Source organism: Pelophylax lessonae (genome assembly GCF_965119305.1).
Source record: "Pelophylax lessonae genome assembly, chromosome: 3".
Classification (NCBI taxonomy): Eukaryota; Metazoa; Chordata; class Amphibia; order Anura; family Ranidae; genus Pelophylax; species Pelophylax lessonae.
In genome coordinates this window covers 204286409-204430587 of record NC_138770.1, presented here as the reverse complement: position 1 = coordinate 204430587, position 144179 = coordinate 204286409, and the positions used below count along the sequence as shown (strand labels likewise).

At 43.4% G+C, this 144179-nt stretch overlaps 2 protein-coding genes across 2 annotated transcripts in view; one reads left to right on the top strand and one right to left on the bottom strand.

Moving 5' to 3' along the window:
• Window positions 1-281, top strand: part of SGPP2 (sphingosine-1-phosphate phosphatase 2) — an 80170-nt gene extending 79889 nt beyond the window's left edge. Inside the window, exon 6 of the mRNA XM_082249396.1 lies at window positions 1-281. This exon is cut by the window's left edge and continues 329 nt beyond it. Coding sequence (XP_082105522.1) covers window positions 1-214 — 214 coding nt within the window. The 3' untranslated portion in view covers window positions 215-281.
• A 23660-nt stretch (window positions 282-23941) lies between these two features.
• Window positions 23942-143250, bottom strand: FARSB (phenylalanyl-tRNA synthetase subunit beta). Its single transcript, XM_082249395.1, has 17 exons — window positions 143125-143250; window positions 138858-138913; window positions 137686-137840; window positions 137424-137496; window positions 135183-135298; window positions 132325-132475; window positions 128908-129016; window positions 127373-127443; window positions 122754-122815; window positions 101948-101999; window positions 100758-100819; window positions 98118-98325; window positions 97067-97147; window positions 92538-92630; window positions 87459-87576; window positions 74489-74641; window positions 23942-24461 (listed from the first exon to the last, which is right to left on the bottom strand). The coding sequence occupies exons 1-17, from the start codon at window positions 143180-143182 to the stop codon at window positions 24310-24312; spliced, it is 1770 nt and encodes a 589-aa protein (XP_082105521.1). The 5' UTR covers window positions 143183-143250; the 3' UTR covers window positions 23942-24309.
• Window positions 143251-144179: the final 929 nt, after the last annotated feature.

Genomic DNA, 144179 nt, shown 5'->3' with positions numbered 1-144179 from the left:
TATACTTGGTGTTTTCCTTCTGGTTGTCACAAGGTATGTTGCTAAAACACTATCTCTTAAAACACTTGGCTCATGGTACAAGGTTTCAATGCATGACCAGCTGGTGAAGCAAAGACTTGAAATTGAAGTTCCTTATAAATATGTGACCTATACATCTATAGGAATTGTAGCAACCGCTATTGTTCCTTGGTTATATCACATGTTGGACCTGTAACTATGATTGTCAGAGACTTGACCAGATCTACATCCTAAAAGATGTTTTTCAACGAATATATGATGATATTCAGGAACATTTGCAAGTCATTGTCACAGAAAGAATACCAACATTGTTTTCCTGTAAGATAAATATGTGGAATGAAGTCATGTCGACGACCAAGTTTATATTTATTTTTCCTGAATTCGGATATCAACATTGAACTTGATTTCACGTTGAGCACCAATTTTGTGCCAGTCTTTGTGGACTATATATTCTACCTACATATAGTGAAAGTTTACAGGCTTTGTACTGCACTGATTTTTTTTTTACTAGTATGTTGTATGTACAGTTTACAGATAGACATGATGACATTGGGTGTTTTTATTAAGCAGCAGGAGCTTCACCCACAGGTTTGACTCAATTTGCACAAAACAACATATATATTTTAACAGTGAGATAACGTTATTGGAATTTGATTTGTATATATGATTCACATTGTGACGTGTATATCTGATCTAAAATCATAAGCTGGAGACATTCAACAAGACTAGAGATGGTCTTGTCAAGTGTTTTTGAAAAATATGGTCAATATTATAATGCATATTGTGAGGAAAAGGACAGTAATTCCAATAAACGTTACTTTTAGGGGAAACCGGTATTGAAGAAGCATAAATGATGCTTTTGCTGAGCTCTGCTTCTGAAATTGCTTGTGCCCTATGATTCTGATCCATTGGAACATAGAAAGTACGGCAGGCAATATTTCTATGTCACTGACCTAATATGAGTTTGCTAATTAGAAGTACTGACTTTACAGGTCTTGTTCAATAATTATATTCTATTATAGCACAAAAACAACACTCATAGTCCCAGGGGTGGCAGCAACCAGACTGCAAGAAGATTTTCGTAACTGGTATGTTGCAATCTGTAACTGGCCACATAGTCCTTAGAGCAGCTTCTCATCAGATAGAAGGGGTATCTGTAATATTAACTAAAAAACAGAAGGCAGCACCATCTAAGAGTATCAATTTATTAACAACATTAAAGCAAAAAGGTTAAAATGCACTCACAAGAGTAAAAAAAAAAAAAAAAGGCAGGGCTTGCGTTCCAGCGTTGTTACAGCTCTAGCTCATAGTCACGGTTCAAGCCCTGCATTCCTCTTCAGCTGGATGTCATCTGAACAACACAGCTGTTTCCTGCTCCTCATCTGCCAGCCTATAGGCTGCTTTCCATCGAACTATACAAGTGACTTAGGACTAATGATGAGCTTGTTTTTCTTCTACTCTTGTGAGTACTATTTTACCTTTTTTGTTTTAATGTTTTTAATAAATTTATATACTTTGATGGTGGCATCTTCTGCTTTTTCGTTTGTTGTAGTGCACAGAGACCATCCAATACTCTGCTGGAAGAGCTGCAGCCATCACACAAGTGGTTCTCCTTATTTTGGATTCTCTTACCTTGGGACATTCTTATTCTTTTCTTTCTTTGTATCTGTAATATCAAAAAGGAACATAATAGGGCATCTCTAAGTGCAGCAGTTTATTAATAAAAGGCATAAATATCCATTCCCATTTAGTAAAAAAAAAGTGCATATCAAACAGAAACAAAGCCATAATCTGTGGTCCCAGACAGTACAGAGGTGAATCCGAGCAGTAGACACTGGGGATAAAAACACAGGCAGCATGGGCACTGGAGCTGAACTGTTAGAGATCCTACAGCGTGGGAACGTCTATGATGACTGCAGATGCTGGGGGTGTGGCATTGTATTTTTAGGCAGTAACACCTCTTTCTCAAGTCTGCCTACCTGCACATCCTCCTCCATTTTACACAAACAGCCATTGGTGAGAGCAGCCCCCGTTCTCAAGCCTGCCTACCTGCACATCCTCCTCCATTTCACATAAACAGCCGCTGGTGAGAGCAGCCGCTCTTCCAGCACAACAGAGCATAGTGAAACCGTAGACTGGTACACATGAGACCAAGAGCCCGTGAGCAGTAGTAAGCATTGGGGGACAAGTGGGCATGTAACAAACAACAAATAATATGTTAAATACATTAGAAGAGGCAATATATACAGTACAAATTGCATAATAAAATTAATCAAGCATATAAAAACTTGATGTACAGTGTGCCTATTAGTGCACAATACAAGAAAATGATGGAAAATTTAAATTCATAGATAAACAGAGGCAATGAAAGTACATACAAATAAAATGTATAAAACATGTTAACGTTAAAAGTGGATGTTCATCTATGAATTTATCTTTTTAATCATTTTCTTGTGTCATGCACTAATAGGCACACCGTACATCAAGTTTTTATATTCTAGATTTTATCCATTATGCAATTTGTACTGTATATATTATCTCTTAGAATGTATTTAACATATCATTTTTAGTATGCTGTGTGCCCACTTGTCCCCTGGTGCTTACAGCTGCTCGTGGGCTCTTGGTTTCATGTGTCCTGGTCTATTGTTTCACAGAGATTTCAGCTCTGTTGTGCTGGAAAGGTGGATGCTCTTGCCAGCCGCTGTTTACATAAACAAGAGGACGACGTGCCGGTAGGCAGGCTTGAGAAAGAGGCCTTCTCAACTCAAAATGCGTTGCCACGCCCACGGGGTCAGATATCATCACAGAGGTTTACAGGCTGTCAGATATGTGACAGTTTGGTTCCAGTGCCCGTGCTGCCCGTGTTTCCATCCAATAGCAGCAGCTGTGTTTACTACTCCGATGCATCTCTGTATTGCCTGGGGAGCACAGATAACGGCTTTGCTTCTGTGATGTGCACTTTATTTTGCAACATGTGAGTGGATATTTATTCCTTTTATTAATAAACGTACTAAATTGCTGCACTTAGAGGTGCTCCCTTTTGTGTTCCTTGACTTTACAGATCTGCATACTTACTCTAGGATCAAGGACTTAAAAGTACTGGAGCCAGAGACCTTGGTAACTAGCTTTTTTGAAAGGAGGTCAGGAATGCCAGCCTTCCCCTTTATCCCAGTACAGGTGTCCTTTAAATAAAATGGATACTACTCATTATAACATGTTACTGCACATAAAAAATGTCAGTATAGTAAATATTGTTTTTCTCTACATAATGGAATATGTAATCATTTTGTAAGTTGAACTAGGTAATCTAGATAAGAAATTATGTATAGTATCGATTTCTACACACAAAACATTGGAAACTTATCAACTACTAATTTGGACTCAAGTAACCGCAGGCAGAACATTCGGCACTCTGGAGACTTGTGGTTCCTCTACATTAGAAACTGCTTAGGTTCATACCACTACTAATTCTTTTCACAGGCACAAGAAAAACAATAACAGTAGTGGGAATTCAAAATTAGGCACGTGAAGGTAAAGTTTAGTAACCCTCAGCAACCAGTCCAATTTCAGTTTTCTGTCAGAGGTTCAGTAAAAAATGAAAAACATACCGTAGGTTATATTGTTATACATGAATAGAAATTGGCGTCCTCTGTTATAGGTTTATTATGACTTATTTTGTGTTCGGAGGCCTGTATCAAATATATTTATTTTTGGAAAATCAAATGCAGTTGAATATCCACAATGTTTTCCTATCACTACATCAGGTTCACAGCTGCCTAAAAATACCAGAGGAGAGCCACTGGAGTCACCTGCAAGTAGCAGTACAGTTTTTCTGACAAGCTACTGATTGATGATTATTTTATCTGCATTCGAGGAACAAGTGATGTCACTGAGCACGAAATTCCATAGTTGCAGATAATAGAAAGTACAAAGTTCTGGGACATTATATGTTTTCATGCAGCCTTCTGTTGTAATACGGTGTGACGCACAATCTATTTGTAACACTGATTGTTATTAAACATTAACAAAGATAGATCCAGCTACATGTGATAAATACAACACTCATGTAAATACATGTTGCATACATTTATGGATATGTCTCATTTACAGTTACTGTAGTCACAAAAATCCCAATTGTTCTACATTTTGGTTAAAAAATCTGATTGGTATACTTACATTTGTTGCATCCATTTATTTTATGTCCAAACTATGGACTAGATGGCTCACTCCAAGATTGTATTCAGCACACAACTAGGGTCACTGGCTTATCTTTAATGGATGCCAGGGCACACGGGCCTTAAAGGGCTCACTGTGCTCTCATACACTGGGCCATTTCAGGATTCAGGTCAGCAGAGGCTGCCTATATTCTTTTCAATCTACCCCTCTACACACCTAACTGTTTCCAGCACAGGGGAGGGGGTACCCAGTGTCCTGTCATCGAGGCGGTTGTTGTTTGCCCCAGCATTCACAGGAAGAGGGAACTTCATCCATCCAGGCCCGCTATGACACCTAACTTCTGGCCTGCTGCTAGAGTTATGCTGTAAGGCAAGGGTGGACTCTGATTGGCACCTGGCTGTATGAGGGACACTGTTAACAGGGCGGAATCTGATGGGGACTCCTGATGTAATGGTGGACTCTGGTGTGAACAGGGGCTTCTGATGTAAAGGTCACCAAATTGTCATTGTTTGCAGCCTAATTGTAAAAAGTACGAACCTTACAGCCCAGCTTTAAGCTTAGTGAATGTCACTAGACCTTCTAGAATTCTGGAAAAGTAGAGGATCCCAAATTCAATCAGAATGTGTTTCTGCCCATGAGATTTGAGATGCTGATCTTTTCCAGCAAAGGAAGTAGGGTGTAGGGGAATGTTTAAGTTTTTCAACAAATGATTTACTTTGTTTCTTTTGAGTAGATTTTTTTTTTTATTTGGGAGAGCTGCAACATAAGCAGACCTTGAATTTCCATGCAAGGCTCACTTTAAAGAATACCTCCTACTTCTGGTTCCAGCGCCACATGTAGCAGGAGTGAGAGGCAGTGGCTCCGGAGGGGACTGCAGACAAAGCCAGCTCTTCTACACAGGTCGTGGTGGATTAGCATCTATTCTACCTCCCATGCACCCCCGGGTCAAAGTGTATGGACCGCTACCTCATCCACAGCAGCCCCGGCTCTGCTCCTGGCTCTCTCCTGGACCCGCCAACATCTGAGGCACAGTCATCCAGGATGGTCGACTGCACGATCTCCCCTGCAGCAGGCCTCTCAGCTCACCATGCCAGCTCGGCTCCCATGTTGTCTGAGGAGGAATACGGTAAAAAAAGCCCAGGCAGTAGCTGCCCTGCTATCACCCACCATTACCGCCGCGGCAGTCACAGTGGGGATTTACCAACTCTGTAGGGAACTCAGGGATCATGCAGGCAGGTTAGCAGAAGCCAAGCACAGCATCTCTGAACTGGAGGAAGAACTCCAGAGCTCCTATGCAGCAGCACACCAAGTATCACAGACCCAGCAATACATACTAGACAAACTGGACGATTTAGAGAATCGTTCCCACAGAAACAACCTGCTAATCATCTGCCTCCCTAAAACCTACAATTCTGGCTCTCTGGTGGATCTAGGCATCACATGTATTCCTGCAGCCCTGGGAAATACACCTCCATGCATAGTAGAAAGAGCCCACTGCATCAGAGCCCCCTCCAACAAACATCACACTCCTCGCCCCATTGTCCTCTATTTGAATTCCTCAGACAAGGTAGCCATATTGAAATCCTTCCATAATGCTCACAACTCTCCATTGGATGGTCACAAGCTGATGCTGTTCATGGAATATTCACAAGAAGTGTCCTGCAGACATAAGGCTTTCCAACCAATCTGCTCGGCCCTGCACTCAAAGAATAAAATTCACTCTGGCATAGCCTGCAGTCCCGAGGCTCGCGGATCGGACAGGGGAGACAAAATCTTTCTCCCACCCTAAGGAAGCAGCTTCCTATCTTTAAAACCACCTACACATCCCACAGGTGATTTCTCCAATGGAAGCCAGCTCTCCATCCACTGGCCCTAGAGATAAGCGTAGCCCACAAAAGGATCCGCTGAAGAGGGTTTGATACTCTGATGAGTCCCACAGCGACCTCCTTTACGTTCTAAAAGTCATTAAACTGTGCTATACCGTTATGTGCCTTGTTATTTGTTTCTTGAACCCAGTTTTGTTTATTAGTTAAATCTCTTACCCTTCTGTATTTACAGCCTTACCGTGGTGAGGTCTCACCATACTGCGAAATTTAGGGTTCTCCCTCACCTCCTAATGTAGTTGACTTTGTCTCCTATCAGCTGTGACCTTAAATTAATGTCTACCATCCCCTTCTCTGGTTACACTGCCATGTGGATGAAAATAGTTGTCAACTATTTTTATAATCGATTAGTTGGTCAGCCGATTAGTTGTCCTGCATACAGAATGCATTATTTGTTTACATATCAGAAAATGCTGTGCAACGCATATACAGCTCAGTACACCGTCCATACATGTCAGTAGATGGCAGAGAACTTGTAAATGAGTGGGGAGCAATGCCTCATGGGAAATGTAGTCCCGGGCATGAGAAGGAACCAAGTGATTCTAAAGGTAGAGTTTTTTTTTACCTTGCTATGGGGACACTCTATAAACAGTAATATACTTTGCTGCTTCCTACAGGGGCACTTTGAAGGTAGGGGGAGCCAGAAGTGCCATGGGGGGGGGGGGGGCAGGAGAGAAGAAGCAGTGCTGCTCTGTGCAAAACCATTACACAGAGTGGGTAAGTATGGCAAAAAAATTGGATTGATGTTCTTAAAAAATTTCTAAAGAAGAATTAGTTTGTATATGGCCAGCATAAGTGACAGCAGGCGCAGGGACCTTTTATCAAGCTACCTGTCTATTACAAGGGAGTCTGTCATGAATATTATATAAAAATCCGGTCTGAAAATTTGCAAAACAGTGTTTTAGGTCATTTCAAATTGTAACAATTTTGATCTCTGAGTCTTATGTGTACCACATTTAAACCTCTAATAATACTTATATCTCTCTCAGAGTGGATTAAATATCCAACTGATATATACAGTATCTCACAAAAGTGATTATATTATATCTTTTCATGTGACAACCCTGAAGAAATTACACTTTGCTACAATGTAAAGTAGTGAGTGTACAGCTTATATAACAGTGTAAGTCACATTTGTGCGATGCGGGAACGCGGCGAATATGCAGCATGATCCCGCATCGCGTTCACACTGCCATATGCGATACGCAGGGGGTGTCAATTAAAAGTTAACGACACCCCCAGTTGCGATCGCACATCGCAGTGCAATCTGCAGGTTCGTACAGAATCGGATCACACTAGTGTGAACCATTCTGCGATCCGATTCTGCTGCGGATAAAAAAAAAAGAGTCAGGTGCGAGTTTAGTGCGGATGCAGTGCGAATTCAGCCATACAGAGTGTATGGCTGAAATTTGCACCGCACATGAGATCGCATGTAATTTAGGAGCAGTGCGCTCCGAATTACATGCGATCTCCGCGATTGCACTAATGTCAACCGGGGCTAAATATTCTGTCCCCTCAAAATAACACACAGTCAATGTCTCAACCTCTGGCAACAAAAGTAAGTACACCCCTAAGTTAAAATGTCCAAATTAGCAATTTTCCCTCCCTGGTGTCATGTGACTCGTTATGGTTACAAGGTCTCAGGTGTGAATGGGGAGCAGGTGTGTTAAAACTGGATTTTTGACTTACCGTAAAATCCTTTTCTCTTAAGCTCATTGACAGACGCAGGACTGATATCTTGATATCCGTAGGGTTATACTGCCCCCTACAGGAGTAGGACACTAGGCAGGAAAAAAGTTCTGGCCACACCTATGGGCAGTCCCAGGGGGTATATCCTCTCTCTCTCCCTGCCACAGGATGTCAGTTATGTAACAAAGCAGTGTCAGAGACTCATACCAACCCAACTCAAAATAGAGGGGCGGGTACTGCGTCTGTCAATGAGCTTAAGAGAAAAGGATTTTACGGTAAGTCAAAAATCCAGTTTTCTCTGTCGCTCATTGACAGACGCAGGACTGATATCTTGATATCCGTAGGGACGTCCCAAAGCAGTGCCATAAATGAGGGGTGGGATAACAGAAATAAAATCCAATCCAGAAGGCCAAACCAGAGCCGACCAGAGGACTCATCGAAACAAGCAGATGAGACCCACCTGAAAAAAACAAAACCCCGAGGTAGACCAAAGGCCCCCTCAAACAGTAGCCTGCCAAACCTTGCGGCCAAAAGAACCATCCTCCGATGCCAGCACATCAACCTTATAAAATTTTGTAAAGGTATGAACCGACGACCAGGTAGCCGCCTTGCAAACCTGAAGCACCGACGCCTGATCCGAGTAGAGTGCGCCTTAACAGGGAACGGAGGAACCCGACCCTTAATAGAATAGGCCTGCACCACCGTCTGTCTGATCCATCTGGAGATAGTCGCGGCAGACGCAGGCAACCCCTTTCTAGGGCCATCCGTGATCACAAAAAGTGAATCAGCCTTACGAAAAGAGTCAGTAGTAGCCAAGTACACCCTGATCGCCCCAACCACATCCAAGGAGTGTAACGCAAACTCCCGAGGATGACTGGGATTAGGACATAGGGAAGGTAACACAATATCCTCATTCAAGTGAAAGTCGGAAACCACCTTAGGAAGGAAGGATGGATTCGGACGAAGAACCACCTTATCCCTATGAACCACCAGATAGGGGGAACGACAAGACAACGCAGCCAGTTCCGACACCCTGCGTGCAGAAGTGATAGCCACCAAAAAAGGCCACCTTCTGGGATAAGGTAAGCAAGGGAATCTCCCTAATATTTTCAAAGGGAGGTTTCTGGAGAACCGACAACACCAAATTACGATCCCAGGGCGGCAAGGGCGCGCACACCGGCGAAGCCAGGTGCCGCACCCCCTGGATGAAATTCCGCACCAAAGAATGAGTAGCCAGTGGCCTCTGCAAGATCGCCAATGCTGAAACCTGACCCTTGATAGTGCTCAAGGCCAGCTTCTGCTCAACCCCCCGTTGCAGGAAGGCCAAGGCCAATATCCGAGCCACCGAGTAAGAACGTGGAGGAACCCCGAGGGACTCACACCACGCAATATAAGACTTCCATGTGCGATGATGATAGATCTTTCTGGAAGTCACTTTCCTCGCTTTAATCAGAGTAGGAATAACTGAAACAGACAAACCCCTGTCCTTCAGAACCTGGCTCTCAACAGCCAAGCCGTCAAAGCCAGCGATCTTAAAGCAGAATGGAAGATCAGTCCCTGAGACAGCTGATCCTCCCTGAGAGGAAGTCGCCAAGGAGCGTCCGCGACCAGCCTGACCAAGTCGGCGTACCAGGCCCGACGAGGCCAGTCCGGAGCCACAAGGATGACTGGAATTCCCTCCGCCTCTATCCTGCGAAGACGTTTCGGCAGCAACTTGAGAGGAGGAAGGGCATACAGCAGCTGATACTGCCCCCACGGAGCAACCAGCGCGTCTGCGGCGTCCGCCAGAAGAACGCGGGAGCGGGCTACAAACCTCTGCACCTTCCTGTTGAGCCGAGATTGCCCCAATGAAGGCATAACTGGTGAAACACCTCTGGATGAAGAGACCACTCCCTTGATCCAAGGTCTGATGGCTGAGAGAGTCCGTCTGCCAATTTTCCATGCCCGGAATGTGAACTGCGGAAAGAGCCGGAACAAACGTTTCCGCCCAATGAAGAATGCCGGCCACTTCTACAGCCGCCAGAACACTCTTGGTGCCCCCCTGGTGATTGACATAAGCCACGGGCGTGGCATTGTCCAACTGAATCCGAACCGAGTAGCCCCGAAGATGCTCGATCCAGTGAACCAGGCAAAACCTGATCGCACTCAGTTCCAACACCTTTATCGGCCACCTGGATTCTTCCAGGGACCAGAGCCCCTGAGCAGCCAGAGACTCCCTGTTGCGCTCGCTCAGCTGGATCCGATTGTCCAGGGAATCGGGATTCCGGTTCCATTTGAGAAGAATCTCCTTTTGGAGAGTCCGCGTATGAAACTGAGCCTGCGGAGACTCCGTACCAAGGAGGAGGTCGTCCAGGTAGCCCAGGACCGATATGCCCCGCTGGCGCAACAGCACCAGAACTGGGGCCAAAACCTTTGTGAAAACCCGGGGAACAGAAGCGAGACCAAAGGGTAACGCCACAAACTGATAATGGTCCTCTCCCACAGTAAAGCACAGAAACCGCTGGTGTCCTGCGTAAATGGGAACATGAAGATAGGCATCCTTGATGTCTATGGTCGCCAGAAAATCCCCCTGATGCAGGGAGGCCACCACTGTGCGAATGGACTCCACTCCTTGTTGCATCAAGTCCTGCACTGCCCCCAACAGAGCCGTTAGGCGATTCGGGGACAGTCGCATATTGGAAGGGAAGAACCGCACCGGTGGAAGCGATCAAAACTCGATCTTGTTTCCCGACCGTATGACCTCGTGAACCCATTTGTCTTGAGTCCTGGAGAGCCACGGGTCCGGGAACCGGCGAAGACACCCCCCCACCCCTAATATGGGTGGGGGCGCACCTTCAGGCTGAAGCGGTCTTATCCTCAGGTCTGGAAGGACCGTAATTTTGCTTACCAGACCAGGGTCTCTTGAAACCCCCCGGGGGGGGTCTTTGGAGGGCTTCGCCTTGTCGTCCGCCCCGAAAGAGCGAAAAAACTTCTTGTGAGCTGAAAAGGAAGGTCCCGGTCTGCGATAAGGTTCCTTACCCTTATCAGCCTGTGGTAGAAAGGTGCTCTTGCCCCCAGTGAGATCCTTGATAATCTCATCCAAGGTAGCACCAAACAGGCGATCCCCCTGCAAAGGGAGATCAGTCAAGGCTTTTTTGGAAGCCTGATCCGCCGACCAGCACTTCAACCATAGCATGCGCCGGAGGACCACCGCCGAGATCGACACACGCCCCAGCAATGGAGCAGCGTCCAGTGCGGCGTCACAAACAAACTGTAGCCTTATTTAGTCTGGAAACCGGCGGATCCACCGAAGGTGGTACCGTCCATTTTTTAAGGAGGGACTCTTCAAATGGGTAGTGCCTAGCAATCCGCTTGGGCATCCCAGGGGGTCGTTTTGGATGGACCCACTCCTTCTTAATGATATCGTCAAAGCATTTGGGAAAGGGAAACACCTTCGCCACCCTGGAGGGCTTGCGAATGCTAAAGGCAACTTCCGTATGAGCTGCATCCGCAGATGCAACCTCCAGTTTTAGGGTCTCCTGGACAGACACAATCAGTGCGTCTACTAGTGCCTTGTCTTGCTCTATGGCGGAGGCAGAATGGTCATCCTCACTATCAGAGGAGACGGGGCGCGAGACAGCAGCCCCAGAGGAGGAACCCGCAGCAGCAGCGACTGGCTCAGGATCAGAATCTGAGGCATCAGACAAGACAGGGGTAGGAGGGGGTCGCTTTTTTAGCCCCCCGTCCTTGAAAGGCCACCTCCACCCGGGACACAAATGACTCCAGGACCACCGAAAGAATCGGAGGGCCCTGCGGCCACCTCGAGGGGATCAGGTGGGGACACATGTGCAGCAGGGTCCATGGCAACACCAGGGGAACCCGTCAGCAAAATATGACAAAATTGAAAAAAACATTTTTTTTGCAAAATGTCACCCAGCGCTACAGCGCCCCTCAATGGTCAGACAGCATGCCTCGAGACCCCCGCAAGGAGAGAGAGAGACCCCCAAAAGGCTCACCACATGATGCACCAGAGTCCAACAGGACTGCTCTCGGCGTTGTCTGCATGACAAGGAAGTCCTGTGGAGCTATCTTCCCGGGTCTAGGGAGGGGCTCCACCCCCTCACACGCCCTCAGCTGCCCAGCTCTGCAAACAAAACGAGCGGGGTGTACCAAGATGGCCGCCCCCATGAGCCACATGAGGGACTCCAAACAAATGGCGGCCCCGCGCGCTGCGGTGGGAAGGGGGGTCCCCACATCCACTAACAGACGATCGATCGGCAGGTAGGCCCTGGGAAGCCAGGGAGAAAGTCCCCCGCACAACAGCCATCCGCACTCGGGACCCCCCCCACCCCCTTATCGGCTTGCATGAACGGCGAGCAACCCCACACACACACAAACCCCCCCCCCCCATGTAGGGGGGAGAGGGACACCACAGGGGGAGGGTGCACAGGGAAACAGAGGGGAACCCAGATTAGTGTGGGTCCGACCGTCCCAGGGAGGGGCCCGGGTCCACCCCAGAGTCAGCCATGAGGAGCAGGGGGGAAGCATTTACTCACCATACCGGAACAGAGAGGGCGCCACTGCAGACCAAACCCCTCACCGCCCAGTGGGGGGGGGGTGTCGGCCAAAGGAGATGCTGCGACTCGGCCGTCTACCGGTCGTATGCGACTCGGCGGGACGTTTAACCCGCGGGCCAGTCCCCGCCCAGCGGGACTATGTCGCGGCCGACCCAGCGCGGAGCTGGGTCTGCACATGCTCGTAGGCCGGCTGGGGTGACCACTGGATCTCAACATCCAGCCCGTCGCCCAGATCCGGCATAATTGCTTGAAGATCTCACAGGAACAACTGGAGAAAAAAGCAAACTAAAAAAAGATTTATCTAAAAAAGCTTGCCAGGACCAGAGATCCCAGCAAGGAACTTAGGTCCTTACTCCTGACTAGGCAGAAAAAAACTGACATCCTGTGGCAGGGAGAGAAAGGATATACCCCCTGGGACTGCCCATAGGTGTGGCCAGAACTTTTTTCCTGCCTAGTGTCCTACTGCTGTAGGGGGCAGTATAACCCTACGGATATCAAGATATCAGTCCTGCGTCTGTCAATGAGCGACAGAGAAATTTGGTGTTATCGCTCTCACTCAACAATCACTGTTTGGCTGAAAAAAAAAAAAAAAGGTGGTGTATAATTTAGTTAATATTCTTGAATATTTATATGCAGTGGTAAATATACTGTGTATATATATATATGTGTGTATATGTAGCACCCTCCTAGTTAGGTGCTAGGTTCAAAGCATTTTATGCTGCTCCTGCTTATCAGGGGAGTCTGATCTATTAGGTTGCCTGTTGCATGTTCCCAGATGTGATTCACTGGGTCTGAGGGAGTGTCCCCACTGCATCCATTAGGGGAGCCTGTTGGACTGTGGAGAAAACCCAGCCAGTGACACATAGGCTTTTGTGAGAGTCCCAGTGGGAGGGCACTCCTGCAGTGCATCCTGGGATTGCTCATAAAAGCCAAGGGGACATGTGACAGGGCGTCTTTTGCGGGAAGCAGAGTCCCAGGAGGAGGCTGACGGCTGTTTCTCCTCCTGTTGTGGTAGGTGGTCATAGGCAGTTGGCCTAGTGAACCAAGTGTGGAGCTGAGCTGCAGAGGATCCTGTAAAGCTGACAGTGGAGCTGCTGGCAGAGTCTTCCGGGAAAAACAGTGTCCGTGAGTACCAGGGGACTTGCCAAAGGGTCTGCCCGGGAATGGGGACCACTCCAGTGAAGTCAGAGGATAAAGGGTCAGCTCACACAGTGTGTCAGAGTAAAAGAGGTGCCGTGTAGAACCCTGAAGAGTAGAGACAAAGGGGGTGCCAAGTAGGACCCTGAAGAGTGATTCACAGTACAGTATAGTTCACTTAATTCTTCTTCACTATAGTGGCAAGGTGAAGCAGCGGCCTTGCCGCATCCAGCTAACCAGAAAGTCCCAGCAATTGTGCATAGTTATTCAGCTGGAGTATCCCACTCATCCCTTCTCCCATCCCAGTTCTCAAATATAACAACCAAAACCCCTGGACTGTTTTCTGACTGAGCCAAGCATTTAGAATATGCTATATTGTCAAGTTGTTGCTATGGGTAACCCAGGGGAATCCGCAACCAGCAGCTCCCACGGGAGTAGTGCTACATATGTAGAAAGAGTCAAAATTTTGGGTGGCCACCATTGTTTTCCAGCACTGCCTTTACCCTCTTGGGCCTGGAGTTCACCAGAGCTTCACAGGTTATCAATGGAGTCCTCTTCCACTGCTCCATGACGACATCACAGAGCTGGTGGATGTTAGAGACCTTGCGCTCCTCCACCTTCTGTTTGAAGCTGGCCCACAGATGCTCAATAGGGTTAAGGTCTGGAGACACGATTGGCCAGTCCATCACTTTTATCCTCAGCTTCTTTAACAAGGCAGTGGTTGTCTTAGAGGTGTGTTTGGGGTCGTTATGTTGGAATACTGTCCTGCTGCCCAGTCTCCGAAGGGAGGGGATCATGCTCTGCTTCAGTATGTCACAGTACATGTTGGCATTCATGGTTCCCTAAATGACCTGTAGCTCCCTAGTGCCAGCAGCACTCACGCTGCCCCAGACCATGACACTCCCACCACCATGCTTGACTGTAGGCAAGACACACTTGTCTTTGTACTCCTCACTTGATTGCCGCCACACATGCTTAACACCATCTGAACCAAATACACTTTTCTTGGTCTCATCAGACCACAGGACATGGTTCCAGTAATCCATGTCCTTAGTCTGCTTGACTTCAGAAAACTGTTTGCGGGCTTTCTTGGGCATCATCTTTAGAAGAGGCTTCCTTCTGGGACGACATTCAGATCAATTAGATGCAGTGTGGGGCGTATCGTCTGAGCACTGAAAGGCTGACCCGCCCCCCCCCCCACCCCTTCAACCTTTACATCAATGCTGGCAGGACTCATACGTCTATTTTCCAAAGACAACCTCTGGCTATGATGCTGAGCACGTGCACTCAACTGCTTTGGTTGACCATGGCGAGGCCTGTTCGGAGTGGAACCTGTTCTGTTAAACCGCTTTATGGTCTTGGCCACAGTGCTGCAGCTCCGTTTCAGGGTCTTGGCAATCTTCTTATAGTCTAGGCCCCCATTATGTAGAGCAAAAATTCTGTTTTTCAGAGAGTTCTTTGCCATGAGGTGCCATGTTGAACTTCCAGTGACCAGTATGAGGGAGTGAGAGTGATAACACCAAATTTAACACACCTGCTCCCCATTCACACCTGAGACCTTGTAACAATAACGAGTCACATGACACCGGGGAGGGAAAATGGCTAATTTGGCCCAATTTGGACATTTTAACGTAGGGGTATACTCACTTTTGTTGCCAGCGGTTGAGACATTAACCTCCCTGGCGGTATGATTCTTTCCGATTTTAGGTGCTGAAAGCGGTACCATTATTTTGCATGTTATTCTTACGAACGAGCAGCCCAAACAAACTATTTACATATGATTTTTTTTTTTTACTGTGCGTTCTTCTTTATAACATCTCGGGTTTGATAAAGTTTGAAACATAAATTATAATATAATAAATAACTATAAATAAGTTAAAGTATGTATATAAAGTTTGAAACACAAAACCATAAATTATAATATAATAAATAACTATAAATAAGTTAAAGTATGTATATATATATATATATATATATATATGTGTATATATCAGTGTTAATTTCGTCGACTAAAACCGACAAACGTTTTCGTCGACTAAATTAACCACTTTAATACAGGGCACTTCCCTCCCTTCCCGCCCAGGCCAATTTTCCCCTTTTAGCGCTGTTGCATTTTGAATGACAATTGCGCGGTCATGCAACACTGTAACTACACCAAATTTATGTCATTTTCCCCCCACAAATAGAGCTTTCTTTTGGTGGTATTTGATCACCTCTGGGTTTTTTCCTTTTTGCTAAACAAATAAAAAAAGACCGAAAAGTTTGAAAAAAAAAAAAAAAAACGTTTTTTTGTTTGTTATACAATTTTGAAAATAAATACGTTTTTTCCTGCACTGATGAGCACTGATGAGACTGCACTGACAGGCACTGATGAGGAGGCACTGATGGGGTGGCACTGATAGGCGGCACTGATATGCAGCATTGGTGGGCACTGATAGGTGGCATTTATGGACACTGATAGGTGGCACTGATGGGCACTAATGGGCACTGATGGGCACTGATGGGCGGCACTGATGGGCACTGATAGGCGACATTAAGGATGGCAATGATGGGCACTTGTGGGCAGCACTGATAGGGAGGGCACTGGTGGGCAGCACTGATGGGGAGGGCAATGGGGGGCTCCCTGAGCCCTGATTGCCATCCCTGGTGGCCATAGTGGGCATCCCTGGGGTCATAGTGGGCATCCCTGGGGTCATAGTGGGCATCCCTGGTGGATCTAGTGGCATCCCCCCCCCCCCCCGAGGGTCTGCACTGGTAATCAATTATCTGATTACCAGTGCCGACCCCCCCCTGTCAGGGGAGCCGCCGATCGTTGCTCCTTTACTCGTGCCTGTCAGGCACGAACTAAGGAAAGCTGATCAACGGCTGTTCCTATTTACTATGTGACCAGCCGTGATTGGACACGGCTGATCACATGGTAAAGAGCCTCCGTCAGAGGCTCTTTACCGAGATCGGAGATGCAGGGTGTCAGACTGACACCTCGCATCACCCATCGCCACTCTGCGCGCCCCGGGGGGCGCCCAGAGCTGTGTTATCCTGCTGCCGTCATATGACGTCCGGTCAGGATAACACAACCACATTCCCGCCGTCATTCTGTAATAGGGCGGGCGGGAAGTGGTTAACACAATTTTAGTCGACTAAAATACGACTAAAACTAAAACAATTCAGATGACTAAAATACAACTAAAACTAAAATGGCATTTTAGTCAAAAGACTATAACTAAAACTAAATCGAAATTTGCTGCCAAAATTAACACTGGTGCATGCTCAAAGCTTAATACCATAAATAATAACATATTAGATTTTTTCACTCCAGGACCAGCAGTAGTATATAATGAGTTTGGAAATTGTAGAGAAATGCTTAAATAATGCATTACAAATTACAATAGAACTACACCCATTCGATTATAGATGACTAAAATGAGTTATAGTCGACTAAAATGTAGGACGTTTTAGTAGACTAAATACGACTAAAACTAAAACACTTGCAGAAGACTAAAATGGGACTAAAACTAAAATGCCATTTTAGTCCTAAGACTAAGACTAAAACTAAATTGAAATTTGCTGCCAAAATTAACACTGGTGTATGTATATATATATATATATATATATATACACACACACACACACACACACACACACACACACACACACACGTGTGTGTGTAAAAAGTACAGTAAAACTGCAGGAAAGGGCACTGGGGGGCAAACTAATGTGAATTTTTTTTGTAATGTATCAGTGCGTTTGGTGTGTTTTACTATTTGAATTTGCCGCTGGTTCCACCCCCCCCCTGTGAGCGTAACGTCGCAGGAGATGGAAGCCGGGGCACAGAGCATCGGGAGGGAGATCCGGCTGCCGCACACTGCCGGGGAATACAACGCTGGATCCCGGGGACAAGGTGAGTACCCTCTCTTACAGGATCCAGCTATCTACCTAGCGGTACCCCGAGTGTGGCTCGGGGTTACCGCTAATGGCTCTGAAATTTCACCCCGAGCCACACTCGGGAATACCGCTAAGGAGGTTAATGGCTGTGTTTTGTTATTTTGAGGGGACAGCAAATGTACACTGTTATACAAGCTGTACACTCACTACTTTACATTGCAGCAAAGTGTTATTTCTTCAGTGTTATCACATGGAAAAGATATAATAAAATATTTGCACAAATGTTAGGGGTGTACTCACTTTTGTGAGATACTGAATATATCCAGCTGTATAGTTAGATCCACGCTGAGACAGATAGAAGTATTATTAGAGGTTTAAATGTGGTACATATAAGACTCGGAGATCAAAAATTTTAACCACTTTACCTCCGCTCACATGGAGGCTACTGCGGCACTTTGCCACGATCCCGTCCAGCGACGTAGACCTACGTCGCTGGACTCCTCCCCCTGTAGGCGGCGCTCCCGCTGTTTTCAGTCAGAGGGAGTCGGGCCAGGGGAGGAGCAGCGGCGATCGCCGCTGCTCTGCCCCGATCATCGGGGGAATCGAGTGAGGAGATCCGCCCGCCTGTGTAAACAGAGCGGGCGGATCTCCATAGTGACAGGGAGTGACAGATCGGAGTGTTCAGCATAGCTGGACATCCGATCTGTCCCTGTCTCACAAAGTCACCTCCCCCCCCACACGTCAGTAAGCACCAGGCATACAATAACCCCTCCCTCTCCAATAAAATTAACCCCTTCACTGCCAGTGTAATTTTTACAGTAACAGTGCATATATATAGCACTGATTACTGCAGTAATGTCACTGGTACCCCCAAAAGTGTCAAAAATGTCAGTCAAGGGTCCGATCTGTCCGCCGCAATGTCGCAGTCCAGCAAAAAAAAAATCGCAGATCGCCGCCATGACAGAAATCTTTCCCGTAGTTAGTAAATGCAATAACTTTTGCGCAAACCAATCAAAATACGCTTATCGTGATTTTTTTTACCAAACATAGGTAGCAGAAAACAAATTGGCCAAAAATTTTTAAAAAATTTGATTTTTACATTTTTTTGGGGGGGAATTTCATATAAAAAAAATGTGAAAAATATTGTTATTTTTTCAAAATAAATGCTCTTTTTTTGTTTATAGCGCAAAAAGTAAAAATCGCACAGGTGATCAAATACCACCAAAAGAAAGCTCTGTTTGTGGGGAAAAAAGGACGTAAATTTCGTTTGGGTACGGCGTCGCACGACCACGCAATTGTCAGTTAAAGTCGCACAGCGCCGAATCACAAAAAGTGGCCTGGATGAAGGACAGCAAAATCCTCCGGTGGTAAAGTGGTTAAAATTTGAAAAGACCTAAAACACTGTTTTGCATATTTTCAGACCGGATTGTTATATAATATTCATGATAGACTCCCTTGTAATAGACAGGTAGCTGGATAAAAGCTCCCTGTGCCTGCTGTCACTTATGCTGGCCATATACAAACTAATACTTCTTTAGAAATTTTTTTAAGAACATTCATCCGATTTTCTAACTATTAGTGGGGTCCATTCGGTGTTTGTTGTCAACCACAGTGACAGGAAAATTCGAAGGAGCAGAATAGAAAACTTCTCAATCAAACAAATCTTCAAATAGTGTATGTGGTTTTTGCTCAGAAGGTATATTCATTTTAAAATTGAATGTTAAAAGCAAGTGGAATTTTCACACAACACTCGCCCATTCAATGAATATACAAATAATTTTTGTACAAATATCAATACATGTATGGGCAAGCATAAGACATTTAGTAGCAGCAGCATACTTTTTTTTTTTTTTTTTTATCACCTGCCATGATGGGGTTAAAAAAAAAAAAAAAAAAAGAAAATAGCCCTATATAGTACAAAAACAGCAGATAATCACTACCATAATATAATTATAATTTCTACTGTGAAACAGTGAAAGTATTATATCATGTGAATGTATATAATAAATATGCCCAGAAGTGGGATATGCAGGGAATTTTAACTGGTAGTCAGACATGAAGCTATATGAAGGGTGGAAAATAACATTTTTATAATAAAGTAGTACAAAAAGCTGAGGCTTTTTTTTTTTTTTCACGGATATAATAATTTTAAGTGTAATGCACAATATTGGTAACATTTTTACTTTAAATGCAATTGTAATGCCTTACGTTACCTCCAGTCTATCAGCCTCCAGCTTCTCTGGGTTCAGATGCTGATCTTCCCTGCACAGAGCCATGAAAGTGATTGTAAACCTTGTTAAAAAAAAAAAAAAAAAAACTTGTCATACTTACCCGCTCTGTGTAATGGATTTGCGCAGAGCAGCACTGCTTCTCCTCTTCTTGCCCCCCCCCCGACACTCCAGGCTCCTCCTCCTGCCTTCAAAGTGCCCCTATAGGAAGCAGTAAAGTATAGTACTGTATAGAGTGTCCCTATAGCAAGATAAAAAAAAAAAAAAAACTCTGCCTTTAGAATCACTTGGTTCCTTCTCATGCCCAGGTCTACATTTCCATGAGGTATTGCTCCCCACTCATTCACAAGTTCTCTGCCATCTACTGACATGTAGTATGGACGGTGTACTGAGCTGTATGTGCGTCGCACAGTATTTTCTGATATGTAAACAAATAATGCAGTCTGTATGTAGGACAACTAATCAATTATAAAAAATAGTTGACAACTATTTTCATAATCAATTAGTTGTTTCAGCCCTACTCAATATAGACTCCAAAATACTATCAAAAGTTATAGCCAGCAGATTAGCCAAAATAATGCTCTTCCTCATCCATCCCTCGCATGTAGGCTTCACCCAAAGCCGTTCAGCCTCGTCCAACATCCGCAAGGTCATCATGGCCCTAGAACACGTCAGAACCAACCCTGACTGAATGTGCCATAATCTCCCTAGACGCAAAAAAGGCTTTTGACAATGTTAGTTTTACTTGGTTGTCTCTAGTCCTTCAACGGTTTAGATTTTCTGGTCCCTTTGTGCACCTAGTCTCTGCTTTGTATTTGGCCCCTACAGCAAATATTGTGGCAGCAGGTCACGTATCGGGCATTATCAGACTCCACAAAGGGACCAAACAGGGCTTTACCCTCTCGCCACTCCTATTCAATTTGGCCTTGGAACCATTATCCCGCTATCTACTTTTCCAATCAAACCTACATGGCATACACATAGGACACCAACAACACCGTCTAGCCTTGTTTGCAGACGATATCCTAACCTTCACCTCAAACCCCAAAGCAGACATGCCCCACATCCAAGACATTTGCACCTCCTTTCGAGCCTGCTCAGGCTTACATATCAACTTTTCCAAAAGTGAAATTCTCCCCCTATACCCTACTAGGACCCCCCACGGACAAGCGTCTCAATCTTCGCGATTGCCAAACATCACATTACATACCTGGGCGTGAAGATAGGCAAACTACTTTCCTCTCTACCAGTTAAACTTTTCCCCGATAATCACTATAGTTGTAGGTGAACTGGAGACGTGGATGGGCCTCCAGCTTTCGCTCCTCTGCAGGTGCCACCTCTTCAAAATGATTCGTTTTGCCAGACTTCTCTACCCCCTTCAGAGCATTACTCTACTATTACGCCATTCAGATGTGCAAAGATTACATAAGGCATTGTAAAATGTTATCTGGCACAAACGCCGTCCCCACATTTCTCTGACTAAGCTCTGCCTGACCAACAGCGAGGGGGGAGCTAACCTTCCCAATATAAGGGTATACAATTTGTCTTGTTTATTGAGAGTCTGCCTTGATTGTAGTTTGAGTACTTCGAACTTGGTAAAACCAAACTAGAATCCCAAATGGCAAGCCCATACAGCCTACCAGCACTACTACACTGCAATCTAAGATCCCTCCCTCCAGACATTCAATGAAATTTGCTAATCGGTGATACACTAGTGGCATGGAGAGAAACGACATGAAAGCTAAATCTATCCCCCTGGGTATCCCAGTATCTTCCAATTCAGGGAAACCCTACCTTCCCTCAAGCACAATAGTACGCTGGATATGCTGGGTGGATTTCTCATGGGCTCCACAGGTTAGCTCAACTTTTGACATGTCCACAGGGGCACCTCTCCGGGTTTCCTAAATATTGTCATGCTTCGATCTCCCTGCTCACCACTATCTCTACATTCATCAAGCCACCCATCATGTTGCAAGTCTATGGCAAGACAAACTCCAAAGATTCCACCCATCTACCTTGGAAACCCAGCAATTCAAAATCTCAACCATCTATAAAACACCTCCACTTGCTTTTAAGCAAGTCACTCAACTCAACATCAGTGTCTGCATGGTGCAAAGAGCTACGATCACCGGAGGCGGTCAAAATAATTTTGGCAGGCTACAACAAAACGCGTGCCTTTGTTACAAATTGATTCGTGTGGGAACAACAGCCTAAGATCATGCCCAGAGTCTATGTCCCCCCACAGATCTGGTGGACCACCATAGGATAAGCACCTATGCCCCCTATGTGGTCAAGCTAGACCAACACTGCTCCACAGGCTTTGGTCCTGCCCCCCCCCATTTCTAAATTTTGGGACCAAATTGAGAGTTTTGTGGAATTTCTTACGGGATGTTCTCCTTTTAAAGCCCTTCTCCTCCTACTCTTAGGATACCTGGATGCCACCCCACCAGCTCACTCAAAAACTCAATGGTCACTTACTCAGCACAACAAAGCCTGGCTATCGACCTGCTTTATGTCGGCAAGACGCGCCATTCTGAGGAATTGGGCCTCCAGCACCCCCCCCCCCCCGTTATATCGGATGTCAAACAAGAGCTTACTAATCTACTGCATACTGAAAAACTGGACTCGGAATTGTGCCACTTTGGGACAAAACCCCACTTTTAAAAAAGAATGGGCCAACTTTGTTACAAAAACCCTCCCCCCCCTCGACTATATCCTCTCCCCTCCTATAGCATTCATCTACATCTCCAGTAAACAAATTATTATACCAGCTATATCTCTCCCTCCGATGCCTTCTATTACTAGTTGAATCCTCCCCCCCACATAACCGTAGCTGGCAAGAACTCCCTCCCCCTACTGACCACCTGCTGCTCTATAATCAGCCACCAGTCTCCCTCTCCCCCTCTTACCGGCCTGACACCCAGCCACCTGATTGTCGAACAGAGTGCAAAGATCAATAGCACCATGACCTATCATTTAACGAATTCCCTCTTTGGCTGTCCCTTTGTTATAGTATAATGTACGTTTGATACATCAAGATACTTTTTTGATGACATAAGTAAATTATCAAGTTGCAATGTAATTGGTTCTATGCATTTACCTTCTTGAACATTGTATTGGTATAGTGTAAAAAACCCAATTAAGTTTATATTAAAAAAAAAAAAAAAAAAAAGTACCTCCTCCAAAAGTAAAAGGATGGAACAAGGTAAGAATCCAATTCCCCTGACTTTGGTCCTCTAATTTCTAATTCTATACATCAACATTTTCTTTTTCCAATGGTATGGTGTTTGGAAAACTTCTGATCCTCAGACAAAGAGTGGTAAACATAAAAAAAAAAAACAAAAAAAAAAGGACAAATATGGGATTACCACACCCAGACAAACCTCTTTGGTGGTGGTATTCGTCAAATGGGAGGCTAAAAATGATAATGTAGTCAGAATTCATTCTAGAATAACAATATTAAAGAGTCAAAATGTAAAGGGACATGCTTCATAGCTACTTTTTTTATAGTGTAAATCATACAATGTTGTACTAACACTTTACAGTGCAAAGGCTTTCATGCTCGTGGCTGTGAATAGAAACCTGAATAGAGTGGATAAAAGCATGGTGGCTTCTGGTTAGAAACAGAATTTTTCTGCTTTTAAACACCAAAAAGGCACTTAGAGTATAAAAATAAAAAAGTGAGGGAAAAACCTTTCTAAATACAGTAAATCTAACTGGGTAATGGAAGTGAATATTTTTTAAAATTAGTCATTTGCAGTTTTGGGTCATACTGGCCATATACCATCAAACTATTTATTATGTAGAACACCAACCTGAATGTCATTTGCCGTAAAGTAGTATCTAACAAATAAACTTTTTAGAGCAATAAACAGATCTTCAACACTGGTGTTAGAAATCTTCCAGCATGATAGAAAGTCTTCTTTATTCAAGCACAGAACTTTTTTTACAAGTAGAAATTGGCCTTGATACAAAAAAGTCACCATTTTGCTGCACAACCCAGAAAACTTCATAACTAAAGATTGTATTATCTATAGCTGATGAAAAAAAACATGGTAACAATTCAGAGAACGGGCAGATGTTATCTATTCAAAGTTTAAAAAAAGTAATATTATGACTAGGATTATCTGCAAGTTTGGATGCCAGAGTGGCCAAATGCATACAGTATAAAAGTTTTAACACATTCCAGTATAGCTTGTGACAAAAGGGCCATGTGGGTTACAGTCACTTCTAGTTATTGTACACATATGTTGTTAACTGTAACTAGTAGCATATTTTTGTCATACAAAAAGGGACAAGGCCCTCACCTGCTACGGTCTATGAAATCCTAAAAGTATAGTTGTGTATGGTGATCTAAAAGGGCAGGTCTCTTTCTTTCATTGGTATTTAGTGATATATCTGTATATGGAAACATGATAATTTTTTTTTCCTCAGCCCAAAGTAATCTCCTCAGTCTTCAGTGCATGACGACAACATAGAATGCCATGTCTGGTAGTATGTAGGCTTTTTCTCTTTTCCAAATAGTGACTAATGCACACCATAACTCAACCAAAGTTGCAAATCATTTTATTCAGCTGGATGAATTAGTTAAATAAAAGAATTTCTATAGTGTGCACTAGTCAATATTTGGTAGTGTGGTGGATTCAGCCCTTCCAGAGCCACTATTGAACGCCAATAAATACACTGTAAAGAACTGGGGACAAGTCTTTAAATAAAGGACCTTCTGCTTTTGGAAGGAGATCACAGGAAGGGCTCCACATTTATTTCTAGAGCCGAGCAGGGTAGCGTCAAATCGAACTTCGTGATGACATCAGGGTGTAAGACGCCCAGTTTCCCAATGCTCTTGCCATCAGCCAGTATTTCCGCACAACGTCCAGGAAAGAAAGCTGGATCTGTAAAACACATAAATCATCATAATGATACAACTAGAGCTATAAAGGTAATCTGGCTACTACATTTTATGTTTTATATTATAATGTAACATAATTTATTGAAAACAACATTTAAAGGTTCAAAATGCACAAGTAATATTTTAATGACTGCACACAGGCACTTGTTATTTGATAATGTTAAAGGATATATGTACAGTAGTTTCCCAAAATCCGCTCTCATATGACCTGCCACCTTGCTCAAATAAAAATCCTAAATGCTGACTAATGGCTTCTTGGGCTGTTGAAGCCTACTAAAAGCTGAGCAGCATTTCAAGCTGTCAGAGCTGGAAACCTGATTTCTATAGAGCAAAAACATACATCTGCTATAGACAAAAATTAAAGGCAGATACTGCGGTCATGAGGGGATAAGTACTCGGTGGTGCCACTCCAGACTAAGGTGTAGAGCTCCATTGGCACTCAGGATAGCAGGGACGAGTAAGAAAAACTCATCCAGTGAGCAATTAATACAGTATTTAGGCATGAAACTGACACTCACCATAGCTGGTCCTAGTATGGATGTATACATGTGAAAGCCTCCGGCTGGGTTCACACCGGTCTGGCTGCAGTTTGCAGTTGGGTGTCCTGTGTGTTTGTGTTCATCGGCTCAGGTGCCATTCAGGTACACATTTTTCCCTGAACTCGCACCTGAACTGGACCCAAAAAAAGCACAGAGCCCTTTTTTTAAATTCACACCGCAGCCACCCACACTCACATTGTGTGAATTGGATGCAGTGTAAAACTCATCCAATTCACATATACACTATTTAACCAAAAGTATTGGGACACCTGCCTTTACACGCATATGAACTTTAATGGCCTTAGTCCGTAAGGTTCAATATTGAGTTGGCCCACCCTTTGCAGCTATAACAGCTTTAACTCTTCTGGGAAGGCTGTCCACAAGGTTTAGGAGTGTGGCTCTGGCAATATTTGACCATTCTTCCAGAAGTGCATTTGTGAGGTCAAGCAGTGATGGGAACTCTTAAGGCGTCAGCATACCAAGACATTTTGGACAATTTCATTCTCCCAACTTTGTGGGAACAGTTTGGGGATGGCCCCTTCCCGTTCCAACATGACTGCCCACCAGTGCACAAACAAAGTCAATAAAGACATGGATGAGAGAGTTTGGGGTGGAGGAACCTGACTGGCCTGAACAGAGTCCTGACCTCAACCCGATAGAACACCTTTGGGATGAATTAAGAGCAGAGACTGCGAGCCAGGCCTTCTCGTCTACATCAGTGCCTGACCTCACAAATGCGGTTCTGGAAGAATGGTCAAATATTCCCAAAGCCACACTTCTAAACCTTGTGGACAGCCTTCCCAGAAGAGTTGAAGCTGTTATAGCTGCAAAGGGTGGGTCAACTCAATATTGAACCCCTATGGACTAAGACTGGGATGCCATTAAAGTTTATGTGCCCCAATTCTTTTGGTAATATAGCGTATGTGAACCCAGCCTCAGTAAATGCCGCACCTCGGGCCACGCTTTCTGACATGTTTCACCCCACCCACCAGGGCTTAACCTCTTAGTGCTGGCGCCTTCAGACCCTTTAAGAGATTTATGATGCCAGGAGGTGGGGGCTCGGCTTAAGATCAAACGACCGCCGTGATTGGTTGTCACAGCAGTCACGTGGTCTGAAAGCTTTCAGTGAGGCAACGGTAAGATTGCTGGGAGCATGCAGCACACACTCTCGGGATAGGTATATTGGCAGCAATTCACGTAAATATGCCGCCCCTCAGCGCTAAAGGACCAGGCGCCAAGAGGCCGCATATTTGCGTACAGCTGGAGCCAAGGGGTCAATCATATGAATAGGCCCCAGTGAGTGGGGCAAAAGATGTCAGGAAGCGTTGGATAGCAATAAAACAGCGCTTGCCTGAAACGAATGAATCTGGCAAAAAAACAATATAATTTAAATGTGCATCAATGTATAAATAGCAACAATAAAGTGCTAAAGTGTTGCAACAAATAAAAGTGCTACAGTGCTCCAAAATATCCACAAAAGTGAATAAATGTGCTTGAAGGTATAAGGTGCTGGAGTGCTTGATATGCATCAAACGGTGTGGGGTGTTTCACTCCCCTCCTGTGACCCCACTCACCAGAACTATAGGACCCTCAGCTATTACAGTCTGGGGTCAGTAGAGCTTAATGCTGGTGAGGTCAACACCAATGTTCCTCATTGTTAATGCCCCACTCTGTTGCCAACCAATTGATGCACAAACTTTGAAGAAGTAAGGCTTGGTGTTCGCTCTCCAGACAGTCTGTGTCCCGCGTCATCCAACTAAATCTGCACAGGACAGAAGATCTCCTGTGTCAGGAGATGTCAGGAAGCGTGGCCCAAGTAGTAGAATTGACTGAGGCTTTTACATGTATACATCCCTACTAGGACTGGCTATGGTGAGCAGCGATTTCATGCCTAAATGGTCATGAAAAGAAACACAGCACAGGGCACTAATCCCAATGCACATGTTTACTTAAAGTGGCACAAAACTCTGTTAAAAAATATATATACTATATATTCGAGTATATACTGTATATTCAAGTATGTATTTTCACTCAAACAAGTACTTTCTATTGATCTCAGCCTCCTCCAAACCTTTCAGTTCCTGCTGTGACCTGACTTCCTTTTAGAGGGCGGCCTTGCCCGCTCCTGAGATGGAATACTAGAGACTATGGGGTTTCTGGTGTGCATACGTCACCGCACATGACGCAACTAATGTGCACTGTCTGTTCCAAAGAGTTGAAAGTGAGGGGGAAAGAAGCAGTTGGGGATCTCATGGAGAATATTACAAGGAGGCTGAAAAACAGAAAATTAAAAGAAAAATAGATTGGGGGACATTAAGTAGTGGATGTGTATAGATTATTTTTGGAGAATAGTGATATTGTTTATCGTACAGTGTTACTTTACAGGTTAACAGTATTTCAGTACTAACTTGCCTGCCCTCACAACCATAGTGGTGAAAAAAAGGTTATGTTATAGAAAGAATTCTCATACTCTTTATCCTGCGTGGAGCGGAGAATGAAATTAGATATGTGTGTCAGGTATATATGTGGTGGGTAGGAAAGTGCGCTGATTCAATATAGGGTGTGCTGCTACCTTAGAGTGTATGTTGTAGAATAGGTAAAGAAATCAGGTGCGCTGCCCTAGTGCATATGTGCAACATACAAAATGATGTAAACAAATAAACCAAAAATGCAATAATAATGCAAAAAAATGAAAACGTATGCAAATCGTGTAAAACAAAAAATGTCCAGAAGGTGACTAGTGATACACCAATGTGCAATAAACGTCCATATTATAAGTCCATAAATAAAGTGCAAAAAATGGTGACAAAAACTTCCAGCTTGGGGAAAGGTGAACTGTGATTGGAAGGTGCAAAGTCCCACCACCAGCTTGGCCTCTTACCAGAAGTTAAACGTTAAGGGCATATATGAATATGACCGCTCCAAAGGTCATGCAGCCAGGTAGAAAAGTTCCCAGAAATACAGAAGGCACTCTGACACACTCGTGCTCCCTAGACTCTTACCGGACAAAAGCCAAACAAGAAGCCTGGTTCTATGGTGATGAGTGGTCCTGCCGGGGGTTACTGGACTCTAGGATGGCTGATGTAGTTGCTTGTGTCCAAGAGGAACAGACCCAGTCAGAAAGCCTGACGAAAGAAGATCCTGCCAAAGGTGGCTAGACTCTGATTGGCTGCTGTAACTCCTTAGTCTGGTCGACCTCAATAATAGGGGACACAACAGAGGGGACCGCAATGGTGCATTACCAACAGTAGATTTTTATTAAAACAAATGGTTGCACTTACAGTTGTGAAGACAATAATAGCGAGTTCCCTCACGGAGGAGCTGTATGGCGGGGTCCGCCTGCAGTGCGGACCGCTGCCTGGTCTAGATGTGATGACGCGGCGCCTCCTCTCTGACGCGTTTCTCCGGATAGGGCATCCACTTAGATAGGAGGTAGAGCCAGCGCCATCACTACCGCCAATATATATGCCCTGTAGCAAGTACTTCCGGGGTTCGGGACCCTCCCCTTCTTACCTGTAGACTGGCCACTTATCATACTCTTTACTAGCAAAGTCCAAATCAACCAAAAGGGGATAAGGGGACTCTTGGGCATCACCAAATATTGTTATGATGTGTGGTTACAGTCTGGAAGGTCGGGATGTCCACCGGAAGTACTTGCTTTGTTTACTTCCTGTCGTCTCATATCTATGATGCTGCTTCCTGTGCTGATGACAAGGGCATTTCCTGTGTAAGCAGGAAATGATGCTGCTTCCTGTGCTGATGACAAGGGCATTTCCTGTGTAAGCAGAGTATGTATTCCTCTCCCCCACAGGCATAACAGCCAATAGGAAGAGGAAGCGGACGATCTCCACCTACTACTTAATATACAGAATATTGTTATGCCGCATATCTTCTACAAACTTTCATATCATTGCAGCAAAATAGATAGGAGCCTTGAGGAACATTGAAAAAACATTAAAACATACAAACTTTTAATTCCATTGAATTGACCGGGCTACTTAACCCTTTCTAGTGTATGATGGTGTATAATGCTTTTATAAAAAATCATAAAAAAGCTGTGGGGTAACTACTAAGCTTCCCGCCAGCTTGGGTGTATTAAAACACGAAATTCTGAAAGAAAAATGAATAAAAATTCCTACCAAAAGTGGAATTGGAATTAAAATAGTATACTCAAAAAATAAAATAAAATTAAAATTAAAAAGGAGGAAAAAGTTTTTCGATTTGAATTTCTTCAAAACTAGCTATTAGAATGTGGAAGAAGATCCTAGTCACAAATGTTGTAGCTCCATGCAGAGACCCCCACACTTCTAACTAATAGAGGAAACATGAAGGAAATGGGTCAAATTTCCAGTAAAGGGAGCATGGGACATAAATGTCAGCTGTTATTAATAAACGCATTTATGTCCCATTCAATGTTGTGTCCTAGGGGCTTGTAACTTCTGAGCTCATAGATCCAGAAGGTTTCCCTTCTGGGAATTGCTCTTTTCATATTACTCCCCCGCCAGTGGGGTTGATACTTCTCGATTACAATAATCTTCAGTTTGCCCGGATTTTTATGGTGGTGGGTGGCAAAATGTTTCGAAAGACTGTGACCAGGGAAACCTTTCCGAATATTGGCCAGATGTTCGCCTATTCGGATGTTGGCAGTCCTAATCGTCCTCCCCACATATTGCTTCCCACATTCACAGGTGACCAGATATACTACCCCTTTGGTGTGACAGGTGATAAAATCCCTAATGGGGTAGCTCTTTCCTGTGGTGGTAGAGGTAAATTGCTTGGTCTTAATGGTAGTAGCATTTAGACAGATATTACACCTCCGGCACGGGAAGTATCCTTGAAGGTTAGGGAAAAATTTAGGAGTTGCAGGTTTTTCAACGGGATTCCTAGCTATAATTTGTTTTAGGTTCTTAGCCTTTCGGTAGATCATTGTTGGTTTGGATGGAAGCGAAGGACCCAATAACGGATCTTGTTGTAAGATTCCCCAGTGCTTCCGAAATATGTGATTCAGCCATCGATAGTGGCTGGAGAATTGAGTTGTGAAGGCAAACTCAAATTTTCCCATAGCATCTTTTGATTTATCTTTCTCCCTAGGGACAGATAATTCGGATTGTTTGAGAGTTGCAATTTCACGTATCTCTCCTTCTAATTCATTCCGGTCATATCCCTTCTCAATAAACCGATTCTTCAAAAGCTGAGCTTGTGTTTTGAAGTCTTCATCTTCCGTACAGTTGCGTCTAATTCTCCTGAATTGCCCTTTGGGCACAGATTTTAACCACATGGGGTGATGGCAACTGTCGATGGAGATGAAGCCATTTCGGTCTGTCGGTTTTTGGTATGAGCTGGTAATGAATCTTTCTCCTTTCCTCCATATTACAAGGTCAAGGTAGCTTATAGAGGTGGTACTCCATTGGTAGGAGAAACGTATATACCCCAGTTGTTGCAATTTAGCTTCCCCATGAACTGGTGTAAGCTTGCTTCCTCTCCTTTCCATATGATTAGGGCGTCGTCAATGTAACGCCGCCACATCACTAGCTCGTTAGTTTTCTCCGCGAAGATGTTCCTATTTTCCCATAGAGCCATGAACAGGTTGGCGAGGCTGGGGGCAAATTTGGCCCCCATAGCCACGCCAGTCCGCTGTAGGTAAAATTGTTGATTATGGTAAAAATAGTTGTGTTCCATACCAAATTGGAGAAGTTCTAAAATGAATTTCTTCTGATTTAACGGGATGTGATAATCTTGGTCTAAAAAGGTGCTGACAGCCTCGTAGCCTAACTCGTGGGGAATAACAGTATATAATGAGGCCACGTCGGCTGTGACCATTATCACATTCCCTGGAACTTGGAGTTCAGTGATCTCTTGGATACATTGGGTGGTATCCTTCAGGAACGCCGGTGTCTCCTGAACTAACGGCTGGAGGAAATGGTCCACATACTTCCCTATCCGGGATGTAACCGAGTCAATGCCACTAACTATCGGTCTCCCCGGTGGCTTTATGAGGCTCTTGTGGACCTTTGGTAGGTAGTATATGGTAGGAATTCGAGGTGCAAGAGGTATTAGGTGTTCTTTCTCCTTTTTACTTAAAATGCCATCCTTATGACCTTTGGACACAATGCGTTCTAACTGCTTTTTATAGCTCCAGGTAGGGTCCTTCTTTAGGATTTCATACGTCCTTCTATCAGACAACAAATTGTCCATTTCCTCCATGTAGTCCTCTTTCTTTAATAGGACTGTACCCCCGCCTTTGTCCGCTGGGCGGATCACCAAATCCTTTTTATCACATAGAGCTTTAATACCATTCCATAGATCTTTTTGTGGTTTAATGGAAGCATCTTTTTGTTCCAACTCCTTGAGAATAACATCTCTGAAGATCTTGATATGGTGGCTGGATATCCCAGGGGGGTTAAAGAGGGAAGCATTCCTCAGATTAGTAGGTATACATGTAGGCTGTTTGTAAGAAACATAGTTTCTCTCGTGGGCCTTGTCGAGGAAATGACGTTTGATGTTGAGTTTTCTAATATATTTGTGTACGTCCAAAAACGTCTCGAACTTGTTTAAGGATTTTTTGGGGGCAAATTTCAATCCTTTCCCCAGAGTCTGTTTTTCTGAGCTGGTAAGGTTAATCCCACTCAGATTGAAGATGCCTCCTGCCTCTATTTGTTCTTTTTTCTTGGACGTTCCTCCCCTGCAGCCCCTGGTCGTTTTTTTCTTTTGGCTTTGGCAGAGCCCCGGCCTAAAAAACCCTGCGGTTTGGTGCTGATGGGGGTTTGCGATTGCTCTGGGTACTCATTTATCCATTCCTCCTCCTCATCTTGGTTGTCCCTAAGAGACTCATACCTATTTTCCACAGGAGGGTAAAAATTCCTCGGGGTTTGAGGGGTTGCTGGGTAATAATCAGAATGCTCCCTGGGACCTCTTCTTGGAGATCTGGACCTGGATCTTCTATAGTATCCTTCATAGTCTGACTCCCTTCTCCTTCTTTCTCCCCTAGGGTGTTCGTATGCGGCATTCTCATACCTATTCCTACTTTCATCTTTTCTGGACTTCCTTTTGGGCTGATGTCCAGATGGCTGTTCCCTCAGGGGTTTAAATTTCTTGATATTGTTACTGGGACCTTTCCGCTCTGTATCCCTCTTTAGGGAAGTCCCTGAAGTAACATTCCCACTGGTGCTTGCGACTGGTTCAGCAATGCTGATTTGTCTTGACCTTTCTTCCGCCACTTCCATTTCTGAAGGGTTGGTAACAGCTCCTTCAGTTGGAGTTTCGGATACTAAATTAAGTTCCCATTTGAAGACTTTAGACGTATTATAGTCTTCCAGGTCCCGGAAATATTTTTTCCTCTTTTTAATTTTCTGTTCTTCTTCTTCCATAGCGAGAATTTCTCTTAGCTCTTGATTGTAAACCTTATATGCTTCCTCTTGCATAAAGGGAGTTAGTTTCTCTTTGATCTCTAGAATCTCTTTATTTAGCCTAATAACTTTTTTCCTCCTCTTGTCAATTAAAAAATTTAAAAGACTCATCCCAGCTCCGTTGAAAAATTGGAACCATTCTTGGATCTCAGGTTCTCCCTGGTCAGGATTGATGTTCCACCTCAAGCTCCTTGGGACCATCTTCTCCTGGACGTATTTCTCCAGGAAGACGATGTCCCAGGATGGGAAATCCAGCCACCATATCAAGATCTTCAGAGATGTTATTCTCAAGGAGTTGGAACAAAAAGATGCTTCCATTAAACCACAAAAAGATCTATGGAATGGTATTAAAGCTCTATGTGATAAAAAGGATTTGGTGATCCGCCCAGCGGACAAAGGCGGGGGTACAGTCCTATTAAAGAAAGAGGACTACATGGAGGAAATGGACAATTTGTTGTCTGATAGAAGGACGTATGAAATCCTAAAGAAGGACCCTACCTGGAGCTATAAAAAGCAGTTAGAACGCATTGTGTCCAAAGGTCATAAGGATGGCATTTTAAGTAAAAAGGAGAAAGAACACCTAATACCTCTTGCACCTCGAATTCCTACCATATACTACCTACCAAAGGTCCACAAGAGCCTCATAAAGCCACCGGGGAGACCGATAGTTAGTGGCATTGACTCGGTTACATCCCGGATAGGGAAGTATGTGGACCATTTCCTCCAGCCGTTAGTTCAGGAGACACCGGCGTTCCTGAAGGATACCACCCAATGTATCCAAGAGATCACTGAACTCCAAGTTCCAGGGAATGTGATAATGGTCACAGCCGACGTGGCCTCATTATATACCGTTATTCCCCACGAGTTAGGCTACGAGGCTGTCAGCACCTTTTTAGACCAAGATTATCACATCCCGTTAAATCAGAAGAAATTCATTTTAGAACTTCTCCAATTTGGTATGGAACACAACTATTTTTACCATAATCAACAATTTTACCTACAGCGGACTGGCGTGGCTATGGGGGCCAAATTTGCCCCCAGCCTCGCCAACCTGTTCATGGCTCTATGGGAAAATAGGAACATCTTCGCGGAGAAAACTAACGAGCTAGTGATGTGGCGGCGTTACATTGACGATGCCCTAATCATATGGAAAGGAGAGGAAGCAAGCTTACACCAGTTCATGGGGAAGCTAAATTGCAACAACTGGGGTATACGTTTCTCCTACCAATGGAGTACCACCTCTATAAGCTACCTTGACCTTGTAATATGGAGGAAAGGAGAAAGATTCATTACCAGCTCATACCAAAAACCGACAGACCGAAATGGCTTCATCTCCATCGACAGTTGCCATCACCCCATGTGGTTAAAATCTGTGCCCAAAGGGCAATTCAGGAGAATTAGACGCAACTGTACGGAAGATGAAGACTTCAAAACACAAGCTCAGCTTTTGAAGAATCGGTTTATTGAGAAGGGATATGACCGGAATGAATTAGAAGGAGAGATACGTGAAATTGCAACTCTCAAACAATCCGAATTATCTGTCCCTAGGGAGAAAGATAAATCAAAAGATGCTATGGGAAAATTTGAGTTTGCCTTCACAACTCAATTCTCCAGCCACTATCGATGGCTGAATCACATATTTCGGAAGCACTGGGGAATCTTACAACAAGATCCGTTATTGGGTCCTTCGCTTCCATCCAAACCAACAATGATCTACCGAAAGGCTAAGAACCTAAAACAAATTATAGCTAGGAATCCCGTTGAAAAACCTGCAACTCCTAAATTTTTCCTTAACCTTCAAGGATACTTCCCGTGCCGGAGGTGTAATATCTGTCTAAATGCTACTACCATTAAGACCAAGCAATTTACCTCTACCACCACAGGAAAGAGCTACCCCATTAGGGATTTTATCACCTGTCACACCAAAGGGGTAGTATATCTGGTCACCTGTGAATGTGGGAAGCAATATGTGGGGAGGACGATTAGGACTGCCAACATCCGAATAGGCGAACATCTGGCCAATATTCGGAAAGGTTTCCCTGGTCACAGTCTTTCGAAACATTTTGCCACCCACCACCATAAAAATCCGGGCAAACTGAAGATTATTGTAATCGAGAAGTATCAACCCCACTGGCGGGGGAGTAATATGAAAAGAGCAATTTCCAGAAGGGAAACCTTCTGGATCTATGAGCTCAGAAGTTACAAGCCCCTAGGACACAACATTGAATGGGACATAAATGCGTTTATTAATAACAGCTGACATTTATGTCCCATGCTCCCTTTACTGGAAATTTGACCCATTTCCTTCATGTTTCCTCTATTAGTTAGAAGTGTGGGGGTCTCTACATGGAGCTACAACATTTGTGACTAGGATCTTCTTCCACATTCTAATAGCTAGTTTTGAAGAAATTCAAATCGAAAAACTTTTTCCTCCTTTTTAATTTTAATTTTATTTTATTTTTTGAGTATACTATTTTAATTCCAATTCCACTTTTGGTAGGAATTTTTATTCATTTTTCTTTCAGAATTTCGTGTTTTAATACACCCAAGCTGGCGGGAAGCTTAGTAGTTACCCCACAGCTTTTTTATGATTTTTTATAAAAGCATTATACACCATCATACACTAGAAAGGATTAAGTAGCCCGGTCAATTCAATGGAATTAAAAGTTTGTATGTTTTAATGTTTTTTCAATGTTCCTCAAGGCTCCTATCTATTTCGCTGCAATGATATGAAAGTTTGTAGAAGATATGCGGCATAACAATATTCTGTATATTAAGTAGTAGGTGGAGATCGTCCGCTTCCTCTTCCTATTGGCTGTTATGCCTGTGGGGGAGAGGAATACATACTCTGCTTACACAGGAAATGCCCTTGTCATCAGCACAGGAAGCAGCATCATTTCCTGCTTACACAGGAAATGCCCTTGTCATCAGCACAGGAAGCAGCATCATAGATATGAGACGACAGGAAGTAAACAAAGCAAGTACTTCCGGTGGACATCCCGACCTTCCAGACTGTAACCACACATCATAACAATATTTGGTGATGCCCAAGAGTCCCCTTATCCCCTTTTGGTTGATTTGGACTTTGCTAGTAAAGAGTATGATAAGTGGCCAGTCTACAGGTAAGAAGGGGAGGGTCCCGAACCCCGGAAGGGCATATATAATGGCGGTAGTGATGGCGCTGGCTCTACCTCCTATCTAAGTGGATGCCCTATCGGGAGAAACGCGTCAGAGAGGAGGCGCCGCGTCATCACATCTAGACCAGGCAGCGGTCCGCACTGCAGGCGGACCCCGCCATACAGCTCCTCCGTGAGGGAACTCGCTATTATTGTCTTCACAACTGTAAGTGCAACCATTTGTTTTAATAAAAATCTACTGTTGGTAATGCACCATTGCGGTCCCCTCTGTTGTGTCCCCTATTATTGAGGTCGACCAGACTAAGGAGTTACAGCAGCCAATCAGAGTCTAGCCACCTTTGGCAGGATCTTCTTTCGTCAGGCTTTCTGACTGGGTCTGTTCCTCTTGGACACAAGCAACTACATCAGCCATCCTAGAGTCCAGTAACCCCCGGCAGGACCACTCATCACCATAGAACCAGGCTTCTTGTTTGGCTTTTGTCCGGTAAGAGTCTAGGGAGCACGAGTGTGTCAGAGTGCCTTCTGTATTTCTGGGAACTTTTCTACCTGGCTGCGTGTCAGGTATATAGTCTGGTATACTCGCCACACACCTGGTGATGTCTGACTGTTAGATGGCATCTGATTTTAGTGATAAATTAAATTTAGCGATACATTGTGCATTCACTAATCTCCTACTTCAGTCTCCTGGCATCTGAAAGATCCGCTTTAAGGTAAATGGTTACACAGTTAATGTGTATGTAAACCTTAACAATGAACCTCTTTGATTTGCTATGTTTGAAAGTGTTTTTCTAAACCTGTTCAATAAGTGCAAACAGCTAGTAATCCAGTAAAGTAATGTTTACTCTGTATTGTTATAATCCCCCCCTGCCCAGTTCTGTCTGTGGACTATTAAACACATCCCCTATGTCATAGAAATGAGTAGAGGAGGTGACGTTCTGTAGTCCTAACACAGTTCCTGTCTTACAATGACAACGCTGCTCTTCTATATATACAGTACAGTGAGTGAGTGTTGTCACCCTAGGACAGGAGGTGTGTTATGGGGCAGAATCACAAGGTAATAATGAAAGAGAAAAAAAAAAAAAAGCTTAAAAACAAATTCTAGTGCAGTCATCATATCTAAGGACTGGAAAGCTGCAATATATTATATTTTTATACTTGGGTTTCAGATACCCTTTAAAGCCTGAGTAAAGACATTTTTTGTTTTGCATAGAGTGGTTAGGGGTTAGAACACCTGTCAGAATTTTTTATAACGGTTTCCATAAACATTGATGGCTGTAAAAGGGTTATTGTGGGCTGATCATCCCCTATCCAGCTTTATGTGTTACAGTTAGTGTAAGTAGTAATAGTTAGTAGTTAGTGTAGGCTGGTTGTACCCAAGTTGAATCTTTGGTCAACTTGGTACACTCAGCCTGCACACACGGTTCAAATCTCGCCCGGCTCCTGGAGATTTGAGCCGTATGAACTGTCTATTTCGATAAATTTGTTGGTATCCTTCCATGAAAAAAGAAGAATCCCAATTTTTTTCCTGAAATAACTCCCAACTAACAAACGTAATTGTCATCCATCATTGTTCATTCCACATTTAAAGCAGTAGTAAACCTGTAGGAAAAAAATATAGCCATGCCCCCTGCAAGTTAATGCCATATCGTGCTAGCATGCACTGCATACTAGCCCATTATGACAGATTTACCTTTCAATCAGAGCCCTTCAACAGTGTCTCCCTCTGGGTTTGTGCACTCAGGCTGCTTAAACACCTGGGCCACAATGTCATCACACCCATGCATACACACAGGAGTCACGACTGCAGCTATAGCTCTTTGCATTGACGGCCCTCTGTTTGCCATATATATATATATATATATATATATATATATACACACACACACACCGGTGACATCACATGAAGCCACAGTGAACATATTCTAAACAGCACGTTTAGAAGGTATTCAGTATAGGAAAACCTTATTATGAGCTTACCTGTATGACTCTTAAGCCTTAATTATGTTGCACAACCGGCAAACACTGCAAACAAGCAATTTCTGTAGCTCTCAGTGAGGTTAGTTTGGCCCATCCTTCTTTAGCAAACTGCTAAAGCTTTCTCAGGTTTGAAGGGTGTCATCTCCAGACCACACGTTTCAGCTCTTCCCACAGATGGGTGGTAGAACTCAGATAAGGGCTCATAGAGGGCCATTTCAAGATTGGTCCAATGTTTTGTTCATAGTCCCTTTTGGGTGCTCTTAGGGTCATTATCCTGTTGGAAAGCCTATGTATGACCTTTGACTGAGAAGGAGCTTACTGACACCGGACAGTGCATTTCTTCACAGAATTCCTTGATAGTCTTGACAATTCATTGTGCACTGCACAGATTCAAGGCAACCAAGTGCCAGATGCAGCAATGCAGCCCCAAAACATAACCACCAAGCCTCTTCCATGTTTTACAGGGTGTACAGTGTTCTTCTCTTTGAAAGCACCATTTTTTTTTTTTATCTGTGCACACCAAGTTGATGTGACCTGCGAAAAAAGCTCCAATTTTGTCTCATCTATCCAAAGGGCATCCTTTCAAAAACACTGTGGCCTGTCAATATGAATTTTAGAAATTCCAGTCTAGTTTTTTCCTTTAGGGGTAGAGTCTTTCTGGGTCTTCTTTCTTTGAGCTTAGTGTCACTCAAATAGCGATGCATGGTGCAATCAGACATTGATTTACCCTAACCTTGGGGTTCAACTTGTATCTCTTTGAAAGCTTTCATTAACTTTTTGTTTATCATTCACACTATCCTTCTGTTAAATCTGGGGTTGATTTTCCTTTTGCAGCCACATCCAGAGAGGTTGATTACTTTTCTCTATTTAAATAGGCTGACTGACTGATTACAAGATTAAAGACGCATGATACTAATTACAGAAAACAGTTTAAGTTTCAGCCAGTTCACATCGGACCGATTTGACATGTCAAACAGCATGCCAAATCGAAGCCTATTGCCCGCAACGGCACAGTCCGAATCAATGCAATGCTGACTTTGCGGCACAGCACTGATTCCCAAAAGTAGTTCCTGCACTACTTTTGGTGACTTCGAGGGGATTTCAACAGACATCTGTGCATGAACCCACACAGATGTCTCTTAAATTGCACCTAAAGTCAGACTGAAATGCTGGTTTAAATTGTGCAAGTTCAGCTGAACTCGCACGATTTCAAGCCCGCATTCAGCGTGAACCTAGGCAAAAATATCATTATGCTCAAATTATTTATACTCTTTTCTAGGAATACGAACAAATCTGTCCAGGTTATTTTAGAATGTCTTTGTACAATGTTTCTTAAAAAGAATGTTTCTCTCTTTTCACACTTTCTTTGCTTTACTCTATTACACACCAAAGGTATGTTGCTATACAGTATATTTTATTTATTTATTTCAGGTACTTATATAGCGCTGTCAATTTACGCAGCGCTTTTACATATACATTACACATTCACATCAGTCCTTGCCCTCAAGGAGCGTACAATCTAAGGTCCCTAACTCACATTCATACATACACATAGTAAGGCCAATTTTATACAGGATTCAATTAACCTACCAACATGTCTTTGGAGTGTGGGAGGAAACGGGAGTACCCGGAGGAAATCCACGCAGGCACAGGGAGAACATGCAAACTCTAGGCAGGTAGTGTCGTAGTTGGGATTCGAACCAGTGACCCTCTTGCTGCTAGGTGAAAGTGCTAACCACTACACCACTGTGCCGCCCACAATATATGAGACAATTGCTTTTAATGTTGTTACTATTCAAGAGGAATGGTGCATTGTTTCAATTGAACTGTAAGGGTACTGAAAAATTTGTCTGCATTTGTATATGGAAACAAAATGACTGCACATTATTTTACTACACTGTGCTGTCAATATCATACAGTCCGGCTTATTCAATAAGGCAGTGCAAATAGCAGCAAAATGCATTGACTCTATACGAACCAGGAAATCTCTTTCAACGCAGTTAAATTAAACTTGGTTGATCGCCATGGGTATTGATTTTGCCGTGTCGTTGGGCATTTGGACTCCCATATAAAGCAGATATTTTGGCTGACTTCTCTGGTGTAGTAACACAGTATGGAGGACTAGACCGGGGGAGATGCTTTCCAAGCAGCAATTTGTTTGATTCTCACGGTACTAAACTGCCCAGTATGAAGCCCCAAAAAGGTTCCTACAGCTACAAGGTTCACTCATTAGGGAACAAGAAAAAATAATTGGAAGAATAAAGAATGGACATGGCATAAGAGTAGCGTGCAGCACAATACATTGAAGACACTGGATCCATGAAATGCTTTCAACATTTTCTACTGCATTTAGAAAGAGGTGTGAAATCAGAGAATGGAGCACACAGTCGCCAATAGCTGTGAAATGGGCTTAGGACCCTTCTGCAATAAAAGGTTTAGGATAACACTCATTCAGCCCGTGGCACCCTTGCCTTAAGAATCCATACTGATAATTAAGTCATTATGATAATTACTCCAGAAGTGATACGGAGTCCAACTTACAACTTGGAGGCTGCTCACTTTCTGCAATACACCTTTTTTTTTTTTGGATACATGTCTAATGAATATAAAAACAAAAAGGCAATCTTTTGAAACAATCATGCCATGTAGTAAAATGCAGCTCAGGAAACATTAACTAATAGTAACCAAAAAAACAACAATCAAACGTTGAATGCAGGTTGACTATATTAAACCCAACTACTTCTCTCTCAGATCCGGTGATGAGACCACCTCATTGGGGTTCAAAATTCTCATCTGCTACAACTACCATGAGGCATATCACTCTTGCTATTGGGATCTCTGTTTAGATGTGATAATAAGAAACCTGTACTGAGAAAAATATATGGAGGCTGTCTTTGCTAACTTCTATTGCAGAGAATGCTAGCTGTCTCATGGTCATGTTGATCCAGTAGCTTCAATACTTTCTGTGGCATTGACCTGGAACAAATATACAAATTGTGAGTTTTAACTTCCCTTTCCTTTATAGTGTGCATGCTTGTTCCTGGTCAGTGATTAAGAGATCACTGGCACCAGAGAACGATCATTCTTAAGCCTTGTACACACGCAACGATTATCGGCCGACCGATCGGCCGTCTTTTGTCCAGTGTTGTTGTGTTGGTTGGAATGTGCTCTAGACTGCACACGAATTTTCTCGGCCAACAACAACCAACTTCAGAAGTGATGTCATGTGCTGGTTTACTTTCCGTGTGTTTTTTCTTCTCTGAGCATGCCCAGTCTTGCTCATCTGATTTTTGTCTGCCAAAATCTGTACTGACTGATGGAAAATCGGCTGTTCTGTTGACGGCCAACAAAAATTTTATAGCATGCACACCAGATTTTGTTCGGCCGAAAAGTCGCAGTCGGTTGTCGGAAAGCATCATACTAACAAGCTGAAAATCGGCCGATCGGACGTTGGCCGAAAATTCACGGCCAACAATCGTTGCGTGTGTACGAGGCATTAGGCAGTAAGCAAAGACACCCCCTTATTTCTCTCAATGCAGGTTTCCCTAATTAAGGAGGAGAAAGTGGCACAGACAGCAACACACCTTAGCTTCAAGATAAATACAGAGAAGTAGATAGGAAATAATGGGTACAGTCTTCAGCTCTTATTTTGGGGGTCCCTGAGAGATTTAAATAGAAACTATTTTTAAACAGTTTCACAGCTGCTATCTAGGTATTACTAAAGAGAAAAAAAGATATTCCTAAGAAGAAAAGGAATGGGTCCACAAAGGACTCCAACCAACTGGAATCAGTTACAAAAGACTAAGGAACAAAATATAATAAACCACTTTACGGTTTTTATAATGGACAATGTTTGTACAATAACATAGCTTGGTTTATTATTTGTTCACTGCTATTGTGTTTTATTTGTTTCCAGGTACATGGTGGTCTTGAATATGAGGGATTATTTTTTGTTGAGCTCAAAAGCCTTTCACTATTCCCATAAAGTTATTTCAAAACACCAATGATGCATAATATCAGTGCTAACTGCTACTCCATTATTGTTTCCTGGAGATACAATGAAAAGCATATTATTCCATACATATCAGAAAAACATTATATGTATAAAAATATGAACGCTAAAGACAATTCCTGTATCTTATGACAGCATCTTCCAAATGAACATTTTGGTCATTCATGTTTATATGTTTAGAGAACCTGAACCTCAGAGCTTTGATATCCACTCCCCTGCATAATTAATTCCTCACAACGCTAAGAATTTTCTACACGGTGGGAACTGACAGATGTGCCTGTGAACGGAGCATGAACAGATGTGAACTTCAGCCACCATGACACTACAGGAGGGTAGATGCTCATTCCCCTAAAGCCATAGATGTCACTTTATTTTCTAGAGTCCACTGGCTTGTGAATAATCACATAATTACAGCTTCTACAGACGGTCCTATGACTTCTGTACTTGGATAGACAAGCCCATCTATACATGCAACTCTGCCTGGAACATACTGCAGCCTTTACTGCCATGTCATGAACCACAGAAAGGGTTAAGAGCTTGAGGCCCAAGTGTCATTTGTATCAACTAATCTTTATCACATTTTATGGACAATTAAATATCAAAGAGAGGGCTCTTCTTATCCACTAGAATAATGCATTTCAGTTTCTTTCTTGTGTGTGCTTCAAAATGAAAACTGGGAATAAAAAAAATCTTCAGGGTAATATTATAGGCTTAAACATACCTGCCCAGGCCTATAATTTGATAGGATGTGCGGAAGCGAAAGGTTCACAGGCAGCAATTGAGAAGCAGCTTTAAAGGCTAGAATCTGAGAAACACTTAAATATTTCTTTCATCTACAGCTGAGCTCTGCTGGTAACATTTGTAAGCTCCAGTTGACGTTTGATGCACGTTCACCCAACAGACCTGAACATAAGGAACTTCAGCCAGTAAGGACCACTGCGCTAGACACTTTCTCATCTTTCTATTTGGAGGGTACACAATGAACACATTACAAAGTGGTAGAAATGTGGTTAAGCCTCGGTTTCCACTAGTGCGGCTACGAAGTCGTGCTACTTCTAGCACGACTTCGTAGCAAAAGTAAACCGCGGCTTCAGTTAGACTTGTCCTTCATATATAGAGGGAAGTCACGCTCAAAAGTAGTACACGATTTACTTTTGAGGTCGCGGCAACTGAAGCCGCGGCAGTGGAAACGGGCCCCATTGAAAACAATGGGTTTTGACTTGCTGTGCGACTCGACATGTCAAGTCGCACCGCAAGTCACACTAGTGGAAACCGAGCCTAAAATAAACTCAACTCAAAGTCATTAAAGTAGACCTTTTATTTCATCTGCAGAAAAAGTGTCTACCACTGCATCTGCACCAACATAATTTAAAAAAATTAAATCAAAGTTATTAAAGTAGACCTTTTATTTCATCTGCAGAAAAAGTGTCTACCACTGCATCTGCACCAACATAATTAAAAAAAATTAAATCAAAGTTATTAAAGTAGGCCTGGTCATGGTAATGCCCCCCAGCTGATTGCACAGCTCTCACTGCGACTCAGTGGAGGTGTGTCAGGTTGCTGCAGAGAGACCACTGCTTACACAAGGATAGCAATATTGAGTGGAAAATCAGAGTAGTGTAAATTAATCACACAAGCGTGAGTGCTTAAAATCTTGTGTGACGTAAGCCATGCTACTACCTTCTACATCGGTTGAGATTAAGACTGTCCAAACAAAGCTTGGAAACCATAAACCAATTCAGTTGTTATTGATTTTTGTTTTTTCATTAGGAGTCGGTTCACACTAAGGCGACACGACTCTGTACTACTTCGGGGGCGACTTGTGCATTGCCATGCACCACGACTTCGGAGCGACTTGCATGGACTTCACATAATGGAAGTCTATGCAAGTCGCTCCGAGGTCGCCCCGAAGTAGTACAGGACCCTTTTTCTAAGTCGGAGCGACTTGTGTCGCTCCTATTAGAACGGGTCCTGTAGCGGTCAATGGACCGCCTGACAAGTCGCGCTAGTGTGGACCGAGTCTTAGTGCTCCTTTATTCGTGCACTGTTTCATACAGCCTAAAGCTTTATCAGCTAAAGAGGAAGAACTAACAGGCTTTCAACAAGTTTCAAGAAGTGCTGAACCCTGCTAGCAGCTTGCCTAAAGCGACAATCAGCACTCCCATTTGTATTTGTGTTCAGCATTTACAAACTGGAGCTAGATGGTACTTTAAACTCTCAAACAAAGCTTGCTGAAAGCTCTACTAATGCTTTGTCAAAGCGTGCTGTTAACACTACTGTACTCTTATAAAAGCTGAAGCCTGTGTGAAACAGACCTTACAGGTCCTCATTTAGCAGGCCCATCTCTCTCATCATCCAATCCCATCTAATGGTACTTGTGCATAAAGGTTTCTGTAAGCTCTCTTCTGTCCTAGCTTTCTAGGAATCCCGAGATGTCAGCTGTGAAACTCAGCATAAAAATCAACTTGCACTTCTTGGCTGTGGCTATGTGCGAGGCAGAAGTATTGAGTGGCTGCTGCTGTTTCAGCCATAACTAAAGTGAAATTAAAGGAAGTGGAGAGTCACAGGGTCTGGGTGTTTTTTGTTTTTTTTTGTAAATAACAGCAGCATGGAAAAGCTAAACCTAAATTAGTTTCTCTTTTATGTTAGATCCTAAATAATGAGTCCTGATTGAGGTTATGCAAGAATATTTGTGAACATTTATGCTTCAAAGATTATATACAGGTGCATCTCATAAAATTAGAATATCATCAAAAAGTTAATGTATATCAGTAATTCAATTCAAAAAGTGAAACTCGTATATTAGTTAGATTCATTACACATAGAGTGATATATTTCAAGCATTTCTTTCTTTTATTTTGATGATTATGGCTTACAGCTAGTGAAAACCCAAAATTCAGTATCTCAGGAAAATTAGAATAATACATACCGTAAGTATGACGTCAATCTGACGAAACGCATAGAGCGTAATCACGTCATTTCCTTGCTACCTTGGAACGCACATCCGGTGTTTGGAACGCATTGCGTTCTGGAAGTATACCGCGAACGAGGAAGTTGCGGTCCCTATACCAGTGTATGCATGTTTACCTGTTTGCTATGTGAGTACCGCTTTTATTTCAATAAACTCAGAATTTTTTTGCAATACTTCACTATATGAGGCTCTTCTTCTTATGTATGATCTGGAAATTGCTGCAATCATTTGATGGGATGCTGAGGTTATATTGAATATACTAAGCATATGAGAGAGATGATCCAGTGGAGCCACTGAAGCCACCAGTACTTGGGCCCTGTCTGCCAGGAAGGAATCCCTTATAACATCCTGCTGGTTACCCCTGTAGGGGTATTGAGCTCCGGTGAGTGCGGGCAGAATTGAGAGGGGAGCACTAGTTTCCTCACCCAGCACGTTCCACTTGGATCACCCTGAGATTCACCCATCAATTTTCTCTGGAATTTTTTCACCAATTAACCACTTTGATGGACTTATATTGCTGAATTCAAGTGAATCCCTTTTTTCACCTACTGGCCACCCTGAAGAGCAGGGCTCTACAAATACAGTTGGGCAGGCCGCACCAAGTCACTTTATATTTAATCAATCTGTGGTTCTCTATATATTTGCTTTTTATATATAATTTATAAGAAATAATTATCACTACGTCACTTTATTAGTTATCTATTGATTACGTTAGCCTTTGTGCAATATCACCAGCTTTGGACTTCTCTTTTTTGTATCTGCTGGTACATTCACTGACCACTTGCCAAGATATTTGGGATATTTATTTACTTATACATCCGTCACTTTCCACTGAGCACCTTATATTTATTCATATTTACATTTATATTTATTGGCATTACAATACATTTATTAACCAATAATTTATTGTTCACACCACAATACAGAACCCTTTGCTGCACTATTGGCACTTTTTATTTATTCATATGTATTGTTTGCAATCATTGTGATGTAGAAAAAGTTGATACGTTTACATGTACTTTGGAACACTCTGTTGAAATATCCCACCTTCAATGTTTACATATAGTGCCCCCTAATACCTGTTGAAAGGCAGTGCCATTTACCTCACCAACCCCTTTAAGCACTACTGAATACAATCCATTGGATCGTATTTTGAGGTAGGCTGAAGCCTTTAGTTATTCCATAGAAAATCTCAAAAAAGTGAAGCAGCTAACACACTCAACTGACATGTATTGAAAAATACGATATATATATATAATAACGTGCAGCGTCAAAAAAAATACTCACTAAAGAAGTACAATGATTAAAGTGAACAATGTGACTAAAATATCATAAAAGTCCCAAGCGCAAAAACGTAAAAATCAATTCCAGGGTGATGTGCTTGATCCACGTAGGACAACAGATCCCAACACCAAAAGGAAATACATATGATTACGCTCACCGGAACAAATGGACCCAACTTGTCATATGACAAAAGTGTCAGATAGGCTCATAAGATATCCTGAAGGTCTTCAAACTGCAGTAGAGGATGTTCACGTTTGCAGACGTTTCAAATGGCCAGATGTAGTAAATCTCCTCTCTCACCAGATTACATGGAAAGGATAATCTCAGACAAAGCAAACATAGTGTAATTCCACTTAAAATAAATTTATTAAAAGTAAAAAATACACTTCACTAGGCAGTGAATGACAGAGACATGAATCCAGCAGTCTTTGGCATAGTCCTGGCTGCATGAGGGAAAGACCTGACGCGTTTCATCAAAAATTATTTTATCAAAGGAAAATGCCAAAAGTTTAGTTATTCCATAGCACGGAATTCCTAAACCCCTTGACTATGGGATTTAGGCTCGCCTGACCTAAACCCCATAGAAAATCTGTGGTGTATTGTCAAGAGAAAGATGAGACACACCAGACCCAACAATGCAGACGAGCTGAAGGCTGCTCTCAAAGCAACCTGGGCTTCCATAACACCTCAGGCTGATCGCCTTCATGCCATGCCGCATTGATGCAGTAATTCATGCATTTTCTGAGATATTGCATTTTGGGTTTTCACTAGCTGTAAAGTTATAATCATCAAAACTAAAAAAGAAATGCTTGAAATATATCACTTTATGTGTAACACATCTATATAAAATATATGTTTCACTCTTTGAATTGAATTACTGAAATAAATTAACTTTTTGATGATATTCTATTTGTTTTTGTTTTCCATAAAAATTTTGTATTGAGATTCAGTAATTACAAAGAACTGCTCAATGACATATGAAACTGAATGCAAACCAAAAGATCAGCAATAAAATGAACAGTGATATGGGTCATACCACACAGTGAAAAGAATAATCCTGATGGTCGGTTCCAGGGCTAGGGCTCCAGTAATTGCATACAAAATTGAAACCTCATAACCGCAAGGTAATATGAGCAACTAACATGACTGAGTAAGACATCAATAAGGTGCCACTGCAGCACAAAGAAGGCGAGAATTAGCCAGGTTGATGTGTGCCAGAGCCCTGAAGCAAAGGGAACCTACAAAAGGTGACAAGGATCATGAAGAACCAAAGGATAAACAGAGCGCCTGCCTAGTGGCAGGGTGAGGTATCTTGTCTTGAGTATGACCCAGAGGAATGCCCATAGGCGTAAGGCTTTGGATATTCTAATTTTATGAGATGCACCTGTAGAAATAGAAGCAGTAAGTAATGCTAAATAGGGGGAATATACCTGTAAATCTAAAAATAACTTTGAAAAGGACCCATAGGTGTGAGGCCCAGTAAGGTCTGACAATGGTTCAGATGACCAAACTCATGGTTTTTCACACAGTGGGGTTGATTTACTAAAACTGAAGAATGCAAAATCTGATGCAGCTCTAAACAGAAATCAATCAGCTTCCAGGTTTTTTTGCCAAAGCCTAATTGAACAAGCTGAAGTTGGAAGCTGATCATCTATCACACTGCAACAGGATTCACACTCTCTAGTTCTAGTAAATCAACCCCATGCTGTCTTCCAGCTCCTTAGTAAACAAAACTGCATTAAAGGATAAGTTCATCTTTTTGTAACATGTTACACCCATATTCAGGGTGTAACATGTTACAAATTTACCAGCCCCCGCACCCTCTGATCCCCCCCTTTTGGAAGCGAGCAGGGGATCTTCTCCCCTCACTCACTGACACAATCTAAAAATAACTTATTTGCCCGCGTCATCCACTTACAGTGATCTGCAAATGGGAAAACTACAAGTCCCGACAGACTTTGTGGCTGTCAGCTTGTAGTTCTCAATTAACTACCAAGGCACTGTTGAGCACTGTGGTAGTTCCTTGATTCTTCCTGTCAGTGTGAAACTGCCTGCCTATACGATGTACAGGCAGACAGCTTACAAATCTGCAGGAGACCGGCATGGCATCAGCGATCTGCTGATCGCTGCTGCAATGCTTTCCAGGCTACTAAAACAAAAAATAGTAAATGCACATTTTTTTACCTGCAAAAAAAATGTGCATTTATTATTTTTTCTTAAAAGGTGAACTTCTCCTTTAAACAAAGGATGGTGTGGTTATTTGTTAATATTCTTCCTAACTAAAGGGATCTATTAGTTGATACAGTTGTGCAAACTTAGAAGATGTGTTTTTAGATAGACAGTTTGCAGAGAAGCACCATCAGATTTCAAGAGGCCACTCACCTCTAATGTTGGCCAATTTTAATGCAATTTCAACCAGTTTTTCATTGTTTTCACCTACCACCAACAGTTTTTACTAACTCTGTGAAATAATCTAGACCTATGTATTTGGTTTCCTTTGCCCAGGAAGCGTCCATCATATCTCACAGGGGCTAGAGTACGTTAAGTTAAAAAATACATAAATTTAAACCTTTCATCGAAAAGTCTGCATTTTCATGATAACTTAAGAGTGAATATGTAAATTATTGCATAAGCTAAACTGCGACAGTCTCTTCAAAATGGTACACCACTTAGACCAGGCAGAGTCATGCAGGTAAGGGCAGTTTATGTTCTGTACACAGCAGGTATGGATAGGTGTGGTATAAGAATAACAAGATCATTTTTATGCAATATACAGTGCAGATTAAAGGCACTGGTTGCACAAGGGACCCCACAGGGAGCTGATAATGACCCATCAAACTGTATCTACACTCAGGCAAAATCTCCAGCTGTGATGACATAATTGAATGCCTTAGACATCAATTAATTTCCTATTCTTGGTTTTACTAGCTTTTCTTATTTATAGCACTCCCTGCATTTCATGCCAGCTTAGTGGACCTCGGACTTTCCAGAAAAAGTAGCAATTACAGGTGCACCTAACATTCAGGTGACTGCTGACTCCAGTAAATTGTGATACGCTTAATGCACCAGGGGGTGCCACCCAGCCTGCTAAAGTACACCACATATTCAGCGTGTAAGGGTGGAGGGCTTGAAACACAATTATCTACACCTGAGTGTCAGCAGGTGCAAACACCTTAAATACACCTGTGCAATTGTTTCAATAAGTCGCTTGGAAAATGTTAAAATGAAAGGGCTCAGGGTTCTAAGCAAGTTATTTGCCAGTCAGTAATAATTAGTCAACCCAAAAGTGATATGCTGGCTATAGGTTGAGCTTATTAGGCTGCGTCAGCCCCTGGCTTTAACTGCCTTGATTCCCAAATCTGTTCCTGTCCACATGTACATTTTGGGTGTACTCACCTATCTAAGTTTTTCAGTTCCTTCTTTGGCATTCTTCCAATATATATATATATAAAAAGCCGACTGGGGGAATGGAAACCCACATAATGACCTCAGCAGGTGTGCAGACCCAGGAACCTAAGCTCAGACATCAACAATATCAGACAATAAGCCCCATGGCACGCTTACAATCTGTCACTGGCAACATGTTACCAGTAGCAGGATCGCTTAATAGCATAGATTGCCTTTGCTTGCATTCTGTCATTCCCTCTGCTGCAGGATGTGTTTTGCCAGCAACTGAGCAATGTCTTGCTCATCTGGCCATTAGGCCAGGATACAGGTGATGATTTATCTGCCCCTCTAAAGGGATTTTGTCACTAGTGAGTCAACAGTTGCAGGATCGCAAGTGTAACATTAATCTAATAGAGTCCCTGAGATATACCAAAAGGTCAGAAAGTTTAACCTTTCAGCATCCACTAAAAAAAGAAAAATGAAATACCAATTTGGGTGAACTTACTCTTTCTTTGAAATTAAATGTTGTTTTCATTTTGTATAGAGTGGGGAAGGAATAGAACCTCACTTGGGTTTTTTCTGCTATCCCCAGCTCCTTTAGAAATATTTACCCCTACCGACTTAGAGGCGACTCCCATTGAAGTCTATGTGCACAAGTCGGATAGAGGTCGCCTTGAAGTAGTACAGGAACCTTTTCTGAAGTCGGAGTGACTTCAGTAGTGCATATTAAGTGCATAATGTAAATTCATTTACATTGAATTTGTAATGACAAGAGACTTGGGGCGACTTGAGGGCACACAAGTCGCGTCCAAGGTCGGAGTAGTGTGAACCGGCAGTAAAAGCTGTCAAGAACTCTAATCTTTCCCCACTCTAAAAACTAAAACAAAAAGCTTTTTTAACTGACTTACATTTTAAAATTTGGGAATAATTATGTGCATCTATTAACCCCACTTTTTGGTGCCTTTTGAAATCTGTAAGGAATTTTTTCCTGAGCAAATAATGCCGGCCATATACAAAGCAAAGTTGGGAAATTAGCTCAATTCCATCATCAACACGAGGGAATCCCTCCTGATAAGCCAATGTGTTTTCTTAAAAAAAACAAAAAGGAGAAGCGCTCTAAGTGTAGACAGTTTAATAATACATAAGAAGCAATGTGTGTAGTAACTCACAAGACATAAGTGAAAGTCAGGCTGTGTAACATCATCAGATCTTTAAAGCATCCTCTGGGGGGAGGGAGGTGGTGATGTCCAATCCAAAGCGCCGTCCGTGGCTGAGTAGATGTTTAATGGGAGGAAATAAAGCCGGCAGCCTCCCGCCTCAGTGTACGATGAGCGGTCAGATGGAAGTGACCGACGGCTGCAAGGTTCCGTGGATGGATGGACGCTCTCCCGTCACCAGGGGTGATGAGTTCAAACAGCAAAGGAACGGCAGGCACGACGCGTTTCTGAGCATGCGCGGGGTCGATGTACCCGGCGCGCTCTTTCCTCAGGTGCTGGAGAGCCGTGGACTCTACAAGGTTTATATCTAGCTCAGTTAATTAGTGATTCACCGCAGCTGGAACAAAAGGGGAATGCCTCGGGATAAAAAGGATTTGGAACCAGAGCTGAAAGCAACCAGTTCATGGAAGGACAACAACTTTAAAATCAATTATACTTGAATGTACAGCATTAAAAACATAAACAATTAAAAGCATATGTTAAAGGTGGATTGTACTCGATTGGCTGGCCACAAATTCACATGTATGGGGCTGAAACAATAATTTCTCATAAGAATCAGATATATATCAAAAATGGATGATAGGAGATAATCAGTGATAATATTCAAAGTTAGACAAATGAGCATGAACTGATCATGACTCCTAAACATGATAATAAAGATAAAATTACAAATATATATGTACATGAAAAATCATGACTTTAATGAAATTATGAATGTTTTAGAGGTGAAATACACTCTAAACCTATGGACACTAGGTATGTGGAAGGGGAAAAGGGGGACAAAAAAATTGTGATATTAATGTATTTATGACTAATAGTCCAAGGAGACATCATGTAACATAATAAATTGTTATGACATGGTGGAACATGCATCAAGCAGCACAATACACAAAAAGTATCGTAAAGGATCTATATAAATCTATAACAACCTATAAATGTAAGGTATGTAAAAAAAAAAAAAAAAAATATAAAAAAAATATATAAATATATAAAAATATAAAAATATATAAAAATATATATATATATATATATAAAATGTGAATACATACATCTATGAGAAAACTATCTGGTTGAAAGGGTATAAACGGCTCAAATTAAAAGATCCATGTGTGTAGATGGATAAAGGGAAAAAGAAAACTAATAAAGGCGACATATCATACAAGGGACCCAAGTCTGTATGTGATTGTTGACAAATAGATATGTCAAAATGGAAGATGTATATATATATAAGGTTATCAAAAAAAGGGGGGGGGGGGAAAGAGAATAACCTATTGTGCTATTTGGGACAAAAGAGGAAGAGGAGGAAGAAAGGAACCTCAATTATAGAATAGTGTGTACATCTAGTTCCTCGTTCAATCCTCGAGGGGCGAGAACGTCTAGCGTGTATATCCAAAAGGTTTCACGCATACATAATTTGGAAAAACGTTCTCCTTCTGGCAAATCTTTCGAAATGGATTCAATGACCCAAATTTCAAGTCCCTCAGTCGATTTTCCATGGACTTCTGAGAAGTGTCGCGGGACACTATGAAGGTCACTCCCACCTTCAATGAGACGGCGGTGTTTTCCAAACCGCTGTCTTACCGGTCTGATGGTGCGACCCACATAAAGAAACTGACACGGGCATATTAAACAATAGACAACATACTCAGTAGAGCAGTTGTAGAAGTTATCCAAGACATAGGTTTTTCCATTATGTGTGAAGTCTTTTTGGCCATGTCTCACAAAGGTGCACATTTTGCATAGTTTTTTCTTGCATGCGTACATGCCTTTCAGAGGGATCATCCAGGGCAGGTGATTGGTAGCCTTGATGTTTTTCAATTTGCTTGGCGCAATCTTGTTTTTTAGAGTAGTGGCCCTCCTGTATGTCACTTTTGGTTTCTCTAAGATGACAGAATTGAGATGAGGGTCCTGTTTTAAAATGCCCCAATGTTTGGATAGAATTTTTTCCATTTTTTTGTAATGGCAATGGAACCTAGTGATAAAACGAACCGGATGTTGCTCATCTCTGGCTTTGAAGCTGGGGGGTTTCCCTGGAAGATAAGCTTCATAAGCTGAATTAACCAAGTCGTCGGGGTAGCCTTTTTCAGAAAATTTTTTCTTTAGATGTTCGCTTTGGGCTACATAATCCAAGTCCCTAGTGCAGTTCTGTCTCAATCGACAGAACTGACCTTTGGGTATATTATTTGTCCATTGAGGGTGATGGCAACTATTGTAATGAAGATAGGAGTTTCCGCTGGTGGGTTTATTGTAGTTTTTGGCATATATATGATGTGACTCATGTCCAAGTTCCAAATCTAGAAACGGCATGGAGTCTGGATGTGAAACGGAGGTGAAGGAAAGGCCTAGGGTGTTATTGTTGCAGTGGGAGACAAAATCGTCAATTTGGGAGGCGGAGCCATCCCAAATGACGATAATATCGTCTATGTACCGCCCAAAGAAAACAATGTGCTGGGCAAAAGGGTTATTCCGCCAGATGTATCTTAACTCCCAGAGACCCATGGTCAGATTTGCATAAGACGGAGCAAAATTAGCTCCCATAGCTGTCCCGTTTATCTGTAAATAAAAAGTGTCCTCAAACTGAAAATAATTATGTGTTAAACAAAATTGTGTTGCTTCCAAAATAAAAGACACTTGATCATGGTGTAAGGAGGAGTCTTGGAGAAGAAAATGTTGTATGGCTTGTAAGCCTATATTGTGGGGAATGGAGGTATATAACGAACTAACGTCCAATGATAGCCAGGTATAACTATTTTCCCATCTATACGGAATGATTTGTTCTAATAAGTGACCTGAATCACGTATATAAGATTGTAAATTTTGGGCCAAGGGTTGCAGGAAGACGTCAATGAACTGTGAGAGGCCGCTGGTCACACTGTCCATTGCTGCTACAATGGGTCTACCTGGGGGATGTAGAGGGTCTTTGTGGACCTTTGGTAAGTGATAAAAGTAAGGGGTGTTGTAATGGTCCTTTTTTAAGAAAGCTGCCTCATTTTTATTTATCACTTTATTCAGTAGCGCCGATTGTACCAATTGTTCAACCTCAATTTTGAACGCTGGTAATGGATCTTTATGGAGTCTCATGTATGTTTTGTTGTCATTTAGTAGTCGACAGGCTTCGTTGATGTAATCGGTCTTGTTTAATAAAACAATACCACCTCCTTTGTCCGCGGATCTTATAATAAGATTGGGGTTGTCAGATAAACGCTTAAGGGCCTGAGATTCACCATGATTCAGATTAGAATGGGAGTATTTGATATGTTTGGACGTGTCTGCACACATGGTTTGAAGATCAGCAAAAACCGTCCTGTAAAAAGACTCTAGATATGGGCCTTTTGAGCGAGTAGGGTAAAAAACAGATTTAGGACGTAGGTCAGTATGAACAAAGCGTGGCGACTCTGGGAGATGCTGTGTGAATAGCAACATATCCAAATCAGAATCTTCACTCTCACCGGGGTCATAAGTGCTAAAGGGACTTCCAGGGATGGCTTCCTCTATGAAAGTGGATACATTATTTTCCACATTATCCATGAGGGGGTTATTGTCCACTTGTTTGGATTTGATATTAAAGTAGCGTTTTAATGTGAGGTTCCTTATGAATTTGTTCAGGTCTCTAAATAATTGAAAAGAATTGGGAAAGGAGGTAGGAGCAAAACTTAAGCCTTTACGTAGGAGAGATAGGTCATCTGGATTTAATGGGACAGAAGACAAATTAAAAATCTTTATAGTCTCCGCTGTTTGGTGTTTATGTTTGGTAATTCGCTTACCTCCTCTACATCCTCGTCTAATAGTTTTCTTTTTTTCTTTCTGATTTTGGTCAGTAGACTCCCCTCTAAAAAAGACACAGGAGGGAGGGCTGATGCAAGGGAAACCGTCTCGAGTTCATTAACCATAACAGGGAAGGATATTTCCTTGCTACCTTCAAGTGATGTAGGGGTGGCTTTTACCTGACTGGCCATAAAAGGACTTATACCCTCTGGCTGATAGGCACCAGAAGGGATCTGGGCTGGAGAAAGGCTCATAACCTCCCCAGTGGTGACTGGGAGGTTAGAGCTGCTAGGGGGTCTGTCGTTTGTAATGTTATTGCAAATGGCGGAAGCATTCTCGGTTTTATTGATGTTTTTCTTATTGGTCTTAGTAGACCTCTGTAATTTGTTGGGTGATTTGTTGGTTGGACGACTGAAAGGGGGATTTCTCATATTCTGTGAGCCACCAGCTCTATCTCCCTTAAAAGTCTGGTTTCTAACTGTAGGTTTTGGTCCATGTCTGGAGATAGGTGGTGGGTGGCCTGCCCTACGAGGGGGGAGAGCTCTGATGGGTGGGACTGGATGAACCTCTAGAGACATCAGTGGAGGTATGTGATGGTTCTGTTTCCATAGAAAAACTTTATCATTACTATAGTCGTCTAAGTCTCTCCTGAATTTGTCTAATTTCGTGTGTATGAGTTGGTCCTCTTTTCTTTTTGTATTCCTTTTGAGGGTGTCTAACCACCCAAGGGGGATATGGATATGAAAATCCTCAATGTCCTGTATCAGGATTTGTATGTTATGTACAAGTGTGTCATATTTGATATGTCGCTGAGAGGCAAGGAGCCCTAACCACTTGGTTGTGCAGAACTCTGCAATGCCCCGCCACTCTTTTAGGTGGACAGGGTCCAAAAACGAACAGGTTTGTGTGATCCTAAGTCCCCTAGGGGAGATTTTGGCTGATAGATATTTGTTCAGAAAAAATTCATCCCACCACTGGGTGTTGGCTGAATGCATGAGTCTCTCTAATTTCTTAAACATACCACATAAAACATAACGATCAGCTCGTTTTCTGATGGGTTCCTCAGAAAACAGATCTGTGGAAAAAATGGAATATAATGTATCTAGAATATCATATTTGTGCGACTCAACATCACTGATAAGATCCATAATAGCACAACTCTGATCAAATGAGAAATGAATCAACCAAGATACTGCTGAAAAATAAATGAAACTAAAATGAAGAATAAAAAGGGTATATATGGATGCACAGCTGTTAAAAATAAAAATGAACATAAATATGAAAAAATAGATTAAATTAAATGTAAAAAACCAAAGGGTGAACAGGTGCTGCTGACATATGAATGAATGGTGACAGACCAACAGAGACAGTATCCACCTCTAAAAATATGTAAGCATACAATGATAAATGCAAAAGATGGTAAATGTATAATATGACAATACTACACTAATTGTGCAGTGTAAGATGCCATATATGCATTGTAGGTGATATCCTAAAAATAATAATAGTTTAATATATCCATCAACACATCTATATCAAGTGTTAGATACGTTAAGCAGCTCTAAGAAGACCTCTCAAGAAACAAGTAACATATGTGAAACCAGAGCGCTAAAAACCTCCAACACAGGGGATGGGTATGATGAGTCAATTAAAAAAGCAAGGAGAAGGGGGAGGGGGGGGGAGGGGGAGGGAAAAGGACAAAAGCAAAACACTAAATAAAGCTGATGGAATAAATTTACTGTATTGTATGGGATCGACGTGTAGTCAGAAAGGAGTAGTCCATAAACACTGAGCCGCTCTTCCACAGACCAAGAGGAGATTCTGTTAGAGCAAAAAAACAAAAAGGAGAAGCGCTCTAAGTGTAGACAGTTTAATAATACATAAGAAGCAATGTGTGTAGTAACTCACAAGACATAAGTGAAAGTCAGGCTGTGTAACATCATCAGATCTTTAAAGCATCCTCTGGGGGGAGGGAGGTGGTGATGTCCACTGAGGCGGGAGGCTGCCGGCTTTATTTCCTCCCATTAAACATCTACTCAGCCACGGACGGCGCTTTGGATTGGACATCACCACCTCCCTCCCCCCAGAGGATGCTTTAAAGATCTGATGATGTTACACAGCCTGACTTTCACTTATGTCTTGTGAGTTACTACACACATTGCTTCTTATGTATTATTAAACTGTCTACACTTAGAGCGCTTCTCCTTTTTGTTTTTTTGCTCTAACAGAATCTCCTCTTGGTCTGTGGAAGAGCGGCTCAGTGTTTATGGACTACTCCTTTCTGACTACACGTCGATCCCATACAATACAGTAAATTTATTCCATCAGCTTTATTTAGTGTTTTGCTTTTGTCCTTTTCCCTCCCCCTCCCCCCCCCTCCCCCTTCTCCTTGCTTTTTTAATTGACTCATCATACCCATCCCCTGTGTTGGAGGTTTTTAGCGCTCTGGTTTCACATATGTTACTTGTTTCTTGAGAGGTCTTCTTAGAGCTGCTTAACGTATCTAACACTTGATATAGATGTGTTGATGGATATATTAAACTATTATTATTTTTAGGATATCACCTACAATGCATATATGGCATCTTACACTGCACAATTAGTGTAGTATTGTCATATTATACATTTACCATCTTTTGCATTTATCATTGTATGCTTACATATTTTTAGAGGTGGATACTGTCTCTGTTGGTCTGTCACCATTCATTCATATGTCAGCAGCACCTGTTCACCCTTTGGTTTTTTACATTTAATTTAATCTATTTTTTCATATTTATGTTCATTTTTATTTTTAACAGCTGTGCATCCATATATACCCTTTTTATTCTTCATTTTAGTTTCATTTATTTTTCAGCAGTATCTTGGTTGATTCATTTCTCATTTGATCAGAGTTGTGCTATTATGGATCTTATCAGTGATGTTGAGTCGCACAAATATGATATTCTAGATACATTATATTCCATTTTTTCCACAGATCTGTTTTCTGAGGAACCCATCAGAAAACGAGCTGATCGTTATGTTTTATGTGGTATGTTTAAGAAATTAGAGAGACTCATGCATTCAGCCAACACCCAGTGGTGGGATGAATTTTTTCTGAACAAATATCTATCAGCCAAAATCTCCCCTAGGGGACTTAGGATCACACAAACCTGTTCGTTTTTGGACCCTGTCCACCTAAAAGAGTGGCGGGGCATTGCAGAGTTCTGCACAACCAAGTGGTTAGGGCTCCTTGCCTCTCAGCGACATATCAAATATGACACACTTGTACATAACATACAAATCCTGATACAGGACATTGAGGATTTTCATATCCATATCCCCCTTGGGTGGTTAGACACCCTCAAAAGGAATACAAAAAGAAAAGAGGACCAACTCATACACACGAAATTAGACAAATTCAGGAGAGACTTAGACGACTATAGTAATGATAAAGTTTTTCTATGGAAACAGAACCATCACATACCTCCACTGATGTCTCTAGAGGTTCATCCAGTCCCACCCATCAGAGCTCTCCCCCCTCGTAGGGCAGGCCACCCACCACCTATCTCCAGACATGGACCAAAACCTACAGTTAGAAACCAGACTTTTAAGGGAGATAGAGCTGGTGGCTCACAGAATATGAGAAATCCCCCTTTCAGTCGTCCAACCAACAAATCACCCAACAAATTACAGAGGTCTACTAAGACCAATAAGAAAAACATCAATAAAACCGAGAATGCTTCCGCCATTTGCAATAACATTACAAACGACAGACCCCCTAGCAGCTCTAACCTCCCAGTCACCACTGGGGAGGTTATGAGCCTTTCTCCAGCCCAGATCCCTTCTGGTGCCTATCAGCCAGAGGGTATAAGTCCTTTTATGGCCAGTCAGGTAAAAGCCACCCCTACATCACTTGAAGGTAGCAAGGAAATATCCTTCCCTGTTATGGTTAATGAACTCGAGACGGTTTCCCTTGCATCAGCCCTCCCTCCTGTGTCTTTTTTAGAGGGGAGTCTACTGACCAAAATCAGAAAGAAAAAAAGAAAACTATTAGACGAGGATGTAGAGGAGGTAAGCGAATTACCAAACATAAACACCAAACAGCGGAGACTATAAAGATTTTTAATTTGTCTTCTGTCCCATTAAATCCAGATGACCTATCTCTCCTACGTAAAGGCTTAAGTTTTGCTCCTACCTCCTTTCCCAATTCTTTTCAATTATTTAGAGACCTGAACAAATTCATAAGGAACCTCACATTAAAACGCTACTTTAATATCAAATTCAAACAAGTGGACAATAACCCCCTCATGGATAATGTGGAAAATAATGTATCCACTTTCATAGAGGAAGCCATCCCTGGAAGTCCCTTTAGCACTTATGACCCCGGTGAGAGTGAAGATTCTGATTTGGATATGTTGCTATTCACACAGCATCTCCCAGAGTCGCCACGCTTTGTTCATACTGACCTACGTCCTAAATCTGTTTTTTACCCTACTCGCTCAAAAGGCCCATATCTAGAGTCTTTTTACAGGACGGTTTTTGCTGATCTTCAAACCATGTGTGCAGACACGTCCAAACATATCAAATACTCCCATTCTAATCTGAATCATGGTGAATCTCAGGCCCTTAAGCGTTTATCTGACAACCCCAATCTTGTTATAAGATCCGCGGACAAAGGAGGTGGTATTGTTTTATTAAACAAGACCGATTACATCAACGAAGCCTGTCGACTACTAAATGACAACAAAACATACATGAGACTCCATAAAGATCCATTACCAGCGTTCAAAATTGAGGTTGAACAATTGGTACAATCGGCGCTACTGAATAAAGTGATAAATAAAAATGAGGCAGCTTTCTTAAAAAAGGACCATTACAACACCCCTTACTTTTATCACTTACCAAAGGTCCACAAAGACCCTCTACATCCCCCAGGTAGACCCATTGTAGCAGCAATGGACAGTGTGACCAGCGGCCTCTCACAGTTCATTGACGTCTTCCTGCAACCCTTGGCCCAAAATTTACAATCTTATATACGTGATTCAGGTCACTTATTAGAACAAATCATTCCGTATAGATGGGAAAATAGTTATACCTGGCTATCATTGGACGTTAGTTCGTTATATACCTCCATTCCCCACAATATAGGCTTACAAGCCATACAACATTTTCTTCTCCAAGACTCCTCCTTACACCATGATCAAGTGTCTTTTATTTTGGAAGCAACACAATTTTGTTTAACACATAATTATTTTCAGTTTGAGGACACTTTTTATTTACAGATAAACGGGACAGCTATGGGAGCTAATTTTGCTCCGTCTTATGCAAATCTGACCATGGGTCTCTGGGAGTTAAGATACATCTGGCGGAATAACCCTTTTGCCCAGCACATTGTTTTCTTTGGGCGGTACATAGACGATATTATCGTCATTTGGGATGGCTCCGCCTCCCAAATTGACGATTTTGTCTCCCACTGCAACAATAACACCCTAGGCCTTTCCTTCACCTCCGTTTCACATCCAGACTCCATGCCGTTTCTAGATTTGGAACTTGGACATGAGTCACATCATATATATGCCAAAAACTACAATAAACCCACCAGCGGAAACTCCTATCTTCATTACAATAGTTGCCATCACCCTCAATGGACAAATAATATACCCAAAGGTCAGTTCTGTCGATTGAGACAGAACTGCACTAGGGACTTGGATTATGTAGCCCAAAGCGAACATCTAAAGAAAAAATTTTCTGAAAAAGGCTACCCCGACGACTTGGTTAATTCAGCTTATGAAGCTTATCTTCCAGGGAAACCCCCCAGCTTCAAAGCCAGAGATGAGCAACATCCGGTTCGTTTTATCACTAGGTTCCATTGCCATTACAAAAAAATGGAAAAAATTCTATCCAAACATTGGGGCATTTTAAAACAGGACCCTCATCTCAATTCTGTCATCTTAGAGAAACCAAAAGTGACATACAGGAGGGCCACTACTCTAAAAAACAAGATTGCGCCAAGCAAATTGAAAAACATCAAGGCTACCAATCACCTGCCCTGGATGATCCCTCTGAAAGGCATGTACGCATGCAAGAAAAAACTATGCAAAATGTGCACCTTTGTGAGACATGGCCAAAAAGACTTCACACATAATGGAAAAACCTATGTCTTGGATAACTTCTACAACTGCTCTACTGAGTATGTTGTCTATTGTTTAATATGCCCGTGTCAGTTTCTTTATGTGGGTCGCACCATCAGACCGGTAAGACAGCGGTTTGGAAAACACCGCCGTCTCATTGAAGGTGGGAGTGACCTTCATAGTGTCCCGCGACACTTCTCAGAAGTCCATGGAAAATCGACTGAGGGACTTGAAATTTGGGTCATTGAATCCATTTCGAAAGATTTGCCAGAAGGAGAACGTTTTTCCAAATTATGTATGCGTGAAACCTTTTGGATATACACGCTAGACGTTCTCGCCCCTCGAGGATTGAACGAGGAACTAGATGTACACACTATTCTATAATTGAGGTTCCTTTCTTCCTCCTCTTCCTCTTTTGTCCCAAATAGCACAATAGGTTATTCTCTTTCCCCCCCCCCCCTTTTTTTGATAACCTCATATATATATACATCTTCCATTTTGACATATCTATTTGTCAACAATCACATACAGACTTGGGTCCCTTGTATGATATGTCGCCTTTATTAGTTTTCTTTTTCCCTTTATCCATCTACACACATGGATCTTTTAATTTGAGCCGTTTATACCCTTTCAACCAGATAGTTTTCTCATAGATGTATGTATTCACATTTTATATATATATATATATATATTTTTATATATTTTTATATTTTTATATATTTATATATTTTTTTTATATTTTTTTTTTTTTTTACATACCTTACATTTATAGGTTGTTATAGATTTATATAGATCCTTTACGATACTTTTTGTGTATTGTGCTGCTTGATGCATGTTCCACCATGTCATAACAATTTATTATGTTACATGATGTCTCCTTGGACTATTAGTCATAAATACATTAATATCACAATTTTTTTGTCCCCCTTTTCCCCTTCCACATACCTAGTGTCCATAGGTTTAGAGTGTATTTCACCTCTAAAACATTCATAATTTCATTAAAGTCATGATTTTTCATGTACATATATATTTGTAATTTTATCTTTATTATCATGTTTAGGAGTCATGATCAGTTCATGCTCATTTGTCTAACTTTGAATATTATCACTGATTATCTCCTATCATCCATTTTTGATATATATCTGATTCTTATGAGAAATTATTGTTTCAGCCCCATACATGTGAATTTGTGGCCAGCCAATCGAGTACAATCCACCTTTAACATATGCTTTTAATTGTTTATGTTTTTAATGCTGTACATTCAAGTATAATTGATTTTAAAGTTGTTGTCCTTCCATGAACTGGTTGCTTTCAGCTCTGGTTCCAAATCCTTTTTATCCCGAGGCATTCCCCTTTTGTTCCAGCTGCGGTGAATCACTAATTAACTGAGCTAGATATAAACCTTGTAGAGTCCACGGCTCTCCAGCACCTGAGGAAAGAGCGCGCCGGGTACATCGACCCCGCGCATGCTCAGAAACGCGTCGTGCCTGCCGTTCCTTTGCTGTTTGAACTCATCACCCCTGGTGACGGGAGAGCGTCCATCCATCCACGGAACCTTGCAGCCGTCGGTCACTTCCATCTGACCGCTCATCGTACACTGAGGCGGGAGGCTGCCGGCTTTATTTCCTCCCATTAAACATCTACTCAGCCACGGACGGCGCTTTGGATTGGACATCACCACCTCCCTCCCCCCAGAGGATGCTTTAAAGATCTGATGATGTTACACAGCCTGACTTTCACTTATGTCTTGTGAGTTACTACACACATTGCTTCTTATGTATTATTAAACTGTCTACACTTAGAGCGCTTCTCCTTTTTGTTTTTTTGCTCTAACAGAATCTCCTCTTGGTCTGTGGAAGAGCGGCTCAGTGTTTATGGACTACTCCTTTCTGACTACACGTCGATCCCATACAATACAGTAAATTTATTCCATCAGCTTTATTTAGTGTTTTGCTTTTGTCCTTTTCCCTCCCCCTCCCCCCCCCTCCCCCTTCTCCTTGCTTTTTTAATTGACTCATCATACCCATCCCCTGTGTTGGAGGTTTTTAGCGCTCTGGTTTCACATATGTAATGTGTTTTCTTGGCGGGGGTTGAGAGGAATGCCGTCCCCACTGGGAGAACACAGTGATTAATGGTAGCGGCTATGGCAGCTGCTAGCAATATTTGCATGTAAAATACACCAGGCTGGTTGAACCCAAGTTAAATCGATCAATCAACTTTGGTACACTCAGCCTGCCATACATGCTAAACTGACCAAGATTCAAACCGTTTATGGCCGGCTTAAGGGTTTCTTTTTTTTTTTTTTTTTTTTGCATTATTCTGGATCAAATGCAGCCCTCTTTTATCACTCACTGCATGTATTTTGTTTGAAAAATCTGTATCCATAGCCCAAACTTTATTTTTTGTTTTTGACACAGCACAGAATGAATAGAGCTCCATTGGAGAGATTCCTTTACTTTCTGCCTGGTTAAAAGGTTGTCCCCAGGTCAGGAAGTGAGGGAAAAACTGGACAGGGGGTCTAACTTTTTCCCATTCTATCCAAAGCTGGAAAAAAAAAAAGTTTGAGGTACACACATTTAAAAAAAAAAAAAAAAAAACTTGTCTACAGTATTTTTGCTTGGCCTCCAACATGCTCTATTACTTTCTTCTGCAATAATACTGACACATTTTCAGATAAAATTCTACATTTATCCTGCCACAATCCCTAATTAGTAGTAATGAAACATCATTTAAAAAAACCTGATGTGCTCTGATACCTCTTCTATCATTGTCCAAGCATTTGCCAAAAATACACTTTTGATTCTTATAAGCCTAATAGTGGTTTTTAGCATCCACTTTGCTTCCATGTCTGTTTATCACAAATGATTTCTGGAGCTCTGTAGGACAGAAGAGCTAATGTAATTAATAACAAGCAATTCCTGGAGATCTCAGCCTTAGTCATAATAATCCAATTCCATAATAGAATAAGACAACAGCTAAAACACAGCTTGGGTTACAAAGATTGCTCCTGCAAATCCCAAGCCAAGACATCACAATTTCACTGTGCTAATTTTTCACGGCTCCTGCCCATAGAGAGGAGCAGAGGTTGTGACCTGGGTCAGGTGTACACTCCCTGAGTATGTTAAAGGCACAGAAGGTGCGTGGAAATCTGAATATTCTACATATGCTTATAGACACAGCAGCTGTAAACATATGGGGATCAGTGGGGCTAATCTAGAGTGCAACACAATCAAAGATATTAAGAGCTGTAATGTGTACATTTAAATTCCAGCACATCAACAGCCCCCATCCTTCTGTTACAATCTCCAGAGCTTGGTCAGACTAAAGCCAGAAATATATCCATTATGTTTATGGTTCAAAATGTTTCCATCATTGTACTCAAACACAACTACTCAAACATAAGATGAGAATAAATCATCTCCACATATTGAATATTGGGTTGGTACTGGTGGACAATATTCATTTAGTAAACTCCTTCGGGAAAATCGTTCCAAAATCTGTAACAAAGCAGCCATTCCATACAGTTAGAATCCCTTATTACTTGTTAATCAATATTACCTTCACTTGGAGGATGTATGAAGATTCTTATCCCTTCCTGGCAGGATCATGCATATAAGTTTATACACTGTTTCAGAACCATCTCATGATGGAGAAGCTTTTGATAGCAGTACCTCCAGCAATAAAAGGTAGGCTTTGTTTGAATCAACATTGGTCTTTATACGTCAACATATTAACCACTTTACCACCGGAGGATTTTGCTGTCTTACGTCTGGGCCACTTTTTGCGATTCGGCACTGTGCGACTTTAACTGACAATTGCGCAGTTATGCAACGCCGTACCCAAACAAAATTTACGTCCTTTTTTTCCCACAAACAGAGCTTTCTTTTGGTGGTATTTGATCATCTCTGCAATTTTTATTTTTTGTGATATTAATAAAAAAATGCGACAATTTTGAAAAAATAACAATAATTTTCTACTTTGACAGTTAAAAAATATCCAATATATTCAATTTTTGTCATATATTTAGGCCAAAATGTATTTAGCTACATGTCTTTGACAAAAAAATTCTCAATGAGCGTATTTTTAACTGCTTTAAGACCGGAAGATTTTACCCCATTCCTGATCAGGCCATATTTTGCGATTCGGCACTGCGTTATTTTAACGGACAATTTTAACGGACAATTGCGTGGTCGTGTGACACTGTACCCAAAGTAAATTGACGTCCTTTTTTCCCCACAAATAGAGCTTTCTTTTGGTGGTATTTGATCACCTGTGCGATTTTTACTTTTTGCGCTATAAACAAAAAAATAGCGACAATTTTGAAAAAAACAATATTTTTCACATTTTTTTATATGAAATCCCCCCCCCCCCCCAAACAAATGTAAAAATAAAAATGTTTAAACATTTTAGGCCAACTAGTTTTCTGCTACATATGTTTGGTAAAAAAATCGCAATAAGTGTATTTTGATTGGTTTGCGTATTTTTATTGTGTTTTTTTTTTTTTTTTTAACTAGTAATGGCGGTGATCTACGATTTTTTTTGCGGGACTGCGACATTGCGGCGGACAGATTGGACCCTTGACTGACATTTTTGACACTTTTGGGGGTACCAGTGACATCACTACAGTAATCAGTGCTATAAATATGCACTGTTACTGTAAAAATGACACTGGCAGGGAAGGGGTTAACTTTTTTTGGTGATCAAGGGGTTAATGTATGCCTGGTGCTTACTGACGTGTGTTGGGGGGGGGGGGGACTATGTGACACAGGCACAGATCACAGGTTCAGCTATGCTGAATCCTGCAATCTGACCCTGCCTGTTACTTAGGAGATCCGCCCGCTTTGTTTACACAAGCGGGCGGATCTCCACACTCGATCCCCGACGATCGGGGAAGAGCAGCGGTGATCACCGCCGCTCCTCCCTTGGCCCGAGGGGGGAGTATCTGGTGACGTAGGTCTACGTCGCCAGACGATAACGAGCCACTGTGCCGCAGTAGCAGCACAGTGAGCAGTGTTAAAGTGGTTAAAGAAACAACACCACTAAAAATGTATAACAAGCATCTGAGCACCACAAACTCAAAACACTATTTCATTTTTAATATTCAAAGCAAACTCCCCCATCCATTTATGTCTCCATGCTTTATTTTGTTAAGAAATCACCTTAAAAAACAACCCCCAAGCATTTCTGGCCGTGACCATCTTAAGGTCAGATGATTCATGTAGCATTTACTTCTTGGAATCCATCTGCTCTTAGCTTAAGCATACATGCAGGAGAGTGTTCTTAGCTGACAAAACCCCTCATCCCCTTCTGAAGACTCCTGAGATGTATACCATCATTTGCTTAGGCAAGAAACCAGGGAGTAACTGAAGAAATGTAGAAAAAAGTTTAAAACAAATATATAGGATATACTTTCCTATATACAGTTGTGCTCATAAGTTTACATACCCTGGCAGAATTTATGATTTCTTGGCCATTTTTCCAAGAATATGAATAATAACACAAACATGTTTCTTTCACTCATGGTTAGTGTTTGGCTGAAGCCATTTATTATCAATCAACTGTATTTACTCCTTTTAAATCATAATGACAACAGAAACCACCCAAATGACCCTGATCAAAAGTTTACATACCCTGGTGATTTTGGGCTGATAACATGCACACAAGCTGACACAAAGGGGTTTGAATGACTATTAAAGGTAACCATCTTCACGTGATCTGTTTGCTTGTAATTAGTGTGTGTGTGTGTATAAGGGCTCTTTCACACATGGAGACCATCGGATGGACTCCGTTTTTCTCAGTGGGGGATCAATCCGCTGATCCCCCACTGAGCAGGAGGATGACAGCTGTGTCTCCGTGCTGTGTGCGGAGACACAGCTGTCAGGTCCCTATGCATCTCTATGGGGGAATCGGATGGGAATGGACCGTCTGTCCGTTCTCATCCAATCCGCTGGAGGGATGGAAAATAGGGTTTCCATCTGTCCAGATTTGACGGATCGGATCGGATGTCAGCGGACTTGTCTCCGCTGACATCCGATGCCCCATAGAGATGCATGGGGTGACCATTCAGATCCACCAAAAAAACTGACAGGCGGATCTGAAAGGGGCCTAAAAGGTCAATGAGTTTCTGGACTTCTGACAGACCCTTGCATCTTTCATCCAGTGCTGCACTGACGTATCTGGATTCTGAGTCATTGGGAAAGCAAAAGAATTGTCAAAGGATCTGTGGGAAAAAGGTAGTTGAATTGTATAAAAACAGGAAAGGGATATAAAAGGATATGTACTATAGGCAGATGTAATCAGCGCAAAGAGCGAGAACCAAAAAATACATAAAATATGCAGCTGGACACAGAAAGGTTAATCACCAAAACTAAAACAACAACATGAATATGTGCAGCGCACTTAACATGAGAACATCAATTTATGCAACATAAATTAATACTGTATCAAAGATAGATGAGCCCAAAAGTCCCTTATAGAGAAGGAGAGCAAATGACAAGTGAGGTGATTAGTCCAGAGTCCACTTCAGGTGATAAACCTTCACCTCTTATCAAGCTACTGCGCTCACCTCAAAATTAGACCTCTGTGTTACCAGCACGTTACTTGTCTTTATATTCAATCAATAAGGAATGGTACTGCAAACTCCCCAGCCAGTAGTCCGCTTCCAACGTATGTAGCCAAGAGACCAGGAGCGACCACAATCCACCAAAGAAACTCCCCAAAGGGAGGTATACACAGGGGACAATGAAAGCAGAAATCTAAGAGTGATACATTGAGTAAAAAACTTCAATTTATTAAGATGTTGCACTTACAGTCAAGATGATTTGATAAAGCAGTTTGAAACAGCCAGTGTCCAGACAGCTTGCTGAGAGATGGCAGTGGGTGACATCAGGCAGGTAGCCCCTCCCCCCATACGCGTTACGTCCTACGGGTCCCCGCTGAAGTCCCGTAGGACGTAAAGCGTATGCTGGGAGGGGCTACCTGCCTGACGTCACCCGCTGCCATCTCTCAGCAAGCGTCTGGACACAGGCTGTTTCAAACTGCTTTATCAAATCATTTTGATTGCACATATTCATGTTGTTATATAAAAAGATATCCAAGGAATTGAAAATGCTAATTTAGCAGTGTTCAAATTCTAATCAAGAAGTGGAAAATGAGGGGTTCTGTTGAAACCAAACCATGGTCAAGTAGACCAACTCAAATTTCAGCCACAACTTATTTGGGATGCAAAGAAAGACCCACAAATAACTTGAGGTGAAATACAGGACTATCTGAAAACATGTGGTGTGGCTGTTTCAAGATGCACAATAAGGAGGCACTTGAAGAAAGATGGGCTGCATGGTCCAGTGGCCAGAAGAAAGCCATTATTACACAAATGCCACAAAGTATCCCGATTACAATACATCAAACAGCACAGAGACAAGCCTCAAACCTTCAAAGTCATTTGGAGAGACAAGACCAAAATTGAGCTTTTTGGCCACAACCAAAAACCCTACATTTGCAGAGGAGTCAACAAGGCCTATGATGAAAGGTACACCATTCCTAATGTGAAACATGGAGGCGGATCTGACAAATGTGTTACGCTTCTCAGGTATCAGGAACGGGTCCTCCTGAAGAGCAAACCACACTAGCAGCACTGATTAGAGTCCTTATATTCTTCAAAGAGAATTCTTAGTCTCTTAAAATTAATATTATTAATGAAGTGCACAGTCTCGGATGAAGCAAAGATCTTATTTATTTCTTTTCACCAGTGTGTTTATTATATCCAAAGCATGCGCCTTCACCACACCTCATGTGCTGCTCCCTAGGTAATGCTCACTCACCGACTAGACTTGAATAATGCACCTTTAAAATATTCCAATTGCTGGTTCCACTGTGTCTCACACCTCCAGGAATCGCAATGTCACCCCTTCCATTTACTCAGTTATCCAACGAGTGAGATCCAGTACTCCAGTATTAGTATACAATATCCAATACAAAGGGGACTCATAGGGCAGTATTGCTTAAAACTGACATTTATTGAATATTCCCTTTATCCCCTCTCACATTACACTCACTCAGTATAAAAATGGAAAAACATGTATATCCATATGAAACAAAATGGTACACTTGTACACGCTGGTATGCTGTTTCGATCTCACCCTCGGCTGCTCTCTGCTCTTTGGAGGTTCCCGGGAAGATAGGTACAGCGTCCTGTTACCACAGTGACTGCGTGCTCACAATCTGACGCGTTTTTGACTCAGGGCATGGGCGCGCAGCATGGTCACTCTTATTTATCTCCCTCCTCTCGGAACGGTTAACCCCTTCACCCGATTCCCGGCTGAACAATCATTACTGACCAGGGATTCTGACAGCTCTGAGGGAGATCATTGATAGTGCAATTCCTCATACCAATCTTAATACCTCTTCTAAAATTCGATCCTTCATAATGCTCAGATCAAATAATATTTTATATTGTGCATTGATCTTAACATTTACCCTATAACCGAATGTTGACAGATTACCCTCAAAGCCATACACTTACATTGATAATACAATTACATCTATTAAAATATACTGCAATAACATCTGCCAGGATTAATTATGCAGTATGAGATAAATTAACTTAATGAAAATACCTTTGTATATATTTATCATAAATATACAGGCTAGCTCATAAAATCATATATGTGATCATAAAACCATCCATTAGGCTAGGGGGCAAAATTAGCGCCCATCGCCACTCCTCTTTTTTGGATAAAGAACCCCCCCATACCAAAAGTTATTATGGGAGAGGCAAAAGTCCAAAACCCTTCCTAGGAACCTCTTCTGAGGGTCTGGGAGGTTCGACCTTTGGCTAAACGCCCAATTTAACTCCAGAAGTGCACCATCATGTTGAATGATCGTATACAACGATGCCACATCTGCTGCGTCAAGAAAAACTTCTCTCGTATTGGGCAATATTATTCCCCTAAGTATCAGTAAGAAATCCTTTGTTTCCCTCAAATAGGACCTGGTTTTCACAACATTTTCTTGAAGGAACGTGTCCAAATATTTGCCTACCCTGGATGATACCGAGTTAATACTATTAACAATAGGTCTCGCTGGAGGGTTTCATTTGTCTTTATGTATCTTGGGCAGGGTATATATGGTCAGCATCCTACTATCGTTTCTCTTTCTTAGCTATTTTTCTCCTACGATACCCGAATTCTATTAAATCATTGAGCTCTCTTCTATATTGCATTGTTGTATCACCACTCAATATCCCATATGTTGTCGTGTCCGACAACATATCTGATAGCTGGGTGTGATAATATTCTTCTATTCAAGAATTACCCCCCCCCCCACCCCCTCTCATGTCAGCAGGACGTATTACCACCTCTTTACGCTTTTCAAGGGCTTCTAGTCCTTGTATGTATCTGGGATTTACATCTTTTTTTTGGGTTTGTTTCCAGATCCCTGATGACCAGCTGCTTGAACACCTCTACATGCTGGTTAGACGGGTGTGGAGTGTTAAATAAAGACTTATTTTTTAACCCACTATCAATTTCCACAATGGAAGTGGATCACTGATGTTTTGGAGATGTGTGAGCTACAAAGGCACAGGAGATTTGGTCAGAATTGATGGCAAGATGAATGCAGTATGTTATCAAAAAATACTGGAGGAAAATTTGAATTCATCAACACAGAAGCTGCGCATGGGATGTACTTGGACATTCCAACATGAGAATGATCCTAAACACAAGGCTAAGTCGACCTGTCATTGGCTACAGCAGAATAAAGTGAAGGTTCTGGAATGGCCATGTCAGTCTCCTGACCTCAATATCATTGAGCTACTCTGGGGAGATCTCAAACGTTCAGTTCAAGCAAGACAACCTAAGAATGTACAGGAACTGGAGGCTTTTTGCCAGGAAAAATGGGCAGCTTTACCATCTGAGAAAATAAAGAGCCTCATCCAGAAATACCACAAAATACTTCAAGCTGTCAGTGATGTTAAAGGGGGCAATACACGGTATTAAGAACTGGGGTATGTAAACTTTTGATCAGGGTCATTTGGGTAGCTTCAGTTGTCATTATGATTTAAAAAGAGTAAACACAGTTGATAGATAATAAATGACTTCAGCTAAACACTAACCATGAGTGAGAAAAGTTTTTGTGGTATCATTCATATTCTCTGAAAAATGGCCAGGAAATAATAAATTCTGCCAGGGTATGTAAACTTATGAGCACAACTGTAAAGTTAGGTCCATATATATTAGGACGCAGGCACAATTTTAGCCTTTTTTTCAGGTATTTACCAAAATAATTAATGGATTAATGGATATGGGCTGAAAGTGCACACTCTTCCGTTTAATTTGAGGGTATGTACATCCGAATAGGAGGAAGGGTTTAGGAATTACAGCTCTTAAGAATAGCCATCCCCCTTTTTCAAGGGACCAAAATTAATTGGACAATTGAATCAAAAGCTGTTTCATGGCCAGGTATAGGCTACTCCTTCGCTATTTCTTGAGTTAATTCTAAGGGTGGTATTTGCATTTGGAATATAATGCTGTGAACCTACATCACGCATTCAAAGGAGCTGTCCATGCAAGTGAAACAGGCAACTGTAAGGCTTTAAAAAACTAAGCAAATCCATCAGAGAGATAGCAGCAACAATAGGAGTGGTCAAATCAACAACTTGGTGCATTCTGAGGAAAGAAGAACGCACTGATGAGCTCAGCAACATAAAAAAGCCTGGACGTCCTCAGAAGACAACAGTGGTGGATGATCGTAGGATCCTATCCATGGCAAAGAAAAACCCATTCACAACATCCAGACAAGGAGGTGGGCGTATCATTGTCAAAGTCTACAATCAAGAGAAGACTTCACAAGAGCAAATACAGAGGGTTCACAACAAGGTGCAAACCATCCATAAACTGAAGAATAGAAAAGCCAGATTACACTATGCCAAAAAAACATCTAAAAAAGCAAGACCAGTTCTGGAAAAGCATTCTTTGGATGGATAAAACTAAAATTATTCTGTACCAGAATGACAGGTAGAAAAAAGTGTGGAGAGGGCTTGGAACAGCTCATGATCCAAAGCACAAGCCATCTGTAAAACATGGTGGAGGCAGTGTGATGGCATGGGCCAGTGGCATTCGGTCATTGGTGTATATTGATGATGTGACAGAAGACAGAAGCAGCTGGATGAATTCTACAGTGTTTAGAGATATACTGTCAGCCCAGATCCAGCCAAATGCAGCAAAGTTGATTGGACGGTGTTTCACAGTACAGATGGACAATGATCCGAAGCACATTGCAAAAGCAACTCAGGAGCTTTTGAAGAAGAAAAAAGTAGAATATTCTGCAATGGCCAAGTCAATCACCTGATCTTAACCCAATTGAGCACGCATTTCACTTGCTGAAGGCAAAACTAAAAGCAGAAAGACCCACAAACAAAGAACAACTGAAGACAGCTGCAGTTAGAGCCTGACAAAGCATTAGAAAAGAGGCGACCCAGTCTTTAGTAAAGTCAATGGGTTCCAGACTTCAGACAGTCATTGCCAGTAGTAAGGGATTCTCAACAAAATATTAAAAAATAACATTTGATTTATGATTATATTAATTTGTCCAATTACATTTTAGCCCCTGAAAATGAGGGGACTGTGTATAAAAATAGTTGCAGTTCCTAAAATTTGTACTTGATATTTATGATCAACCCCTTGAATTAAAGCTGAAAGTCTGCACTTCAAAGTTAATTTGGATTGGTTTGTTCTAATTCTATTCTGGTGGCATATAGAGCCAAAACTATGAAAATTCTGCCTGTGTCCAAATATATATGGACCTAACTGTATTTACTAATGCTAGCAGCATGAGGATTAAACATAATCAATGTAAAGAGTGAAGTTGCACTTTAAGGCAGCCAGGAGTTGCTGTAATGATGTTAAGCAGTAAAAAATACATAATTTATAGAACACTTCAAGTCTCTGTTCTGGTCTGGGCCTAGTGAATGAAGGCACAGATCAGGAGATCCAAGACATTAATAAATTAAAATATGCTATGCTAAAAATATCTGAATGAAAATATTTTTATCACAAGTACCTATATAGTGCCGTCAATTTACACAGTGCTTTACATACATTATACATTCACATCAGTCTGTCCTTACAATCTAAGGTCCCAAACTCGCATTCTAATTTCTTACATACACATAGTAGGGCCAAATAACCTACTAGTATGTTTTTGGAGTGTGGGAGGAAACCCACGCAAGAACAGGGAGGACATGCAAATTCCAGGCAGGTAGCGCCGTGGTTAGGATTTGAACCGACGAACCTAGTGCTGCTAGGCGGAAGTGCTACCCACGTTTGATCTCTGAAAACTGTGCCCATAAAAAAGGCGGCAGAAGGCTTGTCACCAGTATTGCCTGTGGTCTGGCTTTAGAAAATCATTCCCCTCTGCTGATTTACTGTACCTTGTTCTGTACTGTGTTGTGTTGCTGTGTGCAGGTGGCCATCTTGGTAGAGGCAGGAGCTTGTTTCTTCATGTCAGAGCCTCCAGTAAGAAGAAAAGTGAGCAGCGCGATAGTGACATTGCCAATTCTATGGAAATTAGCAGTCAGGAGCAGCAATGGGTAAAGCGGACCATACACTGTTATTTTTTTTTAGTTTAATTCACCAGGGCATTGAATTCTGACAATGACCGGGACACAACATTTTGCTATGCTTCGTATTCTGTACTGCACATCAGCTGCACTTGCATCACAAAGAAAGGTAAAACTAACAGTTTATATTAGAATATCTCTATTAAATCCCTAAATAGCAAAAAATCCCAACAGGGGCTTTAATCTTTTCCCACTCTATAGAAAATGTAAAAAAGTGTTTGGCTAGACATCCAATTTACAGTATTTCCAAAGGTTGTAATTTAAAAAAACAAACAAATAAACAAACATGATATACTTACTTACCAGCTAAGTGCAGAGCAGCCCTGATCCTCTTCTTTTTGGGTCCCCCGTCAGTGGTACTGACTTCTCCCTTCTGCCGAGTGACCCCCACAAGAGCAGCTCAGCCTCCCCATTCTCTCCTTTTTGGCTCACTTGCTGTGATTGACAGCAGCAGGAGCCAATGAGGAGAGACACGGGAGAGCTGCTGCTCTCATGCACAATGCTGGATTGAGATGGGGCTCAGGTAAGCGAAAAGGAGGGACTGGGGTGGGGGGAAGGTGCACTCTTGACTTTAGAACCACTTTAAATCATTATTCATTTTATTGTAACATTGTCTCCATTAGATCAGGGTTTTTTTTAACCACTTCAGCTCCGGAAGGTTTTAATCTCTTCATAACCAGCCATATTTTGCTACATGGCACTGGCGTTACTTTAACTGACAATTGCACGGTCATGCAATGCTGTACCCAAACAAAATTAATATAATTTTGTTTCACACAAACAAACCTTTCTTTTGGCGGTATTTGATTACCTCTAGGGTTATTTTTTATTATTTAACTGAAAAAAGACCAACAATTTAAAAAAAAACAATAATTTTTACTGTCTTCTATAAAACATTGCCCATTAAAAAAAAAAAAAAAAAAAAAAAAAAAAAAAATCAAATCTCTTAATACATTTTGGCCAAAAAAATATATATATCCCAAAAAGTGTATATTAATTGGTTTGTGTGAAAGTTATAGCATCTACAAACTATGGGATATATACTGGAATTTTTATGTTTTTTTTTTTTTAATATACTAGTCATGGTGGCGATCAGCGACATATAACGTGACTGCGATAGTGCAGAGGGCAATCTGACTCTGACGCTGGGAGGAATTGACTAACTGCCACTGACATCACCAGTGACAATATTACAGTAATCAGTTCTAATAATATGCACTGTCCCTGTACTGACCCTGGGCAGGAAGGAGTTAACATCTAGGATGATCAAGAGGTTAAAAAGTGTTTGTGTGTGTACTGTGTGCTGATTTTACTAGGGATCTAGTTGTTTTCATTCCCTTCTCAGCAGGGAAGAGACCCCTCATCACTGAATACAGCTCTGTGTTGTTTACATTCTGTATGTGCACAGTGGCCCCCCCATGTAGAAGTAAATCTACAGGAGGTGGTCATTAATGGTTATAATGCATGTCTATAATCCGGACATTGTATATAGTAAATTAGATAAAGACGCTCGCCTGCTCCTGAATTCATGTATATTTTGCCACTTAATGTATTTTAAATATCTCTGTAGTATCAGAATGAGGTCTTACCTTCTGCAGCCTTGATATGGTATCCTTTCTCTGTGCTGGGACACACAGCCAATAACTGCATTATCCGGTCCAGCAGGCCATGTATCACCTCAAAGCCAGGGTTCTTATTGTAGTACACAGCACATAGGTGTCGGTGATTCCGGGCTCCAACATCTAGATGAAAACATTCCATAATGAGTGCTTATTTGGCTCTTTTTTACTATATATGTATGTACAGTGCATTCATAAAGTACTCAAACCCCTTCACTTTTTCAAATTTGTTATGTTGCAGCCTGATACCAGTTGTTTTAATTCGTGTTTTTTTTCTCATTAATCTACACTCGGTACCCCATAATGACCAAGTGAATATAGAATTTTAGAAAGGTCTGTGAATTTAATAAAGATAAAAAAATTAAATATCACATCTACTTAAAGTGGTTGTAAAGGCAAGTTTTTTCATCTTAATGCATTCTTTGCATTAGGATAAAAAACCTTCTGTGTGCAGCAGCCCCCCTCAGCCCCCCCTAATATTTACCCGAGACCCATGTCGATCCAACAATGTGCACGAGTGCCTCGGCCATCCGGAACTCTCCCATTCTGATTGGCTAAAACACTCAAAGTCAGTTAGCCAATAAGAAGAGAGAGGGGGGCAAGGCTGAACCACAGCTCCATGTCTGAATGGACACACCGAGCTGCGGCTCCACTCGGGTGCCCTCATAGCAAGCTGCTTGCTGTGAGGGCACTCAGCAGGAGGGAGGTACCAGGAGAGCTGGTGAGGGACCCAAGAAGAGGAGGATCTGGGCTGCTGTAAATATACCATGTTTGGTATTTTTTAAAGAAAAAAAAAAAACAAGACTTTAGTAATCAGACATTTAGATTTGAAGCCAAACAGTTCAATCTTGGTTTCATCAAACCAGAGAATCTTGTTCCTTACAATCAGAGTCCTTCAGGTGCTTTTTAGCAAACTTCCAAGCGGGCTGTCATGTGTTTTGCACTGAGGAAAGGCTTGCATCTAACCAGTCTGCCATAAAGCCCAGATCGGTGGAGGGCTGCAGTGATATTTGTTCTTCTGGAACTTTGTCCCATTTCCACACAGGATCTCTGAAGCTCAGTCAGAGTGACCATCAGTTTCTTGGTAACCTCCCTAAATAAGGCCCTTCTCCTCCCTGATTGCTCAGTTTGGCTGGGTGACCAGCTATTGGAGGAGTCCTGGTTGTGCCAAACTTCTTCCATTTGAGAATTATGGAGGCCACTGTGCTCTTGGAAACCAGTGCAGTAGAAATGTTTTAGTAGCCTTCCCCAGATCTGTACATTGTAATAATCCTGTCTCTGAGCTCTGCAGACAGTTCCGGCTTCTTCTCGGATACACCATGCATTGTCAGCTGTGAGGCCTCTTATGGAGAGGCGTGTGCCTTTCTCAATCATGTATAATCAATTTAATTTACCACAGGTGGACTCCAATCAAGGTGTACAAGCATCTCAGCAATAGACAAGAGAAATGGGAAGCACCGGAGCTAAATTTCAACTGTTGTTGCAAAGGGTCTGAACACTAATGCCAATGTAATATTTCAGTTTTTCCTTTTTAATACATTCATACATTTCTAAGATTCTGTTTTTACTTTGTCATTATGGGGTACTGAGTATAAGTAAATTATAAAAAAAATAAATTGAAACAACTGTAGTATCAGGCTGCAACATAACAAAATTGAAGAAAGGTGAAGGTGGTCTAAATACTTTATGAATGCACTGTATATATCAGGGGTCTTCAAACTATGGCCCCCCAGTTGTTCGGGAACTACAATTCCCATCATGCCTAGTCATGTCTGTAAAGGTCAGAGTTTTACAATGCCTCATGGGATGTGTAGTTCCGCAACAGCTGGAGGGCCGTAGTTTGAGGATCCCTGGTATATATCATTGTAGATGCTTGTACCAAAATATCATAATTAAATCGGAGTTCCGGCCTCGAAAACAACTTTGCACCATCCACTTGCTTTTTTTTACCTGAAAAAATTGGATAGTTTAAATTTTTTTTTTTCGATTTACTTACCCTGTTTTTAAAGAAAATATACTTCCTCTTCCTTCCTCTTCCTCCCTCTGCGGTGCGGCCCGCGCCGTTTCTTCATGCTTGCATTGACGCCTGGGAGATGAACGTCATCGCTCCCAGGAGTCAATGCGCCTGCACCGCCCATGCTCGTCACTTCCGGTGCAGGCGCGTCATTCCCTGCTAAACAGCCTCTGAGCAGAAGTGACGAGCAGGGCATTCTGGGACTCTAACGTCACCAAAGAGGATGCTCCAGCTGCCCACACCTGAGATGGCAGCACTGGACAAGACATTTTCAAGGTAAGTATTTCTTCTAAAGGGTAGGTGAAACAGGGGACAGTTCAGAGGCTATTGTAGCCCTGACTGTCCCGGGGGTTTTAGCTAAAAAATGTTATTCAGGGTGGAACTCCGTTTTTATAATGTTAGCAGTTTAATTGTGGGCTCAAACAAATTACTGAGACTATACTTTAAGGATAATTTCCTCTATAGCAAAGTATTAATTTCCTACGGAAAAGATACTATGATTCGAAAAGAAATATACATTTTACCACAGTTTTCATAAATCAATTGCTTAGTAACTGTGGTCGCAGACATCAGGCATTGACTGGACTGACTGAAGTTTCAGCCTCCTGACAACCACAAAGCCATTCTGCATGCGTGTGCAGGTCCATGCACTATACTGCACTGCTAGTGTTATCAAAAAGTCAAAGAAGGTATCTGTACATCTCAATCAATTATGAGTTCATTCCAAATAATGATCTAGGTGGAGCCTGCTGTTCTGAGTGATCTCCTGACTTTGACACCCAACAGCAAGATCTCCCTACCATAATTTGCTACTCTGTTCCTGTTCAGCCTAAAGTTAAATGTTTCCACCCATCTTTCGATGCTCCAGCTCCTCCTATTGAATTTTCCATAATATAAAATATTTAATTCTCCAGTATCTACTAAGGAAATAACAATTTTAGATGGGCTAGCCCTTTGCTCTCTAACATTTGGTTTTATCATTGGCTTCTATTTCAGTCTATAGGGGAACATGTGTTCACCATTTCTCTTTACAGATTGGTACTGACGAGTATGTACTGGAAAGCACAGGTTCCTTTTTACATTGTGGTTTTAGGACACATACTATGTGTATTACAATGTGTATCACAGTTATCAACAGAATTTGTTTCTCCAGGGAAGAGGATTTTCACTGCATTTAAGCAAAAAGCAATTTAATGAATTTATTTTATTAAAAGCACCCCCCCCCCACCCCAGCAATCCATTTATCCATGTCCTAATGCTTTTGTTAGTTGAGAAATCACTTTAACACCAACCCCCCCCCCCCCCCAGCATTTATAGCCACAACCATCCTGAATAAGGGCAGATGATTTATGTGGCATTTACTTCCTGGAATCCATCTGCCCTTAGCTCAAGACTCCTGGAATGTATACCACCATTAGTGAATATGATATACTTTCCTATCTATTTACTAATAATAGCAGCCTAAGGATTAAAAATAGTCATTTGATTGGGAAAGTGAAGTTCCACTTTAAGTTATTATTCCCAAAGTTAAAGTGACACTAAACTCTGGTTGTAGAAAGGAATGCTATTCGAGTATGTATTCCTAACTTAAATTAAAAAAAATCAACAACACTTCTTTTGCCCTTAGTTCCCCCTTCAGAATTTTTTTTTTTTGCAGCTGTGATCCAACTTCCTGTTAGAGGGTGGCCATGTTCATTCTGTATGGTCCCACTGTATGTAGGAGCACAGCCGCCTACTCAAGCCTGCTCCTGAGATGGAATTGAGACTAGAGCAGTGACGGCGAACCTTGGCACCGCAGATGTTTTGGAACTACATTTCCCATGATTATCATGCACTCTGCTGTGAAGTTGAGTATCATGGGAAATGTAAATCCAAAACATCTAGGGTGCCAAGGTTTGCCATTACTGGACTAGGGGATTTGATATGTGCATAGAGCAGTGCACATAACTGCAATGAACGTGCACTGCTCATTCCAAACAAACAGAGTGGAGAAAAAGGAGTGGTTTGGGAGCTCACAGAGGATGTTGCAAGAATGCAGAAAAGCACAGTAAGAAACAATTTAAAGAAAAATAGATTACAGGGCCACTATATAAATGACGTGTATGGATTATTTTTGTAGAATAAGAATATAATTTAGTGTCACTTTAAAGTGGTAGTAAGCGCTTGTTTTTTATTTTTACCTACAGGTAGGCTTATAATAAAGCTTACCTTTAGATAAAAGGAGTATCTCCTAAACGTGCACCATTTAGGAGATATTCTAGTGAGCAGCAGCCATAGAAAAAAATGCAGTTGTTGCTTTATCTGGTGATGATCCCCCTCATCAGACACCCATTATGTAACAGATCTCGGAAAAGTTGATTAACCATGTTCCATATTTCCAGCCGATTGCCACTGATTAGAAATAACCTGGCAGAGGAGTGTGCCCAAATTCCATACATCATCACCACCATATATCTGACCAGTCTTTAACATCTATGGATACCTTTACACCCAGTTCAATGTATATGTGGATTATAAAGCATAACTGAACATGTAAAGGATATATATATATATATATATATATATATAAAGGCTTGACAAGTGGTTACCAGTGAGATGAAGACAAAGAGAAGAGGATTATACGAGAATGGCATAAACGGTAGACAAACAAGATAAGGAAAATCACAAATGAGCTGCAGACTTGGTCTTTGTAGAAGTAAGGAAAGAAATTGGTAACAGACCAGAGAAAGCCGCAACCCAGCTGTACATTGTCAAGCTTCAAAAGGTCTGTATCTCAAGCGTACCCAACATGTCCGGAGTATGGGGGCCCAGAGCGCTTCTTATGTTCATGCAGCAAGACGTGCACTTCAGTGAACTATTCATACACTCTGCATGTATGCATACAAAGGGGCTGATTTACAAAGACTGGTGCAGAAAATGCTGGAGCCATATAGCAGCTGCCCAAGGGAACTCAGGGCTTCGCTTTTAAATGAAGGATTCGGATTCATTTCTGAATAATAACTCATACCAACCAAGGGAAAACATGTTATTTAAGATTTAAGTAAAAGAACAACAATTGCTATAGAGAGAACTGAATCAGTCTGGTTTTTAAGAATATGACTTTAGTAAACTAAAATGTGACTGGTTGCTGTGGGCTGCTTCACCTTGGATATAATCAATACTCTCTGCAAGCTTCCAAGACCAGTCCAAGCCTCTATGAATAGGATTCATCTTATGTTATGTTTCCCTCTGGTGGTGAACAGTAAAAAGCTCAGGAACTTTTACCATGACCAATGGGGTCACCCTATTTATTCCATTGTGTTTAGGCTCACTATAGCACGCTTAAAAACTGCACCAAAAGCAAGTTAATGGTGCATGAAGGAACTTTGAAAAGGCATGTAGGCTGTTCAATCATATGCAGCTGCACAACCACTTCCTTTTTACCTTTCCCCCTTGGAAAATAACACAGAAAATGTTTGTGATATGTACTTCAACTCATCTAAAACACATGGATTTCAGTGCACAACATTAAATAGGCCTCAGGGAATGTTAAGGAGAACATCTATTTCAGTATTTTCATCCAAAAAGAAAATTAAAATTTGAAGTAGTGACAGAAAGCAAGACTATTTATAAGATAATGAGACAGTCTTTAAGTATGCATAAATTAACAAAAAGCAAAGTCAAGTAAGACAACAATGCCACGGAGGGTGCTGCCCTCTCCCTGTCATTATGGGAATAGCAGAAAAATAAAAGGAGCAAATTCAGCAAAATGAATCTGGAGACCTTTTAATCAATTTGGTTGTTTTCCATTTTCACAAATATCAGCCCACAGGCAACTGTCCCCGCTGTAGGATTTCTTTTATTTTTAGAAAACAAAAGTAAAGAGACTTTTATGTGGAGAGGGAGAAAGAGTAAAGAAAAATAAAGACTAAACACACAAAGTCCTGGTCCTAGTTCAGTTTTTGTTTTTTAAATGTCACATTTACTTTCCTAACTATATAGAAATGTGGTAGGAAATTGTGCATTGGAATGTACTGCTGTGTATATTTCAATCAGCACTATAGGAAAGGAAATTTTAGAAAATGTCAACTGAGGACACTAGCAGAGATGATAGTTATTTTGTATGCATAAAATGAAAGTATTACTATGGAAAAACTTTTTTTTTTTCATTTTGGCTAGAGTAAGGGGGAGACATAACCCCTGTCAGATTTTATAATGCTATCTCTGTTTCATTGCAAAGATTTCCCTTCACTTCCTGTTCCATAGCCAAACAGGAAGTGATAGAAAATCCCTACAAGTTAAGTGAATGTCTTGGGGACACCAGAGCTAGTGTCCCCATGGGAAGAGTTCCCCTCTATTGCTTTTCAGGGGACAACCCAAAATTTGGGATTTTCTTTTACTTTCACTTTCAGTAATAATGGTAAATAGGACAAATAGAGAGGGTGAATCTCCCTAACAGAGTCACAGACAGCAATAAAAACTGGCAGGTGTTCTATTCCCTCTCCACTCTATCCAAAACCAAAAAAAAAAGTTTTGCCTTTAGTTATACTTTAAAAATGCAAATGTTGCAGAAAAAAGTTGGGAGCTAAACACAGCAGATTCAAAAGAAACTGCTTTATCTTGTGACTCTTGCAATGGGGATATGCAGGGCTAGATTACCCACGTGGTACTTGTGGTCAGTATCATGGACAACCCAGCTTTAAAGTTTCACTAAGCTCACATCATAAAACACTATCAATAAACACTAGATTACATGCTATTCTTACTCAGTCACTATGAGATTTGCTTTTTTGTACTCTTCAAAAAAACCTGGTTGATGCTGCTGTTCTCTCTCTCTCCACCTTCTGTCCAAATGCCCAATTTAGCTAGGGATTTTGCAGAACAGTGTTGGCAGCGCTGCACATGCTCGGTTTTCAGTTTGGGTCACACATGTGGGCATATACACAGTGGTAAATGACAGCCTACTCCTTCCTTCCTCCTCAATGCCCACTATTAGATGTAGATTGATGGTGATGTCACCTCCCTCTTATTGTAAGACGCAGGCTGGAGGGACATGACACAGCCTATGACTGGCAGAAATCCGCCTACACCACAGACAGTCTAGCAAAGAGCTGGGTCATGTGACAGCTGTATATCAATTCGGAAAAAGGTACTTAAAATGTCAAATTAAAATAATTACAGTGCCCTCATCCACACACGGAAGGAGGACAGTGTAAATTAAACAGTGTGTGGTTAGTATCACTTTAACCATCTGCCCTTACTCTTTTTGCCTGTCATTTTGAGGTAAAAATCCAGCATTGGAGGATTCAGGGTTGCTAACTGGCTATCTGTAGCTCAGGTAACTTTCTCTGAAGGGCTTGTTTACATGTGCCCATTACTGCAACGCACCATACACACCTCCACAACGCAGCTGTGTTGCAAAAATATGGGATTTTTGACTTACCATAACAACATCCATTTTTCTAAAGTTCATTGACGGACACAGCTCCTGATCTTCATAACTATTGGGTTATACTGTCCCCTACAGCAGTAGGTCATTAGGCAGAAAAAGAATCTGGCAAGGCCTATGGGCAGTCCCAGGGGGTATACTCCCTCTCCCTGCTATAGGTACACAGTCAATGAACATCAGAAAAATGTATTTTACGGTAAGTCAAAAATCCCATTTTCTCTTTCGTTCATTGATGGACACAACTCCTGATCTTCATAACCATTGGCACGTCCCAAAGCAATGTTAAACATGAGAGGTGGGAACAGAAAAAAAAAATCCTCAGGCTAAACAGAAGCCAACTAGGCAACAGGAGCTCAGCCAAAACAACTGGAGCCCACCTGAAAAAAAACAACACACCCTCGAAGAGGATCAGGTCCTCACAACAGCAGCCTGCAAAACCTTGCAGCCAAATAAGGCATCCACAGATGCCGACACATCCACTTTATAAAATTTTGTGAAAGTGTGCACCGACGGCCAAATGGTTGCCCTGCAAACCTGCGTCACTGATGACGGAAAGCCCAGGAGGCAATAAGCGCCCAAGTAGAGTGAGCCTTAACAGGGAAAGGAGGAACCTAAGTCTTGATGGAATAGGCCTGAATCACTGTCTGCCTGATCCATCTGGAAATGGTCACAGAGGAAGCGGACAACCTTTTACGAGGCCCATCTGTGAGCACAAAGAGTCTGACTTCCTGAAAGACTCTGTAGCTGCCAGGTACACCCTAATTGCCCGGACCACATCCAAGGCATGCAAGGCAATTTCCTTTAGGCCTGGGACACAGGGAAGGCAACGCAATGTCTTCATTCAAATGAAAATCAAAGACAACCTTTTGAAGGAACGACGGACAGGGGTGAAGAACCACCTTATCTCTATGAATCACTAGGTAAGGTGAACGATGGGATAACGCCGCCAGTTGTGACACCCTGCGCGCAAAGGTGATAGCCACCAAAAAGACCACCTTCTGGGACAGCGTAAACAGGGGAATTTCCCAAAGATTCTCAAAGGGAGGCTTCTGGAGGACCGTAAGCACCAAATTGAGGTCCCAAGGCAGAAACAGAGCCTGCACTGGAGGAACCAAATGTTGGACACCCTGAAGAAAGGTATGCACCAGGGAGTGAAGGGCCAAAGGTCGTTGTAAGAAGACCACCAAAGCCGACACCAGGCCATTGATGGTACTCAAGGTCAATTTCTGTTCAAACCCCCCCCCCCCCATTGAAGGAAAGTCAAGATCCGAGCCACCGAAAAGGAGCGAAGATGAACCTCGAGAGACTTACACCACACAATGTACGTCTTCCACGTACGATGGTAAATTCTCCTAGAAGTAGATTTCCTAACTTTTAACAGTGTAGGAATCACCGACTCAGATGAACCTCTATCCTTTCAGCACTTGGTGTTTAACAGCCAAACCGTCAAAGTCAGGGACTGTAAATCAGGATGGAAGATCGGTCCTTGGGACAGCAGATTCTGCCTGAGAGGAAGCTTCCAACGAACGTCGGCGACCAGCCACACCAGATCGGTGTACCTAGCTCGGCGAGGCCAGTCCAGAGCCACTAAAATGACCGTAATCCCTTCTGCCTCGATCCTGTGTAGAAGTCTTGGCAGAAGCATGAGAGGAGGGAAGGCATATCAGACGATACTGACACCACGGGGCCACCTGCGCGTCTGTGGCGTCCGCCAGAGGATCCCTTGACTGAGCCACAAACCTCTGCACCTTTCAGTTGACGCAGAGAAGCCAACAGATCCACCTTGAGGATGCCCCACCGGAGAAACAACTGATGAAACATCTCCAGATGAAGGGACCACTCCCCTTGGTCTAACACCTGCCGACTGAGGTAATCCACCCGCCAGTTTTCCACCCCAGGAATATGTACAGCAGAGAAGGCTGGAATTAACCATTCTGCCCACCTTAGAATGCTGGCTACCTCCAGAGCCGCCAGGACACTTCTTGTGCCCCCTTGGTGATTCACATAAGCCACGGCCATGGAATTGTCCTATTAAATGCACACTGGACAACCCTGAAGACGATCTGTCTATTAGTCCAGACACAGTCTGATCGCTCTGAGTTCCAAGACATTGATCGGTAGTCTGGACTTCCAGCGTTCAGATCCCCTGAGCAGAATGCTTGCCGAGGAAGCCTTCCCAGCCGGACAGGTTGGCATCCATGGTGACCACTGTCCAATACAAGGGGAGGAAGGATTTGCCCAGCTGAAGCGCCAGAGAAAGAAGCCACCATATCAGGGACGACGCCATTTCCCAACTCAGCCGGATCTAAAAGTCCAGAGACTGCGGAGTCTTGTTCTATTTGGTCAGAATCTCCCTTTGCAGGGACCTCGTATGGAACTGTGCAAATAGAACCGCCTGGAAGGTAGACACCATCTGGCCCAGCATCTGCATGCAAGTCTAGAGGGATGACCATCTGTTGGACAGCAGGAGACAAATTGCAGCCTGCAACTTCTGGAGTTTGTCCAGAGGAAGCAGCACTCTGGCTAAAGCCGAGTCCAGAGTTAGGCCCAGATAGTCAAGCTTTGTGGACGGAGCCAGGGCAGACTTCTGAAAATTCTGAATCCAGCCAAACTCCCACAGAGTTCGTATTGTGATCTCCAGGTTTTCCACCAGAGCAGAAGGAGACTCCGCTCGCAGAAGAACATCGTCCAAGTAGTCCAGTACCACGATCCCCCAGGGCGTATCAAAGCTAGCACCGGGGCTAACACTTTTGTGAAGACCCGAGGAGAAGAGGCGAGACCAAAGGGTAACGCTACAAACTGATAATGCTTCTCTCCCACGGCAAAGCGGAGGAAGCGCTGGTGACTGGCACATATTGGAATGTGAAGGGAAGCATCCTTGATGTCGATAGAGGCGAGGAAATCCTCATGACGCAGGGATGCCACCACCATGCGAACAGACTCCATTTTAAACTTCTGTACCCGCACAAAGCATTGCAGCACCTTGAGGTCCAGGATTGGATGCACCTTGCCTTCCTTCCTGGGAACTGTAAAGAGGTTTGAGTAAAAACCATGAAAACATTCCGAAGTTGGAACTGGGACAATCACCCCTCACCCCTTGAAGCAACAGGTCTTGTACAGCCCTAAACAGACCCTGTAAATGGTCCGGGGAGAGGCGCAAGTTGGAAGGAAAGAACCTTGCGGGGGACAAGAGTAAAACTCGATCTTCTAGCTGGACCGAACGACTTAGTGGACCCACTTGTCTTGTACTAGGGAAGTTCACGGGTCTGGAAACCAACGAAGACATCTGATATGGGTGAGGGCGCACCTTTATGTTGAAGGAACCTTGTCCAAGGGTCTGGAGAAGCCCGCTCTCGGCTTGCCAGACCAGGTTCATTTGGATCCTCCAGAAGAGGCCCTAAAAGGCTTCGAGCCCTTGTCAGTCATCCCTGAGGGACAAAAAAACTTCTTATGAGTCGAGAAGGAGGGCCCACATCTACAACGAGGTTCTTTGCCCTTAGTAGCCTGCAGAAGAAAAGTACTCTTTGCCTCTGTGAGACCTCTAATGATGTCATCCAGAGTAGCCCCAAACAGACGATTCCCTTGAAAGGGGAGATCAGTCAAGGCCTTTTAGAAATCGGATTCACAGACCAGAATTTAAGCCAAAAGACTCGCCGAAGGACCACTGCCAAAACAGGGAGCCAAGCCAGTAGGGGAGCTGCATCCAAAGAGGTGTCACAGATAAACTGCAGCCCCTGGACCAGGTGGTCCGCCAGCTCAGCAAAGACAGGGGGGGAGCTGTTCTCCCTCGAGGTCATGGCGTAAAAGCTTAGCCGCTCTGGATGGCTTGTGAGTGCAAAAGGGAACCTGCGCCTCTGCTGCTGCTGCGTCCTCCATCTTCAAGGTCTCACGCACAGATACAATCAGTGCTTCCACAAGTGCCTTTTCATGCACGGTTGCAGATGTGGAGGAAACATCCTCACTATCTGAGGATTTCGGGCGTGTGGTCGCAGACCCAGCAGGGTGAACCACTTCCCCAGGGGCCGAATACAGATGAAAAGGGGGGTGCTGGATGAGAAGGAGGGGAACCGGGGGGTCCGACTATCCCAAGGAGGAGCCCATATCCACCCCAAAACCCTCCAGGGGAGACAGCTACTAACCATACCAGGAACCAGGAGAGCACCGCTCCAAACAGAACCCCTTACCATCGAAATGTGGAGGCTGTTGGCCAGGAGGAACGCTGCGACTCAGGCCGAGACCTGGTAGCATGCAACCTCGTGGGGCAATTAACTCGCAGGCCAGCCCCGGTCCAGTGGGGCTATGTTGCGGCCGACCTAGAGCAGACCTGATGTCTGTGCGCGCTCGCTGGCCAGACTGGGGTGACCCCTGGATCTAGAGTATCCAGCCCATCGCCCAGTCGGCAGTTGATTGTAGATCTCACAGGAGAAAAAATTTCTACCTAAAAAAATTTGCCAGGACCAGAAATCCCAGCAAGGAACCTTACTCCTGACTAGGCAGAAGAAAACTGAGTAACTATAGCAGGGAGAGGGAGTATACCCCCCTGGGACTGCCCATAGGTGTAGCCAGATTCTTTTTCTGCCTAGTGTCCTACTCCTATAGGGGGCAGTATAACCCAATGTTTATGAAGATCAGGAGCTGTGTCCGTCAATGAACGAAAGAGAAAAATACATTTCTCGATCGTCCATTGACAGACGCAGCTCCATATCTTCTTAGACCATTCATCTATTAAAACTCATTAGGAATTAGCTGGCTAACACAGCATGCCACAATGTGCGTTAATATACATTTGAACGCAGTGTTTGAATGGACCCTTAAAGTGTATCTATGGTCAAAATGTAAAATCATATATTCATTTGCACATGGTATTTCAACTATTTCTGGCCTGCTCCTATTAATCTGTACAATCGAAGTTTGTTAGCTTACTTTGTGAAGATGCTCATGCATTTACTTCAATGAAGTCTGTCACGTGTTCCCACTATGCCCTGTAAGTAGGCACTGCTGTGTCATTGAATTCACAGAGCCTGCCTTCTGAACTACAGAGGTGCTGAGAGGAGGAGTTTCAGTCAGTACAGGAATCACAGCTTTCAGCAAAGTACCATGGAATATGCAGTTCTTAAAAAGTTAAGGTAAATCGTAGAGGAGAAGCTGCAAAGCATGCAGGGAATCCAGGAAGTTTTGGAAATAGACAGCCAGCAGACAGGCAGAACTAACAACATGAAAAGAGATTTTTCAAGTAAGCTTATATAGGATTGACAATCATATCTATTGTTTGTATTGCTATTAGAATGCTGGTGTTTAAATGCATGTAAAAAGTCAAATTCTCCTAATAAAAATTATTTTTCAAAAAAAAAAAAAATGCTGGTGTTAGGCATAAAGGTACATGAACAATAATACTGGTGGCAATGAAATAAATGTGGCCAGTATAAAGGGGTGTCATAATATAAAATGATAACATAATCTCTGTCTCTTGGGTTAGAAGATAGTAGACGGATGTTTACCTTTAGAGGGATCCTTCGTTATCACATCAGAGATCTCAAACAGTTTCAAAGGGAGCGGCATTTTGCGATTTGCAGCAATGGTTTTCAGTAAGCCTGGGAGTAAGGTTGTACGTGCCACCTAATCAATAAGGATGCAAGATTAGGTTAGAAATTTGTTACATAATTCGACACATAACAGAATGGCAATTTACAAGACTGCCCTCACTTTTTAGACATAGCAGTAATAATAGATACATAAAATAAGTTACCTAATTTATAGTTTTTGACATCCAGGCCCTGGCAATGAAATGAATTAGGGCTTGTTTACACTTGTGTGGAGAATGGCCTTTTTCTGCAGTAGAAAAATGCTGATCTGGGCACGTGCAAACAGAAAACAATGGTTTACTATGTGCCCTGTTTACACTAGAACGCAGGCGGTTGGTACACAAATCTGTGGAATATCTATATTTATGTGCACCGCAGCAGAGCCACTGTGTGTGCATCTCTAAATACACACAAATTAATGTCTCTTTCTAACATTTTAATAAAGTTTAAAAAAAAACACAACAAAAAAAACATTGTCTTGTAAAAACACAAGCTACTGCCATTGTCTTGCTTTCCTGTGCTGGTAGATGGAAGTATCTTAACAAGCACAACAACTTACTGTGGATTGAAACATGCTAGGGGACAAACCTAGATCTATATTCAGGGGGGGAAAAAAAGTTAACAAAAAACTGGGCAGACTCGATGGACCACTTGGTCTTTTTTCTGCCATCATTCTTCTAGGTTTCTGAAGTTACTACCAATATTAGAGGTAAGCAGACACTTGCACATTTCAATCAGTCCCTCAGGGCTCTGTGGTTTTAAGCTTTTTCGTTACTAGTTGCCTTGTAACTCTTGTCCTCTAAGTATACGGCAATGTCTATAGCAGCGTTTCCCAATTGGTGTTCCGCAGATGGGGATGTGAAAGGGGCAGTACTTTGGGGGTGATATGTGAAGGGGATAGTGCTGGGGGGGTGTGAAGGGGGCAGGGCTGTGAGGGGGAGGGGGTGAAGGGGGCAGGGCTGTGGGGGGGGGATGTGAAGGGAGCAGTGCTGTGGGGGGGGGGTGCAGTACTTTGGGGGTGATATATGAAGGGGAGAGTGCTGGGGGGGTGTGAAGGGGGCAGGGCTGTGAGGGGGAGGGGGTGAAGGGGGCAGGGCTGTGAGGGGGGGGATGAAGGGGTCAGGGCTGTGTGGGGGATGTGAAGGGAGCAGTGCTATGGGGGGGTGCAGTGCTTTGGGGGGTGATATGTGAGGGGGGACAGTGTTGTGGGAGGGATGAGAGACAGGGCAGTGCTGTGGGGGGGGGGGAGGGTTGTGAAAGGGGCAGTGCTGTGTGGGGGGATGTGAAAGGGGCAGTGCTTTGGGGGTGACGTGAGAGGGGGACAGTGTTGTGGGGGGATGTGAAGGGGGCAGTGCTGTGGGGAGGATGTGAATGGGGCAGTGCTGTGGAGGGGGCAGTGCTGGGGGGGTGTGAAGGGGGAAGTGCTGTGGGGGGGGTGTGGAGGGGGAAGTCCTGGGGGGGGGGGGGTGTGAAGAAGGGGTCAGTGCTGTGGGGGGTGTGAAGGGAGACAGTGCTGTGCTGTGGGGGGGGGGATTTGTAAAAGGGGCAGTGCTTTGGGGATGATATGCGAGAGGGGGACAGTGTTGTGGGGGGGGATGTGAAGGAAACAGTGCTGTGGGGGGGATGTGAAAGGGCAGTGCTGTGGTGGGGAGGGGGAGTGTGGAGGGGGCAGTGCTAGGGGGGGGATGTGAAGGGGGCAGTGCTGTGGGGGGGGGGGTTGTGAAACGGGCAGTGCTTTGGGGGTGATATGTGAGGGGGGACAGTGTTGTGGGGGGATGTGAAGGGGGCAGTGTTGTGGGGGGGGGGGGGAGTGTGGAGAGGGCAGTGCTGTGGGGGGGTTGTGAAGGGGACAGTGTCATGGGTGGGATAAGAAGGGAGACAGTGCTGTGGGGGGGGGGGGTGTGAAGGGGGCAGTGCTTACCAGATATAAACAAACAGATATAAAAAGAATTTGCCAGCAAAAGAGAACATTACACTCTGCTCATTGAAAGGTTTGCGCTGCGCTACTCTACAGCACACATTTTTTTGTCGGGTTCCAAATTTTTGCTATACCATTTCAAAGGGTTCCAAGGGAAAAATAAATTGGGAAACCCTGGTCTATAGGGTTATAGGAAAATCTGCAACTCCTAAAATGTTCACTGCAATAATTAAGACCTTATACGCAACACGCTGAAGAAGGTTATGCAGCCTCAGAGTGTAAAGTAAGCTTAGCTGCTTGTGTGCATTATTCCATTCTTCCTAATACCAGTTCATTTTTTGGTGCGCAATGTGTAGGATGCAAGGGTTGCAGATTGGACATTGGTTTACATTAAAACTGCTCCTGAAGAAGTAAAAGATAAGTTGTCAGCAGATATCCATTAAATGCGGGCTTTTAAGATAATTTTTTTTTAGAAGCCGTACTTTTATGTATACAGTGTACATTATACAGTATATGCAGGGCCTGCTTTGTAGTAGTGTTTTACTGCTCCCTACCAGGATGCAAGAGAATAAGTCATGAAAATGGAAAACAATGTACCCCTGTGTGAGAGTTAGCTTATCTGAACAGTTAAATACTGAAACTGCACAGAGAGCTCCCTCTGGTGGCGAATCTAAAAAATATATTAAGAAGAGCTACAATCCTAATGATAAAAATTTCTGTCAGGTAGGCTTGTATTGTAAAAGGGACTCTGTATAAAATCTCCTCCTCTGCCTGCCAGCTCCTCTTCTTCAAAATGTAGACTGAGCCACATATGCATGGCTTAGTGAAATTCTCAGCTTGCCTTGGAGGCAGGAAGAATTAACTTTCATGCACATGTGCAGGATTAACGTCATCTCAGGCCACCCAATCACAATGGCTGAAGATGCTGAATTCAAGAAAAACTGAGTGAAAATGTCACCAGGGGAGCTCACAGATTCTGCCTTGCTGGCTACTTTGTCACCTTCCCGGTGCGTTGGAAACTTGCATCCTCTATAGCAGTGGTCCCCAACCCTGGTCCTCAGGGCCCACTAACAGGCCAGGTTTGCAAGATAACTGAAATACATCCCAGGTGATATAATTTGCTGCTTAGTGATTGCAGTACTCTAGTCTGCATCTCCCCAAGGTAATACTTAAAATCTGGCCTGTTAGTGGGCCCTGAGGACCGGAGTTGAGGACCACTGCTCTATAGCACTGTGGCATCTCCTGCTGGTTCCTATTTCACTATAGGACACAGAAGTGACATGGGCCATGGAATGGAGCCACAGCTCAGGATCCAGCCATCTGCCCCTTTTTTACTGCAATAAATACCCAAAATATGTACTTACTAAAAATACATTACATTTCCTTTCAGTCTAAAATGTCATTTAAAAACAGATTGTTCCCAAAAAAAGACCAAATCCGGATCAGTGTTTCTCAACCTTTTTTCATTCAAGGCATCCTTTAAAATTATACATAATTTTGAAGCAAACCATTCTAAAATGTAAATAACAAAACTAATAGTTTTTATATAACACAGCAACATCTACACAGGTAGGACACTCAATGCTACAAGTAATTTATTCCTCCAAAGTAAATACACCTTTGCACACTGACTAGTATTCCAGCGTTTCTCTTCTCCCTCAGTTTCTCTCCCTTACTTGGCCAACAAGACCCCATTGCTGACAGAGTGGGCAGAGGAGGGGCAAACAAGGATGCTCTACAGGGGGGGTCCCCAACCCCTAGGCCGCAGATCAATGCCGGTCTGCGGCCTGTTTGCACCCGGGTCATGAAGAGGTGCGGCGGCAGGTGAGCAGAGAGTTGACATCTCTCACCGCCTGCCCCGCATCACCACTGTTCCACCTTCATAGCCGGAGGTGTGGCGGGCGAGCAGAGAGATGACATCCCTCCCCCCCACATCACTGCTGATCCGCCCTCACTGTAGGACAGGACGGAACCCACCACTGCACCAAGGCCTGCCTCTGTGCTCAATGGACCAATGCGCATGTCTGTGCTGCCACCAATGCAGTGACTATCCCCATCTGGTGGCAGACAAGATGGCAAGTTACAAACAGCATCTGGTGGAAGGCAACATGGCAAGTAAAAATTCACATCTGGTGGCAGGTGACAATCCGCATCTGGTGGCAGGCGAAATGGCATGTGACCAGCTGCAATTGATGGCAGGCGAAGTGGCATGTGATGAGCTGCATTTGGTGGCAGGCGACAGTGGCAAGTGGCAATCTGCATCTGGTGGCAGGCGAAAATGGCAAGTGACAAGCTGCATTTGGTGGCAGGCGACATGGCAAGTGATAATCTGCATCTGGTGGCTGGAGACATTGGCAAGTGGCAATCTGCATCTGGTGGCAGGCAACGTGGCAAGTGGAAAGCTGCATCTGGTGGCAGGCGATGTGGCAAGTAACAAGCTTCATCTGGTGGCAGGCGACAAGGCAAGTAACAAGCTGCATCTGGTGGCAGACGACATGGCAAGTAACAAGCTGCATCTGGTGGCAGACGACATGGCAAGTAACAAGCTGCATCTGGTGGCAGGCGACATGGCAAGTGACAAGCTGCATCTGAAGGCAGGCGACATGGCAAGTGACAAGCTGCATCTGAAGGCAGGCGACGTAGCAAGTGACACACTCATTTAATCCCCCCCACCCCTTGGCACAATTTTTTTGAATAAAGCCAGGCCCTGGTGCCAAAATGGTTGGGGGCCACTGCTCTATAGGCACCCAACATCTAAATTTGACATTGGGCGCCTGCAGAGCATCCGATTACATCACTGGTTGTTAGGACGCCAGCAGCTAGAAGATTGTAATGGTGCACAATAAAAATATGTGGCTTTGTGTAACTAAAAGGCAGCACTCACTGGCTTGTACACAATTTTGGGGTTATTTTTTGACATTTTGCCAAGGCACTCCTGAAGAAACCTGAAGGCACCTGACTGAAAAAGGCTGATCTGGATTATCACTCACCCACAATACATTATACATACATTATTTGCCCAATGCTACAATTCTAGCTTTAGAGTAATGAACTGACACTGCTCATAGAGAACTAACCTGAAACTCTGCAGTTTTGGGATTTGCAATGTGGACTGCTTTGGTGGAGGAGACAGAAACACTCAGTTTATCAGCGATGTCATCCACTGAGCACTGCAGGTACAAGACATGAAATAAAATACAGGAAAGATGAATAAAATATAAATAGTGCAAGCAGACAACTTTTTATTGCAGAAGAGACATTATGCGCTATATATCATACATATACACACACAGTGCTCAGCATAAATAAGTACACCCCTTTGAAAAGTAAGACTTTTACCAATATCTCAATGAACACAAAAACAATTTCCAAAATTTTGACAAACTGAGTTTTATAGAACATTTGTTTATCTCATTACATGAAAGAAAAGTTAATATTGTAACTTAGATTACAAAATCTTAAATTTTACTAAAAATTAGTTGATGCAAGAATGAGTACACCCCACAACAAAAATTATTACATCTAGTATTTTGTATGACCTCCATGATTTGTAAGGACAGTACCAATGGAATGAACTAGTTGGTGACATATTGCAACATTTATCTTTTTCCATTCTTCAAGAACAACCTCTTTAGAACCTGGATGCTGGATGGAGAGTGATGTTTAACTTGTCTCTTCAGAATTCCCCATAGGCGTTCGATTGGGTTCAGATCAGGAGACATACTTGGCCACTGAATTACTTTCACCCTGTTCTTCTTCAGAAATGTAACAGTGGCCTTAGATGTGTGTTTTGGATCATTGCCATGTTGGAAATGTGCATGATGACCAAGGGCACAGAGTGATAGTAGCATCTTACCTTTCAATATACAGCAGTACATCTGTGAATTCATGAAATCATCAATGAAATGGAGCTTCCGGACACCAGCAGCAGTGGCGTTACTAGGGGAGGGCCAGAGGGGGGGCATGGCCCCTCCAACATTATGCTGTGCCCCCCCTCCCCCCCCCCCCAACAGGATCCCACTTTCTGCTCTGGGATGGCGGGTCGGTAAGCCCAGGTTGCAAGATCCCAACCCGCCATCCCAGAGCAGAAGGTAGAATCCTGTTGGGGGGGCACAACAAAATGTCCCCGAGCATTATTGTGGCAAACAGAGACGGCATTAGAGGAAGCAGAACAGATACTTCCTGTATAGTTCTCGCTCATGTCACAGACGGAGTGATACCAAATGTACTCTGCCTGTGACAGCAGCAATACAGGAAGCATCAGCTCTGCTGTCTACTGCAGCCGCATGCTTCCTCCAGTGCCGCTCCTGTTACATCTCCATTAGTGTCTCAGGAGACTGGCATCATTACTAGGTATTATTACTGCGTAAACTGGCACCAATACTAGGGGCTATTACTGCATAAACTGCCAACAATACTAGGGGTTATTACTGTGTAAACTGGTACCAATAGTAGGGGTTATTGCTGCGTAAACTGGCACCAATACTAGGGTTTATTACTGTGTAAACTGGCACCAATACTAGGGGTTATTACTACATAAACTGGCACCAATACTAGGGGCTATAACTGCATAAACTGGCACCAATACTAGGGGTTATTACTACATAAACTGGCACCAATACTAGGGGCTATAACTGCATAAACCGGCACCAATACTAGGGGCTATTACTGCGTAAACTGGCACCAATACTAGGGGCTATTACTGCATAAACTGCCAACAATACTAGGGGTTATTACGGCGTAAACTGGTACCTATACTAGGGGCTATTACTGCGTAAACTGGCACCAATACTAGGGGTCATTACTGTGTAAACTGGCACCAATACTAGGGGTTATTACTGAGTAAACTGGCACCAATACTAGGTGTTATTACTAAGTAAACTTGCACCAATACTAGGGGTTATTGCTGTGTAAACTGGCACCAATACTAGGGGTTATTACTGTGTAAACTGGCACCAATACTAGGGGTTATTACTACATAAACTGGCACCAATACTAGGGGCTATAACTGCATAAACTGGCACCAATACTAGGCATTATTACTGAGTAAACTGTTTGCTGAAATTGATTTAAACTATAAAGAAAAGCTTTTAAGAGCTTTCCTCTTTCTCAGTTCTGAAGCAATACCTGAGGAAGAAAGGAAAACTTTTGAAAGCTTGTCTTTTAAGTATTTGTTTACAATAAAAAGGTATCATTGCATACTGCATTACTCTCGTATTTTGTAACCCTATTTATATAATATATACACTTACACTTCTTTAGTTTTTTCAGTGGTATGATATAGTGGTAAAAATTATAAGTGCCCCCCAGTTTTGATTGCATCTTATATGCCCTCCCTATATATTGTTTCTAAAGTCCCAACAGACCAGCAGCACTCATGCAGACCTGAAGAAGGACTCACCACCATGTTGTTTCTTTGTAGGCACCATGCATTTTTCTTTGTACTCCTCACCTTTGCAACACCATGCAGTTTTGAAGCCATCATGTTCCAAAAACATTTATCTTGATCTCATCACTCCAGAGTACAGAGTCCCAGTAGTTTTCTTCTTTTTCAGCATGGGCCCTGGCAAGTTTTAGGCAGGCCTTTTTGTGCATGGGCTTTAGGAGAGGCTTCCTTTGTGGACGACACCAATGCATGCCATTTTTCTGCAGTGTATGCCGTATTGTGTAACGGGAAACAACCATCCCAGTTAGGCTTTCTACTTCTTTAGCTAACTTCAGTGAACTTGCATGGCGATTTTTTTCAAACCTTCTCAACAGAAGACGCTCCTGTCGACGTGTTAACTTCCGTGGATGGCCCGGAGGTCTCTGTGAGATGGTTGCAGTTCCATCTTTGTTAAATTTTTGTATCACTTTTGCTACAGTATTCTGATTGATAAGTAAAGCTTTGCTGATCTTCTTGTAGCCTTCACCTTTCTTGTGTAAGGAAATTCTTTCTAAGGCCTTGTGACATTTCTCTTCCATGTGGTGCCATGAAATGGGAAGGGGTTTTCTTTATTAAGTAACGTCCTTTTATATTCAACTGTCTGCTGGACACTTATCTGTTGTTGAATTCTTATTAATTAGGATTTTGTTGTCTGAAATTTAGCTTTGCTCCTAGGACTTTCATTGGGGTGCATTCATTTTTTGCAACATGGTCTTGAATGAATTTGTTAGGAAAAATACTTTTTTGTGTGTGCAAATTACCAAATCTCAGTTGCAATCAATGGCCCGTATTTGCAGGAGTATTTAGTAGTATAGTGTCTCAGAAAATGTTTATTCTGAAAGGAAAGTAAAGGTTTTCTGACAAATCTGTTGGGGTGTACTCATTTATGCTGATATATATATATATATATATATATATATTTTTTTTTTTCTTTTTTTTGGGGTAATACTGTTTTAACCACTTAAGCCCCGGAAGATTTTACCCCCTTCCTGACCAGGGGGTATTTTGCAATTCGGCACTGCGTGACTTTAACGGACAATTGCGCGGTCGTGCGACGCTGTATCTAAACGAATTTGGCGTCCTTTTTTTCCCACAAACAGAGCTTTCTTTTGGTGGTATTTGATCACCTGTGCGATTTTTTGATCACACGCTATAAACAAAAAAAGAGCGTAAATTTTGCAAAAATAACAATATTTTTCACATTTTTTTATATGAAATTCCCCCCCAAAAAAATGTAAAAATCAAAATTTTTTAACATTTGCGGCCAATTTGTTTTATGCTACCTATGTTTGGTAAAAAAAAAAAAAAAAAAAAATCGCAAAAAGCGTATTTTGATTGGTTTGCGCAAAAGTTATCGCGTTTACTAACAAAGGGAAAGATTTTTGTCATTTTTGTTGTTTTTTTTTTTAACGCATAATGGCGGCGATCTGCGATTTTTTTTGCGGTACTGCGACATTGCGGCGGACAGATCGGACCCTTGACTGACATTTTTGACACTTTTGGGGTTACCAGTGACATTTCTACAGTAATCAGTGCTATACATATGCACTGTTACTGTAAAAATACACTGGCAGTGAAGGGGTTAACTTTTTTTGAAAGGGAGGGGCTATGTGTGTCCCTAGGGGCGTGCTTTCTACTGTGATTGGCTGTGGCTTCAGATGTATGAAGAGTGATCAACGGTTCTACATAGTAGAACCGTATGATCATCCTTCATACACAGGGGAGAATGACAGGCAGCTTGTTTACACAAGCCGCCTGACTTTCTCCCTCTCCCCTGCCGATCGCAGAGTGGCCGCCGGACATCGCCCTACGTCACTTTGCCTGTGAGGGGCTGACTGCCGACGTAGATCGGCGTTAGGCAGTCGGCAAGTGGTTAAGTGACTTTTACTATAGAATTTTGTATTTTTTTTTTGGCAAACGCTTGTACACTGTTCTCTTGTTTACCATTGTCATATATACAAGTACAGCAGCACACAGCCATTCAAGTCAATGACAGACTGTATGTTGCACCTGGGCTGTCTGGGCAGAGGATACTGCTGCAGTTATGATGAACAAGCTCAACACCACATGTGCAAGAGTTCTTACACTGCATCTTATCATTACAAACATCATGTCATAGTCATACAAAAACTGTATGCCCCTATATCTTGGAAAAAAAACACAAGAAAAGAGAGAACATACCAGGGCAAAAGTCAGGGCTTCCGTAAACCCAGCTGCAGCCAGGTCCTGTCGCAGCAATTCAGTCAACTTATTTAAAGGAAACTAGAGAAAAGAAAAAACGCATATCAGTTACAACAAACATACAAATAAATAGTATTAAAAGGAAAGTGTTATACAAGTATTTTACATAGAAATATGGTGGGAAAGCTGCTGCTATACCAATTATCAGTACATTCACCACAAAGCAGAGGGGTAGGTAACCAGCCAGCATTACACAGAAAGTAATTTAAGAGTACTATAGAGAGGATATGCCATAAAGCCTTCCACGTTCCATCGATATTCCACTGAAAGTTCCCTGTTCAGGCTATTTAAAGTGATTGTAAAATCTCTTTTTTTTTTTTTAGATAACATGTTATACTTGCCTGCTCTGTGCAGTTAGTTTTGCACTGGGTAGCCCAGATCCTCCTCTTCTTGTCCCTCTTTGCTGCTCCTAGCTCCTCCCTCCTATTGAGTAACCCCACAGCAAGCAGCTTGCTATGGGGGAACCCGAGCCAAAATGCAGCTCCGTGTGTCTATTCAGACACCGAGCTGCCATTCGACCCCGCCCCCTCTTCTCCTGATTGGCTAACTGGATTTGATTGACAGCTGCAAGAGCCAATGGCACCACGGCCATGTCTCAGCCAATCAGGAGGGAGAGTTCCGGACGTCCGAGGGACTTGTGGACATCGCTGGAAAGAGATGGAGCTCAGGTAAGTATTAGGGAGTTTTGGGGAGACTGCTACACACAGAAAGCTTTTTATCTTAATGCATAGAATGCATTAAGATAAAAAAAAAAACCTTCTGCCTGTACAACTCATTTAATGGAGGATCCAATAACCCCAATCAGATTCACCCTTCACTGATAAAACGTCAGTAAAAGTAAAAAACCTTAATGGTTGCTTCAGCCTAATGCATATTGTAAATCGTCTCAGGTTTTTTTTGCACTAGTTTATGAAATGCCCTAACTTATGTCTGTTTCCTTATAACACACAAGCTTCTCAACACCAGCTAATCTGAGGGATGGATTTCTTACCTGGTTAGCAATGGTGTATGTTTTTGGGATGGTCATTGGAATATTATTGAAGCCATATGCTACAGCTGCATCTTCTACAATGTCACAGGCATGAATAATGTCAGCTCTTGTTGGAGGAATCTCAATTTCTAATTGATCGCCATCCTCCAACACATGTGATTTCAAACACATTCGGGTGAGTAACTTGGCTAAATTAGCTGGTGTCTCCCTGTTGAAACAAAACACACACATGTATCCTCCAACATATTAAAAAAACTAAACTTTTAGCTTTAATTTACATAAAGCCAAAAATGCTTCAGAATAAAAGAAAACAAAATGACATAATAAATAATAGGGTAATAGGTTGTGTCAACTCTCTCCACTTTTGCTGGACAGCATAGTGTGCACGATAATGTGTAGAAAACTAAAAAAAAAAGTAATCTGCAAACCCCTAAATTCACACCTGAAATACATAAAAGGGAAACAGTTCTACCCACCAAAAGATTTGTATTCCCCTCCAATCTCCAATCCTTACATTTTTGCAGCCCTGCCAGAAAGCACAGCCACGCTGCCAAGTTCAGTTTTCTCTACGTAAATAAAATTAATAGAGCCATGCCACTTTACTGCCCTTGCAATTGGAGTAAGTAGAAGCAGCAATAGGCTGATATGATTTACAGAGTGGACATATTTACAAGTCAAAGATCTTTGCCATTTACTTTATAGAAAGAAAATTAATTATTATCCTGTTTGACCTTAAACTGCCAAATAGGCTGCGTATGATTATTCATCTTTGGGTCAATTAACTTTCTTGATACTGAAAATTTTGATTTCCTCTTTGACACCCATGCATGAATGTTCCTTGATCATATATCTACACTGCTAAAATGTTTCTTATCTGTACAACTCAGGGGGGCCATATAGTAAAAGGTTCATAATACAAATATATTTGCAGCTTTGTAATATGAAAAACAAAAGGGATAGCATTTTGCTTTGAAATTATTTCTGTTAGCAACATTGAGATAGAAGATTATTTGGCAAAATAGAAAAAAATAAAATATTTGGAAACATGAATTACCATGGAGTTGAATCTTGGTGACCAATGGCATGAAACAAAGCCCTCTAGCGGGACACGCTCACCACTGCAGAGGCTTCCGTTTTTACCTGGTCATCCATCCGGGTTCACAGGCTGGAGCCACCTGCACGCGGGAGTCACAGCTGCGGCACAGAGCTCTGAAGGAACAGCACGGCTATGCAATTCCTTTAGAGTGCATGTGCCGGTGATATCATAAGCTGCTGCTCACTGGAATATCTTCTAAACCAGGGATCCCCAAACTGCGGCCCTCAAGCTGTTGCGGAACTACACATCCCATGAGGCATTGTAAAACGCTGTCATTCACAGGCATGATGGGAATTGTAGTTCCTGAACAACTGGAGGGCCATAGTTTGAAGATACCCGTTCTAAACGGTGCACGTTTAAGAGATATTCATTTTACCTACAGGTAAGCTTTATTATAAGCTTACTTGTAGGTAAAAATAAAAATAGAGAGTTTAATACCACTTTTAATAACTCTGCAATGCTAACTATTAATCATCTCCTGTTCTTGGCAAGGAAGTTAGTGCCTATGAGTGGCTCTCACCTGCCCCTCCCAACAGTTAATGATTGGATTAAGGAGGTTAATGTCTCTCTCTTTGGAAAAAAATTGACGTATCAAAAAAAGAGGATGCCCTAATACATTTGAAAAAATATGGTTTGCATGGCTAAAAGTGCCTCAAGCGACCCTACTAAAAAGGTATCAGAGATAGGTTACTATGGTAACGGTAATTCTGCCATAAAGTAGTACAACTCCCAGAGTAGGTTTAGAATAGTTTTTTTTCTTTCTTTCTTTCTTTCTTTCTTTCTTTCTTTCTTTGAATACTGTGCATTGCAGCCCTTTTGTTTCTTTTGTTATGATTATGTTTATGAAATGTTTTACTTTTTTTTTATGCGGTTTGTGATGTGTCTTTAATCATTTCCTTTTGGGATTAATAAAGTATCCTGATCTTTGCATAAGGAAATACATTTTCAATAAACAATAATAAATAAAAAAGGTATATTTAGTGCCGGTTCACACTACCGCAGCACGACTTCGGGGGCGACCTGTGAAGTCGCGTGCACCGCGACTTCGGTGCGACTTGCACGGACTTCATATAATGAATGTCAATGCAAGTCGCTCCGAGGTCGCCCCGAAGTAGTACAGGAACTATTTTCTAAGTCGGAGCGACTTGAGTGGCTAATATTCGAATGGTTCCCGTACCACTGCATGGACCGCGACTTGTCAGGCTGACCAGTCGCGGTAGTGTGAATGGGCACTTAAAATGTTTTTATTTCAATTGGCTTCTCTTGAAAAGATGAAATTGTAATACAATAAAATATTTGATATTTGTTGCAGCAAATTGGTGAATAGGTTTTATTCTTTTTTTACTGTTGTGATTCAGTAGGCCTTTCAATTTTTCCCTATAGGATTGCCATTTTCTGTAAGTATAGTACACAACGTGACCTAATTTTAGGACCAACCGTTTTGGTTGGGACATACAAGGGAAAAGATGTGCCTCCTGTTCTAAAAAATTTCAATACTGACTGTATACTGATGTGGCTCCAAAATAAATTCTAATGTTTCTTACTTGATCCCAATCTTACTGTTCATCTTCTCAGCAGAAAGAGCTTCTTTCCTGTATGGCAGTTCCTACAATTAAAAAACATTGCAACTGCTTTCAATACATGAACTGGGGATAAGGAATTACTGAACAGGATACAGTACATAAAAAAAAGTCTGCAGACAAACACTAAGGAAATGGAAAAAAATGAACTCACTGAATTGTATTACACATGGGCAGATAATGTTACACCAAGTAAATAGATACCCAACATGTCATGCTTCAAAATTGCGCTCACTCGTGGATTGGCGACAAACATTAGTACCTAAAAATCCCCATAGGTGACACTTTAAAAATGTTTACAGGTTACCAATTTAGAGTTACAGAGGAGGTCTAGGGCTTGAATTATTTCTCTCGCTCTAATAATCGTGGCGATACCTTGCGTGTGTGGTTTGTACACCGTTTACATATGTGGGTGCGACTTGCGTATGCGTTCTCTTCTGCGCACAGAGCTAACGGGCGCATTTTTTTTCCTATTTATTTTAACTTTTATTTTTACACTGTTCTTATAAAAAAAAAAAATTTTTATCACTTTTATTACTATCACAAGGAATTTAAACATCCCTTGCAATAGAAATAAGCATGACAGGACCTCTTTAATGTGAGATCTGGGTTCAAAAAGAGCTCAAATCTCACATCTACACTAAAAAAGAAAAAAAAAAAAGTAATTTTTTTTTCATGACGAAAAAAAATGGGCTCTTTAAATCCGTTGCTAGGAAGCAAAGTAGGACGTCACTCCGGTCCTCCAGGGCCATAAAGTCGAGTGAGGACCATCTTGCCCCCACTCGACTTGCTGCCTGAGGGACAGCGGACCGGATCATTTTCCCGGTGCCGCCGCTGGGACTGCCCTTATGTTAAAGTGGACCGCCCGCAGTTTAAAAAAAATACCGGGGTTATGGTAGCTATCTGAATAATAAAAATGAATGAAATATTTTTGATTTGCGGTGCTCAGATAAAGCTTAGTTTGCTTTATTAAGGAATAAATGATAGTAGATATAAAGAAATTCACACAGAGATCAGTTACAGCAAGGTGCATAAAGTGAACCCTCTGTTGTTACAAACCGGAAATCTTTAATACATGACTTTTGGTGATGAACATAATCAAGTTATATTAGCAAAAGGCTAAAACTTGTCCAGCTAAGAAAATTTCCTCATACCGGATAAAAATAGCTTTTTCCATCTGGATAAATAACTTCAGCAGCTTCAACACTGTAAATAAACAAATACGTAAAAATAACTAAAAGAGTATAAACAAGACTGGACAAGTGGTCTAGTATGTATTACATTCCACATCATAAAATAATACGTATGAAATGTCCAGATAAGTATAATGTACATAGTTTGCATAAGGCCAGTGTCGGCACTGCAGTGGATAATGGCTAGACAGAGACATTCAGATATCTATGGGCAGTTTGAGACTATAGCAGACTCCCTCTTTCTAAATAATGTCAAAGTTGATTGGCCCAATGCCACCCCATTACTATGCCCCCAGGACAAGGCTGTAATTAACAGTGGATGCACAGTTCATAATTAGGCATGATTAGATGACCGAAGTGTACATTATTATACATTCAACATTTTCAGGAATGATCACTCAGGAGCTGTCACCCGACGCATCTAACCATCATCACACATCCTAGAATCATTCTGATCAGATCTGTAAAATGCATGGGGAAAGAGATACATTCCAAGCTGTCACCCGACGCATCTAACCATCATCACACATCCTAGAATCATTCTGATCAGATCTGTAAAATGCATGGGGAAAGAGATACATTCCATCATAGGACCAAACAGAATATCAAAAAAAAAAAAATATATATATATATATATATATATATATATATATATATATATATATATATATATATATATATATATATAGATATCCAGTTACTGACCGCCCACTGCAGATACACTGCGGCAGGCAGCCGCTCCTGGGCTAAGCGACGTAGGTATACGTCGCTCGCTCTCAGGAGGCTAGGGGGCGAGAGCGCGCCCCCGCTTGTCAGCGGAGAAGCCGATGTGTGTGTCAGGCGGCTCCGATTGCCGTCTGACACCCGTGATCGTTCCCCGCTAAGAGAACAACGGTCGGCTGTTGTAGACACAGCTGACCGTTCTTCTCCGGGAAATGATCACATTGCCCATGTGATCCTTCTATATAGGATCACATGTCTCTATGGTCATTTCAGAAGGCCCCCCCCCCCCCTCAGTTAGAATCACTCCCCTAGGCTCACATTTAACCCCTTTATCACTCATAATTTTAACCCCTTCCCTGCCAGTGTCATTATTACAGTAACAGTGTATATTTTTTACTGTAGTAATGTCACAGGTCCCCCCAAAAGTGTCAAAAATGTCAGTTAGGGGTCCGATCTGTCTGCCGCAATGTCGCAGTCCCGCTAAAAAAGAATTGCAGATCGCCGCCATTACTAGCAAAAAAAATGACATAAATCTTTCCAGTAGTTAGTAGACGCAATAACTTTTGCGCAAATCAATCAAAATACGCTTATTGCAATTTTTTTAAACCAAAAATATGTAGCAGAAAACAAATTGGCCTAAAATGTTAAAAAATTTTGATTTTTAAAAATTTTTTTGGAGAACGTCATATAACAGAATGTGAAAAAACAGAATTTTTGTAAAATCTTACCTGTAAAATTCCTTTCTCTGAGTCCTCCGACAGTCGCCGCCTCTTCATATTCGTCACATATGGGGGTATTAGACTTTGCTCCGAAGGAGTAGCTAGGCAACAGAATATGTTAACAATAAAGCTTTAACATATCCCACCCTCAAGGGGTGGTCCCCTCAGTCAATACCCTCCTACTTCCTGCAAACATATCTCAGTTTTAGTGGAATAGCAGTAGAGTATACAAGCAAACCCCAAAAGAGGGGCGGGGGCGGCGACTGTCGGAGGACTCAGAGAAAGGAATTTTACAGGTAAGATTTTACAAAAATTCCGTTTTCTCTTACGTCCTCCGACAGTCGCCGCCTCTTCATATTCGTCACATATGGGGACGTCCCAAAGCAGTGCAAACATGAGGGGTGGGAAACGCATCCGCGCCGAAAGGCAACGCAGTCTCCGCATCAAAGAAGGAACCTTACCAAAGGAAGGAAACCAGCTGGGCAACAGCAAAAAACAAGTGCTCAACAGGAGCAACAACCCAGGAAAAGACAAAAAACCAGGGGATACAAAACTTATCCCAACAGCCAGGAGTCCCCAACAAGGGACCCTAGGGAACAGCCGCACTAAGAACCTTGCGGCCAAAGGAAGCATCCGCCGATGCCTGAACATCTACTTTGTAGAATTTTGTGAAAGTGTGCACGGTCGACCAAGTCGCCGCCTTACACACCTGGGCTACAGAAGCCCCATGACGACAGGCCCAAGACGTACTCAGAGATCTAGTAGGGTGCGCCTTCACAGGCACAGGGGGAACCTTCCCCTGCAAAGCATAGGCCTGTTCAATGGTCTGCCTGATCCATTTGGCGATGGTAGAGGCCGAAGCCGCCATGCCCTTCCGAGGACCCTCTGGAAGAACAAACAAGGAGTCCGTCTTTCGAAAAGACTCAGTCGATTTAAGGTAAACCCTTATCGCCCGAACAACATCCAGAGAGTGCAATCTCACCTCCTTTGGATGTTTAGGCTTCGTGCACAACGAAGGCAAGACAATATCCTCATTAAGATGGAATTCCGAAACTCGTTTCGGAAGAAAAGAAGGATTAGGTCGCAAGACCACCTTATCCAAATGAACAACCAGGTACGGAGACTTGCAGGACAAAGCCGCCAGCTCCGACACTCTGCGAGCCGAAGTGATCGCCACCAAAAAGGCGACCTTTTTGGACAACATAGACAACGAGATCTCCCTGATCTGTTCAAAAGGAGCACGTTGTAACACAGATAGAACGAGATTCAAGTCCCAAGGGGCAGAGGATCCCGCCTCGGGGGAACCAGATGCCGCACACCCTGAACAAAGGTGCCAACCAATGGGTTGGAAGCCACGGGACGTTGAAACAGAACGGCCAGAGCAGACACCTGACCCTTTATCGTAGCCAGCGCCAAACGCTGATCAACACCCGTTTGAAGGAAAGACAGCACACGGGACACCGAGTACGTGCGGGGTGAAAACCCCCTGGACTCACACCAGGCAAAATAGGCCTTCCAAGTACGGTAATAAACCTTCCCCGAGGAAGACTTCCTCGCGTTGATTAAAGTATGAACGACCTCCGGAGAGAGACCCCTCTCCTTCAGGACCTCGGTCTCAACAGCCAGGCCGTCAAAGCCAGCGACTGTAAAGCAGGATGGTATATCGGTCCTTGAGACAGTAGATCGTCTCGAAGAGGCAGACGCCACGGGGCGTCGACCGCCAGATTCACGAGGTCTGCGTACCAGGACCGGCGAGGCCAGTCCGGTGCCACAAGAATCACCGTGTTGCGTTCCGAGTGTAACCTGCAATTAACCTGGACAGCAACTGAATCGGTGGAAACGCGTACATCAGCCTGTACTGATGCCACGGGGCCACTAACGCGTCCGACGCGTCTGCCCGAGGGTCGCGCGTCCTTGCCACGAACCTCTTCACCTTGTTGATGAGACGAGACGCGAACAGGTCCACATCTGGAAGACCCCACTTCGCGCACAACGTCTGGAAGACAGCCAGATGGAGAGACCATTCCCCCTGATCCAGGGTCTGGCGACTCAGATAGTCCGCCTGCCAGTTCTCCACTCCCGGAATGTGAACCGCCGTTATTGCCGGGACATGAGTCTCGGCCCAAGACAGAATGTCGGCCACTTCTCGAGCCGCTCGGGCACTCCTGGTGCCCCCTTGGTGGTTGATGTAGGCCACCGCCGTGGCATTGTCCGTCTGCACCCGAACCGGGCAACCCTGCAGCCGGTCCGTCCAGCGATGAAGACAGAGACTTATCGCACGCAATTCCAGAATGTTGATCGGAAGGGAAGACTCCCCCTCCGACCAAGTCCCCTGAGCGGACAGAACGCCCAGAACTCCACCCCAGCCCGACAGGCTGGCATCCGTGGTGATTACCGTCCACGAGATCGGACGAAACGACTTGCCCCCGGACACCAACGGGGACTGGAGCCACCACAGAAGGTTTTCCCTGGTGCGAAGACTCAACGAGATTTGAAGATCCAGAGATTGAGGTCGCCCGTCCCACCTGGACAGGATCTCCGCTTGGAGACCCCGCGTGTGAAACTGTGCGAAAGGAATCACCTCGAAGGCCGAGACCATCAATCCCAGACATCTCATACACGTCCGCAGAGACGAGTTCGGAACGTCCCTGAGGGACCTGACTTCCTCCCGGAGAGTCCTGAGTTTGTCTTCCGGCAGGAAGACCTTCGCCTGCACCAAGTCCAGTATCATTCCCAGATAGGGGAGACGAACCGACGGACTCAGTGTCGACTTTGAAAAATTTATCGTCCAACCAAACTCCTGCAGAGTTTGCATCGTGACAGACAGGTCCTCCTCCAGACCCTGGCTGGTCGCAGACCGAACCAGAATGTCGTCCAGATACCCCAGGACAGAAACGCCCTGGGCCCTCAATAATGCCAGAACCGGTGCAAGCACCTTGGTGAAGACCCGCGGAGCCGAGGCGAGACCAAAGGGCAACGCCACGAACTGGTAGTGATCCTCCGCAATGGCAAATCGAAGGTACCTCTGATGACCCTCGAAAATGGGGATGTGAAGGTACGCATCCTTCAAATCGATGGAGGCCATGAATTCCCCCGGAACCAGGGCAGCCACCACCGACCGCAGGGATTCCATGCGGAACTTGCGAACCCGCACAGAGCGGTTCAGAGCTTTCAAGTCCAGAATCGGACGAACCTTGCCCTCCTTTCTGGGCACGGTGAACAGATTGGAATAAAACCCCCGAAACCTGTCCCGATGAGGCACCGGAACCACCACTCCCTGAGCCCTCAGGTCCCGCACCGCCAGGTGCAGGTCCCGCAAGCGCTCCGGAGACAGTTGAAGATTTGAGGGAAAAAATCTGCTCTCCGGCCGAGAGAGAAACTCGATCTTGTAACCAGATCGAACGATTTCCAGAACCCATCTGTCCCGCACACGGGCCAACCAGGGCTGAAGAAAACCGAGCAAGCGTCCCCCCACCCCAAAACTGGGTGAGGGCGCCCCTTCAGGCCGAACTGTTATGGGCTGCAGGTCCGGATTGGCCGGACTTCTGTTTACCAGACCAGGGCTTCTTCTGAGAGCCTTGACCTTTGAACGGTTTGCCCTTGTAGTGCGGCCGAAAGGCACGAAAGGACCCCTGAGGGGGCCGAAAATTAGCATGCTTCTTCCCAGAAGCCCCCTTAGCCTTGGGGAAATGGGGCAAGAGAGTGCTCTTACCCCCGGTGATCCCCTTAATCAACACATCCAGGGACTCCCCAAAAAGGCGAGACCCATCATAAGGCAGATTGGCTAAGGTCTTACGTGAAGATTGGTCCACCGACCAACATTTTAACCAAACCAGGCGGCGAGACAACACTGCCACGCTGTGCACACGTGCAGCCAACGGAATCAGGTCCAGGTCCGCATCACACAGATACATGACACCCTGGTGGATCTGATCCACCATATGCAGGGTCGCCGGCGAGGCCGAGTCGGCCACTAGGACGCGCCTAAGCATCTGCGTCCAACTTGCGATCGCCTGGGCCGCCATGAGAGAAGCAAACAGAGCCTTAAGCATAGAACCCGTAACAGAATAAGTATGACGGGCAAGAGACTCCAGTCTCCTATCCGTGGCATCACGGAAAACAGGGGAACCCTCTGCAGGAATCGCAGTGGCTTTGTTCAAAACCGCAATTGCATGATCCACTGGTGGAGGCACACACCACCTTTCATCAGTGGCAGGCGAAAAAGGATAACGCAGCTTGAATTTACTTGGTACCGCAAAAGGTTTGCGCAGATCGCGCCATTGATCCTTAACAGCGCGCTGAAAATCAGCATTGCAGGGAAAAACCTGCGGCGTCCTGCGTTTCCTCTGCGTCCCATAAGCCGCCAAGGCAGCGGGGGGACACACTTCGTCCTGCAAACGCAGCGTTTGCTTAATGGAAGCAATCAACTCATCCATGATTGCAAGCTCTTCAGGCGAGCCAGGGGGAGAATTATCAACCCCCTCAACTTCAGCCTCCACCTCAGACCCCACTAGATCAAGAGAGGAGCGGGACCCCGATAAGGAGGCCCCTGCCAGAACAGCCCCATCACCTTCACCCTCAGAATCAGAGGAAAGAGCAACTCTGGGCCTTTTAGTAGATTGAGCAGCCACCAGCATTTGCACCTGAGCAGCAAGGCCAGCCACAATAGTGGCTAAATCCCCCCCTGGGGGGGAAACAGCGGTCCCCTGGCTTTCCACCAATACTGTAGGAAATTTGCCCTCCTGAGAATCCATTGCCCCTGTAATGCCAGACAACCAAGGGTTAACTGCCCCTTTTAAGCAAGCGCGGCAAGCGCAGCCCACCGCACCACACTCAAGCACAATGAGACCCCCACAGGGAATATGCAAACTGAACACAGGCAATGGATAGCAAAAACAGAAGGATAAAACCTGAGGAGACCCTCGCCGCTGCCTCGATCGGTGTTCCTGGAAAGAGGAAGTGATGCTGCCAGGGCGCTCTATGTAAGCCTATGGAGGCTACAAGAAAATGGCCGCCATGCATGTAAACCATGCGGCCGGAGCGGGTGTAGGCAAAATGGCGTCGTTTGGCGCCGAAACCGCCGCTCCACAGTGCATTAAAACACACATTACATTCCAATATCAGAATACATGTCAGATCGCCGCAGCGATCGCTGTATATGCCCAAACATGCCAAAAAAAAAAAAAACATGCCCCACAGCACACAGCTTCTCACACTGACCAGTCTGACACACACAGTGTCATACAGCTCCCCCCCCCCCCCTTGCAGCCCACAGCATGCAGCCGAGAGATAGGGAGACAAGCAGTGTGAATAGAGGCAGGTTACACAGTCCCAGACTGACACCCCCCCAGACAGACAGGTCCCCACATAAATACACTTACCTCACATGGCGTAGGGGGACCCGCACAGGCGAACAAGCCGCTGCACATGAGGCAGGGAGAGTCGCAATTCAAGACGCACAAAATGGGGGTTAAGAAACCGCACAGCGTCCAGTGAGGTAGCCACCTCACCAATCATCCCTGCACCGAACAGGGATGGGTCGTTCACTATGCCAGGAGCGTTACCTGGCTGAACGCTCGATGGCAGACTGGGAAGCCACTGACCCACGACCTGCGACCAGGGGGATCAGCCCGAGACCCAGTCCGCATGATCCTCTTCATCCGAAGAACTAACTAACGCTGACAAAATAACAGCTAAAGAAAGGTAGAGAGAAAAACTCAAACAAAATATTAAAAAGAAGAAAGAGTCTGGGACAGAAAGTCCCAGCACAGAGAGAGCCAGCCACTCCTGACAAGCTAGACATTAAAACTGAGATATGGTTGCAGGAAGTAGGAGGGTATTGACTGAGGGGACCACCCCTTGAGGGTGGGATATGTTAAAGCTTTATTGTTAACATATTCTGTTGCCTAGCTACTCCTTCGGAGCAAAGTCTAATACCCCCATATGTGACGAATATGAAGAGGCGGCGACTGTCGGAGGACGTAAGAGAAATATTGTTTTTTTTTTGTCGTTATTTTTTTGATTAGAGCGCAAAAAATAAAAATCTCACAGGTGATAAAATAGCACCAAAAGAAAGCTCTATTTGTGGGAGAAAAAAAAAAAGACGTCAATTTTATTTGGGTACAGCGTCGCACGACCGCGCAATAGTCCGTTAAAGTAACACAGCGCCAAATCGCAAAATAGGGCCTGGTCAGGAAGGGGGCAAATCCTTCTAAACTTAAAGTGGATATATATATATATATATATATATATATATATATATTTCCAAAAGTATTGGGACGCCTGCTTTTATACGCACAAATTTTAAGGTCATCCCTGTCTTAGTCCATAGGGTTCAATGTTGAGTTGGCCCACCCTTTGCAGCTATAAAAGCTTCAACTCTTCTCGGAAGGCTGTCCACAAGGTTTAGGAGTGTGTCTATGGGAATGTTTAATCATTCTTCCAAAAGTGCATTTGTAAGGTCAGGCACTGATGTCAGAGGGAAGGCCTGGCTCGCAGTCTCAGCTCTAATTCAGCCTAAAGGTGTTCTATCGGGTTGAGGTCAGGACTCTGTGCAGATCAGTCAAGTTCCTCTACCCTAAACTCACTCATTCATGTCTTTAGTGACCTTGCTTTGTCCTCTGGTCCAAATCTTTTGGTGGAGAGGCGGAAATATGGCACGGGGTTGTTTTTCAGGGGTTGGGCTTGGCCCCTTAGTTCCAGTGAAGGGAACTCTCAAGGCGTCAGCAAACCAAGACATTTTGGACAATTTCATGCTCCCAACTTTTTAGGAACAGTTTTGGGGTGACCCTTTCCTGTTCCAACATGACTGCGCACCAGTGTACAAGGACACATCCATAAAGACATTGATAAATGAGTTTAGGGTGGAGGAACTACTGGCCTGCACAGAGTCCTGACCTCAACCAGATAGAACACCTTTAGGATGAATTAGAGCAGAGAATGTGAGCCAGGCCTTCTCGTCCACATGAGTGCCTGACCTCACAAATGCGCTTCTGGAAGAATGGTTAAACATTCCCATAGACACACTCCTAAACCTTGTGGACAGCGTTCCCAGAAGAGTCGAAGCTGTTACAGCTGCAAAGGGTGGGCCAACTCAATATTGAATCCTACAGACTAAGACTGGGATGCCATTAGAGTTAATGTGCGTGTAAAGGCAGGCGCCCCAATACTTGCTGGTGTGTGAAACGCGTCTACCTGTTTTTTGCCACACTGGGATGTTCGGTTAATAAACCAGATTTTTGATCATACTTGGAGTGCAGCCATTTCTTCTATATTGCCCCAATACTTTTGACAATATAGTGTGTGTGTGTGTGTGTGTGTGTGTGTGTGTGTGTGTGTGTGTGTGTGTGTGTACACATACACAGTGCTGCGCATAAATGAGTACAAAAAAAAGAAAACCTTTACTTTCCTTTCAGAATCAACATTTTCTATGGGACACTATACTACAAAATACTCCCACAAATGTAGCCCATTGATTGCAAAAAAAGATTTGTTAATTTGCACACGCAAAAAAAAGTATTTTTCCTAACAAGTTCATTCAAGACCATGTTATAAAAATGAATACACCCCAAAGAAAGTCTAAATTTTAGACAACAAAATCCTAATAATTAACAAGAATTCAACTACAGGTGAGTTTAAAAATTCATTAAACTGTTGTCGAGCAGACAGCTGATTATAACATGATGTTTTCTTTACACAAGAAAAGGGAAGGCTGCAAGAAGATCAGCAAAGCTTTACTTATCAGTCAGAATACTGTTGATATAAAAATGTAACAAATATGGAACTGCAACAATCTCACAGAGACGTCCAGGCCATCCACGGAAGTTAACACTTCGACAGGAGCGTTTTCTAATGAGAAGGGTTGGAGAAAATCGTCATGCAAGTTCACTGCAGTTAGCTAAAGAAGTAGAAAGCCAAACTGGGGTGATTGTTTCCCGTGACAAAATACGGCGTACACTGCAGAGTAATGGCATGCATTGGTGTCGTCCACAAAGGAAGCCTCTCCTAAAGCCCATGAACAAAAAAGCCTGCCTATAATTTGCCACGGCCTATGCTGAAAAAGAAGAAGACTACTGGGACTCTGGAGTGATGAGACCAAGATAACGGAATTTTTGTAAAATCTTACCTGTAAAATTCCTTTCTCTGAGTCCTCCGACAGTCGCCGCCTCTTCATATTCGTCACATATGGGGTATTAGACTTTGCTCCGAAGGAGTAGCTAGGCAACAGAATATGTTAACAATAAAGCTTTAACATATCCCACCCTCAAGGGGTGGTCCCCTCAGTCAATACCCTCCTACTTCCTGCAACCATATCTCAGTTTTAGTGGAATAGCAGTAGAGTATACAATCAAACCCCAAAAGAGGGGCGGGGGCGGCGACTGTCGGAGGACTCAGAGAAAGGAATTTTACAGGTAAGATTTTACAAAAATTCCGTTTTCTCTTACGTCCTCCGACAGTCGCCGCCTCTTCATATTCGTCACATATGGGGACGTCCGAAAGCAGTGCAAACATGAGGGGTGGGAAACGCATCCGCGCCGAAAGTCAAAAAGCAGTCTCCACATCAAAGAAAGGAACCCTACCAAAGGAAGGAAACCAGCTGGGCAACAGCAAAAATAAGTGCTCAACAGGAGCAACAACCCAGGAAAAGACAAAAAACCAGGAGATACAAAACTTATCCCAACAGCCAGGAGTCCCCAACAAGGGACCCTAGGGAACAGCCGCACTAAGAACCTTGCGGTCAAAGGAAGCATCCGCCGATGCCTGAACATCTACTTTGTAGAATTTTGTGAAAGTGTGCACGGTCGACCAAGTCGCCGCCTTACACACCTGGGCTACAGAAGCCCCATGACGACAGGCCCAAGACGTACTCAGAGATCTAGTAGAGTGCGCCTTCACAGGCACAGGGGGAACCTTCCCCTGCAAAGCATAGGCCTGTTCAATGGTCTGCCTGATCCATTTGGCGATGGTAGAGGCCGAAGCCGCCATGCCCTTCCGAGGACCCTCTGGAAGAACAAACAAGGAGTCAGTCCTTCGAAAAGACTCAGTCGATTTAAGGTAAACCCTTATCGCCCGAACAACATCCAGAGAGTGCAATTTCACCTCCTTTGGATGTTTAGGCTTCGTGCACAACGAAGGCAAGACAATATCCTCATTAAGATGGAATTCCGAAACTCGTTTCGGCAGAAAAGAAGGATTAGGTCGCAAGACCACCTTATCCAAATGAATAACCAGGTACGGAGACTTGCAGGACAAAGCCGCCAGCTCCGACACCCTGCGAGCCGAAGTGATCGCCACCAAAAAGGCGACCTTTTTGGACAACATAGACAACGAGATCTCCCTGATCTGTTCAAAAGGAGCACGTTGTAACACAGAGAGAACGAGATTCAAGTCCCAAGGGGGCAGAGGATCCCGCCTCGGGGGAACCAGATGCCGCACACCCTGAACAAAGGTGCCAACCAAAGGGTTGGAAGCCACGGGACGTTGAAACAGAACGGCCAGAGCAGACACCTGACCCTTTATCGTAGCCAGCGCCAAACGCTGATCCACACCCGTTTGAAGGAAAGACAGCACACGGGACACCGAGTACGTGCGGGGTGAAAACCCCCTGGACTCACACCAGGCAAAATAGGCCTTCCAAGTACGGTAATAAACCTTCCCCGAGGAAGACTTCCTCGCGTTGATTAAAGTATGAACGACCTCCGGAGAGAGACCCCTCTCCTTCAGGACCTCGGTCTCAACAGCCAGGCCGTCAAAGCCAGCGACTGTAAAGCAGGATGGTATATCGGTCCTTGAGACAGTAGATCGTCTCGAAGAGGCAGACGCCACGGGGCGTCGACCGCCAGATTCACGAGGTCTGCGTACCAGGACCGGCGAGGCCAGTCCGGTGCCACAAGAATCACCGTGTTGCGTTCCGAGTGTAACCTGCGAAGGAACCTGGACAGCAACTGAATCGGTGGAAACGCGTACATCAGCCTGTACTGATGCCACGGGGCCACTAACGCGTCCGACGCGTCTGCCCGAGGGTCGCGCGTCCTTGCCACGAACCTTCTCACCTTGTTGTTGAGGCGAGACGCGAACAGGTCCACATCTGGAAGACCCCACTTCGCGCACAACGTCTGGAAGACAGCCGGATGGAGAGACCATTCCCCCTGATCCAGGGTCTGGCGACTCAGATAGTCCGCCTGCCAGTTCTCCACTCCCGGAATGTGAACCGCCATTATCGCCGGGACATGAGTCTCGGCCCAAGACAGAATGTCGGCCACTTCTCGAGCCGCTCGGGCACTCCTGGTGCCCCCTTGGTGGTTGATGTAGGCCACCGCCGTGGCATTGTCCGTCTGCACCCGAACCGGGCAACCCTGCAGCCGGTCCGTCCAGCGATGAAGACAGAGACTTATCGCACGCAATTCCAGAATGTTGATCGGAAGGGAAGACTCCCCCTCCGACCAAGTCCCCTGAGCGGACAGAACGCCCAGAACTCCACCCCAGCCCGACAGGCTGGCATCCGTGGTGATTACCGTCCACGAGATCGGACGAAACGACTTGCCCCCGGACACCAACGGGGACTGGAGCCACCACAGAAGGTTTTCCCTGGTGCGAAGACTCAACGAGATTTGAAGATCCAGAGATTGAGGTCGCCCGTCCCACCTGGACAGGATCTCCGCTTGGAGACCCCGCGTGTGAAACTGTGCGAAAGGAATCGCCTCGAAGGCCGAGACCATCAATCCCAGACATCTCATGCACGTCCGCAGGGACGAGTGCGGAACGTCCCTGAGGGACCTGACTTCCTCCCGGAGAGTCCTGAGTTTGTCTTCCGGCAGGAAGACCTTCGCCTGCACCGAGTCCAGTATCATTCCCAGATAGGGGAGACGAACCGACGGACTCAGTGTCGACTTTGGAAAATTTATCGTCCAACCAAACTCCTGCAGAGTTTGCATTGTGACAGACAGGGCCTCCTCCAGACCCTGTCTGGTCGCAGACCGAACCAGAATGTCGTCCAGATACCCCAGGACAGAAATGCCCTGGGCCCTCAATAATGCCAGAACCGGTGCAAGCACCTTGGTGAAGACCCGCGGAGCCGAGGCGAGACCAAAGGGCAACGCCACGAACTGGTAGTGATCCTCCGCAATGGCAAATCGAAGGTACCTCTGATGACCCTCGAATATGGGGATGTGAAGGTACGCATCCTTCAAATCGATGGAGGCCATGAATTCCCCCGGAACCAGGGCAGCCACCACCGACCGCAGGGATTCCATGCGGAACTTGCGAACCCGCACAGAGCGGTTCAGAGCCTTCAAGTCCAGAATTGGACGAACCTTGCCCTCCTTTCTGGGCACGGTGAACAGATTGGAATAAAACCCCCGAAACCTGTCCCGATGAGGCACCGGAACCACCACTCCCTGAGCCCTCAGGTCCCGCAGGCGCTCTGGAGACAGTTGAAGATTTGAGGGAAAAAATCTGCTCTCCGGCCGAGAGAGAAACTCGATCTTGTAACCAGATCGAACGATTTCCAGAACCCATCTGTCCCGCACACGGGCCAACCAGGGCTGAAGAAAACCGAGCAAGCGTCCCCCCACCCCAAAACTGGGTGAGGGCGCCCCTTCAGGCCGAACTGTTATGGGCTGCAGGTCCGGATTGGCCGGACTTCTGTTTACCAGACCAGGGCTTCTTCTGAGAGCCTTGACCTTTGAACGGTTTGCCCTTGTAGTGCGGCCGAAAGGCACGAAAGGACCCCTGAGGGGGCCGAAAATTTGCATGCTTCTTCCCAGAAGCCCCCTTAGCCTTGGGGAAATGGGGCAAGAGAGTGCTCTTACCCCCGGTGATCCCCTTAATCAACACATCCAGGGACTCCCCAAAAAGGCGAGACCCATCATAAGGCAGATTGGCTAAAGTCTTACGTGAAGATTGGTCCACCGACCAACATTTTAACCAAACCAGGCGGCGAGACAACACCGCCACGCTGTGCACACGTGCAGCCAACGGAATCAGGTCCAGGTCCGCATCACACAGATACATGACACCCTGGTGGATCTGATCCACCATATCCAGGGTCGCCGCCGAGGCCGAATCGGCCACTAGAACGCGCCTAAGCATCTGCGTCCAACTTGCGATCGCCTGGGCCGCCATGAGAGAAGCAAACAGAGCCTTAAGCATAGAACCCGTAACAGAATAAGTATGACGGGCAAGAGACTCCAGTCTCCTATCCGTGGCATCACGGAAAACAGGGGAACCCTCTGCAGGAATCGCAGTGGCTTTGTTCAAAACCGCAATTGCATGATCCACTGGTGGAGGCACACACCACCGTTCATCAGTGGCAGGCGAAAAAGGATAACGCAGCTTGAATTTACTTGGTACCGCAAAAGGTTTGCGCAGATCGCGCCATTGATCCTTAACAGCGCGCTGAAAATCAGCATTGCAGGGAAAAACCTGCGGCGTCCTGCGTTTTCTCTGCGTCCCATAAGCCGCCAAGGCAGCGGGGGGACACACTTCGTCCTGCAAACGCAGCGTTTGCTTAATGGAAGCAATCAACTCATCCATGATTGCAAGCTCTTCAGGCGAGCCAGGGGGAGAATTATCGACCCCCTCAACTTCAGCCTCCACCTCAGACCCCACTAGATCAAGAGAGGAGCGGGACCCCGATAAGGAGGCCCCTGCCATAACAGCCCCATCACCTTCACCCTCAGAATCAGAGGAAAGAGCAACTCTGGGCCTTTTAGTAGATTGAGCAGCCACCAGCATTTGCACCTGAGCAGCAAGGCCAGCCACAATAGTGGCTAAATCCCCCCCTGGGGGGGAAACAGCGGTCCCCTGGCTGTCCACCAATACTGTAGGAAATTTGCCCTCCTGAGAATCCATTGCCCCTGTAATGCCAGACAACCAAGGGTTAACTGCCCCTTTTTTAGCAAGCGCGGCAAGCGCAGCCCACCGCACCACACTCAAGCACAATGAGACCCCCACAGGGAATATGCAAACTGAACACAGGCAATGGATAGCAAGAACAGAAGGATAAAACCTGAGGAGACCCTCGCCGCTGCTGCTGCCTCGATCGGTGTTCCTGGAAAGAGGAAGTGATGCTGCCAGGGCGCTCTATGTAAGCCTATGGAGGCTACAAGAAAATGGCCGCCATGCATGTAAACCATGCGGCCGGAGCAGGTGCAGGCAAAATGGCGTCGTTTGGCGCCGAAAACGCCGCTCCACAGTGCATTAAAACACACATTACATTCCAATATAAGAATACAAGTTAGATCGCCGCAGCGATCGCTGTATATGCCCAAACATGCCAAAAAAACATGCCCCACAGCACACAGCTTCTCACACTGCCCAGCCTGACACACACAGTGTCATACAGCTCCCCCCCCCCTTGCAGCCCACAGCATGCAGCCGAGAGATAGGGAGACAAGCAGTGTGAATAGAGGCAGGTTACACAGTCCCAGACTGACACCCCCCCAGACAGACAGGTCCCCACATAAATACACTTACCTCACATGGCGTGGGGGACCCGCACAGGCGAACAAGCCGCTGCACATGAGGCAGGGAGAGTCGCAATTCAAGACGCACAAAATGGGGGTTAAGAAACCGCACAGCGTCCAGTGAAGTAGCCACCTCACCAATCATCCCTGCACCGAACAGGGATGGGTCGTTCACTATGCCAGGAGCGTTACCTGGCTGAACGCTCGATGGCAGACTGGGAAGCCACTGACCCACGACCTGCGACCAGGGGGATCAGCCCGAGACCCAGTCCGCATGATCCTCTTCGTCCGAAGAACTAACTAACGCTGACAAAATAACAGCTAATTAAAGGTAGAGAGAAAAACTCAAACAAAATATTAAAAAGAAGAAAGAGTCTGGGACAGAAAGTCCCAGCACAGAGAGAGCCAGCCACTCCTGACAAGCTAGACATTAAAACTGAGATATGGTTGCAGGAAGTAGGAGGGTATTGACTGAGGGGACCACCCCTTGAGGGTGGGATATGTTAAAGCTTTATTGTTAACATATTCTGTTGCCTAGCTACTCCTTCGGAGCAAAGTCTAATACCCCATATGTGACGAATATGAAGAGGCGGCGACTGTCGGAGGACGTAAGAGAAAAATGTTTTTGGAACTGATGGCTTCAAAACTGCATGGTGTTGCAAAGGTGAGGAGTACAAAGAAAAATGCATGATGCCTGCAGAAGAACATGGTGGTGGCAGTGTCCTTCTGTAGGGCTTAATGAGTGCTGCTGGTGTCAGGGAGCTGCATTTCATTGATGTTTTCATTAATTCACAGATGTACTGCTGTATATTGAAAGAGAAGGTGCTGCCATCACTCCATGCCCTTGGTAGTCGTGCACTTTTCCAACATGGCAATGATCCAAAACACACATCTAAGACCACTGTCACATTTCTGAATAAGAACAGGGTGAAAGTGATTCGGTGGCCAAGTATGTCTCCTGATCTGAACCCAATCGAACACCTATGGGGAATTCTGAAGAGACAAGTTGAGCATCACTCTCCATCCAGCATCCAGGTTCTAAAAGAGGTTGTTCTTGAAGAATGGAAAAAGATAAATGTTGCAATATGTCGCCAACTTGTTCATTCCATGCCTAGAAGACTTGGCGCTGTTTTTACAAATCATGTAGGTCATACAAAACACACACATGACAACACATTATACACTGCTCAAAGAGTATACTTTTTAATCAGAATAGAGCATCAAGTCAATTAGGGGTATTGATCTGGTCAGTTAAGTAGCAGAGGGGGTTGGTAATCAGTTTCACCTGCATTGGTGGTAATGAAATTAACAGGTGCACTAGATGGGCAACAACAAGATGACCTTCAAAACAGGAGTGGTTTTACAGGTGGAGGCCACTGACTTTTTTTTCCCCTACTCATCTGACTGTTTTTCACTAGTTTTGCACTTGGCTAGGATCAGTGTCACTACTGGTAGCATGAGGGGATACCCGGATACTATAGAGCAGGGATTCCCAAACTACGGTCCTGCAGCTCTTGCAGAACTACACATCCCATGAGGCATTGTAAAACTCTGACATTCACATAAATGACTAGGCATGATAGGAATTGTAGTTCATGAACAAATGCAGGGCCGTAGTTTGGGAATCCTTGCTATAGAGGTTGTACAGGTAGTCCAACTCCTCCAGGATGGCACATCAATATGTGCCATTGACAGAAGGTTTGCTGTGTCTCCCAGCACAGTCTCAGGAGCATGGAGGAGATTCCAGGGAAAAGGGAGTTATTCTATGAGAGCTGGACAGGGCCATATAAAGGTCCTTAACCCATCACCAGGACCGCTATCTGCTCCTTTGTGCAAGGAGGAACAGGATGAGCACTACCAGAGCCCTACAAAATAATCTCCAGCAGGCCACTGGTGTGAATGTCCCTAACCAAAAAAATCAGAAACAGAAATCATGAGGGTGGCCTGAGGTCCCAATGTCCTCGAGTGGGCCCTGTGCTCACTGCCCGGCACTGTGGCACTCGATTGGCATTCGCCATTGAACACCAGAATTGGCAGGTCCACCACTGGTGCCCTGTGCTTTTTACAGATGAGAGCAGGTTCAAGCTGAGCACATGTGATAGACGTAAAAGGGTCTGGAGAAGCCGTGGAGAACGTTATGCTGCCTGTAACATCGTTCAGCATTACGGGTTTGGTGGTGGGTCAGTGGTGGACTGGGAAAACATATTCATGGAACACACAGACCTCTACAGGGTAGATCAGTGGTAGTGAATTAAATTTAAGGAGGTCTGGTCACCAAAATTTTTTCCTGGCCGAAGTCCGGATGACAAGTCTGTGCCATGAAAGATTGTACGCATCTTCTTTCCTTTTTTGTCGCAAATCGTACTCTCTAGCGTTTTTCTTACTGTTTCCTCCACACACTCTGGTAATACTCTATAAATGTAAAGGTCCCCAATAGTGTTCCCCCTTACATCAGGTGCCCCTACCAGAGTAATTCATTACATAGTATGCTCTCATCAGACTATCCCCAAAAATCAGTTGCCACCATCAGGGTACCCCCTTATATCAGGTGTCCCCCTCAGAATGCCCCCTTACATCAGGTATTCCTGTCAGAATGCCCACTTACATCAGGTTTCTTTATCAGAAGGCCCCCCTTACATCTGTTGTCTCCTCTCAGTGTGCCCCCTTACATCATTTGTCCCCATCAGACTGCCCCCTTACATTAGGTGCCGTTATCAGAGTGCCCCTTTACATCAGGTGTCCTTATCAAAACAGATGTGCCCATCAGAGTGCCCCTTTCCATTAGGTGTCCCCATTAGAGTGCCCCTTTACATCAGGTATTCCCATCAGAGTGCCCACTTACATCTGGTGTTTCCCATCAAAATGCCCCTTTACATCATTTGTCCCCATCACATCAGGTGTACCCATCAGAATGCTCCTTTACATTAGATGTGCCCATCAGAGTGCTCCTTTACATCAGGTGTCCCCATCACAGTGCCAAATTACATAAGGTGTTCCCAAGAGAATGCCCCTTTAAATCAGGTGTCCCCATCACATCAGGTGTGCCCATCAGAGTGCTCCCTTACATCTGGTGTCCCCATCATCTTGCTCCCTTAACATAACATGTGCCCATCAGTTTGCCCCCACTAACGTGCCAATCAGCATGCCACTTACTTTAAGTTAAGGGGCATCCTGATGGGTACATTTTCTGTGCAGGGGCATGCTAATGGACACATTTTGTTGTGCCCATCAGAGTGCCTCCTGAAAAGAATTTTATGGTAAGGAGCACGCTGATGTGCACAACAGAATGTGCCCATCGGGGGAGCACACGCAACGTCATTGGTTGCAGGGATGCCTGCAGTCCGAGCAACCGATGACTGCTGAGCGGCAGAGTGGGGATGTGGCACTGTCGGTCTGGAAAGAAGCGTCGCTTGGTCCGTGTTCGGACCGCCATTTAATGACGACTGGGCTAGACAATGGCACCCTGACTGCCATTAGGTATTGGATTAAAATCCTTGTCAGACCCTATGCTGGTGCAGTGGGTCCTGGGTTCCTCCTGGTGCACGACAATGCCCGGTCTCATGTGGTGAGAGAATGCAGCCAGTTCCTGGAGGATGAAGGAACTGATACCATTAACCACTTCTGGACTGGGAGGATTTGCCCCCTTAGGCCCCTTTCACACATACGGTCCGATCAGATCCGCCTGTCAGTTTTTCAGGCGGACCTGATCGGATGCCCCATGCATCCCTATGGGGCAGCAGAGTCAGCTGACACCCTCTGCCATTCGATCCGATCCTGTCCGTCAAATCTAGACAGATGGAAACCCTATTTTCCATCCGTCTGGCGGATCGGATCAGATGGGATCGGATGAGAACAGACAAGCGGTCCATTCTCATCCGATTCCCCCATAGAGGACAACGGGGATCTGACAGCTCCATCTCCGAACGGAGACGGAGCGGTCATCCGCCTGCTCAACGGGGATCGGCAGATCAATCCCCCGCTGAGCGGAACGGACAGGTGTGAAAGGATCCTTAATGACCAGGCCATATTTTGCGATTCGGCAATGCGTTACTTTAACTGACAATTGCGCGGTCGTGCGACGCTGTACCTATTGATGTCCTTTTTTTCCTACAAATAGAGCTTTTTTTTTGGTGGTATTTGATCACCTGTGCGATTTCTATTTTTTGTGCTATAAACAAAAAAAGAGCGACAATTCTGAAAAAAAAAAAAAAAAAACAATCTTTTTCACATTCTGCTATATAACATTCCCAAAAAAAATACATTTAAAAATCAACATTTTTTAACATTTTAGGCCAATTTGTTTTCTTCTACATATTTTTGTTAAAAAAAAAAAAAAAAAAAAATCGCAATAAGCATATTTTGATTGGTTTGCGCAAAAGTTTATCGCGTCTACTAACTACGGGAAAGGTTTAGGTCATTTGTATTGTTTTTTTTTGTTTTTTTTTTTACTAGTAATGGTGGTGATCTGCGATTTTTTGGGGGACTGCAACATTACAGCGGACAGATCGGACCCCTGACTGACATTTTTGACACTTTTAGGGGGAACCAGTGACATTACTACAGTAATCAGTGCTAAAAATATGCACTGTTACTGTAATAATGACACTGGCAGGGAAGGGGTTAACACTGGGCGATCAAGGGGTTAAATGTGTACCTAGGGGCATGTTTCTAACTGTGGGGGGGGGGCGTGGCTTGTGAAATGATCACAGAGACCTTTGGTCCTATATAGAAGGATCACAGGAGCTCTGTGATCATTCCAGGGAGAAGAATGGTCAGCTGTGTTTACAACACAGCTGACCATTCTTCTCTCTCAGTGGGGAACGGTCGCAGATGTCAGGCGGCAATCGGAGCCGCCTGCCCCGTGCATTGGCTTCCCCGCTGGCGCGCGCTCGCCCCCTAGCTGCAGGCGCACGACCGACTTATACCTACGGCGGTTTGTGCAGGAGCGGCTGCCTGCCGCAGTATAACTGCGGCGGGTGGTTGTTAAGCTTTTAAATGGCCCCCATGCTCATCTGACCTAAATCCAATAGAATACCTCTGGGACATTATGTTTCAGCCCATCCAACACCGCCAGACAGCACCTCAGTCTGTTCACAAGCTCACCGATTCCCTGGTTCAGATCTGGTAGGAAATAACCCAGGGCACCATCTGTCGTCTCATTAGGAGCATGCCCCAACATTCTCAGGCAATGCATACAAGCACGTGGGGACCATACAAACTACCGAGTACCATTATGAGTTGCTGCAATGAAATTTCAGCAAAATGGACTAGCCTGCTGCATTCGTTTTTCTTTTTGATATTCGGGGTGTCTTTGAATTCGGCGCTCTGTTGGTTGATCATTTTCATTTCCATCAAACGATGTGGCATCCTTTCCTTCCTAACACATTACCCAGTCTATATCAGTATATATATCCAGCATATTTTCCACATTGATATCTGTAGTGTTTTCAAAGTGTTCCTTTAATTCTTTTAAGCAGTGTATACTATATACACACCCACACACAATTTTGCAAGTGGCAACTATACTATTTGTAACAATTTAAACATAAGGTCAACATTGTTAGCATACCCACTGACTAAGCAAGCTAAATTTTCAATATATAACAGCTTTTCCTGTTAGTTGCACATTTCTTTTGCCTGTGGCTTAGTTTTTTGACATTTGACATGACTGCTCTTCTCCTTAGTGATTTAGAACTGGTTATTGCAGCTGTCTGTGTCTCAGATGTCTGTCAGGGGAGAAGAGTTGCCCAAATCACACTACAGAAACTGCTGACAAGGCTTTGTGCAACTGTTTCACAATTCGCTGAAAGTAAAAAGTCTAAATTGGGTAAGAGAAATCCTTTGGCACATTTTACTTACGTGAAGGGCTCATCGCAGTATTCACTGAACATGGTGACCATCATATCCAGGACTATTTTAGCCTATACAATATGGAAGATGAATTCAATTTAATATCAAGCTTAATGAGCATTCTGTTGAAATATTTGTTAAAGCAAACTAGCCATACACAGTTTGAATTTCTGAATAAAAATTAGAGGGAGAGGGAAGTGGCGCTGCCCGGAAATAGGTGAAAAATATGTGTGTATTGGCTGATATGTGTGTATTGCTGTACTATCAGCCAATACACACATATTTTTCACCTATTTCTGGGCAGCGCCACTTCCCTCTCCCTCTAATTTTTATTCTGTTTTGATATAACCTTTGGTTATATTTAAGGGAGGCTGCAGCCTACTCTCTTCACCCTTTATCCATAGTGCAGGATCCCTTATACTCTTACAGTTTGAATTTCTGCCAAGTAACTGCTATATCCACCAAAATTAGAGCCATGGATGGCCATGTCAGCTTGACAAAAGTGGACTAAAAATTGCCAGATGAACAGTAACTACATCCTTTCAGATGCAGGCACTGTTCATGTATTCAGACAGCCCCAGTTGGCACATACAATAGCTCACAGTGCAGATTCTTCATGCACGTTGTTTAGCATAGATAGGAAATTGAAAGATTTCTCCCTTTCGACCCATGAGGCTGAATGACAGAATTCTACAGATGGCACAATAAGGGGCTATTTAGAAAAACATAGAGCAAAATGTATGCAAAAGCAGAATTGTTGCCTATAGTGATCAATTAGGTTTTATCTTTTCTTTTCAGAGAACATGAAACAAGTAACGTGACTAGTCTGTGTCACAGTTTTATTATATAAATAGGCATATAAAGCTATACATTTTAGAATCTATTGGTAGAAACGATGTACAATGTTAATAAAGGCTAAATTCACCAAAAATAAAAAATGAAATGCACTTGCAGGAAAAAAAGAATTTGCATTTATTTTTTTTATTTTTTTTTACAGGTGCCTGCAAGGAGTACAGGCTTTCAGTTGGAGTGAAGTAGGAAATGTCAATGGACTATGAGAGTGGTGATTACTGCACTTGTGGCAGGCAGGACTTGCAGATATCTGTGAATGAATGAGGTGGCTGTGTGGACAAATGACTGAATGGTGCTTCTGTGGGGGAGAGTAACCCCCTGCAAGCTGTTGGGTGGGGGAGGGGGGTTGCAATCTGGGATTGGCGGGGAGTTTCTTAGCAACATGTTATACCTTAAATGCAGGTGTAACATTTATTATTTGTATTTATATACTATGATGCAATGTGGTGCCTGTTGCCCCGGAATAGGTCTTTTGATGACGAAATGCGTTATGTGGAGCCTCCTATTGACATTATCGTGCACCAAGATGTCCATGCCAGTTTGGTGCATATTTATACAATACATGCGCATGCCTTTGAACTTTGTGTAGGTGTACTACTTTATATAATAAAGCATTTCAAAGGTTTTTACACTGTGGAAAGGCTCTTTTCTCTTGCTTTACATAAACCATCATGCTGAATATCTGGTCACGTGCATCCAACTGACTGTGTTCCCCGTTCGCTTTGAGGCTGCCTTGAGGATTACGGTTTCCTATGGAGATTCTATTAGCACTTTGCAATCAGTTTAAATGTAGGTGGTCATGGGAAGTTGGCAAGCGTGTACCCAGTTATCACTTTGGGCGATGGTGTCTGGTGGTGGCACCTAGTGGGCACAGTTAAGGGCCCACTACATTGAATTGTGGCAGCCACAGTTTATTTTTCAAGTATTTAAAAAAAAATAATGTTTAGGTTACTGTGGCTTTAAGCCTTTACAGGCTTGTCACATGAAGTTAGGCAAAAAACACGTGCAATTTGAAGTTAGGCGGGAAACACGTGCATTTTCTAGAAGCCAAGCCGAATCCCGTTGGATTTTTGAAATACAGCCACTGACACCCCAAGGATTAAATATCCAATTTGATTAAAACGGTTTCATATCTACCTATTAACCTGCACATATTATCTCACACCGGACCAATATTCTTTCACATATTATCATAGGCCTACTACTCATACATCTTACTCTCTTCCTTCATTTTTTAGCATGTTGTCTTTATCTGCTATCACTTTTATGATGTCATGCCTGATAATATACTGCTTTATCCCATATTATGGAACGCATACATTGAGCTGATTTTCCACCATATATACAGTATTGGACAGCAGTATGAGGCTTCGTTATATTTATATTTTAGCATTTGTAGATACACTGAATATTAATAGACAAACTAGTGTGATTGATTATTGCATTTTTTCTTTTAATCATTTTCACTTGTTTATCATAATATGAATTTAGTTTCATAATGCCATTTATACTTATCCCCTTGATATTATGCCATTTTACCTCTTATGGGATATTTTTTCCCCTTTTTTTAAGTCCATTAAGTTTTTTTAGCAATCTATATGTGTTTTGCTATGTATAATGGATTAGCAGCGCAAGTGTTAAAGTGTTTCATCTGCTATTACGGTTCCTATGGTAACCGTTCCGCTATATAATCCGGCGACTGTCATCCAGCAGCCTATTCGTTAATAAAGTCACGTGGAGTGACGCAACGCGTCGGAAGGAGCTGGGTGACGTCACTTCCGGTCTACGGCCGAGCCCGGAAGCATCCGAGTTTACTGCCGAGTGCGGATGCCTGTTTACCGCTGCTACAGTAGGAGTTTGCTACCTTGTTTTTATCAATAAAATTTTATTACCTTACTAAACTATGAAGTCCCTTTTCATTATACATCCCTGATCGGAGTGAAAACCCTGGGAAGATTACCATTAGAGAGGCAACACTCCCCAGAGGCTGGTGCATCCAGAGGAGAGGAGAACCTACTAGTGGCCCCCTAAAAAGCCAGATGAGGAGAAAAGACCCTAAGCCAAGTCTGGTGTTACATTTAACAAAATGCTCATTTTGAGTGTATTGGAGGTAAGCATCCATGGCACTTAATTTTGGATTAGCTCAGGTTTGGTGACACGTTTCCTTTGCTGCTGGCAATTTGAAGAGTCACAAGAGTCACTTTCTATGCATCTGGAGCACAAGAAGTTTTTTTTTGCACTTTTGCACATGGACACTTTGGATTCACCCAATATTTAGTGCATTTATTTCATATATCTACCTCATTTTTTGAAGCACTTTACTACGCATGAACTTTTATTAGCATTTATTTGTGCCATATAAATCTTTATATGTTATTAACATCTTCTTATCTTGCACAGTGCACATTGTTTTTTTACCCCCTTTCTTTGGCACTATTACATCACTGTGTATTATGCGATTCATGATATTTTATAATTTGATCTAATTATTTTTTTTGATTATTGCTTATTATATATATTGATTAGTTCTACATTGCGCAGTGCACATTGGATTTTTTACCCTCTTATTATTGGTATCACTGTGTATTATGCGATTCATGTTACTTTAGATCTTGATTTTACATTCATTAGAGTGGTTGCTTACTATATCTATTGGTCATTTCCAACCCTCTTTTCTTCCATACATTTGTCACATCCACTCATCATTTAGCATACGATTCCCAGCGAATCAGAGTTTCTACATCAGTTAAGACACCAATTGACCTTGATATATTGAGAAAAACAGCGCTAATTTACTTGACATTTTTTCAATCTTATTGTGGTGACACTTTAAAATTGGCAGCTCCTTTTTTCTCCTTCTTTTATCCATAATATACATCTGCTTCTCAATTACTTCAGTGGTAGCGCATTGGCTCTCTATCTTTTATTGTTTTCTAGAAGGTGTGAGGAGGGCTATATAAGGCGCCGCATGAAAAATCCCGTCGCAGTTGACCTGGAACAGCTTGGCAAGCTCCCCTCCTCCTCACCCTGTCACAGCACCTGTTATGTGGTTATGTCAGCCTTGAAACAATGGGGGACTCTAAAGAATTTATTTATTTAAGGATATTCGCTCGAGTTCTATGACTGAGCGAGAGATATATATATTTGAATTTTAAGCTTTAATATCTGTTTATTTATTGAATTTTAATAAATATTTAATAAAGATTTTATAGATGAATTATTTATATACCAATAAAGGTGTTTATTTTATTACCATTTGTTGGTGTTTCTTCTTTATGGGTTACATTAAATGGTCAAGTGTGCAGCCTACATTCCCATGATTTTTCACTTGTTAGCACAATTTAGATGAGCCCCTCTCGTATGGACTTTTTTATTCACTTAATATCTGTTATTTTATAGTTTATTTCAATTTATGCATTGTGAACACGTTTAATGTTTACACATTTTGGTATGAAAATAACATGCAACATGTTGCAAAAGGTGGAATTTGACTGATACGTAATGCTTGTTGCAAGGGCACCCATACTTGTTTAAAAATCTAATGAAGATTGTACAGGCTGTAATGTGAGGCCAGTTAAAAAGAAACTCGGTGTAAAAGAAATCCCTGGTTCTGCCATTGCGTGCCTCTTTCTGAAACATGCTGTACGCCAGGCTGACATGCTGATTTACTGCCCAATGTAGAACAGTATTGTAGCAAGCATTTACAAGACCAATGTCATTAATTACAGTCCCCATATTTCCATATGTAAGTCACAGAAATATAAGCTTTCCATTACCTTTGTCAGATCTGTGGCAGTGCATTCAATGAACACATTATGAGTATTCAAGCTGATTTTTGTGTGATCCCCTAAAATTAAAAAAAGAAAATGAAATTAGTCAAAATTTTAAGAATAGAAAAAAAAAAATCACCTGTGTTGACATAACAATTAGGCTGGCCATACACTATACAATTTTCTTGTTCAACTTTCCTTTAGATTTACCAAAACCATGTAATATAGGGTCAAACCTAAACACTTTCAATTTGTATGCAGTCAGGCAGGCCCTTGCACTACGTAGTTTAAGGTAAATCTAAAGGAAATTGAATAAGAAAATTGTATAGTGTATGGCCAGCCTTAATGTTGTTAACTGGTAGCTTTAATCTGAATTCCAGTAGCCCACTAGTTAAATCCTGCCCTCGCAGCATATTGGTGTAATCACCTAACTTAGGGAGGAAAAAAAGGCTAAATCGCTTATACAATAAAAAGCCAGGCTGTGCAGTTATTTCTGTAATACAGTTTTCCCTAACATGAAGGCCGTCACTGCTGCACTTTTCTTTTAAAAATGCAAAGTTCTCTGGTTAGTCAATTGGTTTTGTAACTTTGAGCCATTGACATGAAAGCAGGCAGATTATCAGATTTGACTTCACTCTGACTTTTCCAATGTGCATGCTTGTTTCAGGTTAGTAACACTGAAAAAATTGAAGCCACACATGGCCAGGCACCTAACATTTTCCAAAAAAAGGTCAGCAATTGCAACCCACATATTTCTCTATGTACAGGTTTCCAGTTACAAACTACTTTTCAAACTCTTAAATGAGTTAAAGTGGTTGTAAAGGCACAAGCAAAAAACCTTCTTTGTGCAGCAGCTCCCCCCAATACTTACCTGAGCCCCCTCTTGATCCAGTGATGTTCACGAGAGCCTTGCCTATCCGGGGACTCGCACTCCTGATTCGCAATTGTCAGCCGTGGGAGCCATTGGCTCCTGTAAATGTCAATCGTTCAGGAGACGGAACTGTGGGGCCAAGCTACAGGTCTGTGTGTGAAAGGACACAAAGAGTAGCGGCTCGGCTCAGGTGCCTCCATAGCAAGCTGCTTGCTGCGGGGGCACCCAACAGGAGGGAGGAGCCCGGAGCGCCAGCATGGGACCTGAGAAGAGGAGGATCCTGGCAATCTGTGCCATACCACTGCACAGAGCGGGTAAGTATAACATGTTTGTTATTTTAAAGAAAAGTTTTAGAGTCGGTTCACACTGCCGCGACTTGTCAGGCGACTTATCAGCCTGACAAGTCGCGTTCCCTCGTGGTCCATTGACCGCTACAGGACCCGTTCTAATAGGAGCGACACAAGTCGCTCCGACTTAGAGAAAGGGTCCTGTACTACTTCGGGGCGACATCGGAGCGACTTGCATAGACTTCCATTATGTGAAGTCCCTGCAAGTCGCTCCGAAGTCGTGGTGCATGGTAATGCACAAGTCGCCCCCGAAGTAGTACAGAGTCGTGTCGCCCCAGTGTGAACCGACTCTTACAATCACTTTAAGATGTAAACATCTTTACCATTGATAATTGGTGGCATGGAGAGTAGAATTTCATTACTATCATAAATCACAGGGTAAACTGGTTTATCTTCAATGATGTGCAGAAAATGTTTCAGGTGGCTGTCGGTCTGTGGGTGATACAAAAATAACATTTCATAAACATATAAAACAATCGGTGTTAGACTATATACACACACTGACAACTTAAAATTTCACAGGTTCTAATCCAGGTGTCAGTTTTTTGGGGAAAAGTCAATTCATCATATTAGTACATGTTTAGTGGTGCCAGGGTGTACGAGTCAAAATTGAGATAGATAAAAAAAACCCCTCTATGTAATGAATAGTGTACAACCATGAAAGGAATCAAAAATGTGTTTTTAACCACCTCTGGACCAGAAGGTTTTACCCCCTTAATGACCAGGCCATTTTTTCCGATTCGGTACTGTGCTAGTTTAACTGACATTTGCGCAGTCGTACAATGCTGTACCCAAAAAAAAATTGAGGTCACTTTCTTTTGGTGGTATTTGATCACCTTTGCGATTTTTATTTTTGTGCTATAAAAAGAGCGACAATTCTGAAAAAAAAAAAAACGAAATTTTTTACTTTCTGTTATAAAACATTCCTAATAAAAAAATTTAAAAATCAAATTTGTTCATCATTTTAGGCCAACATGTATTCCGATTCATATTTTTGGTAAAAAAAATACCAATAAGTGTATATTGATTGGTTTGCGCAAAAGTTATTGCGTCTACAAACTAGGGGAAAGATTTATGTCATTTTTATTTTATTTTTTTTACTAATAATGGTGGTGATCAGCGATTTTTAGCGGGACTGCGACATTGCAGTGGACCAATCGGACACCTGACACTTTTGTGGGGACTGGTGGCATTACTACAGTAATCAGTGCTAAAAATATGCTCTGTGTCTGTACTGACACTGGCAGGGAAGGGTTTAAAACCAAGGGCGATCAAAGGGTTAAATGTGTCCCTAGGGAGTGCGTGCGCCCCCACTAGCAGTCCCGCAAAACAACGTAGTTATGTCATTTTGCGGTACAGAGCCGACCTGCCGCAATATATGTACTGATGGCGGTCGGCAAGTGGTTAAGCAACAAAGAACTGTTTAAGAGAACCAGAACAAGCTGAACTTATCAAGGAATCTTAATGTGGAACTTCACCCAAAAGTGCAAATTCTGCTTGCTTGCATTTTAATTTAGCATACAGAGCCTGTGGTACATACACAGAGCAAGGTACTAAGGGGCATATTCTGCTCATGTGTAAGAGTTACATCATCAATGACTGCCTGACGGCAAACATTTAAAAAAAGTGAGAAACAGCAAAAGTCGTCAGAGCAACAAATGGAATGTCATTTGCTGCTAATGAAGGAGAGCACTTTAAAAAGAGGAGTACAGTCAAAGCTTGTTTTGCTGTACTTCTCCTGCGGGTCACAGGAGTGCAGTTCGCTCTGCTCTCCTGAGACCCGTTGTCAGCAGAAATCGGGCTGATGTCAAAGAGCCAGGCTAGGCTTGGGCAAGATGGCGACAATGAAGTAATTTGCCCACATGCCTCAGACAGCACCTGCCGCTCCCGCCCCCTCAACAGCCAAGTGCTCCAGTGAGGGAGGGTGCAGAGCTGAGAGACGGTTATTGACAGTCACCAGATCTCTGCTCTGGGAGCCCTGAGAACCAAGTCATCAGCAGTGTTCTATTGCTCGGTTCTCAGTGTCAGAGCTGGCGGGGGACAGATGCAGCATCGGACCTAAGCTGCATCCACCTAGGTAAGTATGATTCTTTAAAAAAAAAAAAAAAAAACATACATCTCTTTTAAGAAGCAAGTAGGTGGTTCACATTATTACAATATGGTAATAACCCACCCACCACAAAACTGTAAACTTCTGCTTTAATTATGTGTTTTCTTTGTTACTTTATATGGTAAAATGGATTATGTAGCAGATTTTTAAAGCACTGCTTTCCTTATAAAAACCAGCAAACAAGTTACAGATGACTGATGGAAGGATTATGTGTCAGTCCTCATTGGTTTTAAGCAAGTTAGTGATATTTAACCCATTGAGGACAAAATCACAGCAAAGGTAAGCATTGGATAGATTTATCAATACATACAGTATCTCAAAAAAAAGTGAGTACACTCCTCACATTTTTGTAAATATTTTATTATATCTTTTCATGTGACAACACTGAAGAAATGACACTTTGCTACAATGTAAAGTAGTGAGTGTACAGCTTGTATAACAGTGTAAATTTGATGTCCCCTTAAAATAACTCAACACAGAGCCATTAATGTCTAAACTGCTGGCAATAAAAGTGAGTACTGTGGGGCCAATTGGGCCCAATTAGCCATTTTCCCTCCCCGGTGTCAGTAGACTCGTTAGTGTTACAAGGTCTCAGGTGCGAATGGGGAGAAGGTGTGTTAAATTTGGTGTTATCGATCTCACTCTCTCATACTGGTCACTGGAAGTTCAACATGGCACCTCATGGCAAAGAACTCTCTGAGGATCTGAAAAAAAGAATTGTTGCTCTACATAAAGATGGCCTAGACTAAGGACATTGATTACTGGAACCATGTCCTGTAGTCTGATGAGACCAAGATAAACTTATTTGGTTCAGATGGTGTCAAGTGTTTGTGGTGGCAACAAGGTGAGGAGTACAAAGACAAGTGTGTCTTGCCTACAGTCAAGCATGGTGGTGGGAGTGTCATGGTCTGGGGCTGCATAAGTGCTGCCGACACTTGGGAGCTCCAGTTCATTGAGGGAACCATGAATGCCAACATGTACTGTGACATACTGAAGCAGAGCATGATCCCCCTCCCTTCGGAGACTGGGCTGCGGGGCAGTATTCCAACATGATAACGATCCCAAACACACCTCCAAGACGATCACTGCCTTGCTAAAGAAGCGGAGGGTAAAGGTGATGGGCTGGCTAAGCATGTCTTCAGATCTAAACCCTATTGAGCATCTCTGGGGCACCTCAAATGGAAGGTGGAGGAGTGCAAGATCTCTAACATCCACCAGCTCCGTGATGTCATCATGAAGGAGTGGAAGAGGATTCCAGTGGCAACCTGTGAAACTCTGGTGAACTCCATGCCCAAGAGGGTAAAGGCAGTGCTGGAAAATAATGGTGGCCAAACAAAATATTGACACTTTGGGCCCAAATGGATATTTTCACTTAGGGGTGTACTCACTTTTGTTGCCAGCGGTTTAGACATTAATGGCTGTGTGTTGTTATTTTGAGGGGACAGCAAATTTACACTGTTATACAAGCTGTACACTCACTACTTTACATTGTAGCAAAGTGTCATTTCTTCAGTGTTGTCACATGAAAAAATATAATAAAATATTTACAAAAATATGAGGGGTGTACTCACTTTTGTGAAATATACTGTATATGTAAAATATCCCCCAAAATTTGAAAGTTATTACTCACCCTGTAAAATTCCATAAGCTCTGGAGCAGTGTATTCTTTATTTTGGTTCAGTGGTCTGAATTTGATACTTGCTGGTGGCCTAGCAGTGTAGATGAAAGGTCCCTTTATTGTGTCTAGATCATGGGTTCCAATTGCGACCAGCGTCCTTCTCCTATTAAAAGGAAACAAAAATATTTAAATAACATAACCATCTTACTTATTAAAATTTTGCAGAGAGGAAAACCAAAGTGCAATTTGCTGCAACCTAAAATCAAAAAATGAAAAAAAAAAAAAAAAAGGAACTTTGATTGGTTGCTGTCAGTTACTGTGCTTTCTGAACATGCCCGACACCGGCAGGTTTACCTTCACCATTAAAAATGAGGAGAGGAGTAAAAGAAATGTAGCAATTCAATATAAGTTAATGGAAAAGTGTTATTTTTTTCACATTTACTTTAACTTTGAAGCTGAATTTCTTTTTCTTTTTATTTTTTTTGCTTTTAAGAACAGAACAAGTAAAAGCAGTTGTCTAATATTGATAATTATTATTATACAGGATTTATATAGCGTCAACTGTTTGTGCAGTGCTTTAATATGTAAAGGGAGACAGCACAATTACAATACAATTTAATACACAAAGATTAGGATGGCCCTGCTCATGAAGCTTACAATCTAAAGGGAGGGGGAGGTGGTACAAAAGGTAATAGCTGCAGGGGAGTATCTATGCTCAGATGGTTGTTTACTGTACAAATTCTAGCTTCACTGATGCCAGATACTGCACATAACTGTGACTGATAATTCCGACTCTTATACAGGATCCTGTCGTGTAGTTGCCCCTTCCTTTCCAGTTACAAAAACTTTATATTCTTTCACAAACGACAAGGCTGCCTGTATATTAGCAAAGGGAAATACTGTGATTTACCTGCACCTACTGTCCCCCTGTCCAGTAAAGGTATTTTTTTAATGCATATGGGGAGTTACTTGCTGTTCTTCTGCCCTTATCCATTCACTAAGCAGTAAAGAGAATACAAGGCTTTTGTGAATGGATAAGGGGAGAGGAGGGGGAAACTACGTGGCACAATCTCAGTAATTTATTAAAGCCAGAAATACTGTATTAGCTGCAGCACCGGAAGAAGAGCACGGTGTGTAATATCTGGCACCAATGAAAATAGGATTTGTACAGAAAACAGCATCCATCTAAATAGTCAGTTACTTATGAGATGTAACTCATTTCACTTGTGCTGTTCCCCAAATGTATTTTTCACACTGGATTTCTGCTTTGAAGTACATGCAAACCCTCACCTTGCAAAACAACCCACTCAGTTTAAAACAGAAATGAAAGGCAAAACATTTGTGGTGTGTGTAAATATTATAAATACACATTTTTCCCTTTTTAATAAGTGATCACATGTCCTCTGTTCTCAGCTGCATAAGGAGATCAGAGAGGTGGAGCAGGAGAAACAGCAGAACACTGATCTTCCCAGTGAATGGCTGTGTGGTGGGGGGGGGGCAGCAGAAGTCTGATCATTGGAGGGGAGCACACTAAGTTCCCAGCACAGCTAGAGAACTCACCACGCTTTGCTCTCATGCCTTTTAATAGGAAAGGAGGAACATCAACATAGAAATAGATATTACAGCAGGCACACATCAGGAATTTAAAATATTGAGTCTGCATATTCTTTAAGTTTTTCTCAGTCACTTAACTTTAGGGAAACCTGTACTCACATTAAAGCTTTCATCACTGACCTCTCCAAACAAAAATCTTGAAGAAATAACTGTCATGCTGATCCAATGGCTTCAATACCTTCTGAGTTACTGACCTACAAGTATGCAGATCAGGAGTTCTGAATTCACTTTGACTTTCTAACATTCACACTTATTCTAGGTAAGTAACTTCAAGTACTGAAAGCAGACACAGCTAGAAAATTCGTAAATTTAGAAATTAGGCCAAAAGCAGAAGTCTCCATACTTTTCACAGTGGGTTTAAAGGGGTTGTAAAGTCAGAAGGTTTTTTTATCTTAATTCATTCTCTATGCATTAAGATAAAAAGCCTTCTGTGTGCAGCAGACCCCCTCAGCCCCCTAACACTTACCTGGGATCCCTCCCTGTCTAGCGATGTCCACGAGTGTCTCAGCCATCCGAGATGCTCCCTCCGCACTGCCATTGGCTCCCGGTGCTGTCAATCAAAGTCAGCTAGGCAATCAGGGGTGAGAGGGAGAGGGGGTAGGGCCGGGTCACGGCTCCATGTCTGAATGGACACAGGGAGCTGTGACTCGCTTTAGTTGCCCCCATATCAAGCTTCAACAGGAGGGAGGGGCAAGGATCACAGAAGAGGGATCCGAGAAGAGGAGAATCCAGGTCACTCTGTGCAAATTCACTGCAACAGAGCAGGTAAGTATAACATGTTTGTTATTTGTATAGGAAAAAAACAAGACTTTACAATCACTTTAACTGAAGGTGAATGTTACCCCAACATTTCATATTCCTGATATGTGTCTGTATTACCATACTTGTATTAAAAAGTATACTATTCTCTTTGCATTGCTTTCTTTGTGTGATAAACTTGGTTATCCTAACAGTCCCTCTGCTTTCCCATTTAAAACTGACCATCCTAGGCATGAGATCCCATTCATCCCAGAGTGGTCAGTTTTCTGCTTTGCATTCTATGGGGGAGTACAGCCTGCCTCTGCCTCCTGCTGACACAACCCTTTGCCTGGCTGCTCGCTGTGTTAAGGCTCACACTTGGTAAAACTACTATTACACAAAACAACAAAAAAGAGATGTTCACAATGCACAGTGTGTACAGGGTGTAGCTATGACATTTACATCCATTTTAATGAGCCAAAGTGGACTGGAGTAAAGAAAATGAAAAAGAAGGCTACCTGCATATGTTCTGGTGAAGTTTTTCTTGCAGGTCAATGAAGTTCTCATATCGGTCCTGGGTGAAAGTTATGTTGCGAAGCACAGCAGCCACTGCATAGGGACGTACTGCAGCAGTCTAATATACACATAAAATATCAAAAGTTTTTTAATACGTTGGATTTTTTGAATAACCAATAAATTAAATTTAAGAAAAAACATGTTTTAACTTAACTGGGTGAAATTGAAAAATCGTGAAACTGTATATTCAGACGAACACTGTACAGATGCATCTACTTGTACAGTCAAAATGCAAAACTTTCACAAACAAGCCAATAGGAATGCTGTATTAAAGGGAAGTTCCAGTCTCTCCCCCAAAAATGTAATGCCAGCAGCTACAAATAATGTAGCTGCTGACTTTTAATATAGGGACACTTACCTGCCCCTGGATCCAGCACTGTCTTTACCCAAGCCAAATCTTCAATCGGCTTTGGGTCCAGGCATCAGCATCTTGACTAAGGGAAACTGGCAGTGAAGGGTTGGGACACATTACAGATCCCAGAAGACTGCGGGGGAAGGAGGCTGAATTTCTGCTCGGATAGCTACGGCCATCCGGCCGGAAAGAAAGGAGGAGGTACCTGTCAATAAAAAGTACCCGCTCCCTCCCATCCCAAAAAAAAGTGCAAAATGTAAAGGGGGGGGGGGATTAAAAGATTTATTAAATTAAATAAAAAGTCGAATTTCCCCTTTCGGGTGAAGTTATGCTTTAATATACAGCCCACAAATTAGAAATAGAGTATGCCAAAGACTGGGACATAGAAAATAGCAAAGATGGCCTAACTGGTGCCTACAGCATACATTTTTTTCCACTAATTATCCACAAGAGCTGTGTCTTTATACTCTATAACAGAAGACATTACATTTATAATGGGGTGATAAGTTTCCACAAAATAATGGTATTTAACATGGACTTTCAGGGTGAAAACACAGGGTCCAACCCTTCAAAGTCTGAATATAAATAATGGCTATGGAACATATGACAACTTTTCTCTCAAACACAATAATAAGACCTAAGTGTTTGAATCAGAAACGATGCACCTTGTCCATTGTAGCCAGATTTTGCCTCTTATTTTCCCATAATGTGCTTGGATATTCTGAGCATAAGCAATATGTAACAGGGTCAGTTTTTAGGATGCTATTTTCTCTAGATCCATAATCCCATGTTACATTTCAAGTATTCTTTATATATAGTCATACTCCTGTGTTATATTTCAAGTAGTCTTTATATCAGGGGTGCTCAACCCATGGCCAGTGGAGCCCTCTAAAGTGGCCCACAACCTCAAACCAGGAAAGTGCATGCCCATGCTTTGGGATGGCGGGTCGGTAAGCCTAGATCGCGATCAATCGGTTACCAACCCACCATCCCAGAGCATCAGAGTATGGAGCCGCCAGGGGAGGAAGCAAACAGCCGCGGAGGGAGCAGAAGCAGCGTAAGCCAATGCTTTCTCTGTAGCACTGGCTCCTTTCCCAGGCAGACTGATGCCAAGTGCACTTCCCTTGGGACCTTTCTAGCAGCCTGGAGAGGATGCCAGCAAAAGCTGGAAAAGGAAAAGGTCACTGTATTAAACAACACATACACTGCGCTTTTGCAATGGGAATATTAGCACTTATAAAAAAGGGTTACTAGGCTGCTTTCACACTGATCCACAGGTGCAGCGCTGCGCGATAGACTTCTATTATATCATGTGAGTTTGGTGCGCTTCGTGAAAGCATACTAAAACTCCTGAATGCAGGAGTTTTGGTGCACTTTCAAAAACTGTACCACATTCGCAAAATGTAAGCAAAGTCTATGGCTCAGTGCAGCCAACCCATGGGAAAGCCGCAGGTGCACTACCATGCACCAACGGTGGGGGTAAACTGCAAAGCATCAGTGTGAGAGCAGCCTTATAGGGGGTTCAGGACATTAAGGGCTCCTTTACATTTGTGATCAGGGCGAGCAGTAAAACCCCATAGTTCATTGAGGCCCATAACCGGCTACCAAATCACTTAAGTGGCCCTCGTATTTCAAAAGGTTAAGCACCCCTGCTTTATATAGATCCCCACTCATTTATTACATTTAAAATTCCATTGATGATGAACAATTCAAGTCATAGAGATCCATAAGTTCTGAACAAAGGCATACGGGCAAGTGAGCTTCAGTTTGGTTTATTAAACCACTACGCAAAGCACGTAAATAGTTATTTCAAATCAAATGTTAACCTCACCTCCTCTGTAATAAAAAGACGTTGTAGTTGGTTTTCTGGTGGTGTAATCCTTTTATATCTAGGGGCATCTATCCTGTAAAGGGTAAAAAAAAAAAAAAAAAAAACAGCCACATTGTTAACAAACATATGCACATAAACTAGAAACTGTTTACTGCTATAACACTTAAGTATTAGTCCATAAATGACACCACCAGTCAGGACTGCCCCTGCATTTAGAAAGGTTACTGGTTCCCTATATCTAAGTGCACACCACGGTTATTACCTTTCTTTGAAGACCTGCAGCCCACGTACCAGGCCTTCAAGACACAGGAGATCATATCGGTTGGCGGGTACGTCAATCTTAAAGAGAATAATATCTGAGGCTCCATCAGCTTTTCCATCCCCTTTTTCTTTACTGATGATTTCTCTCTCTGTTGTCTGAAACAGTAATGAAATCACATGAACATTTCTCATTTACGGGTTTCAAAATTTTGTTCGGTCAAGAGTATTTAAGGAATTCTTTTCAGTTTTCCTATGTTACATGCCTCATTGAGTTTATTATTATTGCTATATGCAGTGAACACATCTTCCATAGTGCTGCACAGAGAATTTTGCCCTAATGCATTCATAATGAGATCCATGTCTAAAGAGAAACATGCAGTATAATCTAAAATGATAGCTGGACACAAGAAGTAAGGAAGATCACGCATCAGTGGTAGTGTGCGAGGTGTTTACTAAATGAGAAAAGGCAGCAGTGGAAGATAAAAAAGAGAAAGAATGTAAATCGCAATTATACTTCTAAAGTTAAAAATTAGAAAGGTGTAGTCGGAAGGGAGCAGCCCAAGAAAAATCCCAGAGGAAGAAAGAAGTTCTTGTTCTGTTAGGCTAGGTTTTCACCAGTGAAGAGGGGGGGCTTAAAAAGCAGGCAGTTGATTTGGGTTTTTACCACCCACCTCTAAATTTACATGGCAGCTTGAGAGGAAAGTACGTATGCTATGCTTTGCAGTGTGGCAGTTTTAAGTCAGCATTATGAATTTGACAGGTTGCAAGGCCTGTCAAATTTGCCCATTAAATTCCTTGGGGCTGTGCAGCAACTGCATACTAAACATAACTATGGCAGTTGTGGCAAGGTGGCTTAAAATGGTTCTAAAGGCTGAAGGCTTTTTTACCTTCATGCATTTTTTGTACGAAGGTAAAAAAGCCTCCTGTGTGCAGCGCTCTTTACCTGAGAACCCTCCGATCTAGCGATGGTCACGATACCCTCGACTGTATGGGGACTCTCCCTCATTGGCTGAGACAGCAGGGTGAGCCAAAGAGAGGCGAGCGGGTGTGGCCGAACCACGGCTCTATGTGTCTTATGGCTATGTTATTCAATATTAGAACTAAGAGAGAAACCTAATTTTGTTACCAAAAATCCAGGGCCATTGTTCTAAACATGTTCAAACTAATACTTACAATTTCATCTAATTCAAGGCCAAACTCAAAGCAAAGCTCATCGAACTCTTCATCAGCTGTTAAAGCAAAACACAGAAAAGGAAGTGATCACCATTTTTTAATTGATAATTTTATTAGTTTTGTTAGCTTTATTACAATCTGCCCAGAGCTGAAATATATACACTCTGCACTGTTAACTGTTTCCTGCAAAGACTGGAATTTCAGGGAAGCAGCACTGAGAGAGCGGGAGCCAGCAGAAGTGAAAGTTGTAAAATGCAAGTGCTTGGTTAAAAATTACAAAAAAATATTTAACTGGGGAATGTTTATTTTATTGTGCTCAATGTGTTAAGCTAAAAAAAAAAAAAAAGTGGGTTTAATAATATTTTAACCATTTGCAGACCGTGCTATAGCCGAATGACCGCTACAGCGTGGCCTGCCTGTTCTGGGTGGGCATCAAATGACGTCCTCCCGTGATCATGCACTCTGCGATCACTGTGTACCCTGGACACAGCTGATTACAGATCGAGGTAAGGAGCCAATCAGCGGCTCTTTACCATGTGATCAGCTGTATCCAATCACAGCTGACCACGATGTAAACAAGCCGATTATCAGCATTCCCTTCCTCACACTGACAGTGTGAAGAGAGGATAGCCAATAAATGGCTTGTGTGAAAGGGACATGTACACTGATATTCAGGGCACTGAATGTCCTGATTATCAGTGCAGTCCCAACAGGGCCCACCAGTACTGCCAATCAGGGCCCACAAGTGCTGTCAATCAGGGCCCACCAGTACTGCCAATCAGGGCCCACCAGTGCTGCCAATCAGGGCCCACCAGTGCTGCCAATCAGGGCCCACCAGTACTGCCAATCAGGGCCCACCAGTGCTGCCAATCAGGGCCCACAAGTGCTGCCAACTAGGGCCCACCAGTGCCTCCCCATCAGTGCAGCCTCATCAGCGCACATCAATGAAGGAGAAAAATTACCTGTTTGCAAAATTTTATAACAAACTAATAAAAAATGTGGAAATTTTTGGTTGTTTTTCGTTTATTCAGCAAAAAATGAAAATATCCAGTGGTGAATAAATACCACCAAAAGAAAGCACTATTTGTGTAAAAGAAATTATAAAAATTTCATATGGGTACAGTGTTGCATGACAGCGGAATTGTTATTCAAAGTGTGACAGCGCTGGAAGATGAAAATTGGCCTGGGCAGAAAGGGAGTAAAAGTGCCCATTAGGCAAGTGGTTGAAGCTTCTGCAGACCTCAATGCATACTAGCGATGCATACTAGCACATTATGCCTTTGCCTTGCAGGTAAGAAAAAAGAAAATGCAGCGGTTTGCAACCACTTTAAAAAAAAAAAAAAAAAAACACCTGAAAGCTTAAAAAATTACAATTTTTAGGCATCTGTGTGCAAGAATCCTCAAATCCTCACCTCCCCTTGTAAAGAATATATAATTTAGAAAAAAATAAAAAAAAAAAAATATATATATATATATATATATATATACACACAAAATATATTTCACATCTCATTTTTCACCCATGGTACCCAGACAAGGGTAATGTGTGATCGATGACCAATGTTATAATGTGGGAGTCAGAGATGTATGACAGGTCCCACTACACCAGGGATATTTCAGGCCTCTGATGACAGATTCTGTCACATACTTACATACCTGTATGAGAAGCCACAGATGGAAGCTACTAGAACGCAGCGTGCCTGTTCCAGCGCAGAACCATCACTTACCTATGTTTTAGAAGATTGTAAACTTTTTTTTAAATAAAATAACAAATATGTTACCTGCCCTTTTCAATGGTATTGGACAGAGTGGCATCAAACCTCCTCTTCTGGAGTTCCCTGCCAGCCCTGTCCAGTCATCCTCTTCTCCATTTGCTACTAGAGATGGGCTCTGGCATGTTCAGGATCGTAGCCCCAACCCACCTGCTGGATCCTGGCAGGAAGCAGACACTGCACATCGCCAATCACAGGCAGTGAGACCGGGAAATGTTTCACTGCCTGTGATTAGCGGTGTGCAGCGTCAGCCTCTTGGCAGGATCCGCCACATGGGTTGGGACTACGATCCCGAACACGCCAGAACAGGTGGGTTGGGACTACAATCCCAAACACGCCAGAACAGGTGGGTTGGGACTACGATCCTGAACACACCAGAACAGGTGGGTTGGGACTACGATCCCGAACACGCCAGAACAGGTGGGTTGGAACTACGATCCTGAACACACCAGAACAGGTGGGTTGGGACTATGATCCCAAACATGCCAGAGCCCATCTCTATTTCCCACTACAGGAAGCTGCTTTCTATAGTGGCACACATATGGGCTCACTCTAGAACCCTGCTCTGTGTGTCCACACAGTGGAGCTCGATCCCACCGCCCACTCACAGGATTTGATTGGCAACAGCATGAGCCAACGGCTCCCACTGCTGCTTCTGTGAGAAGAGAAAGCCTCTGTAGATGGGCACAGCACTGGATGGGGTTAGGACAAGTGAGGTATGTATTTGGGGTGTTAGGGGGTGATACTGTTACTGGGACATTTTTTACCTTATTGCAGAGAATGGGTTTCTAAAGACAGAAGGCTTTTTACCTTCATGCATTGTATGCATGAAGGTACAAAAAAAAAAGCAATTCGTGTGCAGTTCCCCATAATACTTATTTGAGCCTGATCTCGATCCAGTGATATGCATGAGACTAGTGGCTCTCCCTCCTCATTGGCTGAGACAGCAGAAGAAGCTATTGGGTCCTGCTGCTGTCAATCACAGCCAGTGAGAAAGGAGCTTGGGGCTTAGCTGCACACACTAATTTTTATGGAGACACAGAGCGTGGCTTGGGAGTGAGCAAGCATGAGTGCCCCCATAGCAAGCGGTTTGCTCTGGTGGCTCTCAGCAGGGGGGAGAAGCCAGGAGCACTGAGAAGAGGAGGATCGGGGCTGCTCTGTGCAAAACCATTACAGGTAAGTATAATATGTTTGGTATTTTTTAAAAAAATGACGACTTAAAAAACAAAAAGTGCCGGTGACACTATTGCAATCACAGACATCGCATAGGATTCGGAGCACACTGCTCCTAAAATCACATGTGATGTCTGTGCCGGCGCGAATTTGTACCGTAATCGCAGTGAACACGCACAGGACCCTTGTTTTGCTCCACAGCAGAATCACATCGCATGGTGGTTCACACCAGTGCAATCTGATTTCTGTGCGAACTGTAAGATCGCACTGCGATATGTGATCTGACCTGGGGATGTCATTAACTTTGAATTGACACCCCCAGCGTATCACATATGGCAGTGTGAACTGCCTGTGCTGCAGATGTGATGCGGGAACACGCAGTATATTTGCAGTGTTCCAGCATAACAATAGTGTGAACCGGCACAAAGGTTTTCCCTTTAGAGCAGGGGTCTCAAACTGGTGGCCCTCCAGCTGTTGCAGAACTACAATTCCCATGAGGCATTGCAAGGCTGACAGTTACAAGCATGACTCCCAGAGGCATGATGGGACTTATAGTTCCGCAACACCTGGAGGGCCCTGCTTAAAGCGGAGTTCCACCCTGGTTATACATTTTTTTACAAAAATACCCCCGGGACAGTCAGGGCTAGCACATTCCACAATGGCTAGCCTCTGATCTGTCCCGGGTTGCACTCACCTTTCAGGAGATATACTTACCTTGAAATTGTCTTCTCCAGCGCTGCCATCTCAGGTGTGGGCAGCTTGAAGCCAGCACGATCCTCTTCCGCGTCCTCTTCGGTCCTCTTCCTCCTTCTTCGGTCCCACGATGCACTGCACCGGCCCCGACGTCAGTTCCGGGTCGCGCGCGTCATCCCTCCACAGCTTCTGGGCATGCCCAGAAGCTGTTTAGAAGGGAATGACGCGCGCGCCCCGGAACTGACGTCGGGGCCGGTGCAGGCGCAATGATTCCTGGGAGCGATGACGTTCAGCTCCCAGGAATCATTGCAAAATCCAGGAAGTGACGAATCGCCGTGGCCGCCGAGGGGAGGAAGAAGGAAGTAAGGTGAGTATATTTTCTCTAAAAGGTAAGTGAAAAAAAAAAAAAAATTGCGATTATCCATTTGTTTTTCAGGTGACCGGGAGCGAGAAGATGGAGGTAAGTATAAATTTCGGGTGGAACTCCGCTTTAAGAGCCACTTTAATAGACTAAGCTTCTGTGTCCTGGAACTGAGTGTCAGCTTCCATCTGCGGCTTCTAAGATACACGTTAACCCTCCCTGACATGAAAGACTCACGTCCTCCTCCTTGTTGTGTGCGGACACTTACTATAAGAGCGGCCCAGGGCCTTGAAGAGCAAATCTCTCTTCACACTGACAGTCGGCATGCTTCAGCTGGGACACCGGTATCCTGAGGACCCCACAACTACGACTCAATCACACCTCCCATGCCGGGGTGCCCCTTGCCGCCTGAATCCAAACTAATGACACATATAGTGCTAAAAGCTTCGTGTAAAAAATAATACACGCATTCATTGTTTTCAAGCTTCTTTTTGTATGATATCGTTTTGGAAAAAAAGCTTAATTATTCCAAGTATCCTGGAGAATAGTGTCAGGCAATCACTAGGTCATCATACACGTTTTACTATGTATTGCATCACGTTTATCGCTGCCGTTTCCAACGCCCAATCAGAGCTTGAAGATGTTAACCAATGGCTGAGCTGAAATGTCATTTCGAGACTTGGAACGCAGTCTTAACGTTACACCTGAAATTCCGAGACACGTGATTGGTGAAGGAGGGGCTGTGTGTGTCTATTTATAATTTAACCTGGGTGTGCAGCTCTCTAGACTAGAGGGAGACTGTTCTCAAGTTCTATAATAAATTCCACAGGCGGAGAACCGGATTTGTCTGATTATAATGTGATGGTATATGTAGTTATTACTGAGGGAGGAGAAATGTGCCATTTTAGTAAAATGCTGGGGCGTAGTGGTCTTCCTTGGCAGCACTGGGGTCCCTGGTCTCAACTATCAGACACTATCTGCATGGAGTTTGCATGTTCTCCATGTGCCTGTGTGGGTTTCCTTCGGGCGCTCCAGTTTGCTCCCACCCTCCAAAGACATGTTGGGGGGTTGATTGGCCCTAGTATGTATGGATGTTAGGGACCTTGGATTGTAAGCTCCATGTATGTAATATGCTGGAAAAAAACCTCTGTGGTAGCTGAACTCATTTCTTATATATATATATTTTTTTTTTTTTGCTCTATCGTTCATTGACTTACGTAGTCCTCTGATCCATATCAGTAGGGTTATACTGCCCCCTACAGGAGTAGGACACTAGGCCAAAAAAAAAGTTCTGGCTACGCTTATGGGCAGTACGGGAGGGTA

Excerpts from the sequence above, each read along its gene's own strand:
- FARSB (XM_082249395.1), bottom strand. The coding sequence starts at position 143,182 with ATGCCGACTGTCAGTGTGAAGAGAGATTTGCTCTTCAAGGCCCTGGGC. Across the intron at positions 137,497-137,685 it reads CTGCAGGTCTTCAAAGAAAG|GATAGATGCCCCTAGATATA; the intron begins GTAATAACCGTG and ends TACCCTTTACAG. Across the intron at positions 132,476-135,182 it reads CTTCACCAGAACATATGCAG|GAGAAGGACGCTGGTCGCAA; the intron begins GTAGCCTTCTTT and ends TCCTTTTAATAG.